Source organism: Rousettus aegyptiacus, unplaced genomic scaffold, assembly GCF_014176215.1.
Source record: "Rousettus aegyptiacus isolate mRouAeg1 unplaced genomic scaffold, mRouAeg1.p scaffold_m13_p_3, whole genome shotgun sequence".
Classification (NCBI taxonomy): domain Eukaryota; kingdom Metazoa; phylum Chordata; class Mammalia; order Chiroptera; family Pteropodidae; genus Rousettus; species Rousettus aegyptiacus.
This window is the reverse complement of record NW_023416306.1, coordinates 170,091,798-170,219,203: the sequence shown is the minus strand read 5'-3', so window position 1 is coordinate 170,219,203 and position 127,406 is coordinate 170,091,798. Positions and strand designations below refer to the sequence as shown.

Genomic DNA, 127,406 nt, shown 5'->3' with positions numbered 1-127,406 from the left:
CCGAAGGCCGCGCTGCGCCCCCTTCATGGAACATCCCCCCTCGGATCAGATGCTCACAAACGCGTCGGCGCGCCCGGGCATGCTGGTGCCCCGTGCACATCCTGGGCGACAGAGGCGGGGCGAGGCGTGTGTCTGTGTGTCAGAGCAGAATGGAGACGGGGAGCAGGGGGAATGGACGTGGGGCCAGGCACGGGGGCGCAGGCACAGGATGCCCGTCACGTGGCCGTGCCTGTGGTAGGGGAAGACGCCCCCTCGGGCCTGTTCAGGAGCAAGAAGGGACGTCCCGGCGGGCGGGCGGGGGCCTCTGCGAGCAGACATCCTGCTGGGACCACTGCTCGCCTCTCCTTTCTGACCCGTCTGTAAGTGTCGTCCTCACCTGTGACGATGCTGGCGGGGCAGCCGCGGCCCTGTGTACCCCGTGTGGGAGGCGGAGACGGCTCCCCGTTTTAATCCTCCCCGGACTCCGAAGGTTGGGGTTTCTGCAGAGCGAACTGCCGGGCCGCGCCCGCGAGCCCCTCGCCACCGGGCCCGGCGGCTGCTGGACACACGGAGAGACATCCCTCCCGTGTGAGGAGGCCGGGCGCAGGGACTTCCTCGGAACCCACGTAGCTGCATCTCCCCGTCACAGCTGGGGACGGGCGGTCAGTGAGCGCCACGTCCAAGGTCACGTGGAACAGGCAGTTAAATCCCGTGTGTCCGGCCCCACAGAGCCCGGAGAGCAGGCACAGGTGTGGCGGTGTGAACACACCTCCGCAGGGGGCTGCCCCGACGCCACCTCGCCCCCATCCGCCGTCCTCTCTCTGTGCCCCTCAGATGGCCCGCATGCTGGTGTCACCTGAGAACTATCAGCGCATGTGTCCTTGTGCGGCGAACCCCCGAGGAAGTCACTTCTATAGGCTCGGTCCTGGGCACGCCCCTAACCTGGCGCCCTTTCTCACCTCTAACCTGGCGCCTCCTCTCCAAGAAGGGACGAAATCTCCACTTTGTGGATGGGGAGACAGAGCCCAGAGAGGTACGTCACTCGCTTACACAGCACCGGACTGATAAGGGCCAGAGCTGGGGCCAACACACAGCTGTCTGAGGACACGGGGAGTGTGGGCTCTGGAGCCGGACGGCCTGAGTTCAAATCCCGCCTCCTCTACAGCAAGCCACCAGCTGACCTCTGTCCTCTCGGAGTAGAGAGCAGTTCTAGTGCCTCCCTCACAGGAGCAGGTGGGTTGGGCGCTGTCTGCTGCCTACAGGCGCTCGCCCTTCTTTCTCAGAGGCGAGATCCCAGCGTGCGGCTCACCGCCGTACGCGTGGATTCCCGCCACATTCCTGCCAAAATCTGTATTCATTTGCTAAGGCTGCTGTGACACTGACGGAAATGTAGCTTAAACAACAGAAATTTATTGTCTCGTGGTCCCGGAGGCCGGAAGTGTAAGGTCAAGGTGTCGGCGGATCGGCCCCCTCTGAGGCCAGAGAGGGAGAATCCGGGCCTCTCCCGGCTTTGGGCACGCCTGGACTTGCAGCTGCGCCACTCTGGTTTCTGCCTTCGTCTTCGCGTGACGTTAGCCCTGTGGGGTGTCTGCGTCCACATTTCCCCTTTTATGAGAGCGTTGGTCATTTTGGATCAGGGTCCACCCTCGCGACCTCATCTTAACTTGACTCTCTTCTATGTGGGTCTCTAACCATCAGCCTCACGTCTGGTACAGGGATCAGCCATGTCAAAAGCAGGTGCGAGATGGGGTGACGTGTGCCCTGAAAGAGGGGGCGCAGAACATGGCTGTGCCCGGTTCTGAGGCCCTAGTGGTTGGCCGCCTGGCACACAGCAGGCGCTCACTGCCTCCTTGTGGGAGGATGAGATGAGGAGGGGGCCATGCCATGTCCCAGAGGCACCGAAACCACCTAAAGAGGCAGGAAGGAATCTCTCGCCCCGGGCTCCCGCTCCTTGGGTGTTGAAAGATCAAATTCCTGGAATTCATCTCCTCTGTCGATTCGGGCCGTCCCTTTATTAAGCACAGAGACCAGGAGAGAAGCTGGCGGCATGATCGGGCTTGACAGAAGGCGTTAGCCGGATTCCAGGCGTCTCCGCGGCCTGCGTGATGTATGGGTGGTCTCGGCACAGAGTGTTCCCATCATGCCATGGTCCCCGGCTAAAAACCGGAGCAAGAATTCCTTTGAAATCAATGCCTGGTTTTCTGTAGCCACAGAATTAATAATTTCTGGTGCGGGGACTCTCAGCACCCTGCAGATGTAAAAGCCTCTGTGTAGCCCCCAAAGCGGGGAGATGGACGTGATTTGCAGCCTGCGGAGATGCTGCTCAGGAGAAGCTGGTGTCTTGGTTTTCCGGGGCAGGGGTCCCCCAATGGGGCCACGGAGTGCTCTGAGGATCTCTTCAGTTGGTAGAGGGACTAGAGTACGGGGTCCTCTGTCAGCTGCCCCACCCGCCTATGCAATCCTGCAAGTCGTTTTCTTTCTCAGAGCCTCAGTTTCCCCATCTGTATGACATGGACTAGGATATTGGGCATGGGTGATTTATTAGAATCATCCCAGTTTGAAGTTTAATTACATTATTACTAATGTGGAGAGTCTGAAGACCTTATCGGCTGTTCTTACGGGGAACGTGGCAATAATAATCTGTCATTTGGGGGGAAACTTGGCAGCACCAAGATGATGTTGAACCTGATCGTTGACCCATTTGCTGCCCGTCCAGCAAGCGCTCGCTTCGCGTTCCGTATGGCATAGGCAGGTGACAGGGGAGGGTCAGCCGGTCCTCCGTCACCATCCCGCACGCTTCCGTCTGCTTCCCCTGAGCACGCCACAAATAAAATGGCAAAACGTGGGCTCCCGCCAATGTCAAGATCAACTAGCTCCTCTTGGCGTTAGCCAGAGAGGCTTGGCCAACGTCTCGTCTTGGAAGACCAACCTGCTCTTCCCAATATTTTCCCCGCTAAGCTGGCATCCCTGGAAGTCAGCACTTGTGAGCATTTCAAGTGTGTGGGCGAATCGTTCCAAGCGCCACCAATGAACAAACCTTTGCTGTTTGCTGAACAAACGGACGAATGTTTATTCTGGGGCCGATCGAACATCGGTTAAGCCTCTCTATCCTCCTAATCTTGACACTAGTCAGATTATCTGCTTCACCCATGGACAGAATCACCGAATTTCGGGTGGAAGAGTGAATTCACGATTGACAAGCAGGATTCTGGCGAGGGAGAAACAAGCCTGTAATGTGAAGCGGATCGCTCAAGGGGGCGCGATGGCCTTCCCCGGACGACGGGGCCCAGCCCGCGTCTCCCCGTGTGTGTGGTCCGGACACTGCTCCCTGCGGCCGCCCCACAGCGGCCAGGCAAGCACAGCGGATGGGGGTTGAGTCCGGAGGTCTCCGAGACGAAGCAGCTCTCGCATTGGGTGACCATGACACTGATAGATATAAGAGTCAAAGACTCTTCATGCCCTCGCTCGAGGCCTCTGGGGTCACACAGACACCCTGGGAGGAGTGACGGGAGCAGCTCAGGACGCTCGTCAGGAGGCAGGAGCACTGAGCCTCCAGCCGGGGGCGTAGACAGACAGTGCTCAGCCAGCGCGGTCTGATTCAGGAGCCGAAAACCAAGGCAACAAAGCACTTCGGTCCGAGGAGAGGGGAGAGGGGGTCTTGGGGGAGGAAGGTGGGAGCCACACAGGGGCCCTGAACACGCAGTGGGGCCGCACGGCGGGGTGAGCCACACAGTGCGCGGGGCGGGGAGCCTGGCCCTGTTCCTCGCCTCTCTGTTCGTCCCCCCAACCTGCAGGAAGTGAGGGAATCGGAGTAAAGGACGAACGGTGGAAGGAAAGCAGGACGAAGCCGAGAGCGAAGGCCGCAAAACGTGCGCCGGTGCTGCCTGGGACGCGCCCGTCCCCAAACAGCTCCCCGTCATGTCTCTGAAGTTCGCGCCGCACTGGGCACGCCGGGTTTGTATTCGCTGAGTCCGGGAAGCTGCGCCTGAGGAGTGGGGTGGTGGGGCCGCCAGCGCCCTCGCCAGGAACCTTCGGGCAGCTCCCGATAGCGTCTTTAACATGGGCGGGGGCGGGGAGGGGGCGTGAGGTCAAAGTGCAGCTGAGCCCGGCCCCGCCCGTTGGTCCAGGTAACCAGGCGCTCTGACGCTGAGCTCCCGTGGGGGCTCTTGGCAGCTGTGAGGATTGATTTTATGTGTCAACTAGACTGGGCCATGAGGGGCCCAGATGTTTGGTCCAGCAGGACCCTGGGCGTTCCCATGAGGACGTTTCGCGGTCAGACGAACATTTAAATCTGTAGGCTTAGTAAAGCATATTGCCTTTCCCATCGTGGGTGGGCCTTGCCCGATCAGTCGACAGCCTGAACAGGACCCAGATTGGTCCCCCGCCCCCCCCCCCCCGCCCTGTAAGGGGGACTCCTTCCGGCCCGCTGCCTTCAGCTGCCACACGGGCTTTCTCTTGACTTTGAATTACCCCACTGGCTCCCCTGGTCTCGGGCTTGCCGACTGCAGGTGTGGGACGTGTCGGCCTCCGTAATCACGCGAGCCAGTTCCTTATAATGAATACCTGCGGGCAATCTGCTGTCCTGCCTGTCCGGGGACCCCTGACTCGTACGGCCGCTAGGATGGCAGTGAGCTCACAGCCCCTGTCCCTGTCACCCCAGAGAGGCTCCCCTGGCCTGTCCACATGCCTCAGTGTGCCGGGGGGCCTCGCTGGGCAGCTGGGGCACTGGGTGGACCCGGAACAAGGTGCTGCGGTGGACGTCTGTCCCCTGGCTGTGTGATGGCTGAGGGGCGCTTGGAGCTGCTGCGAGGAGGAGATAGACAGATTTTGCAGGAGGGAGACGTGCTCTTTGTTGCTTCTCAGATTCACTGGGATGGCACAAATCTGATTTTTAAAAGCAGGGGAAATGTCACTTTCCGGGAAGGGAGACGGGGGGAGGCATTTATTAAGTGCCTCCGATGAGCCGGGCTCCCCACAGATATCATTGCATTCCATGTTAGCTCTCGCGAGGACCTCAGCAGCAGAGGGCGGGATCCTCACGGTCCTTGCTCCACGCCACGTGCTCCTGACTGACCCAGTTCGTTTATATGTCATGCGTGTGAATAACAAGCCCCCTGGACCCGCCACCGATACCGTCGAAGACTCACCTCTACCCAGGGGTGACCCCCGCATCCCAGGTGACCCACGCTCCTAAACCTTACCTTAGAAATTAAAAGAGAGAATTACATAATTTTTCCCTCGGAAGTATTAGAGAAGGCCTCCTCATAAAAAGGCATCTCTTTCCATGAACTGCGCAGGAACCCCGTGGACTCAGGCTGGCCGGCCCATCTCATGGGTGGGCAAGTACGGTCCCGGCACAGGGAGCGGCCGGCTGGGCTGGGATCTGGCGACGGGCCTGGCGGTGCCTCCCGGGTGGCTCCCAGGCGGTGCTGCGGGCGGGGCGGGGTCGGCCTCGTCCCGCACAGAAGCACCGAGTCTGACGTGGAGAGAGCTCAGTAAATATGTCTTGAGTAAACAAACAGGATCCTTCCTGAAACATCTTCCTGGAGAAAGGGCGCTGCGGTCACCATCCTTGGGGACACAGACGGGCGGTGGGGGGCGAGGGGGTTGGATCGGCTTCACAGGAGCTCACGCTGAATTTGCCAAATGAACCCTGTTTTCTTCCCAATGCGAAGAACAAATGTGTATCCATTCCCTAAAGTTAGGGGCACAAACGGAGTTGGGGTTCAGGAGTCTGGAGACCTTTCCTCGGTTCTGCTCTACCTGCTGTAGTGGGTAGATGTCCACGTGCACACGTGCACACGTGCGTGCGTGTGGCGTGTCCAGGAACACACGGGTGGTTGGTCCTGCTCCTCTCTGGGCTGAAAAGCCAGGGGCCATGCAAGGCGCTGGCCACGGGCCCTGCGGGGTCCCCTTTCCCTACCCACGCTTGTTCCAAGGACGACGGGTGGACCCGCATGCCTGCGTCCAGCACCGGTTTTGGGGTCACCGACTGGGGTCTGAATGGAGACTCTGCCACTGTCCCCCTGGACTGTGCTCTAAACATTCGTGTTCCCCTGTCCCCCGAATTCAAATTCACATGTCGCAGCTCTAACCCCCAGCGTGGCTGTATTTGGAGATGGGCCCTCTGAGGAGGTGTCTGTGGTTGAATCCCTGAGACTGGGGTCCTCGTGAGAGGAGGCAGCGGAACTCTCCCCCTCTCTCTTCTCCTTCCCCCGTCTCTGTCTCTGTCTCTGTCTCTCTGCTTCTCTCTCCCCCCTCCCTCTCTGCCCCCACACACGAAGGAAAGGCCACAAGCACACAGTGAGGTGCTGGCCGCCTACAAGCCAAGGGAAGAGGCCTTGGAACGAAACCGGCCCTGCCGGCACCTTCGCCTCGGATTCGCAGCCTCCAAAGGCCACACGGTTCCCAGAACCGTGAGCAGCGGGCGTCTATTGTCTGAGCTCCCGTCTGGGGAGTTCTGCTGTGGCCGATGGCCGATGGCCGGGCAGGTGTTTTCCAGCGTCTTATTCCTGGGAACCCTTCTCCCTGAGGGGTTTGCACCAACCTGGAAGCCGAGGCCCCAGTAACTGAGGGAGAGTGGCCGGGGCTGTCCCCCACCTCCCTGGATGCCCGCCCACCCTCTGGTTTCAGCGGCCAGGACGGCCAGGACGGCTGTGGCTGCGGGGAACTCTGGGGTCCCGGTCCCCAAGCGCTGGGCAGAGCCGGGGTCAGCTGAGCCTTCTCACCGCCTGGCACTGGTCATCTGGGCTCCTGTGTGAGTGACTCCGAGCGTCTGCCTCGAGCTGCAGGCCCGCTGCAGCCCATCTCGGGGTCGTGTCTGCCGGCACTGCCTGCAGGCCCCCCGGGGAACGCCCCCCTCACGGGAGGAGCTCTGGCACCCAGACAGGACTGTGGCAGCTGGGAGCGCCTGTCACTGCAGATGGCCTCCCTCGGGCAGGGATTCGGGGGTTACGACCAAACGGGCCTGTCTTCACAGAAGAGGAAGAGGAGGAGCCCGGGGCTCTGGGCTTTCTTTTCTGAGTCCCATGTGCCGGGGACCAGGCTGCGTGCTCAAGGGCGCTCCTCTCCGAGTCCTCACGGCTCTGCGGCGGGCGGTGCCCATGTTGTCCCCACTGCGCAGATGCGGGAACGGAGGCCGAGAGAGGCAACGTGGTTTGCAGCCGAAAGGGGAGCAGCCAGGCCTCCCCTGAGGCCGGGGTACCCCAAGCAAACCCCTCACAGGCAGCGCACTTTGCTCGTCCTCAGGGAGGTGGGGAAGACAGGAAATTAATAGAGGGGAGGAGCGCAAGGGGGACCAGGAAGTCTGCAGATGCTCGGGCTTGGTGCTGGCTCAGGATTTCCAGGGGAGAGTGATCCCTGAGGCCGGGCAGAATAGGAAGGCTTCCTGGAGGAGGGGGCACTTGGGTGGGGAAGGAGAGGGAAGGGCGGCTAGAGTCCAGGTGCAGGGTCGGGCAGGCTGGCAAGTGCGCGCGTAGGGGGCTGGAAGCTGCGCAGGCCACGCTCGGACCACAGCGTCCTGGCTCGTGGCCTGCCGTCCTCACTCCAGCAGAATGGCTGGGAGGACAGGGCAGCCGGACAGAAGTGCTGGGCGTGTCGGGGCGAGGTGGGGAGGGGCTGGTTCCAGCTGAGGCAGGACTTCTAGAGGCTGCAGGGAGCACTGTCCACAGGCCAGGGGCCGGGGCCAGCGCTAAAGCCAGCAGAAGATGAGAGCAGGTACAGATGTGAGTGACCCTCAGGAGGAGCTCAGGAGCCAGGACTCAGGCAAAAGTTCCAGAGGGCCGGGACGCCAGGGGACAGGGCTGGACCGGCCTCCCAGGGTGGCACCAGGTCAGGGGCTCCTGGCTCAGGCCACTGGGCCCTCCGCTGCCCTGTTTCCAGTGTCTTCCTCTCCCTTGGAGAACGGAGGCAGGGAACAGGGTGCCCGGGAGGGAGAGCCCTGCCAGGCAGGAAGGCGCCTCCTGGAGTCTTGGAAGGAACCGGGGATCACGGAGTCCTGGGGGCGATGCCAACCCGAAGGCTGCTCCCCGGGCGGCGCGGTGGAGGAAGGAGGAGCAGCATATGGAGCACCAGCCTCTTCCGCACGGCTCTGCAGTCTGCCATCCCCGCTTCCTCTCTGCTCCCCGGGGTGCACTCTGGGGATGGTGACTGGGGGCTCTGTCTGCGTGGCCTCCAGCGGCGGGCTCCAGGCTTACAGCAGCCCGTCCCCCTCAGGGAGTCACAATGTGTGGGCAGAGACACAGGAAGGGGAGGTGACTGGAGGATGTGGCGGGGGGAAGGCACTGAGTCCACCTGGGCAGATCAAGGAGGGCTTCCAGGAGGAAGTGACAGCTGAAGTAAGCTGGAATTAGGCCAGAGAAGGAGGCGTTGGAGGCGAGTTTCCACATGTGTGTGTACGTGACATGCCGAAACCAGAGGAGTAGAGACTCGGAAGTGTTGGGTGAGATTTGCTCAAGATCACGCAGGAAGCAACAGGTGGGCCAAGCCAGGATCTGAACGAGGGAACCAGCCCCGGGCCCTGGTCTGCGTCTGGGTGCACGGAGCCCCCTCGATTCCTGAGGAGGTTTCTCCAGTTACCAGGCCAGGTGACATTGGAGGTGGCTGAGAAGGAAGCGTGGCTTGCTCATGCTGGGACGTGAGCCGAGCGTGGGTCTTCAGACTGAGGGAGGAAGGGGACATCTCTGTCGTCAGGGCTGGGCTGGGTGGGGCGTGGGGGGGGCGGGAGCAGGGAGAGAACCGGGGTTCCAGGCACGTGATGCAGCAGGGCCTGGAGACGGCCAGACCCCCCCTCCCTGAGGCTGTCAGTGTGCCGCGGTGTGAGTGCGTGTCTGTGGGCATGGGTGCGTGGGTGCGCGAGAACGCGGCTGTGTATCTGTGGGAATATATATGCGTGCGCACGTCTGAGTGTGTATGTGAGTCTGCGTATGTGTGTGAGTATGCATGTCCGAGTGTGTCTAGTATGTGTGTGCTTGTTTGTGTCTGAGTGTATCTGTGCATGCATGTCTGAATGTCTGAGCATGAGTGTATGAGTGTGCGCATGCCTGAGTCTGTGTGTCTGAGTGTGTGTGTGTGCGCATGTCTGATTGTCTAAGTGTGTGTCCAGTGTGTGTGTGCATGCATATCTGAGTGTCTAAGTGTGCACCTGAGTGTGTGAGTATATGAGTGTGTGTGTGCATGTCTGTGTATAAGTGTGTCTGTGTGTGCATGCATGTCTGAGTGTGTGAGTGTAGCGTGTGTGAGCGTGTGCGTGCGCGTGCATGTGCACCCAGCACCCTCATTCGCCATGGCGGATGAGCTGGCGCATGACAGGACCGGCCTTGGCAGAGCAGGACAGGAGCACCTGAGGGGGGGGGTCCTGGCATCACGGGGGCAGAGGCCAGGGGAAGTGGGGTAGAAAGCCCCCCACTTTAGGCTGGTGGGGGCAGGTGGAGGGTGCTGGTACCCTGTCATTGAAAGGGAGCAGGGCGGTGACCTCCTGTTGAGTCTCCACAGGAGGAACAGGGAAGGTGTCTGGATGGGGTCCCCTCCGTCCTCGGTACCTTCCCAGGGGCAGCGACAAAGTGACTGTCTAGGCCAGGATGACTGAGGACAGTCCGAGAGGAAGTGGACAGAGGGCCACAAGGGTGGGCGGAGGAGGTGAGAAGCCAGCCCGATGCTCAGCCGAGGGGCGTTTTCTCACCCTCCACAAAGCCGCCCGGCCGCCCGCCTGTGTGGTCAGCCAGTGGGCCTGGGCTCTGACTCCGGAAGGTCACCTCTCTGCGACCTCCCAGCCTACAGCACTTGCCAGGGGCGGGGGAGGGGCAGGCAGCTGTGCTCCGCGGCTGGGGGTGCAGGCCGCACCCCAAAGCTTTCCTGGGCCTCCCTGGGCTGCGGAGAAGCCTCTGAGAAGCCGCTTGACCTCCCTGGGGCTGACCATTTCCGGGCCATCTGCCACCCAGCCATCTAACCCAGCAGATGGGGCGAGTCCCCCCGAGACCCTCCAGGGGGCCCTTCACCCGCGGGGGCAGAAGCTCTCCGCCCAGGGCAGCAGGTCCGCGGGTCCCGGGAACGCCAGGCTCACACCTCCAGCCAGCGGGCAGCGTGCACCGGCCGGGCCGGGCTGACGAGCTGGAGTGGCGCCCCCTCGTGGCAAGAGCCCGAACGCAGTTTCCAGCGCCCTCTGCCCCGCCCACGGAAGATTCTGTGATGAGCTTTAAAATAGATGTGCGTGGAGTTTTTACCTTAATTCCACTAGTGTCACTCTCTGAGACTTGATCCACGTTTTCACATCAGGCTGCAAAAAGTCCTTGCAATTTGGGTTTCCGTAAAATGCAACTCACCTGTATGCTATTTTGATCTTTTATTTAAAAATTGCAGCCTTCCAACATTTATTCAAAAAGTGAATAACTATATATTCACTTGCCCAGCAAACACCGAGGTTCACCCACTGAGCTGGGGCTGCGCCCTCGGGGCCCGCGGCCCACCGTGGGAGACACGTCCCCAGACGCCCCAGGACCCCGCCGTCCGGCCGCTGATGCGATTCCTCCTCGGTGTCAGACCGACCGGCAGGTGTCACGGGCCCATTTCAGAGACGCGAAAGCAGGTCGGGGAGACGCGTCCACGCAGCCAGGGCGGGCGCCGCGCGGTCGCCAGGCCTCGGCGAGGCAGCGCGTGCGCAAGGGCTTCGCCGCGCCTGACGCGCGGCAGCTGCGCGACAAACGGTTAGACCTGGGGACGCGTCCAGAGCCGGGGATGCGTCCAGAGCGGCCCCGCGGCCCGGTGGCCGGACGCCGACGTTTACAGTCTTCTCCCTTCGGCGTGGCGCGCTCCTCGCTGTGGGCGGCGCGCAGCGACAAGTCGCGTCACTCTGCTGTAGCCCTGCGCCGGCGACAGCGCGGAGGTGGCTTCGCTCTTCTCCACTCTCTGGGCAATGTCCCCTCTCCCCCGGCCTCTTCCCCCCCCCCCACTGGCCTCGTGAGTGAAATAACCCAGCGCAGCTGAGAATGTCCGTCTCTACCCGGTGCCAGGCGCCCTCCCGCGTGACGGGACCCTTGACGTCCCCTCGGCGGCCCGCCGGCCGGATGCTGGCCCTCGTGGGGTGAGCGTGAGCGCAGGGGCCACCCCGCGCACAGCTCCCCGGCCTGCTGGGCCTAGCTCTCGTCAGCCTCGTGCCACCCGTAGTAGGCCCCTGGCAGCAGGTGGTCGCCCGGCTTCTGGCTGCCCGCCGGTGTCCCTTCTCCTCCAGGCAGCGTCTCCGGCTCTGTGAGGACGCAGCCGGGGCGCAGGCGCCTCACCTGGCTGCGTCTTCTTGGCCTCCGCGAGACGCGCATGCGCCCTGTCACGCCAAACGGCCCTCTCTCTGTCCCCTCTCTCTGCCCCTGCGTTTGTCTTGTTCTCGGTCACCTCCCCGGGGAGGCCCGCTGGGGTGGGGCAGGCCCCCCTCCACCCAGAAAGGTGATGGACCAGGAGAGGGAGGCTCTGGCGGGTGGGGGGCAGGGAGGAGGTCACTGCCTGCCGTTCCCCAGGGTGGCGGTCCAGGGTAGCTGCGCGGCCGCCAGTCCCCCAGCCTTCCCGAGGGTGGCCTTTGGTCCCGTCCAGCCAGGGTCGTAGCAGTGAGCAGAATCCCATGCAGGAAGGAAAGGTGACGCCGGAGGTTTTCGCAGAGGTGTGAGCTTGCAGCAGGGGAAGCTGGGAGCCCCAGCTTGTGTGCGGGGTGCACCCGACAAACGTGGCAGTCATGTGAGGCTAAAGCTGAGAATACCAAGAAACAGCCTGACCCCTCTCTCCGCCTGCCCTCCCACCCCCCGCCGGGGCTTCCCATTGGCTGGCCCGGACAGGAAGTCTGCGGGCAAAGCTGCCCAGGGAGTGCTGGCTGCCACCCAGGGCCACAGAGCAGGCCAGGGAAGGGCGGGCGGTGGCGCAGCGTTTGGGGTCCGCGGAGCCAGTGACCTGACCTCTGCATGGGACGAGGAAGAGTCCCACTCCACATCCATGACATTCCCCGTGTTTCAGAAGCACCCAAGGCGGACGGCCGGAGGCAACCATGACCCCGGCCTTCGAGGTGCTGTCCGGACTCCACGGTCTCAGCCCTCAGCCTGCGGGAAGCCAGGCCTTGCTTGGCCTTGTGGCAAATGCAGGGACGGGGGTCCAGAGCGCTGGGGGTGGGGTGGGGTGGGGGTGGGGCCTAGGTCAGTAGACACCCCGAGGTTGGAGGCCTGCTCAGTCAGGCCCGTGGCCAGAACTACGATGAGCGGTCACAGCATTCCCAAAAATGCACAAAGCACCTGCACGTGGCAGGTGTCAGACCCCCTTTCCAGTGTGATTCTCGCAGTGACGTTTCCTGCTACAGAGGAAGACCCCGACGGCATACGGCGTGGCAGGGAATGAACTCCTTGACCTGCACCTTGGCCATCGCCGGTGCAGAAGCTGCCGCGGCCACGAGGAGACCATGGGCCACGGAAACTTGCGGGGCCCTGAGGCCCTAGGAGGGGAGGCAGCCAGCCCAGGGCCTTCTGCTCTGTGGGCAGAGGCGCGAGGAGCCCCTCCAGCCTGGGCTCCCCTTTGCCCGATGGCTCGGTTCCCACTGTAGCCCGCACAGCTGTCGTCAGGGGCCAGTGGTGGACTCTGGATGATGATTTACAGACCCGGAGGGGGAGATAAGGCTGTCGTTGATGCCTGTTTATGTGCCCTTTATGGGTCATAAAGAGATGGCACCCCCGGGGGCCACACTCCGGTGCCAGCCCCTCCCTCACTGTCCCTTTCTGCCTATCTTTTATTGTCCACTCTTATCTTTCTCCCTCCCCACGCCCCACCCTGGAGCAGATCTCGAGACCACAGCCTTCTCCCAACTGCTGCTGGCTTTTCCTGACCTTCTGCCCCAGCCACGGAAGGTAGCGTCGTTAGCCGGGCTGGCGAGGGCTTGGCTGGGGCCCCAGCGTGGGGTGGCCGGCGCGGGGGGGCGGGGGGATTCTGCCAGCGCCGCAGAGGCGTGGAGCCGCCCAGGATTAAGGAAGCTGATGCTAATAATGCCTCCTGTCCACTTCCAGCGAGTTTCTCTCTGTCCACAGCTGCTGCCCCTTGGGACCGGGTGGGGGTCGGATTAGGTGCGTTTTGCCTTGTCTGTCCTTCCGCTGCATACGCAGTGACAACCGCTCTGATTAGACATGAGGCTGCGACCAGGGGCAGGCGCTCCCGCGTCACCAGGGACCGTTAGGGACTCTTGGGCCTCCATCTTCGTCCCTTAAACTGGATTCGAGCCCTGGCTCTGTGTCTCACTCAGCCTTCTCGATGGTGACAAGAACAGGTGGCCATGTGCGCTGGCAGCCGTCCTCAGTGTGAGAGGAAGTAAGAGGCGGTGGAATCCAATGACTCGGGCTGCAACCCGAAACCGCCCCTCAGTGTCTTCATCCGCCGAATGGAGCCACGACCCCTCCCGCACAGCCACCATGGGCGGTGGGAGGGCTCTCGAGGTGCGTGGCCCAGGGCAGAGCGGGCAGCGTCGGAATCACGGGGACTTGGGTTCAGATGGCGGAGTCCCCGCTGCACAAGGCCGCCTCTCTGCACTCCAGCTTTCTGTTTGCAAGTGGGGACAGTGAGGCCCATGTCTCAGGTGTCGTGAGAAATGAAACAAAGTGTGCCCTTGGAGGTGGTTCATGCTCAGCCAAAGGCGGCAGCCGGGACAGACGCCGAAGGGCGACGTCAGTGTCCCCATGTCAGGGGGGGAAACCGAGGCTCCAGGAGGACGGTCAGAGGCACGGTGGAGCTGGGTCGGCCCCCGGCCGACGCCCAGGAACCTCTCTGCCCGCGCAGCCCCTGTCCCACCTCGACTCCGTGAAGCGTCTGCGCGCCTCTCTCCGGGGGCCAGTCTCGGCCACAGGCCGGGGCTGAGCATGGCCGGTGTGGCATCTGCCTTCCTTCCCTGAACCTGCCGTCGCAAGCAACAGCCATGACCCAACGGTCCAGCATCCCACCTCCAGCGAGGGAGAGATGTCGAGGGCATCCTGGCGACGGGTCTTGGGCATTCGTCCCCGCCGCCGTCGGACCGGCGTTGTGGGTTAGGGGTGTTGGGAGGGTGCAGCGGGGGTGCAGGGCTGGGCTGGCTCCCTTAGTCCTGGTTCACCTGACTCTCTCTCCTCTAGTGCCCAACCCATGTTTGTTTTGTCTTTCTGGGTTTCAGCCCTTTGGCCGGCGAGAGGTTAAAGATTACTGAGGCAGCTGACAATAAAAGTGCCCGCGCGCTGGCCTTTGACCGCCCACTGGAAGGCAGTGGGGTGGCCCTGTGCGCAACCGCCACAACGGGCGCGGGCGGTGAGGGCCACACCCTCCGCGTATTAATATTAAGGGACAGTCGCTCCTGCCTGGCAATCAGGCCGAGTTTCTCTTTTATCTGAAGCCAGGGCCACAATGTGGCATTGTTCTCTGTCTCAAAGGCCACCGTGTGGCCCCAGAGTGGACCCAGACGGACTCCGCCTGGCAGAGTAAACACCCACCCAGAGGTGGCCGTGACAGCAGGGAGTGGAGCTTTCTTCTCCCGGAAGAGATGTTTTTCCTCCAAGCGAGTGTGGGAATCAAAAGACCTCGAGTGTCATTAAACCTCCTTTCTGGGCCTCAGTTTCCTCGTCTGGCCCGCTGTGGCCACCTTACGCCCCACGCCCCAGGCGGGGCTCCATCTGCTCCGTGCTGTGGAGCTGGGGAACGGGAAGGGTCCCCTCCTCAGAACCATGTTCTCTAAATGCATAACACAAAATGAGAAAATCACAGAGGAAACGGATTATACTGATGTACAGTCATCAAAATATTTGAGAAGAAATTTGAGACATAGACATACATGTGCTTCTTTAGGAATGCATTGAAGAACAAGACCTAGCCAAGTACCAGAGGTACCAACCACTGTAATTTCAAAGTAGTGATGAGAGAAAATATTATTGCAAGATAGCTACAGTAGGCAAGCCATAGGCACTACCTGTACCAGTTTTTTTTTTTTTTTTGCCTATATATATACTTTTGAAATTAGTATTTGGAAATAATTCTTGACTCACCAGACATTGCAGAAAGAATAGAGAGGTCCTGTTTACCCATCCCCCAGCTTCCTCCAGTGCGAATCTGACATAATTATGTCAGAAACCAGGATCGAAACCAGGAAATTGGCCAGCAAAATGTGATGAACAGGACTAGAAATCTTCACTCAGGGTTCGCCGGTGTTCGCATGCACTGGGCTTTGGGGCGTTGTGTCTAGTCCTGTGGCATTTTATCATGTGTGTAGGTTCGTGTCACCACCATCACAGTCAAGATGAAGAACTCTTCTCTTGTGACAAAGGAGCCCTCCCATGCTGCCCCTTTATAGTCCCGCCCAACACCCCTTCCTCAAACTCCTCCTGTCCCGCTGATCTGGTCTCCGTCCTGTACAGACAGGAATAGTTAATGCGTGCCAGTAACTGACCGAGCACTTTCCTGTGGATAGTTACCTGAGGTCGCTCGGTGGTAAATGGCAGAAAAAGTGCCACCTGTAACTTGGTCTTCTTCCTTTGGCCTTACCCACAAACCTCGCAGTCTCTAGAAGAAAAAACCCCAGATGCAAAAGCTGGGCTCAGTTTCCAGTGACACCTCCTGATAGCTGTGTGACTTGGGGCATGTTCTGAGCCCCTCTCGGCTTGGGTGCCTGGTAGGCTCAAGGGGAAGGCATGACGAACTCATTGAGATGGCGATGCCTGCTGGGTGGGCCTGGAGAGGGAGGCCTCACACGTTGGTGGGACTTGGGGTGAGCCTCTGCCGCGTAGGTGAAGTGTGCAAATGTGCGTGTGTGTGCGTGTGTGTGTGTGTTTTATTTCTCCTAGAAATAAAAAATAGGTCTATAATAATTGGAGTTAAAAACTCAATTTAATAGCGATTTAGACAAAGCTTAAGAGAGAATTAGTGAATTGGAAGATAGAAATAAGGAAATTGTTGGTAATCATCCCAAAGAAACAAAGATATGGAAAATTTGGACTGGAGGGTACAGTGGTCCCCAACCTTTTTGGCACTAGGGACCAGCGCTTCTATGAGACTCCAATGCCTGACCATTCGAGGTGGAGCTGAGGCGGTGATGCTAGCAAATACAGATGAATGCAGCGTGGCTGCAAATAAAGATGAAAATCTGCTTGCCTGCCTGCCACTCACCTCCTGCTGTGCGGCCCGGTTCCCAGCAGGCCACAGAATGGTACCAGTCCGTGGTCCAGCGGTTGGGGACCCCAGGGTTAAGAGACCTAGATAATAAAGTGAAGAGTTCAAATCTAATCTAATAGCAGCTACAAAAGGACAAGAGAGGAGGAAAAGAAGAGAGAGGAGGGAGAAACGAAAGGATGGGGGGAAGGCTGGGAATGCAGCAAAGAGCAAAAGAAGAGATAGTGGCAGAGAACTTTTCAGACAGGATTGAGGAAAGAGAAATCCTCAGAAGCCCAAGACATTCCAAGCGAAGCACCAAAACAAAGAGAACATGTTATAAGCAGGAGAGGAAAGATCGATTATACGTAAAGGAGGGACAGGCTGATAATCGACCTCTCAGCAGAAGCAATAGGGTCCAGAAGACAGGAAATGATACCTTAAGTATGCTGATAAAAAAATAATTGTCAACCCGGAATTCTATATCCAGTGAAAATATTTTTTTAACGATGATGGTTAAATACATTTTTTTTCCTAGATAAACAAAACTGGAGAATTTGCCGCCACTAGACTCTCACTAAAAATTCTAAAGCGAATTAAAATCAACTTAAGGAGATGGAAAACAGTTCCTGGTAAAAGGTGTGAGAAGGAATGAAGAACTGAGAAAGTGGTAACATGCGGACATAGATTGTTTCATGCGGAGTGTATCAAAGCGTGAGGACATCATGAGCGCTCGTCGAGCAGGTGCTTGTGAACCGTGCCGGTGGTGACGATGATGGTGCCGACGGTGAGCACAGCTTGCAGGAGGGTTAACAACAGAAGAACTTAGGTCTGATGATAAAATTTCCATTTATTAGCTGAATGAGTTTGAGAAAATTACGGTAGTTTTTTTTTTTTTTTAAATATATCAAATAGGGATTAAAATAGTGCTCATGGAGTTTTTGTGAGAAGTAAAATTGATGATGTGTATCAAACACTGACCACAGAGCTTGGCGTATTGTTGGCACTTTGATCTCGATTCGAGTCTCAAGTTTCTCAGAGTTTGGAAGGAGAAGGATAAGAGGTTGAGAAAGGTGGGTAGGGGACTAATTGTTTAAGGACGTTAATAAGGAAAGCAACATGCGCTGAGCATCTACGATCTACCATGCCATAAATTTTGCATACATTTTCTTATTGATTCTTGGCAGTATTTTTGTGAAATAGTAGCATTTCTGGTATATTTAACATCTAAAGTAGATGATTTTTAACATTTTCCCTCCATATAACAAAATTATTTTCAGTAACAACCATACAAGAATCAGTAATAATAATTATTTTCTTGGCTGTTATTTAGTTCTAAAACAACTTAAAAGGAAATATCAATGTTAGATATGTTTAAATGCAGCAAAGCATTATATTTATGAACTAAAATGTTCACTTATCAAACAGAAATACTACATTTCTCAGTTCGTAAGCTCAAACAATTCTCACGATTATGAACTTACTTTCCAAATGAACATATGAAATTAAGCTTATGTGTATTGAATGCAAACCATTTAACTGGAAGTTCTTTGAATGAACTTCCAGTTAATATTCAATAAAGGGTAAGTAATAAAAATGTGCTAATTTGAAACTTGCCTATACATTATTAATGCTGAAATGTAACAGCAACTATTTAGAAGTTAGACCAACAAAAGATTTTTTTCTGGAAGGCGTATTTTATTACTAGCATTATTAGAAAGGTCAATTTTTGGTATTAATAAAAAGCAGATCAACTTTTAGTTAGTTTTAGTATTGTTTTAAAAATTATCGATAGACAATTGCTTGCACAAAGGGTGAACAACTCTCATGAGCCCACACTTCACAAAAAATTGCCTATTTCACCTGAGTTGTTGAATTTACCGGCATAAAGTTAGTTACAGTATTTCGGTAAGGACTTTTATGTTTATTTTGTGAGGACTGCCGATGTATGGAGCCAGCTCTTAAAGGCTCACAGGGCCGGTTGCAAATGTCTCTTTCTAGCTGCGCATTCCATGATGTCACGTGGTTAGCAGAAAGTGGCCTTGGTGGCAGTATTCACAACATGGAAACTGGCAAACACTACAAATCGGACCTCTTTCCCCTGGTAGAGAGAGCTGGTTTACCAGCACGATGCCGTTTATTATCTTTCCGGTGTCTGTGGGATCCGTGGTTGTGTCTCCTCTTTCATTCCTGAAATTGATAATTATTTTCTCTATTAGCTAGAGGTTTATCAATTTTATTGATCTTATCAAAGAACCAAATGTTAGTTCCAATTGTTTGGAACTAACATTTGGTTCAGTTTTCTCAATTGTTTGTGTCTTATTTTGTTGATTCCTGTTCTTTATCATTTCTTTGCTTCTGTTAACTTTTATTAAGATTCTTTTTGAGCTTTTTAATATACTAACTTACAGTACAGAGCTTAGGCCTTTCCTTTTTTTTTTTTTTTTTTTACTATATGCATGTAGTAATCTGGTTAATTTCACTTATAAATTTTAATAGTTAATCTATGGATTATTTGGAATGTTTACATATGCTGCTGTGGAGAAAATGAGTTTTATTTCCTCTTTTCCAAATCTTATATCCTTTATTTTTCATCCCTTATCACATGGTCTAGGACCCTCAGAGCAAAGTTGAGATAAACAGCAATAGCAAAGTCCTTGTCTTTTATATATCGAAGGGAAAGTGCAAAGCAGGTAAGTTCATTTCTATTCTGGGTTTGCTAAGATTTTTTTTTTAAGGAAAGGATGTTGAATTTTAGTAAATGATAATGTACTTTTCTCCATTTTCTAAAAATGTAGTGAATCAAACTGGCTGATTTTCAAATATTAAACTATCCTTTCATCTCTGAAATAAATCACCTGCAAGTATGAAATTTTATCCTTTTTATAAATCACTTGATTGATTTTTCTTACATTTTGTTTCAGATTTTAGCAACTCTCTTTATGAGAGGAATTGACCTATAATTTTCCATTCTTGTTAGGTCTTTGGCAAATTTTAACATCAAAATTATATTGGTCTCACAAAATTAGTTGAGAAGATTCCTTCTTTTTTATTCTCTGGAAAAGTTTGTGTAATATTGACATTACTTCTCACTTAAATATTGGAAGAACTTACCAGGAAAACTGTATGTGCTTGGACATATTTTTATGGGAAGATTTTAGATTACAAAGTTATTTAAAATATTTATATACTAGTCACATTTTAAATTTCTTCTGTGTCAGTTTGAAAAGCTGTATTTTTCTAGGATTTTATACATTTTGTCTAGTTGTTCAAATGCGTTGTTCATAAAGAGTTCATAGGATCTAGGGAAGGTGATGTCCACTTTTCATTTCTAACTTGATAATTCATTCTCTTTCTCTGTTTCTTGATTGATTTTTCTGAATGTTTATCAATTTTAATAATCTTTTCAAAGGAATACTTTCAGCCTTAGCTAATTTTTTTTCTATTACATGTTTGTTTTCTTTTTCATTTATTTCTGCTCTCCTTTTTTTTGAATTCTTTCTTTCTTTTTTTTTTTTTTTTTGCCTTTCAGGCTTTCATCTTTTATAATATCTGCTTATAAGGCAACAAATTTCCCTCTAATCACAGCATTTTTCTATATCGTGTTTTTACTGTTGTATTTAATTATTATTTCATTAAAATATTTTCTACTTTCTATTTTGATTTATCCTTGATCAAGTTGTCATTAGAAGTGTTTTGCTTCATTTCCAAGTGTTTAGAGGTTTTTTGTTTGGCTTTTCCTGGTTGCGATTTATTTCTGGCTTAACTTCCCAATGGTCCTAGAACAAACTTTGAAGGTTTTCGATCTTTTCAAATTTGTTGAGATTTCAAATTGCTTTTCAAATTGCTGTGGACACCAGCTTATGGTCCTGATGTCTTAATTAAAAAAAAAAAAACTTTATCTGAATTTTTAAATTTTTAACAGGTATGCTAGCCTCCTGTAAATTATTCTGTCTTAACTTAAAGCAGAAATCTATTGTATCATAATTTCATTAATCACTCTTTCATTGGTAAAAATTGAGTTAATTTCTGATGCTTTGTGATATAGAATAATCCTGCAATGGACATTTTGAAACTACTTTTTGTGATTTTTGTGACTCCATCAGAGAATCAGATGATCATAGCATAGTGGTCAAAGGCATGGGCTCAGATTTCTGCGTTCGAATCTTGGCCCTTTATCTTGTTAACAATACACATTCCTGGGCTCCATCTCAGACCTACTGAATCAGTATCCTAGGTGATTCTCATGATCCTACAAGTTTGAGAATCACTGCCCTAAAATAAATAGGAATGATGATACACTCACTAGAATTGCTAGAGTACAACAGCTGATTATGGATTTTCTGAGAAAAGGAGGAAAAGAGGTAAAGAGAGGAGGGAGGGAAGGGAGGAGGGGAGGGGGGAGAGAGAGAGAGAGAGAGAGGTATTTTCTCTGCTGCCTTAACTTCCTTGGGTCCCTTTGCCTCCTCTCAAGTTGCTCCCAAACTTGCATTATGAACTGGCCATTCTTGGATCTTCCAGTCGTGACCATGAGGAAAAATTATACTTGGAGACAATAAGTAAAATGTATTACACTGATACGTCAGTAGCTTCTACGGGAGAAAATAAAGCAATGGGAGGAGACAGGAAGGGCCGGGAACGGTCCTGCCATTTACGACATTGACTAATTCGACATAATTTCAGACTTACAGAGTAGTTGCAAAAACAGTACAAATAATTTTCATGTACTCTTCATCTGGACTGCCCAAATGCTGATATTTTATTCCTTTCTCTCTCCCTCCATCCCTTTCCTGAACTACTGAAAAGTGATACGTAACTGTGATGCCTCTTTATATCTAAATATTTTGGGGTTCGTATTCCCTAAAATCCAGAACTTCTCTTACGTTACTGCAGGCCAGTCGGCAAAACCGGGAAATTCGTACTGCTGCAAAACTGTTATCTACACTGTAGTTCTCATTTAGGTTTTGCCCGTTGTCCGAATAGTGCCTTTGCACTCGGAGGAAATCCGAGGTCACCTGTTGTACTCCTTTGCTGACCCTCTCCTGTTTCGTGACAAGCACAGGCCATTTCCGGGTTTGTTGGTGGCCCCTCGTATCTAGAACGCCACAGAAACGATGTGTCCTGCTCAGTGCCTCGTACCGGGAGGCACGCGCTGGCGACCGGTGCTGTTGCTGGCGATGCCGACGTGATCAGTTGGTTACACTGGTATCGTCCAGGTTTCTCCAGTATAGTTACTATTTTACCTGTTGTAATTAAAAGGTGTCAGGTGAGACTATGCAAACATCCTGTTGTTCCGCAAATGTTCATCCACTAGTTTTAGCATCCATGAATGTCTCATGTCTGAAATAATAATAATAATAATTAATAATGGTGATTTACTGTCATTCTTCCTAATTTTATTAATTGGCTCTTTACTATAAGTCTTTCTTCCCATCTATTCATTTAGTTATGAGTCAGCACGGACTCATAGACTCTAACTTTATTCTGTAGACTATAATCATTTGTCGTCATCATCGTCATCATTATTTTTTCGATGCTCAAGTTGTCTCCCCTGAGCCCGGTGGAGGCCCCTGCCCGCGGCTCCCCTGGCGAGGAAGCAGGCGGCACCGCCTTCCGCCGATGGGTCTGGGGCAGCCGCTCTCCGGGTCCCCCGACCGCCGCTCCAGGCACCGACGCGTGCGCGGCTCCGTTCACTCCCTCGCCTCCCTCCATCGCTCCTCCGTTTGCTGTCCACCGACTCGCTGGCCCATGCACTTATCCCGGGAGCTTACTGTGGGTGGGGGCTGGTGACGCACGCGTGGGCATCTGTGGTCTCTGCCCCGGTGAGGGACAGAGAGAGAAACCGGAGAATCCCCAGACACCGTGGCTGCCTCTGGGGCAGGGCCGGGGGAGGACAGAAGGGGCGCCTCCCGGAAGGAGGAGGTGAGGGGCTGACTTCCCAGACGAGGGCTCCGAACAGGTAGTTGTAGCCTGTCACCTGCTCCAGGAACCAGGCCAGAGCCCCCCGGCAGCCTGGGAGACACGACGTAAGGATGCAGGCCGCGGCACATGGAGAAGGTGGCCGGCCTCAGTTTCCCCATCTGTTACCACATGGGGCTAAACCGCCATCCCCAGGACCCCTTCGACTCAAAGTGTCCACTGTAGAATCACGTCCCTTCTGACGCGATTGCGACAGTGTGTCCCGGGCATTGGCAGCAGAGCCAAGCCTCACAACCCCTGAGAACTCGGCAGGCAGCTGAGACGCTCCCCGGGGCGGCCGCGTGCCGCAGCGAGGGCCCTCAGAGAATGGCCTCTACCGCTGGGGACCTGACGCGCATTGGTGGGGAACCTTCCCGCCTGGACACCCACTTCCCTCCCGAGTCAGTCCCTGGTTTCTTTAGGAGCTGGTGGCCTTTCTGGCGTGGACACCGAGTCCGAGGTGAGGGCTGCCTCTCCGGCCTCGCACAGGGCGCACGTGGCGCACAGTGGGACCTTGCGTGGCGATGAGGCCCGCAGACTAGACGTGGCTGGCACAGAAGGAGGGGCGCCCCAAACTGCCCCTGCCCTTCCCGGATGACTGGAGGGTCCCGCCACACCTGCTGCCATGTCCCTGACACCCAGCGTCATCTTGGGGGACTGGGCGTCATGGGCCTTTTCAAGCCTCCGCCAGGCCTAACGGAGACAGAGTCCTACGGTTTCTCACCGGCTTGTTTCTCATTTGCTGGTGGACAGATTGCAAAGGGATTTGGGGATGTTTGGCTCAGAGCCACGGGCCTGGGAGGAGCAGGGGGGTCCGCCCCCGGCCCAGGCACGCCCTCTGGGCAGGCGCCTTCTCCTCCTGGCCTCAGACTGCCCCCCGAGGTAGGTGGACAGCATCACCTCTCGGTTCCTCCCAGCTGAAAAGTTCTCTGTTCCAAATCCATCCATCAAACACTATTTTGAGGGCTTCGGAGTGAAGCCTGGGTGTTTCGCATTATCCCACACACCTAGCTCACACCTTCCGGAGCGAGAAAGTCTCTTGATTGGCATGTCGAACGGACACATTTCTGGATGAGAGGGGCTCTGCCTGCAAGTGCCTTTGTCCAAGATGACTGGTCACCACCAGGTCCTGCAGGTTCGTTTGCTCCTTATGACAAGATGCACGATGAGTAATAAAATCTAGACTGAGGCCTCTGTATTACCCGGAAGTCACCTCGCTTCTTCGAAGTGATGGGGGCAAGCGCGGAGAGAGAGGGGTCAAGGGACAGGGCCCTCGGCGAATCTCAGAGGATGGGGGAAAAGCCCACTGGCTCCGAGCGAGAACCCTAGGTCAGTTCTGCGACAAAGCAGGAGCGTAACTGCGGCCACGGAGCCATTCTCTTGCCCCCCACTTCGACTGGTGAGGAAATTTCTAGCTAAGGCTCATTTGCCCTTGTATTTAAGACGTGGCATCTGAGGGACACACCGTCTTTGGACACGCTGCCCAGCAGGCACAGCCCTCCAATATTTCAAGGGGCTTGTCCGCATTTCCCAGCCTTCTTGCCATTAGGTCGGGTCACATGACTAGCTCTGGCCAATGGGTTGTGAGTACAGGTGCGTCGCTGGGTGTGATGTAAGACGTCCAACCAGTGCCTGGCACACAGTAGGGGCGCAGACTGTGTCGGTTCTCATCCGGAACCCCAACCCCGTGACTCACTCCACTGGAGGGTCACAGTCTAACAGGAAGACAGCACCTCCCCCTCCCCCTCCCCATTACCTAAATTACATCACCTCGGAGCGTGTGTTTGGTCGAAACTGCCAAAGCCCTGTGTCTGGGTGTGAACCCAGCACTTTTCAGAAGTGTGAATTCTCTGTTCGCCCTCCCACGCTGCGCACACAGGACCCAAGGCAGCAGAGACGTCCGAAGTCAGCCCTGCCCCTGCCTGAGCTTTCCGAGGAGGGTACATGATGAAGAAAGGTAAAGCGACTCCTTTCTGATCATCCACGTGCTGTCAGGATCCCACGGGTGTGTGTGTGTGTGTGTGTGTGTGTGTACGGGGAGGGAGGTGTGGGCAGAGCAGTGTTCTAGACCCCAAATAGTTTTGCTATAAACCCGAGGTGCCTGTCTTTTATTCAGTTCCATTTTCCCTAGATTCGCCACTGTTGCTACAAAGCGTTCAGTTCTTTGTTGTCTCTTGTTTTTATTCTTTGTTTATCAAACCCCAGAAGAAAACGAAACCCAACCACAAACCAAGCTAACACCTCTAGTTGGTTGTTTCAGAGGGGTGCAGGCTTCTTTTGGAGTCAACCTCGCATAGATGCTGAGTGTGTGCTTACTTGGGGGGCAGATCTGAGGGCCTCTGGGAAGGCTGTTCAGCCCCCAGACGTTTCTTCCGCGGGAGTCTTGCTCGTCCCCAAGTTCTGCCATTACACCTGGACCTTGAAGTACACGCGAAGCCCAAGCTGGGATGAGTGTGTGCGTGTGAGCGGGCCCGCAGGATGGAGGGAGGAACCCGCCATCATCTTGGCCCCAAGGCCTTGATCGTCCGGTCGTTACGGCTCTTTCCGAGAGTGACAAGGAAGGCCAATGGTTCTTGACAACATGCAGGGGCTGCGGGACGGGCCCGGGGCCTCCGAGCCCCGTGAGCGCAGGGTCCTCACGCACCTCGTCCAGCTCGGCTCCCCTGTCGCTCCCTCACGGCCCGGCACCGAGCAGGGGCACCGTGCGTTTCCTGGAACCGCCGTCACAGGAGCACCGCAAACTGGGGAGATTAAAACCACAGACGCTTGTGTCAGGTCCGGAGGCCGGAAGTCTGAAACCAGGGCGCCGGCAGGGCCGGTCCTCCTCGTCCTCTTCCAGATCCTCGCGGCTGCTGGGCGTTCGTGGTGTCCCTTGTCCCTGGGAGCGCATGGCCTTTTGGCCCGTGTGGCTCCCCCTCTGTGTGTCCTCTCCTTTTCTTACAAGGACTCGGTCGCGTTGGATTAGCGGGGCGCCCTCGTCCAGGATCACGTCACCTTAGTTTAACCAATCGCATCTGCAAAGACCCGATTTCTAACTGAGGTCACAGTCACAGATACGGACAGGGCTTAGGACTTCAACGTATTAGGGGGAGGACACACTTCAACCCAAAGAGAGCTCGAGGCGTGTTTGCCAAGCGAATGGTCCGAGGCTTGGGGAGCAGAGAGGCCACTGGAGAAGGGATGAGGGAGAGCGGGCAAACACATGTCATGCGGGGATGCGTGAGCAAGGCCTGGCTGTCCCCCAGGTCCCCGCTCTGCCGGGGCCCCGGGTCTTTCTCTTCTAAGCGCCCTTGTGTACTTTTTCATTCACTCAGCATCCGCATTGAGGCCGAACCCCAGGCTGAGTTCCGATGAAACTTGGGAGTAGAAGATACAGTTCCCACCACAAGGAGCACCCAGGTGAGCGCGGGAAAGGCCGTGACGACGATAATTTTGATGCCATAGGCCGGTAGATGTAGATTTAGAACTCTACGAGGAATTTAGGGAAGATTAACAAACGAACAAACAAACAGCCATGCAAAATTGCTTTTTTAAAAAGATTTATTTTCTCCAAGTCAGGATTCTCGATCTATAAAAATATTTGACTTCACTACCATTAGGGAAAATCAGGGTGCCCTGAGTGGGGCCAGCGTTCTCTCTGCAAATAGCAGGACATGGGTGCTGGTGACAAGTGTGCGTCTCCAGCAAGGCTTGCTGGCGAGGTCCTCTGCAGGAAGAGGAAGAACCATCCTGTAGCCTTCCGTGTTCCAGAAGGCTCCGTGGTGAATACATAATTAGGCCTCTGTAATTACCAGTTTGAATCTGCCTAGGACACTAGGGGTCCCACCCCCTAATTTACCTTATGAATTTATTCTGCTAAAAAAAGTCGAAAATGTCAGTCTTCTGTGAAAGCTGCATAAATGAATTATCTCCCCGGATGACAGAAGGTGGGAAGGAGGGGGAAGCTTCGGGAGGACAGTCTTCACTGTGGGTGTCTGCAAGTGCCCACACTAGGCGCGCACCCAGCACGGAGCCCGGCAGGATGGAGAGAGCCAGGTTTGTGTCCCCAGAGGGTGGGGACAGGTGGCATTGAAAACCAGCCCCTTAGGACTTCAGAGGGTCTTGCCTCAGGGAGCGCTTTCGGGTGATGGAGGTCTCCGAACGGAATGGAATGAAGGGGAAATCAAGGCAGCTTCTTGAAAGGGGCCCCGCGACACCTGGTCCCGCCGTCCTCTTGCACCCGCGACAGGACAGGGTTTTCCTGTGACCTCATCTCAAGGCCGGACCCCCCCACCCCACCCCACACACTCCCCACGGAGCTGTTCTTTGCAGCCCAGGAATTGCTTTCCTGATTCTTTTACAGAACTTTATAAAAAAAAAAAATGTACGGCAAGTCTTTGAGGACATTTTGGGAGGTTTGGGGAATAAAGTTCTTCTAAAAGGCTCCCTAATACATCACCCTAATACGATGGCGGCCGTCATTTCTGCATTTCCTCCCAGTCTTTTTTTTCCTCGCACCCCCCCCCCCGCCCACCCCCACCTCCTGCCAAAGTACAGTTGCCGCAACTTTTTGTAATTTTGGGAGAGATGATTATATAAGGCATAAATGCCGACCGTGGGGAATCTGGAGACTCGAGGAAACGAACCGCGCCCCTCGGGCTCCCCGCTCTGAGACGGCGCTTGACGTGCCAAGGGGCTTCTTCCCGGCCCCCGTCCTGTGGGCTCGGCTTTGTCCACATGGCATTCTCCAGATGCGCTAGGTCTTGTACGGAGGCCTCGCCGGCTCATTCGCTGATAGCCTAACACGTGCCAGCCGCCCAGGGAGAGGAGAGAAGGCAAACTCTGGCGTCCGTGAGGAGCTCGGAGCCCCGCCACATGCTATGTGTAGCCTTTGATGTCTTCCCCCGGGAATACCCAGAGGATAGCCTGGTCCCTGGCACACAGTAGGTGCTTCATCAATAGTAGCTGAATATGTGCATGAATGAAATCTGGGGAGAATTATTCTTTTCGGTTCTGAAATGGAGGTGCTGGAGCGCGTGCCGTAGACCGTGTTGGGTGTGCGTCTCCCCTCGACCCCCACGGGAAGCCTACGTGATAATCATGATAATAATAACATCTACGACTTCTGAAATGCCTACTCGGTGCCAGGCCCTGTGCTGGGGGCTTTCGGGCAGACGACCTGACGTCATTCGCACAGCGTCTTGGATATCATATAAGAGCACCTGAGACGCGGAGGGAGGTGTGCAAATCCAGGTCTGAAGCGAGGAACCTGGGCACTCACCATCACACATCCTGCTGTCTTTCGCCCCAGCAGCCCTCGTTGTGAACGGCACATAGTAGGCATCCCGTCAATGCGCGCTGTTGAGAGATAAGCCACGGCCATGATTACGAAGCGACTGCTGGGTGCCAAAGACTGAGCCGGGCATCGAGGCCTGTGCTCCACTGCTTAGACAGCCACCCTACAGGGGATCCAACCGCTGTCTGACAAGGAAGCTCACTGAGCCTGGGGCATTGTGCCCGCCTCTCCCGCCCCGGAGCGCCCGGCCATCGGGGGCCTGTGACTCCCCCCGAGACTCTAGGTCTGTGCCCCTGACTGCGTTCAGTGGCAGGATGTTGCAGGGCAGGCGGCTCATAGCTGTTCTGGCCGTCACTCCTTGCAGGCAGGGTTGGGGGGGACGCCCCATGCAGACCCAGCCCCCCGTTTTCATTTAGAGGTGACCCTTGATGGGAGCCGAGGCGGCGGATGAGGCCGACTACATGGCCTGGGAGCTGAGGCGGCCACTGCCCGCATCCCTTCCAACAACCCGGTGGGGGCTTCCGCCAGCTCATGCCGCGGGCTGGGGGGCTGGGCCCCTCGGCGGCAGGTGTCACCGCCAGAGGCTGGGCAGGTGCGGCTAGGGAAAACAGTGCCACCTCGCTCTGTCATTAATTAAAGGAGGACCCACGTGACCGCTACCCAGCCTAAAAGACCATGTCCAGTCGTAGCGAAAGTCGCCCTCGAAGACCTTGGTGGGAAAAAGCAACTCGGAACGGCCCAGCTCATCGCAGGAGGAGACGGCACTGCCCGGCGGCTCCTGGGTGAGAAGTCGCCGCCTGGGCGGACACTCTAGCCAGTCCCCCTGCAGCCCCCTCCCGGGAGTCTGCGGCCGGCCTGCGTCTGCCCCTTACCTGGGAACCGTGCCCCTTAGAGACCGGGAAGAGCATGGGAATAAGACAATTCAATAAACTCACAATGAAACATCCACAGCCTTTCATACTTTTTCACTTTCTTTAACTCAATTTATTTTTCATTTTGTGGACAGAGATTTAGTCCTGGTATTAGTTTATGATTTTTTTTTTTTTTTGCTGAAGGAATTACTCAACACACACACATATAAAAAGGAAATATTATTTTTATCATTTATTTTGTGCCATGTATACCATAGGAGGAAAAAAAACGGAGCGAAATCACTTCAGCACCGCTGTGTTTTTCATTACAAAGTTATTACATATAGAAATTACTCCAAATTATCTGAAATGAATGGAAATTATGAGGTTTAAATTCCCCAGGTTACTGCAGGCACAGCTCTGGAAATTTATTTTGTCATCTTGCTGAACATAATTGCTACAACAAAATTTCTTCCATTTTACAACTGCGGCATAACTTATTTATACCGGTGTAGCTGTAATTTTACATCAATAAGTTGCATGGGAAGGAATACACAGGTGGTAATTGAAAACAATAATTTGTACTGAGGTCCAGGTGGAACGGTTGGCTGAGGAAAAGACTCCGGCTACCGTCGGCGACAGCTTTGCGTGGCCGTGGCCTCTTCCCATCCCGTTAGCCAGCACCCCGCGAGCCATCCAGACACGCTCAGGCACCTCCCCTGTGGCTGCGAGGGCGAGGGCTGGGCATGTCCGACTTCCCACCGTTGCCCACACATCCCGGTCTGGAGACCGAGGCCACAGGACCCTGGGGAACAGGGGAGGCCCGTGTGCCCCTGTGAGGCCCCTGCCCTTCCCCTCGCACGCCTTCCGACCTGCTTCTGGGTTGGGTGCATTCAGGTACCCGGAGCTAATTAAGGTGTTTGATAGATTTCAATTGGAGTATGAGTTCTTGCCAGAAACATCGACAATTCGATTCCCCAAACACAACGCGGAGTGTTAAATTCACTAATGCTTTATATATTACTGTGTTCCTTCCAGCCGAAATGTGTGGTCTGGGTACAATACCGAAACGGTCCCCAAACAGGCGTCCTCACTCTTCAGTTCTCTAATTGTTCCTGTTAAGCAGATACGAATAATGAAGCTGCAGATGCCTGTGCTAAATCCCCACGGCTGAGGCATCTACTGGTTTGAATCCGGAGACCCAAATTCAGATGGTAAAAAATTGACCGTAAATCTGCCCTGTTACGACTGCAGACTCTTGGAGACAGGTCAGAGGTGCGTGTCTTTTTGCTGCTGTCCAGAGTTCCATTTCAGGACGCATTTGGGAGACAGAGAGAATGAGAGAGAGAGAAAGACAGAGAGAGAGAGAGAGAGAGAGAGAGAGAGAGAGAGAGAGAGAGGCTTTGTCGCAAGTTCAAATGGGAAATGTTATTGCTACATCCATATTTTAGAAGCCATTGTTGTTTCAACAATCCCCAAAGCTTCAAATGACAGTAAAATCATTTTTTTTTCCCTAAAAAGGACCCAGATTAAACGAATACACTGTACCAGAATGCACAGCAATCCACCATCTCGGTTTTCCCTGGATGGTATTAATTATCTTTTGTTGTAACAAATTGTCTGCTTTGTAAGTCGAAGGGAAAGTGTGTCTTCAAGCAGATGCAACGTTTTAATATGCGCATAACGGAACAACTTCTATAACTTCCGCGCACTATAGATCTATTATTCCATCTTCAGTAACGCTCCCGCAGTTCAAACTTCGTGTTCTAGCGGCTCGTTTGCCATCTTGCAACCTTCGTCCTTCTCCGTCAGAGGGAACACTGCTGAAGTGTTTTCTAGGATACGAACTACCTTTGTTGAACTCACTCGAAAGCACACACATGGCTGTTTCTAGAGCTACACAACAGCAGACAAGATCTCCCAGAACCCTTCTTTTCCAGCTCTGGAAGGCGTAGCTGAAGCAAGGTGTTGGCTGGTTCTTAGTTTTGTTTTTCGGTAAGCGCCCCCTTGCAGCATTTCATCCCTAGCGCCTTTCGGAGGATGCTAGCCTGACTCATTCCTCTCTCTCAGTCTCTCTCTCTCTCTCTCTCTCTCTCACCCCCTCTCCCTCTCTCTCTCTCCCCTTCTCTGTTCTCCCCTGAGCGAGCGCTTCTCCTTCACTCCTCCTTTGTAGTGCATCTCAGCACAGACAGTTTTCAGAGCCTGGGTTGGGGGTGGGGGTGGGGTGGGGGGTGCAGAGCCTCCAACTGAGTCAGATTCATCTACAACTCCAGCTTAGCATTTACTGAAACTTCCTCTTTCTCAAACTGCTTAAGGATACAAACTAATTAATCCTCACAGCCTCGTAAAACCCGTGTTAGAAGGTGATCATTACTGCCTCCACCCCCAGCCCCTCCCCACGTGCTATCGCCAGACACCTCGCTGTAGCAGCAGTTGTGACAGCCAGAGTCAGAACTGAAAATTCCCTTCTGATTCCCAGTTCTTTCCCCAGATGAACCATTTTAACTCTGTTTGTCTTCCTTGTCTGTTCCCTCCATAGGGAGATCGACAGTCCTGGACCACTGAATTCGGACTGGGGCGTGCGCATGTGTGTGATTGTGTGTTACATTTTCAGCTATACGATTTGGAAACTCAGAGAGGAGAAGGAAAGCAGCTGAGACCCTTTCTGTCCGCCACACCCACACACACCCACACACACACACCCACACACACACCCACCTTCCCCCACAGCCCGCTGTGATCTCTGTGCAGGCGAGGGGTGGTAGGATTTAATGCGATCGGATCATCTTCGTGAACAAAATTTCTTCCAAGTCGACCAACTGGGTGATGCCAGTCCCTACCAAATTTGAATTGATGACTCAACTAAAGAATTAAAATTAGCAAGGCAAGAAAATTCCAAATGAGGTGAGAAAACTGTAGAAATAGTTCCAGAGCCTCTAGTACTGAGCCATTCAGTATCATTTCTGATGACAGGGACAGAGCTAGGAACATTCAATGTGGGTGTGAGTCTTTTTCATATACGGAGAGCTGGGTTAAGTATTTTTTTTTTTTAAAGGAAAATAATACATGAATCAGGAGCAGTGATTTTAGCTTAACCCCTTGCAGGCTGCAGCTGTGAAGACGGCAGGCCATGATGCCTCTCAGATTTCCTTGGACATACCTGTACCGCACGCAGGTGAGCGACAGTTGGAAATCCGCTATCGGATTAAGCCCAAGCTTTACTTGCAGAAACTAATATTGTACGAATGGTGCCCCGTTTTAACAAAAGCACTAAATTCAGTCCCTGGAGAGAATCAACCAAATAATTGTTGGAAGGCAAGTCTCACGGTCCTGCCTCTGTTAGGATGTGACGGTGAAAAACCCTCCTCCAAACCCAGCACAGCCTTCACTGCGTGCTTCTGGCACTTAGACATTTGCTGTAATTTTCAGTAATGACATCAAAGAATTCTAGAAGACATGCCAGGAAGCACAAAAGACCTCCTTTGTCCTTTTATGCTTCTGGATTTGATAGCTCCTGGAGATTCTGTGAAGAAGGAGATAAGGGCCATCTTGGGAGCCTGATTAATGTGTACATAAATAGGGTTTGCTTAGTCCCTCCATGGCGCTTTCCTGAAAGTTAAAACAAGTCAACCCACCGATCGGATCAATGCATTTATCCTCATTGTCTCAGTCAACAGTGTTTATAGATCCCGAGGAATAGGAATTAGCAGACAGTTTGCTTCTGAGTGGGCCCCACTCCTGTGACTAGGAAAAGATTCGCCTCCTCTTTGCACCGATTTTTCTGCAGAAACTCTGGGAGTTCCCATTTCTACTCATACTACTCGTCTTGACTCCAAAATTCTGTAAAGACATAATATAAAATATAACAGCCCAGAAAGGAAAGATATCGTAAAGTCTCATATAGAGCCCCGCCTCAGCTAAGAGTTAAGTATCGATTATTAGTTCAAAGAATTTTAAACAGAAGCCTGGCTGGGGGGTGGGAGGGGGGAGTTGCAGGGGGAGGGCGTGGTCACGTGTCTGCTTCATTTGCCCCCCCCCCATGGGTGTGTTACACGCAGCATGCACAGGGACTCAGAGCCCTACACGAGTTAATAAAAATATGCTCTGGTTTGATGAAACGATTTCTAATTTCTGAACTATTCCTCTATAAAGAAATTTAAAGTGACTGAGACTATCGCGGGTTATGTGCTGGAATGCCCGTGAAGCTAGGAAAAAAGAGAGCAGGGAGTGAGTATTCGTGAGTTCAAGAGGCTTTTAACATCGGCTTTTTTTTTTTTTTTTTAAGATAGTGCAGAAAATGCAACATTTCTCTCCATCTAATTCCAGTCTGCACAGAACCCCAGCTCTGGGCCTAGCACACAGTAGGTCTGCAGTAGGTGCTGGAGAAATGGGTGTGAAGTTGTGTAATATTCAGGACCACACGCGTCCCTGCACTTTTTCCTTTATATTTTCCTGTGTTAAACACCTGCACTGCCCCCCCCCCCTTTTGGGGATAGAGTGACTTTTATTCTAAACAAAGGATTGACAGATCGACGGGCGGTGTGTGTGTGTGTGTGCGCGCGCGCGCGCATACACACGTGTGTGCGTGTGCAGTGACCTTCTCAGAAGGCTACCCGATCCCCTGCTGCCCGGGGTCCCGAGGAGGGGGTGGGAACTGGGCTGCGGCCGGAGCTCCGCCACCCTCTCCCTCCCCGCCCGCCTGTTGTCTGGGCATCAAGAGTGGAGAAACATTAGTGCGGGCCAGCTGCCGAAGCCAGGCGGGGTCGAGGGGGAGGTCAAGGTCGGCGGAGAGGCGGCTATTGATCCGGGTTGGAACGCGAGACAGGGAGCGCAGCAAGACTAAAGGGGGAGCTGTGAGACCAGACATTAGCAGCTTTCAGCGCTAATGATGCCCGTGCCAGACGGGCAGAGGGAAAAAAAGGAGACTGGAACCGCAGCTGGGATCGCTCGCTGCCTGCGTCCGGCCGCCTCTCGGGAGAGGAGGCGGCGGCGGAGGGCGAAGGGGCCAGCGCCGGGCTGGGCAGGGCCGGGGCCGCCTCTCCCCCGCCGCCGCGAGGTGGAGCGCGCCGGCGGGCGGTGGCGTGTCCGGCCTTGCGCCGGCCCGCCCGCGCGTCCCTCTTCCCGCCGTCGGGGCAGCGCGGGGCCAATGAGAAAGTGCTCCGGCCATTCGCCGCCCGCGCCGCCCCCTGCCCGCTACTTCCTGCCAGGGCTGGGGTGGGGGTGCCCCCGCCGCGGACCTCGCCGCCAGAGCGCGCCGGAGGTGGCAGCTGCAGCCGCGCTGCCTGAGCTCCCGGAGCAGCCCGCCGAGAGTTCCCTTCCTTGAGGGGGCCGCCTCGTTTCCCCCCAGCCTCAGACCGAGTCCCCCTTCATTGTAACCAAGCGCCGGGGGGCGCGGGGCGCGGGTCGGGCTTTCGCGCGCCGGGGCGCCGGCGGCGCGCGCAGCGTGCGTGCGGAAGCGAGTCGAGTCCGGAGCTGCCCCGAGCGCTGTGTGACCTCGGGCAAACCGCTCGCCCTCTCTGGACTTCGCGAGGCCAATTCTCAGAAAGAGAGCGCTAACTGCTTCCCTAAGTTTAAGAATCTGGGCGAGTCGGGAGGGCCAGTTTACAGTTTTCTTAAGAAGTTTGCTAAAGGTGTGCGTGGGCAGTTTTTCTTACTTAGGCCACTTTCCTGGAAAGATTTTCGCGTTGGGGCGGGATGGGAGAAGAGGGAGGTGCTTCTAGACTTTGGACCACGTGGAGGTGGGGTGAGGGTTGGAGGTGGTGGGCAGCTGCGTGCAGCGCCCTCGAGGGTGGGGACTGCTGACTCGCCCCCCCCCCCCAACCGCCCCTCCACAGACCACTCTCCACCCGCTTGGCCGCGACCCTGCTGCCCATCCACAGAACTACATGCTAGGGCGCATTTTATTGTTTTTGGGGGGGCGGTTTGGGCAGGGAGCTCCTGTCCTCCCTAATGGGCGCTGAGGTCTGTTAAGTTGTTGGTGCAGTCGCTCCACCCAAGACCTAGGGGGCGAACAAAACCCCAGTGTACCCCCGAAGGAAAAGGCCCACAGGGAGGTGGAGCGCCCTGAGGCGTCACGGCCCAGCCCCTCGCTCGGGAGAAGCCGCCGGAGCCGGGCCTGGGGGCGGGGTGGGGTGGATGCAGCTGGGCTCGCCCGCCAAGCCCAGCCCCGAGCCAGGCCCCGACCCGCCCTGGCCGCCTCCCGGCTCATACCAGAGAAAGCCAGAGAAGGGAGAGCGCCTCAGCCGCGTGGCGCGCCCAGCCGGCCCCGGAGGTCAGGTCATCAAATAGACGAAACTGGCCGCGGCCTGGGGAGGGACGGGGCAGGGAGGGATATGCCCGCGCGGACCGCGCCCCGGCCCTGTCCTCAGACCACCGACAGGCCCCACACAACTCCACTTGTCTTCGCCTGCGGGAGATCAAACGGCTGACAAGGCAGCTGTGTCCTTCCCAGTCTGACTGGCGATTTCGAGTCCTGCCCTGGGCGGAGGAGCACGGGGTGGGGTGGGGGGCGGCGAGCGGGAGCGGGGGGCGTTCCTTCCAGGTTGCAGTAATTGTCAGGGGGTGGGAGGAAACTAGGGGACCCGAGTATTTTCAGAGATCCGGCCACACCTACTTCTCGGTCAGCTCGTTCAAGTGCCTCTCCCACGTGGAGCACCCCTGCCTCGGTATCCCCAGGCTTCCCACAGACCCCGGCCTTAGGGGGGTGGGGCCCGTGTTTGACCCTGAGGAATTAAAGCGGTGAGGTGGAGGGAGCGCACAGATTTGGGTGAACACTCCTTACGGAATGGGACTGAAACAAGGGCTCATGTCCCCCTCCCCCAAATGTGACCTCGATTCTCTCTCCCCTGAGTATTTTCAATGTTGTCCACGTCTCTCCCGGAGTTTGTAATGTCAGGATTTATGAGGAGACACTTTTTAGAAGTTTAACCCCGATGCTGCAATAAAACAAAAAGTAAAATCCAAGCTACTTTTCTGGGGAGCTGAAGCGATTGACCATCTCCCCCGGTCCATGTCCACCTCAGCCCTCTTGCCCCCCCCTCGCCCTCCCCCCCCCCAGTTCGAAAGACCTTTCGGTGAGTGGGTGGGGACTGGCGTTAATTCAACTTCCACACACACCGCACTCTGTCCCCCTTCTCAGGGGGTCCTGCTCCCAGGAGGGGAGGAGGGACAAGATTTTCTTTCATTTAAAAATATCCTGCCCACCGTGTCCCCTGTCCCCCGTTTGCGCTGCCAGTGCACGAGTAGATGCGTGCACAAAAACGCCGTTTGCACGTGTGGCCGGCCTGGATTGCGGGTGTGCGCACGGGCGAGTGTGTATGTGTGCGCGCGCGTGCGCGCGCGAGTGTGTGTGTGTGTGTGTATGTGTGTGTGTGCTTTCTTGTTCTCTTACAGGGTACAATGTTAAAAAGCCACCGCTAGTCGCCCCCAGTGCTCCGACTCTCTGGGTCTTTTTGTCTCTAGAGCAGATTAAACGTCACGTCCGCACTTGAACTTGAATTTTATCCCATTGTACAGAGGCAGCCCCAGCCATAGAGAGACCGAGAGCTCCCAGAGAACCCGGACTCCGCCATCTTCACGTTGCAATCTATAGCTCCCAGTCCGCGCCCGCACCGACCCAGGCGCACTGGGCGAGCCGCCCCTCAGCCCAGCTCCCCCCGGGCCCGCGGCGCCAGGGGAGCGCTGGGGAGCGCTCGCGGGGACCCGGCAGCTTCTCCGGCCGGCGCCAGCCTGCCAGGTGAACTGGGAAGGAGCCGCTCCTGGAGTCCCCCCAGAGCCTCGGAAGGGTCAGTCTCCGAGAAAAAAACAGGCAGCCCGCAGAAAACCCAGAAACCACCGAACCTGGGCAGTTCTACATTGCTTTAGGTTTTTTGAGGGGGCGGGGTGAGGGGGTACGAGACAAGTCCCCAAGTTTTCTTTGCGTTTTTTTCTTTTCTTTTTCTTCTTTTATTTTTTATTTGTTTGCATTTTTTTTCTCCCCCCCCCCTCCTGGTAGAAGTGCGCTTTCCACCTACCAGACCCTGAAAGTGTCAGGAGCCGGTGCAAAATCCGGTTTAAGTTCAAGAAGACGTTTGCAAGTCCAGGAGGCCGAGCAATTTGAAGAAGCGCAAAGGATTTTTTTTTTCCTCCAAAAGAATATATTTTTAAAGAAACCAGCTAGTCCGCGGCAAGCAACAGCAGATTTTTTTTTTTGCCTCTTTCTCCTATTTTAGATCGAGAGCTTTTTCTTTTCTTTTTCTTCTTTTTCTTTTTGCAAACAAAACAAAAAACAGCGTAGAAGAAAGAGCAAAATAAAGAAGAAGAGGAGGAAGAGAGGGCAAGAGAGGAAGGGAAAAAAAAAACCAAAACACCAACCCGGGCAGAGGAGGCGCGGCGGCGGCGGCGGCAGCGGCGCGGCGGCAGCGGCGGCGGCTCGGACCCCCTCCCCCGGCTCCCCCCATCAGAGCGGCTCTCCGGGCGATGCCAGAATAGATGCCGGGGCAATGTCCCGCCGCAAACAGGGCAACCCGCAGCACTTGTCCCAGAGGGAGCTCATCACCCGTAAGTGTCTGCGGCGTGCGCGCGAGGGGCCGGAGGATGGGGCTCCGGGCGCCCGGGGCTGGGGACACCGAGCCGGGCCGGGCGCCGGCTCGCAGAGGCATCGGCGTCGGCCCAGAGCCTTGTGTGTGTGGCGGGGCGGGGGGCCATAGGAAAGTTTCTCTGCAGCTCGGGGAGTCGGGGCGCTGCGCAGTCGGACGCGCCTCCGGCTCCGGGGCCTGCGGAGCGGGCGCCGGGCCGGGCAGGGGGCGCGCAGGCTGGAGGAGGTGTGTGTGTGCGCGCGGAGCCCGGCTGGACGCTCGCCCCTCCGAGCGGCGTGTGTGGCGGCGGCGGCGCTGGTGGCGGGGTTTGGAGAGGAGGGGGAGGGGGCTGGGGGAGCGGAGGGGGAGGGGGGAGCCGGGAAGTGGGGAAAAGTTGGCGAGCGCGTGGGTCCGCGCTGACGGCGCGGGCGGAGGAGAGCGGGGTGCGCGCTGGGCTGGGGGAGACGCGGGGCGACCGGCGGCCGCGGCTCCGAGTCCCCCGTCGCTGCACCCGGCCTGGCGGGTCCTAGGATTCCGCAGCCGCCTTTCCCTCCCCTCCTTTCGCTATTTGCAAAAGAATCCAGCTGCGCGGCTCTCTGCCGGGCTCCTGCACGCCCCCCACCCCCCACCATTTCCCCACCTCCGCCGTCTCCTGGGACGATCCTGTCTTCTTTCCCCCCACTCCAAAAAGAGGTGGGGGGATTGGGGGCTGGTAAAAATCCCCGCCACGGGGGTGGGGTGGGGGGAGAGGGTTGTCAGCTAGGAGTGGGAAGAGAGGGATGTGCTTGTAAAATAGTAGTTAAAAAAAAAAAAGAAAGAAAAAGAAAAGGAGAGAGACCTATCAATCTCTTACACATCCTTCCATCTCGGTATCTTTCATCTTCTCTGTCTAAATAAACAAGGCAGGTCGCCGCGGAAATGCACCGGCCGGAATGGTGCGGATTTCAGGCCAGTGGCGGGGCGGGCAAAGTCAGGCGGCGGGGCAGAGACGCCGCCGCTCCCGGCGCCCGGGCCGGGCTTATTTGGAGACGCGAGCGAGCGGGCGCGAGCGGCCCAGGTGCGGGCTTTGCCGCGGAGCTCGCCCCGGGCGCCCGCTCGGTCGCCGGCGGAAGGGCGGCTCGCAGCGCTGCCCGCCGGGCCGGCCGCTGCTCCGCGGCGCGCGAGCGTTTCCCCCGCGGTCCTTTCTCTCGCTCCGGGTTTCCGCTGCTATATATATATATTTTTTAATTTTTAATTGCAGTAGAAATAAAACATCTTCTGGTGCCATCGAGACCGCGGGCAGGTCGAGTTCCTGCAGTCCTCCGGGCACCTCGGCGGGCTGGGGCCGGGCTGCCCGCGCGGGGCTGGAGAGAGCTGCGCGCCCAGCCGCCGCCAGGACTGGCTGTGGGGCGGCCGAGAGCCGAATATTTATGTTATATTTTAAAAAATTTAAATAAATAAATAAATATATAAAGGGGTTCTCCCCTCCCCTGAAAACCCAGCACAGGAGCCATCTGCTCGGAGCAGTTGCTGCTGCCATCTCTCCTTTGTTACGGCAGATACGTTAGTAAGAATTTGCGGATTTATTATTATTTTGAGGGGAGGGGGAAATAGATATTAAATTGGGGTTCACCTTGGGAGAGGGATGCCTTTTCGAAGGAAGGGAAGAGGACTTCTCTTTTATTTTGCACCGTTCTCACGTGAAAGAGAACTCGCTGGTTGCATTTAAAACAAAATGTTTTGCAGTCAGATTGGAGCCTGGCTTGAGCAAGGTCCTCTTTTTTTTACCAGTTGACATTTGTCCTTAATCAATCGCGTATCCCCTCCTCCTCTAGATAGTGGAGTGGTCGTTAGAATGTCCATACTTGCAGACGCCTAATTTCTGCACGAGGTAATTTGCCCCACATAGCCTCTGTATAATCGCAAGGGTTGTTTTTGAGGAGGGGGACGTTGGGGGGGTTCGGGGAAGGGAAGGGGGAGTTGTGTGTGCGTGTGTGCGTGTGTGTGTGTGTGTGTGTGTGTGTGTGTGTTGGGGGGTGCATGGCTAAGCTGGCAGCAGCAAAAGGAGCCAGGCGTGTTTGCAGTTGTGTGTCAGGGGAAAGAAGCAGGTAGGTTTTGCTATGCTTTTGCTCTCCCTTCGTCTGGCACTCCTGGGACGTCAGGAGAGAGCCCTGACCTGGTGGCAGTTGGGTGCGGGGGGCCAGGGGTGCATGGTGCGACAGCCTTCCATCCTTCATTTGTTTCACGTCTCTCTCTGGCTCAGCCTTGCTCAGAGTGGTGCTGAGGGAAGCCGGCTGACACTGGAGCAGGGGCAGGGAGGAAAAAGAGAGGCCAAGCAGAAGAAAGGTGGGGACGAGGAGGCAGAGGGCAAAGGGTATCTCGCCTGCCTTTCGGGGCACATGGAGCCCGAAGCACGGGCAGGCGTTTAAGCAGGGAGAGCGTTCCTCCCAGCTTCCAGCCAAGGCTGTTTATTATCAAAAAGCGGCTGGCTTCTCTGTCTGTCCTGTGTCACTGGGAAGGTGGGAGAACAGGCTGGAGACGGGCAAGACCTGGGTGCAGGTCAGGCTGCACGGCCTGTGGAAATCTGCCCCTCGTCAATAACACGGCGGCTGTGGGTCGAAGGTGCTCTGGAGCCCTGGCCAGCAAAACGGGTGCTGTCACAGGCCCCATCTGGGGTTCACGTTTTAGATTTTAAATGTGAAAGAAAGCACCTACACGCGGTGCATCTTCAGCTGGGTGGCAGTCCGCCGGCCTGCAGAGCAGCAGCCTCAGGTGCTTTAGGGATGATGCAACCTGGGCTAACCGATGGTCTGGGAAACACCGTGAGCACACAAACAGCCTCTCGGTAATCTTGGGGCCGTCAGAGAAGGGATCCATAATGAGCTAGTTAAATTTACAGACAGGGCCAGTGAGAGGAGGGAGGTATGAAAGGGACAGCTGGGGATGAAAACCTGAGCTTCTGGTTTGTTTCAAAATGTTTGACCCAGATGGATATGGCTTTTAAAACTGAAGGACAGACCCTGCTCTTAATAAAAACAAACACAAAACGACACAGGGACAATATTGAAGAGGGGAGGAAGAGGGACAGTTGTCTGACCAGGCAGAGGGAAGGGCTGTGAGCTGACGTGCTAGACAGGGTGAGCGGAGAGGGGTACGAACATCAGTCCACTAAGGAGCCGAGTCTTTCGGGAGAAAATAAGATGCCCGTGGTGAATTACACCACTCCAACGCAGGTGATTTTTCAGCAACCCACCAACAGGTTTCCTTGGAAGATGAATACTTTTCTGTATGAATTCACCATTTTGCAGGGCGAGAGACCCAGGATTTGACTCGGAAGTTAGGCTGCGTTCATGCCACGGTTGCCCTTTAAATTAGGTTTTGCTTTAGCTGTGTGTTTTGCAGGCGGCCGTCCTCGCAATGATCTTAACTCCCCAGGGTATGGTAGATCTCCAGTTGTCTACGTATCTTTCAAAATTGGGCCTCTGATAAATTTCATAAGATATGCCCTCCCTCCCTGTTTCTGGTAGTTGTGGGGGGAGTGAAGTTTGTCTCCCTTCTGCACAGAAGGAAACCCCATATCATTAGAAGTGTGATAGAAGTCAGCTGCTCTGATTCCACGGGAGAATGAAACGTGTTCATCGAAGGTGTTATGCCAGGCTGATTTTATTCATTTGTAATTCACACCTGAGAGAAAACAGCCGGGAGCGTATTTTAACAACCCCTAATATTTTAAAAGGGTATTCTTCCCCTCCCTGAACATTATGTACAGATGCATGTTTCTTTTCTTTCTTTCCTTTTTCTTTCTTTCTTTTCTTTTTTCTTTTTCTTTTTTCTTTCTTTTCTTTCTTTTTCTTTTTTTTTTTTTTTTATTTTTTTTTTTTGAGAAGGAGAGGTTGTGATCTGCCTGTGCTCTGGCCTTGGCGATTTTTTTTTTTTTTTTTTTTTGGTCTGGCCTTCAGAATATTTCGTAATAGAAAACGAGTCATTTCTCAAGTGCTGGAGTGAATGTCGTTGCTTTGGTGAAGCCGGCCTTAGAACGTGGAAGGAGGCTGAGGTCAGAGGGCTGGGTGTGGCGCTCTGCTGACCGCCCTGCGGGACCCCGCGCGCGCGTCCTCCTGACCCGAAGCGAAGGCCGACTTCGGGTGCATTTGGCAACAATTAGCACTACGTCTCGGGGTGGGCTGGAGGGGGGGGATGGAAGCAGGCAGAGCAGTCCGTTTACAGATACCAGTTTCCGACTGCAGAGAGCACCAGCTTCTAGCGCCTTTTCAGAATCGAGCTCTCGGCACTGTCTTTTTTTCGCTTAGGACACGGCTTGCACCAGCCTCCCCTTTTTTCCCTTTGCATCTCCCTTCTCGGTCGCTTTGCAATCTCTGCTGCTTGTTGTGATAAAAGACTTTCCAAAATAAACTTTCAGTTGCACTGGCTTCTGGTTGATGGCAAGCCCGAAACCGCGCCTGCCGCCGCTTGGCAGCTAGGGGGCGCTCGGCGCCCGTGTCATGGCTCGGCGCCTCGGCGGAGCTGGGCTAGGAACAGCCTTGCTTCCGCGGCGAGGCCCTTGACGCTGCTGCAAAATGTCTTAAGTGTGAAGTTGTAATATTGATTTTCCTGCAGAGATTCGAGCGGGACAAAATGAAAATATAAGTTTGAGAAATCTATTTCCAAGCTATCGGCATTGATTTACAAGCCCTTTACTTGGCAGATGGGGGTATATGTCTCTTCTCTCTCTCTCTTTAAAACCATTAACATGGTTAATTTTAAATGGCTGTGTTTCTCCTGATCAGGCTGTGGTCTCGACCTCCTGAAAAATTCCTTTAGGCTGCTAAGGGACTCAGGATCCGGCCAGAGGGGCTGGGAAGAGAGCGGCTCATTTTGTCCGTTTCTATGTTGTATGCCACCAACGCAGGGGAGAGCAGAGAATGGCGGGCTGCCTTCGGGAGCCGTGTGCCTGAAACGGCCTGATGACCGGAAGTCCTTTCCCCTCAGCTTTTATACCACTCGGATTCTCAGTTCCACGGATTAGATAATGTTCCCCCGGGACCGAGGGAAACAGCATCCTTCCCTCCAGATATAAAATGCCAGCTCAAATGATGGGCGAAACTTTGCTTGTTGCTAGACCCAGCGTTGCTAATCCCTGTCACCCCAAACAGGGCTCGTAGTGGACGGCTTTGAATGACACAGTTTCTCCCCTAAACGTGTAATCTAGTGCTGGGGAACATGGGCGCTTTTGATCACGGGATTTCTGGATCTGTAATGTCTTCTTCTTCAAGTTCGAGACATCTGGAGACAGCACAGTTAACCCCGAGTCCTGTGCTCGAGTTCAATATCTGGGCAGTAGAGGTTACCCTGCCACAGCAAAGAGTGCTTTATTCTAACCTGAAAGAGAAATAAATTAGGTCAGACAAAAGCCTACGCTGTCATCAGCTGAAGGAGCCTTCCCTCTCCAGTACCGAGGAGGGCTAGCAATTTATCTGATGATTTCTTTACTTCATTTAATGTTTGAATCGAGCCAGTTGTAAGCAGATTGCGGCAAGCTCATTCGACAGCTCGAGATGAAGTGGCACCCTCCCCTCGCCGCCTGGGGCCGGCCAGTGGCCTCTGGCCTGCAGAAAACCGTTCAAAACATCCACTTTAGAAATCCCCAAACCTGTGCCTCGGAACCCGGGGGGAGTTTCACGAGCTGTAATGAAACACAGACCAGAGACATGATGATGCTTGAAAAAAATATCTATCTGGGGGAGGGTACGGATGGGGTTCTTGACCTTTGGGGACTGTGTCCTGCGCCTCCCAGGGCTTCAGGAAGGACCCCTCTGGCTGTCCGGTTAGGTCCTACCTTTAGCTGAAATTCTCCAAGGACTGTGGCCTCTGGGTTTAATGCCGTGTCACTTCTGGGAGGACGAGGGAAAATAAATGCTATTTGGGGACTGTGCTCTGCACTGCGCTGTCAAGTTACCGAGGCCAGCAGGGCGTCCTCCTCGGAAGGTGGCATTGGACGCAGGGACACTGGCGGTGGCTTTTAACGGGGAGCGGGCACGGGAGGGTACCCGGAGCGAACGTCTGTGTCACCCAGCCACGCGGAGAGCGGCTTTGTCACTTTGCACCGTCCTTTATTTACCCGCATGGTCAGGCCTGGGCTCCTGCGTGTTCTGTGACCACCCCCCCCCCGTCTCCCCCCCCCCCGCCCGCTCTCCCCTCCCACAAACCTTTTTTCCCAGGGAGCCGAATGTTGTTGAGATCTCCTCCTGTTCTGTCCCCCTCCCCAAGAAAGACGTGTGTTGGCTGGCTCCCCCGAGCAGTGGCTTCCCCAGGGCGTGTATGGAGAGTGCCACGGCCAGGCTATTTGGAGACACAGGAGAGCAGAGGCACACACTTCTCGCACGAGCCACTGAGGGGGGCGGGGGGGGGGGAGCGGCATCGTTTTTACTGGCAAAAGTGACACCAGATCAAGGCTTGATTAATGGTGCCACATTCGGGGGACTTTTCGTCCTGCGTTTTGACACATGCGAGTCTTTTGTGTAGTTGCTGAAATTCAAGAAATTCGTTCTTCTTTTTCTTTTTCTGAGGCAGCTGATAATCTGTTTGGGGTTGAATTAGCCAGGCTGAGCTGTTTTTTTTTTTTTTTTTTAACTCTAATGAAATCCCAGACCACACAAAATTAAGTAACTTCAAAGTAAAAAAAAAAAAAAATTCTCTGTTTTACATAACTTTTTTATGACCCCCTTCCACTGAACTGCTGAAATACAAATACGTTTGTTAATGTTCTAATGAGTGCTCTGCTCAAAACAACATGCAAAAATGACTCCAGAAAGTTGAGTGCAATGTTATTGTCATTCCATGTGCTTTAGAAATGGATGTGCTGCTAAGGGGAAAAAAAACAAAAAACAGAAAACAAAAAATCCAAAACGGGGTCACGTTTAAACGTCTCCCTTGGAAATGAGATGTTGCAAGCCGGCTCTGCCCCTGCTGTCTGCCGGTCAGCCCCGGAGCAGGCCCTGCGGAGGGGCCGGCGGCCTGCTGTCCTGTGCGGAGGGAGGGAGGGAGGGTCCCGCGTCCCTGCCGTCAGGCACGGCCTCTGCGCTTGGCCTGGCCGTGAAGATCGCTGCGCGTCAGGCGTCGTCAGGAGCCGAGCTGTGGCTGCGGGGACGTGGGGCGTTTGCAGCTTTACAGACTCTTCGGAATGCGTGTAGTTGTTTAGGGGGGTCGCTGTGTGTAGCGGTAAATCTTTATTTTTTTACAAGCGACTGTTTTATTGACCAAAACATAGGTCGCCCCGTTCTTTGGTATCGTGGACTTGGCTTTTTTTTTTTTTTTGAAGTTACCTTTTCTGTAATAGACAGGATCTGTGCATACACGTGAATGCCATTTTGCTCGTTTAGCTGTTCTTTTTCTTCTTCTTCTTCTTCTTCTTCTGAATGAGTGAGACCCGGCCTTCTGAGCCCGGTTTTCGGAGTGCCGGAGAGGTGTACGTGGTGGGGGAGGGGAAAGCATGTATGACAGTCTGTAAGGGTGTTTTTCAGGGAGACGGTTTTTTGACGAGCCGAGGGTCCCGAAGCTGGGCCGAGGCGTGGGGGACTCCGAGGCCCCTCCTCACATCCCTGGCCCCCCACAACTGGACCTGCCCCTGGCCGTGTGGCCGAGGCTCTCCCCGCACCCCAAACCTCTTCTGGGATCAGAAACCCTGACTTCCTGGAGGGCAGGCCGGGGCCCCGGCCTCCCCCGGGGGTCCAGCCGGCCGGCCCGCTGGCCATTTTTACGGGGACGGAGACCCACGTGGCAGACGGGGTTGTGTACCCACCGCCTGTCTCTTTCTCCTGCCCGGTTGTCAGAAACCTGAAAATCTCATTCAGAGATGCGTGCCGCGGTCGACGTGGAGCAGACGGGGCCCTGGGGTGACGGCCCTGGTGTCCACTGCCCCCCGCCCCCAGATTTTGAGGGCAGTAGGGAGGCGCTGGGCCAGGGCCACCAGCCCCGTGACACCTGGAACCGCCGGGCTTCTCAGGCCTCCTTGCGAGAGGCAAGTGGTTGGGGCACAGCTCACGCCGGAGCCGGCCCGGTCCGGCAACAGCCCCACGCCTTGCTGGCCGCAGGCATTCGGTGGCCAAGTGGGCAGCGGCCTGGGCTGTGGCCCCCACCCTCACGCGTGTCCTAACCCTTCGTGGCCTCTGAGGACCACAGCGCATGGCCGGCCGGGCAGCCGGTGCCCTCTCTTGTCCTGTCCCTCCTCACTGCCAGGCCAGGCACTTCTTCATTCCCTCTGCTCAGAGAACTTCATAAAGCCTCTTGTCGTGCCTTTCGGCGTCACCGAGTCACAGATTATTGTCCCCACTGAGAATCGATTCCTTCTCCCTCTCACCCACCCTCCGCCCTCCCCCTCCCCACAGTTGTTATTTTCTCTCGGAGCCAATAAATTAAAAATTGATGGCAGCTCAGAAAGTGTGCTCTGTCGAGTGTGCACGTTGGTGGCGTTTGGGCGTCGCTGGGCGCCCCAGCCCTCCCCGAATGTCCTCGGGGAGGGGAGTGAGGAGATGGCTCCGCAGATAGCGGTGAGCGTGGCGAGGGGCTCTGTCTTCGTAGGAAGCAGGTGTAAAGACTCCGGTGGGATGCAAAGCCCGGGCGGACGGATGCCGAACGGTTCTCGTAAACACACGTACACATCGCGATGGCGTCTGTGACGTTGGTGGCACACGTTTTTAAGAGCCTGGCATCCCTCCCCCCACATTTTTCTCTGACACCCTCCCCCCCCCCCGTCCCCCGTCCCCGTCACATCACTGAAACAGTAATTCTGCAAATACTTCTCCTGGACTGTGGCTCAGCCGGGAAAGACAGAGACTCTGGTTTGAGGCTGGGAGGGCAGGTGAGGGGGACAAGCCGAGCACTGTCCCCGGGCCGCCAGCCTCGGCTGCAGCTCCCCAGCGGGCAGGTGCAGGGACAGTCGTTAGAGATGGGCCGGGGTGGGCGGGGCCCCGGGGGCCCTGCGTGTGCAGCCGTCGCCGGCCAGGTAAGGCCCTGCTAAGCCGTGCGGCTGCTGGGAGCCGTGCGCCGCTCCGCTGGGCCCGTGTGAACTGTGTCTTTCCATTTCTGTCTTCTGCTCCCAATTCCTCCCGAGCCGAGAAGAGGCCTGGGAGAGTGCGTCTTAGGAGCAAGCACTTCCCCGTGCACTTAATGACAATGTCCATTATTATTTGTGAATCCCGATTTCATTGCTCCTAAATGCATTCACCAGCTGGGAGGAGGCCCAGCCTTGTAAATAAAATGCGGTTTTGTTGTAAAAGAAAATTAACTCTGTGTGTGTGTGAGTGTGTACGTGCAAACATATATGTGTCCGTGCACTTGAGGAGCGAACATTTCCGAACCCACCCCAATCCGATGCCGGCTCTGGCACAGGTGGCCTGCCGCGTCCCCTCCGCTCCCGATCATTTCCTCGTAACGCACCAAACCTGTCAGCAGCCCCTCTACTTTATTCTGCTTGTCCTCGCGGGAGCAGCCGTGTTTTGCAAGGCCGCCTGACGTTGGGGGACATGTTGCGAAGGCACGCCTCCTCTCAGAGGGGAGCTCGGCTTTGCCTTCCGTGGGTCAGGCCTGAGTTTGCGGGCCGGGCCGCCGGAGGGGCCGGTCTGCGGGGTCTGGGGATTGGAAAGGCTGTTTTTGTTTGCGCGTGTCTGTTCTGTTTTCTGGTGCTTTCTTGTCTGTGGGTGGCACTTTGGACCACTCCGCCTGCCGCAGCAGAGGCCTGCTTCTCTGAGGCCGTGCGGGGCTGTGCAGCTCCCGTTCTCAAGACAGAGAAAGTGGGGGTTCTAAGAGGGCAGACGCGTCCTCGCCATGCCTGTCTCTGAGCTTGGCCAAGGGGCTCTTTCTCCGTTTATTTCATCCCTTATTGGTACAGTTCTAACACACACACACACACACACACACATGCACGCACGCATGCACGCGCCCCACACGCCCAGCTTGGTATCCGCTTGCCAGCGGAAATGAAACCACAGCCTGACTTTGGAGGTATCTCCGAAGGCCTCGAGTGTGAGATTTTAAGGCTCAGCAAGCTGTCTTGGTCCACCTGGTCTGACCCAGAAGTTTGACAGTTGAGGGGTTTGGGGTGCCTCCTCTCTCCGAACGTTGGGGGCGACGTTGCCACCTTCCTGGGAAGTGTCCTCTGCAGCAGGCCCCACACCCTAGGGGGTGGGGAGAGGAAACCCCATTCTTGGGGCTGGATGAATGTCCGCTGTCATCTTGAGTTTTACTTTCAACACCGAGGGCGGGAGGGGAGGGGCTTTGGCTGGTGTCTCTTTGCCTCCTGGCCTGCCTTGGAGGAGGCAGCTGGGTCCTGGGGTTCAGAGCTGACCGCTGGGTGCCCAGGTTGGTTGGCCGGAGGGAGGCGGGGGGCACCGGAGGCAGCGCTGGACTGCAGCACAGTGGCTGGCTCGAGACACTAGCAAAGTCCATTCCCGGGGCTCGCAGGGCTGGCTGCAGGAGGAAAGGGGATGGCAAATCACGGAAGATTATCAGCTGTTACCAAAAAAAAGGGGGGGGAGGGGGTAGAGAAAGGAGGACTGCTGGGCTGGTGCAGAGTCCTGAGCAGAGAATGGGGACCGGGAGGGAGGGCGCACACAGGCACCTGCGACCGCCGCTAGTTTTTAAATGAGTCTGTTTTTTTGGTCGTGTTTTTTTTTTTTTTTTTTGAATTAGCAAGTGAATTTGAAATTATGTAGCTTCAAACCTAGCAGAGAGGAGATACCCATGCTTCCCAGGACTCCCTGCCGGGGGCGGGGGTGGGGGGGTAGGCCCGATGGACGAGGCTGCAAAAGTTAATGGAAAGCAAAGCACCACCAAACACAAAGGGAAGCCCGGGATGCCGTGGACCAGCCGTCGGCACCCCCCGACCTCCGGAGGGGCGAGCCGGGTGGGCAGGTGGACGGGGCAGCTAACGCCGTGGTCCCCTCTTACCGAACGCCCTCGCTGGCGGCAGCGTGCCAGGGACGGGGACTGTCACCCCCCCTCCCGCAGAGCTCACCCCTGTTTCGTTTCAATTCTCTATTTCGTTTTGTCCCCCCTTTTTTTTTTTTTGCTTTTCGGCTCATTTCCTTTGTGCCTCTTTCTCTCTCTCTCTCTCTCTTTTTTTTTTTTTAACAAAACAATATTTTGACATCCTCCTCCAATGTATTAGATCTCCTTCTCTAGAAATGGCGCACAATACATCCTTACATTTCTAAAGAACCGTTTCCACAGCCCCCTCCTTTGGCTCTGAAATTATGTATATGTAATTGGTAATTAAAGGTGCGAGCTTTTCAATATAAACAGTATTGCTCAATGTTAGATCTTAGATCATTAAAGGGAAAAGAGGCACCGAATAATTACCTTTTACACTCTGACAAACCGTTCGCCAGCATCCAGGCCCCCTGAAACCCCCTGTTCAGCGTGAGGGTCGTGATTACGTTTTACCCATAGCAAAGCATCTTTTCATAAAATAAATCGGTAAATTAATTATGTAGCATTGTCTTCCCACTCCCTTTTTTTTTTTTTTTTTTTTAAGGAAACTTCGATTTCTGTTTAAAGAGTAATTAACGGTCGGTGGGGCTGGCGCGGGGAGCGAAGGTCTCTCATCCCTTGCAGGCTATTTCCGTGAGTGGGATGTACACCGCAGATCCGGGGTCCGTCTTCATCTGCGGGGTGTTTTGTGTACGGCCACGTTTCTCGTGTGTGTCTACACTTAGTTCACCGAGGAGGGTCGCCCTGCTTTTCTGGAACCACAGGCTCCCAAGGAGCAGCGCCTCCTCCCGGCAACACCCATTTCGGATCCGCACACAGGTAAATCATACACGTCACAGACGGCCGCAGACTGTCTGTTCTAGATTCAGGCCTCCACGTGGGCCCACACGGGCCCTGCAGAAGCCTGTGTTCTGAAAATACAGAGCGGAGATTTATGTGTAGGGTGAAAGATGCCACAGAATTTTTTCCTTAAATTATCTGTTCTTTGGCTCCGGCCCGTCGGTAACTTCACTGCCACGGAATGTGTTTCTCTTCCGTCCCTGCGCTCTGTTCTTCTGTGGTTTTCGTGATCCTTCCCCAAATATCGTGCGGCTTGAAATTTACCTGCCTCCTCGAGGTTCAGGGCCCGACACTCGAGCCCCGTACTTGGCTGTTGACATTTGCTCTCACGAAGCGCCGACTCGACCCCGAGGGGAGGAGTCGCGACCTCATGTCCACCTCCCTTATTTATGACACTTTCCTGCGGCTGCCGAGTCTTCCAGTCGTCCCCTGGGGGGTTGCTGCTTTTCGAGGCTTGTATTAGCTTCGGAACATTCGGGTCCTGGGCGCCTTACGAAAAGGAAGTGTAGCGGCCGCTAGAGAAATGTGAAAATGTATAGCCCATTGAAAGTGTGGTTTGTCATCCGCCAAGAAACGCTTTAGGCGTCTGAAGAATTCTTTTCCTTTTCTTTTTCTGGGAGTGAGAGTAAAACCAACCAGCAAAAAGGACTGAGGGGAGGTGATGCGTGTTGGGACAGCCGTGGCGCGGCGTGGCCAGGTGCTGGTCCCTGGGCAGGGGCGGCAGCTCCCCGCCCGCCCCGGCCGTTCCTCCTTCCCTTGCTTCTTCCGGAAGCGACACTCACTCGTCGCTTTCCGAGCACGTGGGCGTCTTTCTCTTGCAAGGCCTGGCCCTCTGATGGCCATCTGGGTTTCTGTTTTCTTGTCTGGTGTGCAGCCAGGTCTCAGGTAGAGGAATGCAAGTCGGACAAGACCGAGTAGGCTGCGGGGTGGGGGCGGGGGGAGGACGGCTCACGCTTGTCGGACTCGCCGGCCCGTCGGGGTCACCTGGGAGGCGTAAGAAGCAACCACCTGACATTCGGATCCCAGCGTCAATGGTCTGGGCCGCAGCCTGGGCGTGGAAGGTTCTGTGCCTGCAGGCTCCCCGGGTGACTCTCAGAGGTCGCAAAGCCTGGGAGACACGTCTCCAGCGGACAGCCCCGTCGGCAATGGCCGCGTCTCTTGTGCCACCAGGACGTGCGTCCGTGCATGTGGACGTGTGTGGGGTCCTATGCGGCGTCAGAGGGGAGCTTGGCAGAGAACGAACTAGCAAGCAGTGAGCTCAGCAGTCCTGAAGCCGCAGCCCCCGGGGGCCTCAGTGTGCCCACCTGTCGCTCGCGGGATGGTCACCCCCCAGCCTCCAGGAGTCGTGGGGAGGACCCGGTGGTGATCTCTGGCGCCCTGCGGCGGAGGGGGCCTGCCTCTCGGTGGGGATGGGTTGGCGCGAACGATGGGTGCTCGTGACTGCCTAAGCCCATCTCTGTCTTCTCTGCCCCTCCCCCCTCTCCTTTCTCTCTCCAGCAGAGGCTGACCATGTGGAGGCCGCCATCCTTGAAGAAGACGAGGGTCTGGAGATAGAGGAGCCCAGCGGCCTGGGGCTGTTGGTGGGTGGCCCCGACCCTGACCTGCTCACCTGTGGACAGTGTCAGATGAACTTCCCCCTGGGGGACATCCTGGTTTTTATAGAGCACAAGAAGAAGCAGTGTGGGGGCAGCCTGGGCGCCTGCTACGACAAAGGCCTGGACAAGGCCAGCCCGCCGCCCTCCTCACGCTCCGAGCTCAGGAAAGTGTCCGAGCCCGTGGAGATCGGCATCCAGGTCACCCCCGACGAAGATGACCACCTGCTCTCGCCCACGAAAGGCATTTGCCCCAAGCAAGAGAACATTGCAGGTACGGAACGTCGCACTCACTGGGCCGCTGACGAAGCGTGGTTCCCGTGCCCGCCTTGGCCCCTGGCTGTGTCGGGGGGCTTGCCCTCGGTCCGAGGGTGTTGGTGCCGGGGCGGCCGGGACGGCCTCTGGGCCGCCGGCTGGGCTCGTGCTTTCCGAGGTGACCTTGAGGAGGAGACAGGCCTGGGGCTCAGGGCAGCCTGACTGCCTGGTGGTTGCTTTGCCTTTGGCATTGGGACTCCGAGGGGGGCTCGGTGCACGGGTCGAGAGCACAGCTCGGCGATCCGGAAGCCTGGTCGGCCCTCACTCTGCTGCTGCTCACGGCTTAGCTCTGGCGTCACAGCCAGATGGTCTCGGGCTGGAATCTGTTCCTCACGACTTGGCTGAGTCAGTGTTCCACTCTGTGAGATGGAGCCAGAGAAACCTCTTCCGTTGGGGTCGTGAGCTTGTAGGATCGCGCGTGGGCCGGCCCCGGAAGGCTCCGCTGAATGGGAGCGCTCATTTTCTTCCCCTGCTCTCTCTGGCCTCAGTTTACCACCTGTGAAAAGAGGGGTTCGGCTCCCTGATCTCAGAGGCCCCTTCTGACACCTCCTGTCCCCATGGTCTGGGGAAGGGCTCGTGAGCACTCGCTGGAGCACTGTGCCCCTGGGGGAGGCCGGACCTGCCCTTGGGCTCACCCACTTGGCCGGCCACATGGACGGCTTGTTCTCAGCACCTGAGGAACAGGTGTGGGGTCGCGTCCTCCAGCCAGGTTTGCTCACCACAGCGGGTCTGCTTCGAGTTCCTCTCTCCAGGCCACAGTCTGTAAGCGCCTCCTCCTCCGGGGAGCCCAGGCTCTGGTCAACCCCGAGCGTTTGCTTCCAGTTAGTACTGCTGAGCCCAGGAAGCCTATAGGGGCGAAGGAGGGGCCTGGCCGGCCCCAGCTCCCTAGAAGCGGCAGCCTGTCCTGCGGCTAGATGGCATTAGAGTGTGTGCAGATGAGGGTTCGAATCCTGATGGTGGACTTTGGGCAAGATGCTACGCAGGGCCCAGGCTCAGCCTCCTCATCGGCCAGCAGGTGCCGACAGCACTGGCCGGCCTGGCGTGGGGCTGGGATGAGCAGAGGCTCTGTAAATGCTTCTCCGGTGGGACTTTTCTCTCGGGGAGGGGGCTGCCCCTGGCGGCTGGGGAAACGCGTGGCTCCATGTCCACCGTGTGTCGGTCATGGAGGCTAGTGGGGCTGCTGGGGAAACAGCCTTGGGATGTTCCTTGGAGGATGAGCCTGCCGTACCCAGAGCCCCTGCTCCCACGGATGAGGCGGAGGGCGTGGGCAGAGACTCCCACCCAGGAGGCAGCGGGCAGGGTAATGCAGTGAGCCTGGCTACTCTGTGACCTCGGGCCTCACTCTGCCCATCTGTAAAATGGGGTCACGAGCGCTCAGGGCTGTGGAGAGGCCAGAGGTGTGTGCTGGGGACGCAGGCCCACGGGCCTTGCCTGCTGCTCTGTGTCCCAGCACGAAGGCTGTCACCCTCCTCGGGGGTCAAGGGCACTGAGACAGATGTCTGCCATGTCCACGGTCACGCAAACCCGCTTCCTGACCTCCGTGCAGGTCCGAGTGACACTTCCTCCGTGAGGGCCCGCGCCCTCAGGCGATAAAGGAGCCGGGTCCGTGTCGCCGGGGTCCCCAGCCCGACTCCCTTCATCAGACGCTCGGGGGCGGTTTTGAGTGGTGGTGCAAGCCGGTGCACACGGCCCGTTCGCGGGTGGCTCCTGCCGCTGAGACGCGGGCCCCTCTTCACGTGCGGCTTTCTGCCTTTGCCAAAAACCCGTACGAATCCTCACTGCACGTGGAAGGCCTTTTCCTTAGAGAGGCTGCGGATCTTCGAGAGTAGGTTTGTCTAAGAAAGCGACTGAACGTGATTTCACAAAAGGCGGAGTTCGTCTCCAAGGGGCTCTGTCGTCCCCGAGCCCCGCCCCCCCCCAGCCCCGTCCCCTCTTTTCGGGGTTGTAATGCTGCAGCGGCCCTCAGTATTTTTATTTTATGCGTAACGAAAGATAGTCCTGGCCTTTTCTGTTCGGCAACAGGACGAATGGATTTCTCCATTCTTGAGGAAATATGTAAAACGATCCCTTAGAAGTCTAAGGAGATGTGTTTGTTCAAAGCGTTTCAAACGTTCTTTTAATCAAAGGCGCTCGACAGGCCCCACGCCGCGTGGGTGGCGGACCACGGCCCCGCGCGACGCGTGTCTCGCCCGCCCCCTCCCCCCTTTTCCCTCCCTACTTTGGCACCAACTTTCTTTCTTTCTTTTTTTTTATATATATTTAATAAAAAAAGAAAGATTAAAGAATAAAACTTCAGTGGCTCAAATGTATAAAGTAATTTAATACGGTGGGAGCATTAATTATTTTAGCTTAATTGAATTCCGAGGACTGCGGCGGTAGCATTTTTGCAGGCGAGCCCTGTTTATTATTTCTCTGTGTAGATGAACAGTAAAGGAAACACAGATAACTTTCAGTTATTTATTGTAAAATAAATGTGTCAATTCATGTGTAAAGCAAGCTGCTCGAAGATAATTGAGTCTTTATGTGTTAAGAGGGGCGCGAGGACTCGCAGGCGCGTTTCCGGTCCGGCGTCCGGGGCGCCGCGCAGCTGTGCGGGAGCCGCTGGCCTCCGCCTGCGGCCGTGGCCGGAAGGGGCAGCTGCAGCCCTTCCAAGCCCGGCCGTTGTCCCTGGGGCCGGAGGCTGTGGATTCTTGGGACTTCGCCTCTGGCTCGGCTGTCCGAGGCAACGTGCCCGCGGTGGCCGTGAGGGTCACACCTTTCCCGGACCCTGGCTGCGTGTGGACCCGCTCACTGCCAGGTGCTCGGGCAACGGGTGGGCTGTGAACGAGTGGGGAGGGGGGCGGCCCTTCCGCCCTAAAGGGCGTCCCTGGCGTGAGAACCGAGCTGGCATTCTGTCAGGAATCCCAGTGGGGTTGGACCCGGGCTCGGCCCTTCCTTGGGGAATAGTAATTCTGGAGATGGGTAAGAAAGGAGTTAGTATTCCTTATTTATTTATTTTTTTTAATGATAAAGAAATAAGAAGTAGGAGAGTGGAAGGAGGAAGTTTGCTAAGCTTTGTCTCCTGAAGGGCATTCCCTCCTTCATTCATTCACTCATTCATTCACTGGGCATCTGCCGCCTTCCGTCTGCCCGGGCGGGAGCATGGTGGGAGGTGGCTGTCAGGCCTGCTGCTCTGTCCCACGTGGGGAGCGTGGCCAGACCGTGGGCAGGGAGCGTCTCTCCCTCGACGTGTGTGGTCTCGGACCCGGGCCCTGCTCCCGGAGTGTCTGCCGTGAGTGCAGGAGGTCTGTGGAGCTTGCGTCCCATCTGGGGACAGAGTGGCAGCGTTGGTCAGAGGTGAGGGCCTTGGCCCGGAGGTGCGGGTTCGGGGCAAGTATCCGTGTTTGTTTCTTAAGATCCCTCCCCGTGGCCTCTCCCTGCGCCCTGAGCTCTGAGGGAGCTCGGGGCCCATCCAGGGGGAGAGGGGCGTGGCAGGGCCTGGGAGGGGACGGAAGGCAGGTTGCAGGGTTTGCAAAGAACAGGAGTCTCTGAGCTGTTACCTGGGATGGCCGTCCTGAGGAGGGGTGAGCAGAAAGGGGGCTTAGGGGTGTTCGAGGTTTGTGGGCGGCATCGAGGGGGCCGTGTTCTGCTGTGTGCAGGCCCAGGCCTGGGCCACCCTGCTGCCGGCCAGCCTCGGGCAGCGGGACTTGCCCTTCTGAACTGCAGCAGCTGACATGTTAGTGGTGTGTGCCTGCTGCGTGGTGTGCGAGCTGCGAACTCGAGGGCCCGCCCCCCCTGACCCCCACGCCCCCGCCCCCGCCCCGGCCCCGCCGGTTTCTGGAGTTAGAGGGAGCCCCCTGGGATTGCAGGTCCCGCACCGGGCTCTGAGAATCCCGCCGTCGGAAAGGACGCCAGGATGCCTGTCGCCGTCGTGGGCATTCCTACCCTGCCGGCCCCACCTTCGGTCACATTGCTGTTGTATGACGAAGCTCCGATGGCGTGTCACCCTGGCTCGGGGTCTCGGGGTCTCGGGGGCGGCAGGGGTGGAATCCTAGTGGCCACCCGGGCAAATCGCGTCGCTTCCCTGGGCCTCGGTTTCCGTGTCTGCACCTGCTTTTCGGCAGTGTCGAGTTAATGAAGCCCCTGCCTGGCACGTGGTCCAGTGGCCGGTGGACGTCGGAAGAGTGCCGGCTTCTAAACGGCCGTGCTCGGGAGCCGGAGGACCCCGCCGGGCAGAGCAGGGCGCTTGCTTTTCTCAGCAAAAATCTTGAAAACTTACCTGGGATCTCTCTCTGAGCCAGATTCTTAGAACTCCCGTTTTCAGCCACTGGAGGCCAGGCCCTTGATCACAGGTGATTCGTGCTTGCACATTATCGCCTCTCCAACACCGAATGAAGCCGTCATGGGAGGGCCGAGCCACCAGCCCTCAGTCAGTCATACGTTTGCCTTTGCCCTTTCTTTCTCCTCCCTCCACACCCCAAATGTCAGATTTCTGGAGAAATGCAGGAGACAGACAGCGGGCGACAGGAGGTGGCAGGTCCCCCCCCCCCCCCCCCCGGGCTGGAGGCGGCAGGCAGTTCCCTGCTACGAGGGCCTCGCCCGGTCTACAAGTCTCCCCCTACTGCATCCCCCCTGAACCCCGAAGGCCACAGGCACATCCGGGGGCGGGCGGTTCCCGTCGCAGGCAGGGCACAGACGGGGGTTCGGTTTGCGGCCCCAGTGACCCGTTGCAAGACAGAATGCATTGGAGGAAAACGGGCCTCTGACCGGCCCAAGGATTTACATGCTGCTCGGAGAATGTTCGTTCCAGACTTTAAGAAATAAATAAAACAGATATGAGAAAAAGAATATTAGCTTCGGCAGTGGGAGAAACTAAATAACTTGCTTGTGCTGGAAACTGCAGATAAACCACTTGCAGGTTGTCTTTAAAAACTTGCATTTGACATATTTAGAGTTGTTATTTTCCCTCCAAATTAAGATTGGTTAAATCCATGTGTGTCGTGGCGTGGATTATCTTTTTTTTTTTTTTATTAAACCGCGACAGCTAATTATTAGTTCTCTCTGCACCAAGGAGGAGTGGAGCGTTCTGAGTGACGTGGGCCTGAGCTCAGGCTGGGGTGCTGGGCACTGCGGGGCTGACCGTAGGGCTTGGCGAGGGCCGGTGGGTCGTGGGCACGAGGGAGCCCACCTGGTAACCCACACTGTGCTAGGTGCTTTTCTTGGCTTATCGCATCTGGAAATAGCAACTTTGAAATAGAAACCTCTAACCCCACTTTGAAACAGGTATTTCTAACCCTATTTTAAATTGAGGATCAGAGAGGTTAAGGGACTTGCCCAAGGTCACACAGCAATGGGGAGTCGGACCTGAGTCTGCCTGGCGTCCTAGGACAACAGAGGGTATGGAGGCTTTTAGGGAGAGGTCAGCCAAGCCAGTGGAGGCAGGCATCACCTCTAGACCCCGTCCGAGGTGGTCCTTGAAGCCGGTCCCAGGTGTGACCCTTGCCGATACAGCCAGGAGCCCTCGGGGCCCCAGAGACCTTGCAGTCTGGTGAGTGGCAGGAAGGAGAGCAAGAAATTGTGAATTCAGACGGACCTGGGCTGGAATTCTGGTTTTGCCAGTGACTTGTATGACCTTCCGCTCTCCGAGTCTTGGTTCCCTGTAAAATGGAGATCCTCTTCTTTATCTTCGAGGCCTGTCCCAAGGTTTGATTTAGACGCTGTGTACACATACTAGGTCCCCGTGGATTGTCAGCTGTTGTTAACCGCGGTCGCCAGCGTGATACATACGAAGGGCTGTTCCGGCCTTCTGGCCCGCTGGAAGGAGGCCGTCACCAACCGTCCCGTCCTTACCTATGGAAGGACTTGTCCGAGCTTGTGTCTGAGCTGGTTCCCGGCAGGGCTGAGTCCAGGCCCCAATGATCTTGAGTCAGGACAGGTGACCTTTCGTCACAGCAGGCTGCCCAGCCCTGTGGCTTGAGACAAACCATTTTCCCCGTGCAGAGCTCTGGTTTCCTCACCGGTAGGCAGGGGTGAGAAAGTCCTGTCCCACCGGCCTCCCTCCGGAAGGCCCGGCGTGACCAGTGCAGACGGCGGAGGGTGGCCGCACGTGGCCGCGACACCGAGTTGTCGCGGAAAGCTTTATTGAATGAAAACGAAGACAAAAATACTGGTCAGCTGGAGGGTAGTTTTTTCTTCTTCTTTTTTAGGTCTGGGGCCTCATGGTCTGTGATTTGTGGAGGTGGCTTCCTTCCTTCCGGGCCGGGGAGGAGGAAAGGACGTGAGGGAAGAGAGCGAGAGAGAGACGCCTGGGCCCTGGCCGGAGCCCGGCTCGCTTGCTGTCATTATTACTAGGGTTTTTATTTGACAGTAAATAGTTAGCAGTTGACTTAGGTTATTTTATTAGGCATTTGACGGCTTTTTTTTTTTCTTTTTGCTAATTTTTATGCTTGACTAATGCATTACCGCCCGTGCCAGAATCGGTTAGGTGTGGGCTCCATGGCAGCAAGCCTTGTAAATAAGGCAGCCTGGTCGTCACCGCTGTGCCCTCTGGGTCCTCTTTTCAGCGAGGTCGGGTTTTTCGCATCTGGATTTTTGATTTAGCACTTACTCATCAGAGCTTATTATGTGCCAGTCACTGGTCGAAGGACTTTATGAAGATGAACGGATGTCACCTTGCTGACCTCCCTGAAGTAGGTAGGCGATAGCATCAACCCTGCTTTTCGGAAGAGGAAACCGAAGCACAGAGACGTCGAGTCACTTGCCCAAGGTCACACAGCCGGCGAACAGGGGCCCAGGGTGTCAACTCCGCAGTTGCCTGCTTCTCTGCGGTGCCGCCCATGGTCACGGTACATCCTCGTTCCGGCCTCTGCCTCCGCCCCACGAAGGCGGTAAATCAGATATTCTTTCATTTATAGATGAGGAAATAGAGGCATGGGGGCGCCGAGCACCTGGCCCACTCACCCTGCGAGTCAGCCGAACGGTCGTTCCCAGAACCGGGCTCGCGACACCCGGCCGGCGACCTTCACGGGTGGCACCGGTTCCTCACCGGGTCGTCTCCAGGGATCAGACCCCCTGTGGGAGTGGTGCGCTTCTTTACCTGCGGCTGCCACAGGCGCCTTCTGCCCCCAGCCAGGCAGTGAGTGGTTTCCAGGCTGAGGGCAAAGCACTGTGATGGGACTCGGGGCCGGGGACGGCGGGCCCCCGCCGGTCCCACGCGCGCCTGTGGGTTCCATGTCACCTGCCGTCTGTGCAAAACGCCCATCGGGTTAGGAGCTGACTCCCACTCAGGTGGGCATCGTGGGTGCACGGTGCGGAGGGGCAGGCACGGGGGGTAGGGGTGGGGGACTCTGGCCCCAGACTGGGCGTGGCTGACATGCTCTGTGGCCTTGAGCAGACCTCCCTGTCTCTGGGCGTGAGCTCCCTGACTGAGCTGAAGTGTGAGAAGGTGCTACCAGTGGTTTCCAACAGCTACGAGGGCCTGGCAGAGGGGTGGAGGCGCAGGGCCCCCCTTCCCACCCAGCAGCCCCCCCCCCCCAACTTCCCTTGTGTGTGACATGTCGGTCGCGCTTGGGAAGTTAAGTGTTCTTGGAAGAAATGAAAATTATTAGACTAAAGGATCAACAGGGTCTCTTCCTGCTCCAGGCTGTGAAGATTCTTCTGGAAGGATTTGGTGTACTGACTGCAAAGTTGGTAGAATCGAGGCGCAGGGCCCCTCCTGTGTCCAGGCATTTTCCAGGCATCATTCCTAATGCTGTTGACGTGGTTCGGCCCCACAAAATCTGGACCTGCCCAGAGCCCAGGCACTGCTAGGTGGCGGCCGGCGACCTAAGGGGGTGTGGGTGTCTGCCCTCCTTGATGGGGGCCAGGGAGGAACTCCGGATGGCAGGTGTGATCAGAACTTGGAGGCCTCCCGGCTGGCCCCAGGGGCTGGAGACCTCTCAGGAGAGGGCGAGGCCTCTAGGCTCCATGTTATTTTTTTAGGCCCTCCTACTGGTCTTCAGGTTTTGGTGTGGAAGCCGGGGTGTGGCTCAGGAAGGAGGAGTCTGTGCTGGGGGTGGGGGTGGGGGGGTGGGGATGAGTGTGAGAGAGGGAGGCCTGGAACAGAGAGGTGGGACCCCTGAGGGGAGACGGTCGGGGGGAGCTCAGACAGCATGCGGATTGGGACCATGGGCTCCTCCTCTCTGTGGAAAAGTAGCAACAACATAGCCTTTGCTTGGAAGTGAGAAGTCAGAACCCCCTCTCCTGGTGTGGACAGAGGCAGCTATTCTGATGGGCTGCCAGGAGCAGGGTGGGCCGCCCAGCCCACTTCAGCCAGCTGGTTCTCTAAGCCCAGAAAATGTGTGATCAGGGCTGTTGAGCCCCTGGGGCTGAGTCCCTGGGCAGCTGCCAGCGCCTTCAGGTTATGGGTGTGGACACAGCCTTAGATTCAGGCAGGTAGAACCAGGCTCAAAGGTACAAACAGGCGTGTGGGTCAGCGCCCACCCGGGATGAACCTACGATGCGCAGAGCACCTCGGCCCAGTGGCCTTAGTGCCTGGACTGTGATGGAGCACAGGTGAGGCCAGCTATCCAGCCCGGCAGTATCCAGAAAACACAGTGCCGCTCTCCTGACTTCAGGTGGCAAAGGGCTCCCTTGAGGGCAGCAGAGAAAGCACTGGCTTTGTTTCAAAGGCGTTTTCCCGCAGAGCAGGGCTTCTGGAGAGTGAACCGCCCACATGGGGTTCTAGAGGTCCTCCCTTGGGGCGGGGGGAGGGAGCCGGCCTGCCCTGGGCTCCGTGTGACGGCCGCCATCTAGGTTCTCCCTCTCCCTTAAGGAGAAACAGGGCCAACCTTTGGTGACCCCTTTCCCATGCCAGCAACTGGCTAGATCAGCTGAGGTTGGTAGACCCCACAAAGCTGAGTTCTCCGAGGCAGTGGAGCGGATTCTTTCCCTCTCCCACCGAGAGTTCAAAGCCGGCCAATTAAGAAACCTAAACAGTGTGGTCTTCTTCCTGCATTGTTGACATCATTGGCTTGTAAAACTTTCCCTGCGAAGGAGGCGACTATATTCGCTGGGAAAAAGAAGTCTGTAATTTTCCTGACCTGGCCTTTGCTTTGGAGAAAAGGGGAAAGAGAGGGGACTCATTTCCAGAAACAAATTGGCCCAAGACAGCAAGTCGGTTCCCTGCCATCCCGGGGGTGGTGGGCGGGACACTGAAAGCCATGTGCTGTGGGCACGGAGACCCCGAGGCTGCCCAGCGCTTGGGGGCGGGGGTCCTTGGAGCGTTCTAAGGCTTTTGAGGGGTGGGGAGATGGACCTAGAAATCCTTCCAACGCTGAACCTCTTCTGCTCCCACGAAACCAGGCGCCACCTGCTTCACCACAAAAGCAATTTCCCATGTGCCCGGACGGTTGCGCCTTGCGACCTGCCTTGCCCCTTTCCGGATCTCCAGAGACCCCTTCCCCCTGCAAGGCGCCCTCTCCTTGCTCCCCACATCCCCAGCCCCCCCATCGCGACCGTGCCCACCTCCTGCAAATCCTCCCCTCCCCTGCAGGATGAGACTGGGCTTTGGGCTCCTCCCGCTAAGCTGGCGGGGGACTTCAAACCCCGCCCCCTAGGGGCCTCCAAGGTTGGGGTCCATCAGTCGACCTTCACTGCCAAGTCCAGGCACACAATGGCTTTTTCCAAGGCGGGATGAACAGAGCTCAGGTGGGAGTGCGGGCTGGGGGTCGGGGGACGGCCCGCACCTCGGGGACCTCGCGCGGGAAACCAGTGGACATGGCAACTTCGTGATCGCCCCCAGGGCCTCCCCCGCGGTCCGTGCCCCTCTCCGGCCGGCCTGGGCCCACGAGGGGTTCCGAGCCGCTGCTCCCGGGCCTTTGGGCGCGCAGGCCTCGCCGACTCGCCGGCGGCCCGCGGCCTCCGCAGTCTGCGCCCCGGGCGCGCGGCTCCGCCACCGTCAGCCGCCGCCTTCTTGCTTCCCCTGCCCGGCCCGCCGCGCACATTGATTGTGTCTTCCTGGGGCGGGAGGGCCGAGGGGGCTCCAGGCCCATGCATAATTCGGGGGCTTAATGGGCCAGCTGCCCGAGTGGGGCGGCGAGGGGCGGGCGGAGGCGCAGCTGACCCTGCCCGCGTCTGGCCTCGCTGGAAGGCGCGCTTTCTTCCTCCTCTGACAGCTCCCCTCCCCCTCTCGGCCCAGGTCCGAGGAAGGCTGGGGCCGGCGAGTCGTAGGCTTGGCCGAGGGGAGGGGGCTTCCTTCGTGCGTTCGTGCAACTTTTGCTTAGGGGGCGGGAGGTGTGCAGTGAATCGGAGCTGCCCTAGGACCCGGCTCCCGAGGGAGGGGCGTGGGGGGGGAGTCGGAATGCAGTTTTCTTGGGAGCACCCTGCTGCCCTGGAGTCTTTTCCCCCGAGCCTCCCTCCGCCCCGCCCCCTGGCGGCCCCTGTTGGCCCCCCGCCCCGCTGCAGCCCGCGGAGCTCGCCCCTGGCCCAGGGCCAGCCCCCTTCCCCAGCAGCGTGCGGAGATGGATGGAGGCGGAGACCCAAGGTCAAGGGCGGGGAGCCCGCCGTCCTGGGGCCCCTTTGTGCACGAAGGGCCGCCCCTCCTCCACTCGCTGCCCCCTTCCTGGCCGCTGGGCCCGCGCCTGGTCTAGTGACCTTCCCAGGCGTGCATTTCAGGACACTCAAAAACCCCGCCAGGGCCCCCCTCCCCGAAACCGTCGTGCGGAGGGGCGGGCATCCTTGCCGGTGCGGCGGTCCTGGGTCCTGGGGGCGCCGGGGGAATCCACTCGCAGCCCACTGCCCTCCCCAGCCCAGGTCGGCCCCACAGACACCCGCAGTGCCCCGGATCCAGGTGAGGCCCGACTGGCAGGAGCCTCAGAGTTTCCTCGTGCATTTTGTGTCTGTCCAGGGCAAACAGCCCTGTCCAGAATGGGTTTTCTTTGGAGTCCTCTCCCCCATCCCGATTGTCAGGAGAGGGAGCCTGCTTTTCTAGAAGGGAATTCCTGGGGCTGAGATTTTAAAAGGCTCAAGAACACAAGTGTCTTCCCAGTTGTGTGGGACTGGACCCCTGCACTAGGGCAGGACACAAAGCCTTGTGGAATTACAGGAATTAATGGAGGTCCTTCCCCAGCCCGACTTTTCCAGAACCCCCTTGCAAGAGAATTTGTATGCAAACGGTCACCTTGCTAAGAGTCTCTATTTTTGCTTCTTAAAAATTGGCCTCCGATTGTTTAAAGCACTCCAGCAGGCCCTTAAAGCCCCAGACAAGCAGTGATTGGCCGCCCGATGTATTTACCACAAAGCTCTGAAGGAAATGTTCAAACATTTCCCCAAAGCTGTTACTCTGAAAATAAAAATGTATGCTGTTTGGCTATAGAAGATTAAAACACTACCTTCACTGTGACAGCTTTTCTAGTCTAGAATTAGAACCATGTCTATTTTCCATTATTCAGAAATTTTCTATAACAAGAGTCAAGGTAATTAAAAAAATGTGTACATACATAAATACATACATACATACATACATACATACAATTTAGCCTGACCCGAATCATAACAGAATACTGTGTTTTCTGTGCTTTCGAAGGCTAGGGTAGCTCCATGGCATTTTGAGTAAGAGTTGATTTAAAAAAAAAAAAAAATCCGATTTTGTCAACCTGAACTTTGAGCAGCTAGCTTTTGTGTTGGAGGAATCTGAAGGTATTTGTCAATTTACTTTTTGAAAGGCCTGTGGACAAGGTAACAAATTCAACACTTGGGAACTCAGAGCTGCTGGCAGCCCTGGGCCGGAGGGCTTTCCTATCTGCCTGAACTTGCTGGGCGATTCCTCAGACGTCCATTTAGAATAGCTCTAACAAGATAGAATCTGCCTTTGAATATCTGTAAATATGGGTAAAGATTACAATCCAGCACTCATAATGGTCCAAGACTGAAAAGGCGGATTCCTGTGTTTGATTAATATTTATGTTACCGGATTCCTTCACAAAAAGAAAGATGAAATGCTAGTTACGTGTGTGTGTGTGTGTGTGTGTGTGTGTGTGTGTTCGTTCGTGGGGCCGAGTCCTAGGTCTCTGCGGTTCTTTAGAAGGATGTACATTTTAGGATTTTCGGAGACGAGGTGTGAGGGGGGTGATTATTCATGTTCTGCTTGAAAGACAGGTAACTGTGTGGTTGGCTGACTTAATGGCTATTACATGGAGGAGGAGCCAAGTTCTGTTTTCTTTATTCTGACGATTCGACAGTGATAGTAATTACTTGTAGTTTTTCTTTTTTTCCTCCCTCTAGTTTTAGGTTAAGACAGGGCAGAGTGGTGGAAGGTTCTCATTCAGAGTCTTCTTTGACGACAGCCTGCAGCCTCCCCCCTCCCCTGCCCCAGAGTGTTCTTGTTCCTTCGGAGACACGCACCTCACCTCTGTGTCCACGTGGCAGGGTGGGCTGCCTCGCCGCAGCATGTTGTCCTGAGCCCCGCGGAGCCGAGCCTGCAGGGCACAGGTGACGTGCCTTGCTTTGTTCAGGAGCTATGTGTGGGAGATTTGCTTGGGATGGGGGGGATTTTGTCAGCTGGATCACGTTGAGATAAATACCAGCGGAACTGGTCGTCAGAGGGCTCCCAGGGAGGTCTCCTTCAGAGGTGCAGTTAAGCACCCTCAATTTTATTGGATGTTCTTAGAGGATTTTCTAGAAGCGTGGCCTCCCAGAGCAGCACCTGAACCCTGGTTAGACTTTCGATCCGTATTTGTTGTTGTGGGAGCAGGAGGGGCTGTCTCAGTGTTTAAGCACCGGACTCGAGACGTGGTACTGCGCAGCCTCAGGTGGGTCTGCTCCTAACCAGCCAGGGCAGACCAGTTCATCTCTCAGTTTCTTCATCTATCACATGGGGGTGTCCACTTGTTTACACTCCTGCTGCCTTCCAGATAGGAAAACAAACTCTTCCCTAGGAGCGAAGTGGTTGCTGATTTCAAAGATACCATAAAGGGGGAGACTGCCATTGTCAAGTCCTCGGGGGCAGGGCGACTACTTTGCAAAAGGGCAAAGCATCCTGTAGCTGCTCGCATAGCATGCGGTGTTCAATGCAAGGGGGAAAATTAGGGGATTTAGGGGGGAGTACAGGGGGGGAGGAAGGACAGGAATTTTCAGTTTAGTAACCTAATGCCAATAAGGGAAGCTTCTCCCATTCCCATTCATTTTAGGAGACTATCCACCCCCCCCCCCCCCAGCTCCTTGTTTGGGGACGGTCATGTGATTCAGAACCCTCATACAGAGTGGGTTTGCTGTTGCCCTTGCTCTGAATACACCAGAAAAGGTATCTTTCCTGATCTTGGGTGTCTGGCTCCAGAAAGAGAAGACTGGAGCGAGATGCAGACTCAGGCCGGGGAGGAGTGCATACAGCAGGGGTGGGGCGTGCATACAGCAGGCAGCCATTAAGTGTGCAGTCTTGTCAGAAGCAGGTGAGGAAGGGGCTCCGTGTGGACCGGTGAGGAAATTCTTGTTTCGCTTTGGCCGCCGCCTCGTGAAGCTAACGGAAAATTGGCGTTTATGCCCACAGAGCGCACAGCTGACTCCTCTGAAATGGCACCTTCGCTCGGGGAACAGGAGGCCCCCCGCGTCCCGCTGGGGCTCCATGTTACTTTTCTGTTGTTGTTTTTCTTTCGAAGAGGCTTGCATTCTTTTTTTTTTTTTTTTTCCCCAGCAAATGCTGAGTGACCTGAATTAGGGTTTTAATAGGCATCACCTCTGGCAGAGCCCAAAACCTGCGGCTTAGTCTTGCAGTACTTAGAAAATACGATGTTCGCCCTGTGTGTTTTGGTTGGTTCACCCTGGCAGGGCCAAGTCCTCGGGCTTGAGTTTTTGGGTGGGGCGGGGGTGTGTGGCGCTCTGCCTTCTCCTTCTCCACAGGGGACTTGAGGGGGCCCTTGTTCCCTGGCATCGAGCTGGAGTGGGGTGGGGGGCATGGCAGATCCCCCCCCGCCCACCACCACCACCCCGGGTCGCCTGCGTCATGCAGGCGTGGAGCCAGAAGCTGTCTGGTGTTCCTTAATTGAATACAGATCTCAGCCCATTACATGCGGGCGTGCAAGGGTGGGCAGGGAGGGGAGAGGTAGGTAGCTCCCCCTGTCCCCCACGTCTGGCCTTGGAAGCTCGGACCCCCCCCCCCCCACCCGAGGGTCCTCCGGGCCTGTCCCTGCACCCAGCCCACGTGGTTTGCAAAACAGGAAGGGAAGTGGGCGACAGGATCGCGTAACGCCCATGTAAATATTGTTTGTATGAGCTGGGTCTTGTATCTTTTGTTAGTGGCAGCTCGTTAATTAACCAGCAGATTAGTGCAGCCTCCTTTTGACACATGCATGTATTTGGGGGCAGAAGATTCTCATTCTCCTAAAACTGAACGGAGCCGTGCAGGAAGTCCTCAGGAGGAGCCGCGGCCTCTCCTCTTGGTCCCCGTGGTCCTCCCTGCTCCCTCTTTCCTGCCTCCTCCTGCCCACCTTTCCCTTTACCCCGAGTGGGCTCCTAGATGCGGGGAGGACAGACCCGTTAAACACAGCTAAATAAATCATGTTTACGCTTCGCGTTCTTGGTCGTGAAGAATCTGTTGGCTGTTTTTACTTCCTTATTTCTCGGCATTTGCTTCCTACCTGTTTTTGAGCACATGCCCAGAAATAGTAGTTTTGTCAAATGAGGGGATAATGCCAGCCAGCTTTTCTCACTGCCAAGGAAGCTGCTGGATTTTGCAAAACAGAGTGACGTTTTTTCAGTGACACTGATGTTGTTCCTCCTCTCACCCCTCAAAGAAATTAGGATGTAGAATAGGGTACGAAAATGCATTTAAGTTAGGGGGAAAAAAAAAAAGCCCACCCAGTCACCTCCAAGTGCAGTGGCTTGCGGCGAGCAGGTTTAGAGACAGGTCTCACTTCTGTTGGTACTTGGCAGCTCTGAGGGCAGGAGGCAGCCGGCACGTCAGGAGAGGCTGCCTCGGGATCCAGGGCTGAGTCAGGTTCCCTTCCTCTCGGCCCCGAGACTCAGTTTTCTCTGCCATTTTGGACGATGTGGTGCAATGACTTTTTTTCTTATTTCTGGTTGGTTTTGTGCCTGTTTCGTTTCTGAGCCCTCCTGGGAACTGCTTGTTGCGTTCTTCCTCTGAGCTTCCAGTTAGATTCTGGTCCCAGCTGGGGTTTGGCATTTGTGGGGACCCCAGTGACACTCTTATTGTTTATATGAAAAACAGCCAAGGAGGCCTCCCTTCCTCTGAGCTTTTTTATCCACCACGTTGTTTTGGGGTGTCTGAAAGTCCTTATAGGTTGGGCAGAGAAGTACAGCCCAATATAGACTGCAAGTTTAAAAAAAAATTAAAAAAAAAAAAGTTTCAAAAACAAATAAATGGCAAATAAAGGCTGGGCGTCACTGTTGGGAGGCGAGACCTGATTTACCTGGGCTTCTGGAGGGAATTCGGTGAGGTCCAGCACATCAGCTCTGTTACAAAGACAGCCAAGGAAAAAAAAAATCACAGCAACATTGAAGTCCGCATGCTATGATTTCCCCCAGTTTCTAACGGGAATACTCTGCAGCAGACATGCTGGTCCCAACGAGGATTACGCTACGGTTTCTGTAATTACATTAATAGCGGCGTGAACCTCAGCTGAACGTCACCTCTGTCTGCGGCGGTGGCATCGGGCACATGGCTGGGTTGAGTCGCAAGGAGCATTGTTACCAGTGTTAGTTAATGTGCTGACGGTCTTTATTAAATGAATCCTGCGAAGTGTTAATTTTTACAAATTTTGTCGTGCACACACCGTACGTCACCGTCGGCGTGTATCAGGAGACGAAAATGGGATTTTGTGTCAAAAAAAAAAAAAAAAAAAAAAAGGCAGGAAGGTGGCCATCAAACTGCTCCGTTAGAAGAAAATCTGTGATTTTAGTTGTCAAATGCTACCTGTGCTGAAACGAGGTCTCACAATATGTATAGTAAATGCCATCTACATACAGAAAACTCAGTCGAAGGGACTACTTTGTTGGAAGTAATTACAGGCCGTTTCAACGCTTTAGTCAGTGACATTTCAGACTTGGCTTTGAAACATAAATAGGCCACAGAAAGATTTTGTTCTTACGTGATGCAAGGCATTGAATCTCAGTATTCTATATGTCCATTCATAAAAGGTAAAAAGAAAAGGAAAAAAGAAAAAAAGACCCAACAATAAAATCCAGGAGAGAGTTGGATTTTTTTTTTTTATTACAGTGGTCGAGACCAATTACCTATAACTAATAAATTCAACTAAAAACAAAATCGTGTATTTAAACTCTAGCAGAGTCCCCTTTTCTACAATTTGATTTTTTTTTTTTTTTTCCTTCTTCCAACCAAGTTAAAACTGGTCCACCTAAGACAAGGAGCCTTCGTGGCTACACGTTCCTTGGCTGCCCAGGTACAGCTCTCTGGTCTGATCCTCAATGGTGGTGACACTGACATTTCTCAAATCCCCAGCTCCATCTGCGCCCCTCTTCCTGGCTGCACCCCGCTTGAGTCATCGCAACCACCTCCTTCCTGGGCACCCCATTTTCTTGATTTTTTTTTTTTTTGGTTGGGCTGCATTATTTTCATTCTTAATTCTCCAGGATTCTCAGAGTTCACATTTCCTCCCCCTCTGTACTCTGTACTCTGCCGGGCCAAAGTGGGCCACGACAGCTTCCTGAACGTGCCAGTTTTTAAACATGTTCTGGAGAGACCCCGATTTTTAACAAGTGTCAGGAGTCAGCGTTTCCGGGTCATTCCTCAGATGTCAGGCCCAGGGGATGCTGACAGGAAAGAAAAATGTGTCGTGAGGTGAAGAGTCGTCTCCTGGTTTATTTCCCTCGTGTGACACGTGACTTCTCTCTTGGCAATGGCCCCCCCCCCCCAAACTATGGGGAAATGGGGACATGTCTAAGGGATGTCTGGCCAAGCTAGTCGTTGGAGTCTGGCCGCTAAGTTCCATGTGGAAAAAGGGCGCAGGGGCCTAACCCCACATCCCAAGTTCTTCGCACCTTGAACCTAAACCACGTGCCCAGCTTTTTCCTTTGGTTTATAGACTAAATTTTTCATCCGGAGGTGAGTCGTGGGGAGCGTTGTGAAGATAAACGCGGCATAAGCTTTGTGGGTCCTGATGCAACCTGAGAGAAAATTAGTGGAGGATCTCAGCTAAGTTGTCTTAGCAGAAACTGCTAGAGATTGAGGCAGGTCCGTCGCCCGAATTGGGAGGAAGGGGCAGTTTCCCGGCTAGGTGCCCGCTGGCCGCTTTCGCTGGTGAGATCCGGAGGGTCTGTTGCCTCTCGTGTCCTCTGCCTCTGTGGATTCCGGGGGATGCATGCAGACCTCGTAACACATCCACGTTGCTGATATATGAGTGTGTGTGTGTGTTTGCATATTTATACAATCTCCGTGTAATTGATGTGCACACACACATCTTTTTAGCTGGCGAACCACGTGGTTTCACCTTCTGTTGTCCCCAGGCCTTCGCATTCCAGGATGGTGGGCCCTGATTTGGTGGCCCCTGCCTGCTGAGGTCACCCCGGAGGTCTCATCTGTTTTTCTGTGCGTGTCCCAAAGGCAGGGTGTGCAAGCCTCAGCAGCGGGCTGCAGGACGAGTGCTTGTTTACTTGCGTTCTGGCAGGTCAGGGACTTCCCCGAGTGGAGCACACGACGAGGGGCCAGGCTTCGTGTTTTTTCCCTGCAGACGCCCACTTCCGGGCGGTGATGGTCAACCCCAGCACTTGGTCAGCTCCGTCCGCCGCCCCCTGAACAGGCCTGGCTCGTGCTTCCCACGCGCCCATCCCCCCCCCCCCCCCCCCGCAGGGCCTGAAATGCCCTCTGCTACCTCACTGGCTTTTCTGGAGGGCCGGGATTTTGTGATGTGACCTCACCGGTCCTTGGCTCGGCAGGCAGAACGGGGACCTGCTGCCGGCATCAGCTCAGCGGCCTGCGTCTCGGGGAAGTTGGGGTTGGCGGCCACGGACACCGGCGCTTTGGGACCTGGCGCGCCTGCGCGCAGGCTTCTGATTGCAAGACGCAGCTGCTGGGGAGCCCGGTTCCTTCTCCGCCCTGGCGGAAGGAGGAAGACAGGCTTTGGGGGTATTGTTGAGGATGTGATTGTTCCTGGGCCTCGCCTCTCCCTTTTCTGGGGTGCATTAAATGTGCAGCACGCCAGGGAAAAAATAGTTGAAGCGGTGAATCACCACTGACAGATCGGAGTCCACGGGAGGAGGCGCCCAGAGGAAGGCGGCCTGGCCCAAGGGGGCGGGAGGGGTGTGCTTCGTGCCACCCCTCGGTGGCCAGGCCGCTCCAGGAGGTAGGCATAGGTAGATGCCTGGTGTCCTCACAGGGCTGTGGGCGGCACGTGGGGTCTCTGGTTGGTCACTGGGGCAGTGGCAGAAGAGCCAGCCTCAAGCCCAGAGATGTTCTTGGGGGCCCCTGCCTGCTGCCCCCAGCCAGGCCCAGGCAGCGAGGGAAGCCCACCGAGTCTTTCGCCTGCATCAGAATCCCCACCCTCCCGGCCCCGAAAGGGCTGCTGTTCTCAGCAGGCAGCCCCTGCGAAGGCTGAACATGGATTTGAACTGTTTTTGTATCTCCCATGTAATGACGCTGGGGAAGGCGTTAAGCCCTGCTGTGCAGACGCTGTGAGACTCCATTTCCCCTCTCTTTGCTCCTCTTTCAAAGGACACTTACATGTGCACCCCCACACTCAAACCCATGGCAGCCAGGGACTTGGAGACCCGTGGTGGGCACCCCAACTTGCCCGACTTAGAGAATTCAGAAGCGGGAAGTGGGACTTGGGGAACCCCAGCTCCCAGCAGAGAACTTCTTGGTCCCCCAAACACTCTGGCGCGTGAGCTGAGCCATGAGGCACACCGTGCACCCTCTGGGCCTGTTTGGGGCTTGCAGGTGACTTACTTAAATGCTTGGACTCCCTTTTTGCTTTGTTTTATTATTATATATATTTTTATAATGAAATGAAAAGTTCCAGTTTTTGCTGCTTCCCAGACCTTGGCAATTAAAAACTAAGAAAGAGACATGAAATAATACCTGTGGAGTGAAGGAATTTATTTTGCGAGTACCCAGCCCTGAGACCCAGTGGGTCTGAAATTGAGTAACAAAGAAAGCGCCTCAGAATCCTTCTCAGCTTCTGCCGTCTTGGCCACACCCCTGCCCCTAAGCCCCTCCCCGCCTAAAGAGAGAGCAGACAAATGGTGGGAGGGCTAGGTCCTGTCGGGTGAGTACCTACGCCTGTCTCATTTAAGGTGGCAGTCCGCTTCTTTCAAATAGGAAATTGCCAAAATGGATGTCATCGCTGCTAATTAGATGTATTTTAACTGCAGGATCATTTTAGCAGCTAATACTGTTATTATGCGCTTCCATGTGAACCATGGTGGAGCTGTTAAAATATGAGCCTGCGGCCCCAGCAGATAGCTAATGGAGCCTGCGGCCGGCGCAGGCCGTTTCCCTCGGTGGCAGCTGGTCCCCTTGTGGTTGGCCCTGTGGTGGCCAGGCTAGGCCCCATGCTGACGTCCGAGTCCTTTCAACTTCTCCACGTGCACTCCCTTTTCCCCCGTGACCACCTTCTTTATGTGTTTTGACCAGGGTCTGAGTCCAGAGGAGGCCCTGAACTCTCCAGATTGGGGGAACCCCAAGAATCACACCCCCACCCCCTCTAGTGGTCATTGTCCCCAGTCTTTGGGCTTCTGGACCTGCCCAGTAGCAACGAATGACCAAGTGCTGTGGACCTGCCGACCTCAGGCCCTTGACAGCCACGCAGGGCCCCAAACAGGCCGGCCTTGGCTTTTCAAGTCTGAGCTGGCTTCTCTCCATCTTCTCTGTCTCGCAAACCGGAAAAAGAGTCCCGGTTTCCCGTCGGGGTGGGGGGCGTGGGGGGGGCGTGGGGGTAGGTGGGCTGGAATCAGGATAATGATTCTTAAATGTGAGCAGTGCCTTTGACTTCATGTGATTTTTCTCTCTCCCTCCCCCACCCCCTTAATACATAGCATTTTTATCATCCTTAAGACAAAGTAGCTGGCAAAATATTTAAGCGATCCGAAAGCAATGTTTTTATTTGCCCGCGTGCGAATTGGGTTATCTGCCTATCTTGTTTATGAAATTTGGGGCTGCCTTTCCTGCAGTCTGTTCGTCTCTCAAATCTTTCCCTGCTTGCATTTCCATATTTCTGCGTGCATGTTCTTTGTTAATCACTTGGCAAGCGCTTATTTGAATATTAAAAATTTCTTTAATCATCAAAGGCAGGAGCACAGTCTCATGAATATTCATATTTTTCCCCCTCCTCATTACCCTGCAGTAAAAGCCAAAGAGCCATCAATCGCCCTCATTACAGGCTCTGGCGTTTTGATTGGCTGCCGGCTGCCCAGAGCTTTTTATTTTTTTATTTTTTCCCTTCTCCTATGAGCTGTCTTGTACCTGCCAACAATTCCTCCCCCCCCCCCATATATGTATATATATATCAACAATGCAAGAATACGTTTCTCTGGTTGAAAAACAACTTTGCAAACTTGTCAAACAGTCCTTGTGCCTTGCTGCTGCCAAAGCGGCCACCAGCAGCACTACCTGCGCCCCTAAAAAAAAAAAAAAAAAAAAAGACCCAGGGAAAAAAATGGGGGGAGAGCAAAAATTAAATAAATAAATAAAGAGGGAGAAACTTGAGCCTCAGCGATGAATATTTGTCAAGAGAGTTGACGTAAGTTTCATTTGCATAATGACTTTGTACTTCTGCATTAATAAAATTTGCATATGAAGCCATGTTAATTACTCCTGATCATGCTTTTTGCATTCATGCATAGTAATTTTCTCCGACTTGTGAGAATTAATGTCTTGGCATGGGGGGAGGGGGCGCGGGGACTGTCAGGTTTCCTTGCCAGTGGCCCTCGCTCACAGGCGCTTGCTCCCTGTCTGTCTGTCGCCCTCCCGGATCTATGACTCATTTTTGCACTATCAGTAGGAGTTCTTGGCTTAAAAAATGTATCAATTGAAAGGCACCGGTAGGGAGAAAAATATACATCTGCACAGTGTATCCCAGAGCTCCTGGCGCTGGCTGGGAGTCTGTAACCCTCCCAGTGTGGGAGGGGACGCCGAGGAGTCAGTGCTGGGAAAGGCTCGCATTCCCCTCAGAATCGGGCTGGGGCTTTTCCAGGCGCATTTTTTGTGTGTGTCTGCACGACGCTCGGTGTGGGCGTGTTCGCTGGGGAAGTGCGCATGTGTGGAGTGGAGCGGCACATCTGCGGGGTCCCTGCAGAAGGGGCACAGGTTACAGACCCGCCCCCCCCTCGGGGGGCGTGCGTTGACAATTACCCTACACCCCGATTTGGAGCATAAGAAACATTTTCAGAGTCTTAGTTTTGGACTTTTTGGGTACCTCTTTGTGTGGGGTGCATTGAGTGAGATTCTGACCGCCGTGAGCCTCAGTTTCCTCCTTTGTGAGCGCGAGGTCATGTTACGGGCCGCACAGGAAAGCTGCTGGGCGTAAATGAGACCGTAGATGCATTCATTGCTTATTTCCTTTTCCCTGATGAAAGTGAAATTCCATGATAAGGAATCGAGCCAGCCAGGGTTTTATTTCTAAGCCACCTGGATCCCACATAGAGCTGAGATGGCGTCTTGGCGACCCTCGGCTCGCTGCACGTGCCTCTGTCCGGGTTCCAGAGGGAAACCCGCCCAGACCCCCAAGGAAAGTGTTTTTTTTTTCCCAGGAGTTCCTCGCAGGGCTTTGTAGAGTGCCCTTCTGAGCTCAGAGCACCCCACAGACATTCACCGTTAGGCTGCAGGGGGCACCATGGGGGAATAGAAGTTCCAGAATGAAAAAAGATAAATGAATGATGGAATTACTGAGTGTTTACTAGAAGCTCGGCTCTGGCCAGGCTCTGAGAAAGTGACAAACCCTGGGTCACACAGCCAGGAAATGGCAGAGGAGAAATTCAAACCCAGGCCTCTGGCTCCAAGGGTGCCTCCTAGCTCTGGGGTTCCTCGGGGTGCATCAGTCTCCTCACAGGGCCTTGAGGGCTCCCGCAAGTGTGTTCTGGATTGTCTGGCGGCACTTTTGAAGGCAGACACCCATTCCTCGAGGAGGATCGGGGTTGGGAGGTGGCCAGAGGCAGTCTTCGCCCTGGGCTTAAAAAAAAAAAATCGAGATGAGATTCTCATAACAGAATTCACCACTTTAACCATTTTAAGGTGCACGATCAGTGCTTTTGAGTATATCCACAGTGTTGGGCAGCCATCATCACTACCTAATGCCAGAATATTTTATTACCGACCCCCTAAATAAACCCCCAACCTGCTAGGCCTCACGACCCCTCCCCGGCCCCTCGTTGACGTTCTGTCTCCCTGGATTTGTCTGTCCCGGACCCTTCCTGCATGTGGACTCATACAGTAGGTGGCTTCTTTCAACACCCTGGGCTTTGGCACTAGGTTCAGATTCTTAGAGGTCCGCTCTTGGGCAGAGCACTGGGGGCAGCTTAGGACGGGAGGCCCCTCACCCTTGCTGGTCCCTCCCCTGCCTCCATGGAGCTGGCCTCTAGAGCAGGTGGACTTCAGCTAGGTTAGAATTTTTAATGGGGTGTGGAGTCCCCTCCCGGGGCAGCCTGACCTACTCCTCTCCCCAAGTTGGGGGTGACTTTGCCTTCACTGACTCTGACCTAAGCCTGACCTTCCCAGAAGGAGGGGATGCGGCTGGACCTGACCTGGGGTCCTTCATGCCAACCGTGGAGACAGGTTTCGCACGCTTTCGGCTTGGACAGATGTCACCGGGCCTGGGTGTACCTGCCGCTGTTCTCAGCCCTGGCAAATGCTGGCTGCTGTGTCGCGGCCGCACCCAGATTTGCTCTTTTGCAACCTCTGGTGGCCTGACTGAGCTCGCAGACCCTCAGGCTCCCCCCACTGCCCTCCTGGGGGCCCTGGTCACTCCACCCCAGCTGCAGCACAGGGGGAGTAGGGCAGACCCAGGCTTTGGAGACACAACTGGGTTCATGTCCCAAACCTCCCTGAGTCTTGGTTTTCCCCCGAGGAATGGGGTTGATCTTTTCTGCTGAGCAGGGTGGTTGTGACCTGTAGGCAGGGTCTATGTAGTAGACAGGGTCAAACACACAGTGTCTGGTGTCCAGGGGAGCTCCAGATAAGGACTGACTAGGGCGGGCTTCCTGGAGGAGGCAGGTGACACTGGCCTTAGGGGCCGACCTTCCTTGGGGGCCTGGACTAAACCTGAGGCATCGCCTTCTGCTCAGCATCTGTGGCTGGAACTGCTTCCAGGGTCCTCGGCCACACCCCACTGAGGCCTTCTGCCCAGAAACGCCCATGGCCCTGGGCCTTGCCTAGTAGGAGGTCTTCCTTGGCCCCGAGGGGCCCAGATGGTGCTGGCGATAGTTAGCTTTGCTCCCTGGCAGGGCATTTGCAGGTCTTCGCAAATGCCCCAAGGCCCCGGTCCTGCAGAACGCAGAGAAAAACCCTGGGTCTGGAGCCAAGCGTTCAGAGGGGCTGGCTGCCTGTGTCTCCTGTGTTCTGTGGCCATGTCATCAGCTTCCTCGTTGTACAGTGGGTGCCCTAAGTCCAGCCCCGTGGCATGCTGGGAGGCTCGCTCGAGGCAAAATCTGGTGGCTTCTGGCTTGCGGTGGGTTTGCAGGGCCCCGTGGCGCGTCCGGGTGGGGGGATCCCGCATGCGGGCGGCTGGGGAATGGGCAGAATCCCCCGCAGACCTGTGTGGGGCGGTGAGCGGGGTCGGGAGGCACCCAGGCGGGGCGGCCCAGGGCCCAGCTGCCTGTCGCCTCACTGATGTTTCCTTTCTGGCTCTCCGGTGCCTCCCCGCTCAGTTATTTACCCAGGGAATTTGGGCTTCTTCACTTGTGGTTTTGGCAAGGGCTTCACACAAATGTTTTGCCCTGGTGGTCTCTTAGCCATTTAAGATAAACGGCCAAATCAAACGCAGGCCATGCCGGGGAGCTGAGGCGAGGCCGGCCCTGGCCTTGTGCTGTGACTGTCAGAGCCGGGAGGCATTAGGAGGGGCGCTGGGCAGTGCCAGCGTTTGCTGGCGGGGGCGGAGGGGAGGGTGTTCAAAGCTTTCTGAAAAGGCTTGGGGCTCGGATTGCTGAAGAGGACCGTGGGCTGGTGAGAGTCACCAGCTAGCGTCTGCCAAGCCAGAGGCCCGAGCACTGGCATATGGACTGGAGGTGTCTCAGGCCTGTGCAAACAGTGGCTGGAGGTTCCCAGAGGCGGGTGGTCCAGATTTTTGGGACTAAAACCCCAAATGGAGCTTGCCCCAGAACACTTCAGAAGTCCCTACACGGGGGGACCCTACTGGGAGCTGGGGCCCCGACAGCTCCCTGCATTTGGCCCCCAGGGATGGGAGTCTAGCCCCAAGAGAGCCCGACCTGGCAGCTGTGGACGTAGGACCCCTCAGGCCCCTGCCCGCTTGCCTGACCCGCCCCCTGCCTGCGCCCCGTTGTAATCCCTGCCGGGCCGGCACCCTGGGGCCTCTCCCCCAAGGAAGGGTGGCCGCAGCCTCTGCCCCGGGCCCCTGTTCCACACCCCAAGCCCCTTGTCCCGTCCAGGGCCCGACTGACCAGTCTTTTCTATTGTTTTTTCTCCAGGGCCGTGCAGGCCTGCCCAGCTGCCAGCGATGGCCCCCATAGCTGCCTCCTCCTCCCACCCTCACACATCCGTGATCACCTCACCTCTGCGCGCCCTGGGTGCCCTGCCGCCCTGCTTCCCCCTGCCGTGCTGCAGCGCGCGCCCCGTCTCGGGCGACGGGACTCGGGGTGAGGGTCACACGGAGGCTCCCTTTGGATGTCAGTGTCAGTTGTCAGGTAACAGACGGCCGCGGTGGGGGGCGGGCTCCCGGGCGTGGCGGGGTGTGCCCTGGCAGGGCTGCCGGCTGCCTCTCCCCGGTGGGCTGGGGCGAGGTGGGGGGACGTGCAACTCCCGGCCCGAAGGCATTTTTTTTGGGGGGGGGGCGGTGCGCCTGGGAAGTGAAGGATGCCAGCGGGACCGCACGCCAGCGCCCTGGTCTCATTGGTCAGCGGGCCCCCCGAGCCTCCGCCCATTCCGAGAGCCGCTCTCCCAGAATGCACCTCTCCAGCCTCCACGTTTCATCTCTTTGGGCTGTTTAGCTAAAGCTTAATTGGATAACGCGTAACATCTGAGGTTTTCTTCTGCCCTTGCCACTGCCCCAGCCACCGCCCCCCTCCCCACACAGCTAGAAGATTCCTCGGTTTTCTGTGCATCTTTGGAGCCGTCCAAATGCGGGAGTTTCTCTTAGCGAGAATGTGTTGCCCATTAACTTTGAGGAGGAAAAAGTGTCCTCCAAAGGAGCCGGTCAGCTGGGGCCGTGGGAGGGCATGAAGCCTTCAGGGGAATGTGGGGCATAGGGGCAGGGCCAGGGGTTGACCTGAGGGGCTGAGCACCTACTGTGCGCCTGGCTCTGGGTTGGTGTGGCTGCCCATTTTACAGATGGGCACACATGGGCAGTGTGGTGACACCATCTGGCCACTACTACATCCCCCACCACCCACCGCCAAACACCCAAACTCTTGCTTTAGCCTGGGGCCTCTGGAGTTTTGGGGCAGGGGCTTCTCCTGCTCAGCATTGTCAGGACCTGCCTGGTGTGAAACGCACTGAGGCCACAGGAGCCGAGATGTTGGCCCAGATGCAGGTGGTGGTGAGCGCCCGAGGTCTGGTTTCCGGGCAGGGGCCGGGAGAGGAGAGGGTGGGTGCAGAGCTGGGGCTCAGTACGGCCTTCCTCTTGGCTTGGGTGAACAAATGGAAACGATTTTTATTGGGCAGGGTTTGCTTTTAGTTGAAGCTGTCCCACGGGATGGTCCCTGTTAGAGTCACAGCTCTGCAGAGGGTCACAGGCAGCCCCAGCTCCGGGGTCAAGAGCTCCCTGGGCCTTCCTGCCGGGGTGTGTGTGTGTGTGTGGGGGGGAGGGTTGCTGCAGCCTTCAGCACGGCCGGCTGCTGTGACGGAGCGTGACGTCATAGGTACTGGGTGTACGCCTTGAATGCACAAAGCAAAGACGAAGTCACCTGGGAAGGAGTTGGCACCACTTGCAGAGAGGCCGGGCGGGCCCGGTGCCCAGGGCAACTGGCGCTCCCGTCCCAGCTCCGTGGGTCTGTTCCGTGCGTGACCCCTGCTTGCTGAGATACGGGTGCCTGCTCTGTCTGGGCGGCCACCCTACTCTCATGGCTTCCAGTAGTTAGTGCTGCGGCCCCTCAGGAACCGGGGGGTGGGGTGAGGGGTGCAGTCAAAGATCAGCCTGAGTTTTGTGACCGGACTCGGTCAAGTTCTACAGGGCAGGAACGCCGTCTCCTGGCAGAGGGACGCGTGGGGCTTTGCTTATCCCTCCCTTGGCTCTGGCTCTGATGGAAGCCACCGTGCTGTGTGGGAGCTGTTACACCCCCATTTTGCAGATGGGGATGTAAAGGCTCGGGCAGGGTGAGTGGCTAGGCCAAGGTTGGGGACCTGGGGTTTGTTGTGAGGATGCCTCCGGACAAGGCCACCGCTCTTCCCCCGAGCCACGTGCCTCCGCCCGCGTTCGGGAGAGGCTTCTCCTACGCCTGCTCTCGGCCACAAGGCCGCCTCCTCCCTGACAGGGACTGTGTGCTGCTCGGTGCTGGGCATTTTGTGCGTGTTCTTGAATTTAACCTTCACAGCAACCTTAGGAGGTCGGTTCGCTCTCCCCGCTTTCAGGGGAGAGGATGAGGCTCAGCATTGTCGAGGCCTCACAGCTCACATTCATTCATTCACTCCTTCATTTGTTCATTCTGTCGCTAAGAGCCATTTCTTGGGCGCCTGGTTTGGTTGACATTGCAAACGGGGCGGACTCAGACTTGGAGACCCCCTGCCCTCCCGCAGAGTGCAGGCTGGTGGGGGCGGGGCGGAGCCGGAGGGGCGCCCTGTAGACCTGTAGAAGGACACTTCCCAGGGGTGGCAGTGCCCAGGTGGGGCTCGGTCCTGCGGCCCTGTTTCGTCTCTGGCTCAGAGGCCTTCTCAGATTTTAGAACGCGCTGCCGTGAGGTCCCAGAGCCCGGGAGCGGCTGCCGCACTTGGGGGCAGTGCGATGTGTTTGCCTGGGGTCCCTGGGACCGCTCCCGCTGACCCTCCCGGGGCCTGCACTCATCCTCCAGTGCCCCCCTGCGCCCCGCCCCCGCCCCCGATTCCCAGCACTGTTCCTTCTCAGGTGGGTCCCCGTTAACTAGCCCGTGCCAGGTTGCGCCATCATATTTTCCCATCAATTTCAGTACCTGAGAATATCCTATTCCAGTGGTTTTTGTCCCTTGGTGGCTTCTGTCCCTGGCACCGGGCTGTTTGCTTAAGCGTTTTTAGTGGCTGTTTAATTAGGAGCTGGCGCGGAGTCGCTAAGGCCCCAGCAGCCCGTCAGGAAGGGGCCGCGCTCCGTGCAGGGCGCCGTCCTCGCGTCGTTTCGTTCCTCTTTGGATCAGGGTGCCCTGCACCCACCTCTTCAAGTTAACACAGAGGACCCCGGGGCCACCGTGTTTCACACAGGTTAATTGCATGCCCGGGAACGCATCCGCAGTTATTTACAGAAGCATGCGATTTCGCGGGGCAGAAAACCACGCAGGTACGTGTGCTGCGTGCCTCGAGGGCGGGCAGCACCCCGCGGCCGCGCCCCCAGGACGCCGGCCCAGGCCCCCTCCTGACGGTCGCGGCGGGGGGAAGGGACTTCTTTGACCCCTGCTCATCCGTTGCTCATCCGTTGCGTTGTGGTTCTGCCGAAATAATGAATGGGAAGCTTTGAGTCGAGGCGTTTCTCGAAAATGAAGTTCCATGTAGGAACTTCTCCAGGGCACCTGTGGAGTCAAGAGGCTCGGGCTGTGGTCCCGGCCCTTCCTCTACTTGGCAGGTGACCTTGAATGAGTCACCCTTCCTCCTCTCTGGGTCTTGATCTCCTCTTCTGTAAAAAATATACATACACATCCATCCATACATCTAAAGTTATATATATATTATATATATAATATATATAATTTACATACATATAATATACATATATTACATTTAAAAACGATGCTCCTCGTGATGATCTCCGAAACAGATAAGTTTTGATTCCTGAGCTGCCGAGGACAGGGCCTGGGGCTTGGCCAGGGTCCTCAGGGCAGGCCCGGTTTGCTCAGAAAGAACTCTGAAAACCACTGGGCTCTGGCCTGAACCCTCCCCGCACTCCGCGGCTTCTGCGATCGAGAGGCAGACAGACGTCAGCGTGCATCAGACCGAGAGGGGTGTAGGCTGCTCTGTCCAGTCCCGTACGACTGTGTGACCTTGGATAAGCCACTTCATCCTCTCTTCCTCAGTTTCCCCACCTGTAACATGGGGCGGTGGTAGTACATGCTTCGAAGGAGTGTTTGGAGGATCGAGTGAGGTCGTCGCACATGCCAGGGGCTGAGAACGGTGCCCTGTGCCGAGCGAGCCCTGCACACAGCATCACGTGGTCACGACGCCGCAGCTTTCCGTGGCTGGTGCTGTGTGGAATCTTACCGCAGGCCGGACTCCCGGTTTCCTTTCCGAGAGGCATTGAGCTTCTCGGCTGGCTCAGCTCATGTACCGGCATTGGGAGGCGGAAAAGGAACCGAGAAACTTCGCTGCGTATTTAGAAGTCGCAAATGGTCATCTGCCACAGCGATGAATGCGTACGCTTGGTGAAGTTCAAGGTCTCAGGCAGGAACGCTCGGGACCCGAGCTCAGGGCAGTGGAAGTGTTTGGGTTTAAGAGGAGGAGTCAGTTGCCGTCAACAGCGTATGCTGAAATCACAGGGCAATCCTGTAAAGTTAAATTCAATTTACTTTTCTACTGAAAGCGTGCTTGCTGTGTTATTTAACTTGTCTGGGGTTTCTTGGCATGGGTTAAAGGGACAATAAAGATAAAAGAATACCTGTAAGTAAATAGTTGGGTTTAACAGTAGAATCTATCGTTTTCTCCTCCTTCAATTATATCCCAGGGTTCATTTTGTGTTGATTTTTATAACCGGAGCCATTCAATGGGACACCGTGGACTGGACCACCCTCGCTGTGGAAGCTTGGTGCAATTAATACGGTCTGTCTGGAAAGTGGCCTTATTTCTGGAAGTTTTATGTTAATGATATGGTCTGTGCTTCGCACATTTCACACCAGAACAAGAAGCAAGCCGTAGCTGCCCCCTGGGCTGGGTTTGATTAGCACGGGAAGATCGGTGGGAAGCCAAGGGGTGCTGCGGGCCGGGCTGGCGGGCCCCGTGGATTCCGGTGCAGGGGTGCGGAGGTACCCCCGTGGGGCTCGGGGGCCTCCATGGAGACTGGAGGGCGGGGTGAGCATGGGGTGAAGAGGAGCCGTGAGCGCGGGTGAGCGCGTGCGGACGGCGGCACCCCGTCGGCGGAAGGTTCCCGACACGCCCTTTTCAATTCCCTTTGCAAAGTCGCGTTTGTTGTCAGGTCTTTCCAGGCCAACCGGGTCCCAGGGTCCCTGGGAGTTGGCTCACTGTCGTGAAAGGTCTCTCAGGGGCGATACAAACATCGTAAGAGTCATCCGCACGCCTTGTGATGTCTGCGTCGCCGAAGGGGCCGGGAGTCCCGCATTCACTGCCCAGTGGGGGACTTTGCGCGCCAGTGCCGGGTTCTACTTTGGGGTCTGCCTGCCTCTGGGATCGCACTGCCTGGACCGCCGGCCTTGAGAACCGGGACGCGTCCCTCTGTCATCGGAGGACTTGCCGGGAGACTCCGTGGAGAGCCGCGAGGCCCCTCAGGATGGGGGCAGCTGCCTCTGCAGGCCGGGGGAAGTGGCCGAGGACGGCAGGTCTTGGATGGACCAGCAAAGTCCCCTGTCTGACAGAGCTCAGAAGCCACGTCTCCTCTAGCACTGGCAGGGGCCAAAGTCGCCGGGGAGTGGGGGCCAGAAGGAGGCGTCGGAGCTGCCTGGGGTTGGGGGTGGGGTGCAGGGGCGCCTACCAGCGTGACGTCCCAGCAGTGCTGGGGACGGGGACCCACAGCCGTGCCAGGTCCCTCTCTGTTCTCGGAGCTGGCCCTTCCGGTGTTTCGAAGGCAGAGAGAAATCAAAGAATTCTGCTCAAATCCGTACAAGATGTTGCTGTTTTTTCCTGCTCTGACAGGAGAGGCATTTGGAAGTGCAGTTTCTTTCTTTCTTTTTTCTTTTCTTTTTTTTTTTTTTTTTTTATAGCTGTCTTAAAAAGGAGTTTGGCTGTTTAGCACAGCTGGTGCTCATTACATTATGCACTGGCAATAAAATAGCATGTGTAATTAATTTTTAATGCAGCCTGGATGCCGCGCTTTAAAGCAGTTAGTGGATGTGAGGAACCAGCGCCGGTCGCCGACATCAGAGATCTCAGAGCGGGGCCGCCTCGTTCCTCAGCTTCGGGGGGACTCCGCGAGCGGCAGAGGGGGCCGGGCCCCCTCCACGTGGAGCCGAGTGGCCCCGGTGGCCTCCAGCCTTGAGTCAGTCTCTTTAGCGATCTAGCATCGGGGGTCCCGGGAGATCATCTCACCCTCCGGATGGGGAAACTGAGGCAGAGCGCGGGGAAGGAGGCCACAGGACTTGTTGCCAGGCTCTGCCCACGAGGCGCCCCGCCCCGCTGGAAAACCGGGAGAAGGGAATTCACCACCTGGCCGAGGCCGCAGGCCGCATGCGTGCGAGGCGCACCTGGCGCCGGGCGGCCCACAGGGTGTTTGCTCTGAGGGGCCCAGCGCGGTCGCCTCTCGGACGCTCTGCTTTGCCGTCTGCGGTCGGAACTCGCCTCCCCGCATCCCAGGTTGCAGACACGTCCTTTGGTTGTGCTTTGATCAGTGGCCGCCCCGTCTTTTCCCAGGGCTCTGGGGCACGGATTCCTGTTTGACAGTGAATGTCACCGTGGACATGTATCAGAAAAAAACGCTGCGGGCCGTGTGGCGAGCTCCAGAGATGGGGCCGTGCTTGGTGCCCGTCCTGAAGGCACGTGGTGCGACTCTGTGACCCAGGCCAGCCACTTCCTTTCTTCAAGCTCGGTTTCCTCGCCTGTGAAATGGGGACACTAGAAGCCCCGGCTCATCATCCCTGCATCAGAGGGTCCACCGATCGGCCTGCTGTCCTGGGGCGGCCATGGCTGGTCACTAGCATGTGGGGCAGCAGAGGCAAAGGGTCAGGTGCCACTAGGCTGTGGGGCCACAGAGGCAGGAAGGAGGAAGCTGGGCTGTCGAAAGGCCCTGAGTTCCTCGTGCTCTGATGATGATGTGGCTGCCATCTCTTTGCAAGTCTCCTGCCGGGGGGATTTTCCTCACATGAATGAAGCGCGAGGAAGGCCCACCGCCATCACTGCTCCTGTGACTTACAGCTGTGTTCTAAAGGACCTACTACGTGCCAGAAGTGTCCGAGGCACTTTGCGCACTTCGCTCAAGAACCTCATCCTCTTAACATACCTGAGAAGGGGCAGTGCCCACCTTTTGCTCAGGGGGATCCTGGGGCTCCGAGGGGCCGACGGCATGCCAGGGGTCACGTCGCATGCGGGCGGCAGAGCCGACACTGGGGTGTGGTCTGGCCTCCCTCTGGCTTCCCGCTGGTGCCTCAGACTTGGGCCAGGAAGGGCCCCAGGTCTCCCCTGCTTCGCCAGCCAGGCTGGTGTCGGACCCTGGGTTGGACGCGGGGGTCGGAGGTGGGCCTGGCATGGTCCGTGTCCTGGAGGAGCTCGTGGTGGTGGGGGTTGCACTGTGAACATCAGACACACTCCCCGTGGAGACGCTTTCGGCTTAAGACCGACTAGAGGACTGGGCCTGGGGGGTCTGGGGCCGGGCGAGACCGACCGAGGCTCCGGATGGGGAAGGCGAGGCCCAGCGCAGACCGGCTGCTTCTGGTCAGTGACGGCTGTGGAGCCGGGTGTCCTCTCAGAGGGCTGTCGCTGACCCAGCCAGCCTCCTCCAGTTTTTCCTCCCGGCTGGAGCCCCAAGGGGTCCGAGTTGTTGGCAACGTAGGGGGATACAGAGTGACTGACCTTCTGGCTATCAGGGCGGGGGGCTTTGGACGTGGAAGAAGAGGTCGGGGGCGTGCGGAAGGATTTTCTTTCTCATCACCTGCCCTCAGGTTGGATTTCGGGGGTCTGGCCGGAGGCAGGGATGCAGCGGCTGGCCTCGCCTCGGCCTCTGCCAGGTCCACATGCGTCTCCGTGCCCGGGCGGGCCTGGCCCGTGGGAGCTCAGGAAACACCGGTGGACGGGGAAGACCTGGGAAAGGTCACGTTCACACCCGTGGGAGAGCGTGCGAGGGGCACGCGGAATCTTTGTCCGCGGTCCCCCGGAAGCAATTTCTCCTTGCTGGAGAGACACCGACCGTCTTCCTCCTAAAGATCGAGGTGTCCTCCATTGTGGGTTTTTTTTTTTTTTAAGGGGGAACAAAGTGTACTTGCCTTTTTAAACCCGGGAGCCGGGCAGGGTGGGGGGGACCGTGTACCCTACATATTTCACAATCAAACCCAAATAGTGTAAACCATGAAATATAGTTTATCCAAACATAATCAAGGCTGGCCAATTTAATCCAGAATGCGGTGGGAAGAGACTCGTGGTGGGCAGGGGTCATGCTGCGTGGGGTTCGCGCACGGCCCACCCTGCCCGTCACTTGGGTCCCCTCCCGGAGGATTACTTCATAATTTCCAGGAGCCGGGGGTGGCGTGTGACCTCGGTGTGTGGACGGCGGGGGTGGAAGCATCCACCGTGACTTTCTGTCCCGTCAGAGTCTTCCTTACGCTCGGCAATGAAGCCACCCGGTCACCGCCAGTTCCCTATCTCTGCGCCCCCACTGTGCGTTGGGTCCTCGGCAGGAGCCTGCTCAAACATTTAAGCTTCCCAGCCGCTTCTCTCTTAGGAGGGTCGCCTCTGCCGTAGTTCACAGGTGAGGAGACCGAGACCAGCGAGGTGACGTGACTTGCCCGAAAATGCGCAGCTTGCGGATGGCAGGGCCGATGTTAGAACTCTGGTCCCTTGGGCCTGGGGGCCGCAGCCTGCTCCTCTCCTGGCTCTCAGGCCCCAGGCCGCCCTCCCGCTGGCCATCTACCTGGCCGGTGTGAGTGGGAGCAGCCGACAGAGAGGAGGCGGCTGACGGGCCGCAGAGCCGTCGCAGGGCCGGCCCGAGCCCTGGGTAGTAAGAGCGCCTGGGTTGTATGGTTTCAGCGGAAAGGATAGGACGGCGTGCGCCTTCTCCAAGGAGGTTAAAGCAGACACGGAGTCACTGCCTGCAGAGGGGGGGCCGTCGGTGTCTTTTCGTAAACCTGGACACTTTGAATTACTGCCTTTGTTAACGAGAGGTGAGGAATGGCTGGTGAGATGAGGCTCGTGGGGCCGGGAGTGGCCCTCGGAGCCGTGCATGACCGGCTCTTCCTGCGTGGGCCCCTTTTCTCACGTTTCCTTGTGTTTTATTAACAAGCGCCTCATTTTATTCTTGATCTAGTAGCAAAGGGAGCCAGTGCTTGAGGGCCTACTGTGTGCGGCGGCCTCTGCATGCCTCACCTCCACTGACTGGTTCTCACAATGGTATGAGGATGCGTCCACTTCAAATTTTTTTTTTTCCTATTGTTGTAAATAAATTGTGCAAAACATAAAACTTACCATTTTAACCATTTTTAGGCGTGTGGTTCATTGACATTAAATACATTCCCATCGTTCTGCTACCATCACCGCCATCCACCTCCAGAATGTTTTGGTCATCCCGAACTGAAACTCTGTCCCCATTAAACACTAACTCCCCATCCCCCCTCGAGCCAGCCCATACCCTCTGTTCCCCCTTCTGTCTTTACGAGTTCGACTCCTCTGGGGACCTCACGTCAGTGGAATCATACACTATTTGTCCTTTTGTGTCTGGCTTAATGTCCTCGAGGTCCATCCACATTGTAGCAGGTGCCAGAGTGGCCTTATTTTTCAAGGCTGCATAATATTCCATCGTGTGGACGGACCACATCTTGTTTATCCAAGATGTGGATAAACAGACGCTTGGCCGTTTCCAGCTTTTGGAGGCGGTGAATACCGTTGCTATGGACGTACGGTCATAAAGTAGTGATTCGAGATCCTGCTTTGGGCTGTTTTGGGAGTGACCCAGACGTGGACTTTCTGGGTCGCGTTGCAGCTCTCTGTGTACCTGACTGAGGAACCGCCCGTCTGGCTTCCGCCGAGGCCGCGCCAGTCCCCGTGCCCGCCGGCGGTGCACCAGGCCCCGTTTGCCCGCATCCTCGCCCTGGCTGTGGGAGTTTGCACTGAAGGACCTGAGTCTCGGGGACGTGAACAACTGGCCCAAGTTACATGATTACAGAAAACCTGAGAGTCGGGAACGGGGCCAGCTCCCACTGACTTCGGGCTCGGCGCCTGTGGCCACCGTCCTGGGCCACCTCCTTCAGCACCTTTCGTAGGAGGGTCTCTACCGCCGTGGTGGCCCTGTCTCCCGGGGTGGCAGGTTTCCTGCAGTTGGCCAGACATTTCGCCGGCTTGAGCGTTTGGGGGAGCGAATTCTGCGAGTGGACGGTTTTCACTTTGTTTTCTGCTGTGTCCTTGGGGCGTTGGTTTGGGTTTGATGGAGGAGAAAGAACCTCGTGTGTAGAGAGGGGACACCTGGGAACGAGGGAGGGCTGGCTGGTGTCCTGGGGCCCATCCCGCCCCACTCGGAGCCCCTCAGGGCCTCCCCGTGTCTCCCCGTCTCCTGGGGATCATCGCGCCTGCCTTCCTTCTCCCCAGGCTGGGGGGTCTTGAGGGGGCCTCCTGAGTCGGAATGCGGGGCACCTTCCTGTGTCTGCCGCTCGGAAGGGGCGCCTCGTGCCCGTTGTTGACGGGCGTAGTGGAGTACTGACCACGGGGCGCAGTGAGGACTCTGCGGGGCCGTGGTCTCTCTCCGTAACCCCGTGTTCGTATCGCGGGCTGCTCAGCAAACACCCGCAGGCCGGGCGGTTCCAAACAACAGACAGGAACTGTCTCACGGTTCCGGAGGCCACCAGCCCACCTTGCAGGTGGGGCCGGGCCACGCTGCCCCCGAAGGCCCCAGCAGCAGCTGTCCCTGCCTCTTCCGTCTGCCGGGGCCCCAGCGTGCCTTGGCTGGTGGCCGCGTCTCTCCGGGCTCTGCCTCTGTGGTCACGTGGCCTTCTGCTCCGCATGCTTCTTCCCCTCTCCTGGACAATTGAGATTGAAAGGCCAGTCGTCAATGGGTTTAGGGCCCACCCAGGTAATCGAGGATGGTGTCTCCCCAGACCCCCGAGCTCAGCGCCATCTGCAGGGCTCCTTTTCCCAAGGAAGGTCACAGTCACAGGTTCTGGGCCTTTGGTTATGGACATTTCATTTCCAGGGCCGGCCTTTGGCCCACGACATGCGCCTTGCCGGGCTGGGGCCCCCCACGGGGCAGGCACCCCAGTTTGGTGTTCTCCGTGAACGGCCGAGGTCTCGGACAGGTTCGCGCACACGTGGGGTGCCCCTAGGTGTGTGCCGGGTTGGACCTGGAGATGTGTTCCCTCCCCCAGGGATTCTGTCATTCTTAGCCGCTGCCGGCTCTGAGGAGTGCTCAGTCCTCCATGGTTCATGGGCGCTGCGGGGCCCCCGGTCTGCCCCGTGCCAAGTCAGAACACACATTCACAGAGAGGGGGGTGGCTTTGCAAAAAGTGTCTGCCGTGACGGTTTCGAGAAAAAATTAGCAGAGTTGAATAGGAGCTAAAAATAGCCGGACACGTACTTGCCTATAATCAATTTTTTTTTTTTTTTAAAGAAAATATAATTATTTTTGTAAACCAGCTCTGAGAAGCCAGGAGTATTTTTAGCCCGCATCTTCCCAGACGGGCATCATTTCAGGAAGAGCAGCTCAGGGGCCACTGGAGTGTGATGTCACCCAGTCAGGCTGCAGAGGCCCGTGGAGGGGGTCAGAGGTCAGGAGCCCAGTCCCGGGCCTCGTCTTGCCGAGCAGCCCGACTGTGGCCTGTGTGGGTGCTGGTGGCCTGGGCCGTCCCGGCCACACCTGGTCAGGTGGCCGGTAGCGTTGGGAGGGCCGCAGCCGGTTCCACTCGGGCGCCTGGGGGGCCGGGGGTTCCCTCGGGGCAAGGCTGGCCTGACCCGCCATCCCTGGGGTGATCCGGGTCTGAGTGGACCTGTAACAGGCAGCCGAGGCTTGAGGGAAGCTTTCCGTGGCTTTTTCACTTGGAGCCGAACGTCGCCTCCTGTAATCTTCTCCCCGGCTTTTCCCATCGCCTGTGCCGGGGTCCCTGGGCCTGGCGCGGACCCCGCGATGAGAGGCCCTGTGTGTTAGTGAGTGCACACGTGAGCGTGTGTATGCGGGTGTGCTTGCTAACGTTCGTATGCGCGTGTGTGTGTGTGAATGCGTGTGTGTATGCGTAGACGTGTACGCATGCATGCGTGTGCATGCACGTGTGTGCGTGGTGACTTGGGGGGACTATCAGGACAGGGCGGGTCCCTCGCCCCCGCCCAATGCCGGGTCTTTATGACGGAGGCGCTTTTCACGGTTTTTTTCCCCCGAAATTGGAGTCCTCCCTGGTTTGTGCTGTGCGTGATTGGGTTTCATCACCAGGACCCCTGAGGCCTCGGAGGGCACGTCTGTCCTTGGGGACGAATCCACCTTCCCAGCACTTTCTGGGCCCTTGCCTCAGAGGGAGCCCAGGGCTCGCGGCTGGCCGTGTGTGTCACCCGGCGGGAGTGTGCGCCGGGGGAAGGCCAGCTTAGGTGACGGCCGGCCGGGTTCGGGTCTCGGCTCTGACCCTCACGAGCTCTTTGACCCCAGCGGGTGACCAAGCCTTCAGGACCCTCAGTTTCCTCATCCGTAAACGCGGGCGGTGGCCGCCCGGTGGGGCGGGGCGCGGCGGCGCTGAACGCGGGCTTCGTTCTCCGCGTCCCTCTCGCCCCGACTCTGCGGGGAGGCCCTGTCGCCCCCGTTTCACAGATGTGGAAACCGAGGCCGCGAGCCGCGAGGGCCCGCCCCGTCCGCCGTCCCGCCTTCGGCAGCAGCCGGGGCGCGAAAGGCGGCGCAGAGCAGCAGGGAGTCCCGGGACGCCGTGGCGACTGCCGTGGGCGCACTCGTCGCCGCGGCCCTCGCGTGGGACGGCCGCTCTCACCGCGCATGTCTCAGCCCCTCCCTCCGCCTCGTCTTCCCTCCTCCCTTTCGGGTTTGTGTGCGTTCGAGGTCCCGGCGAGTCCTTCTCCTCTAATCGAGATAATCAGCACAGTATTTCCAGAACCGCCGCACTAAAAGTCAAGTGCAAAGCGATGGTTTTCATTTGTCGTTCTCTCTCTCTCTCTCTCTCTCTCTTAACATGCATCTCTTTAAGGAGGCATTGGCTGAGAGCAAACAGCTAATAACCTACGGATTTATGGAGCCAGCGCGAGCCGGCGTGATCAGCTTTCATACCTGGAGAAGCAGAGTTCTGTCCCTTTAAGTCGAGACTCTAACTCGCTTGGTATTTTACAGAGCCTGGTTTCATTTACGCTGGAGCCAGACTTACTATGTGAGAGCCGTCCGCATGCTGGAATTAGTCTTAAGCTTGCTTCTGTGGCATTGCCAAATTCCATGTTTGTGTTTTATTTAGAATTCTTTTCACGGCCAGCCGATTCTGTTCCGGCACACACAGGCACTGCAGCGCCCCACGGAGAAAATAAGCAAGCTTGCGTTTTCTTTGGCAGAGGCCGCGGCCACAATAGACTGCGGTCTCCGAAACATTTTTTAAAAGCTATTTTAACCCATAACAGATGCATAAAGTCGGCACAGGCATGCCAGTTTTCTTAGTTTTAATTAAAAAATAATTACAGTCTAATGGGATGTTAGTGACACATTTGGATGAATGGTGGGTGACATTATCTGCAACTTATAAACGAGTGCCTCTCCCTTGGCCGGAGCGGGGATGGAGGCAGAGTTGGGGAGGGGACCTGGGTATCGGCTCTTCCTTGCAGGGTGGGGGCAGGCGTAGGGCCTGCCATCCTGAGCACCGTGGGGTCCTGTGGCGGCCTCGGCGAATGGCGGCAGCACTCAGAAGGGACGTCCTGCTGCGGCCGGCCAGGAAACGGGGCTGCCAGGACGCGGGGGTGGTGTCTTGGAGCGTCCTCCGCCCCGGTGTGCGTGATGGGCAGTTCTCACCTGCGGGCTCTTCAGCGGCATGACGGCGGTACCCGGGTGCCATGGTCTCAGGCCAGCACCTGCTTCTTGGCCCTCGTGAGCCTTCCTCCCCTTCGGGAACCACTCATCAGGTAGAAGCACGTGGGCTCTGGGGACCTGCCGGGCTGTGTAAATGCGAAGACGCGGCCGGGAAGGGGAAAAGCTAGGAGACCAGCGTCTCGCCAGGTCCTGCTGCTCGCGAGACGTCTGCACCCCGGACGCTCGTCCGAGCATCACTCACAGGAGCCCGGGGTGGGGCGGCTGGGCTGGGAAGGCCCGTGGGGACTCGGGGCAGGGACGGGGACGTGGGCACGCTGGCCGTGGCAGGAGGGTGGGGTCTGAGGAGGAACGGGCATTTCCGGAGCTTCTGTGACGTCCCATCAGGGAAGTAGGGAACGCTACCTCCGCTAATTAGGCAGCTGGGGTGGTGACAGCTTGTTGTGATCCCTGAGTCTGGTTCTGTCAGCCCCTCTGGGCGTGAGGACTAGGTCTCAGGCAGCGGGAGGGCTCAGCGTCCTGGGGCTCAGTCCCCCAGGAGCCGGCTCTGCTGGGAGGCGGACTCCGTTAGGGTCGGGACGCCGAGGCCATCCCTCTCGAGCAGGCGCTGGCAGCTACGTCACCGCGGGAGAAGGTGCGTGGCGCAGCCGCACCCTTGGGCCCTTTGTGCTGGTGGACAGCCTCGTGTCCTGCCCACACAGCATGTCCCGCCCAGGCCCCCGTGTGGCGTTTCCAGCATGCTTCCAGGAGGGCCTGGCCGCCGGGCAGGGAGGGGCTGGCCCCGGGCTGCCAGCTGAGTGACGGCCTGCCTGGCTGGCCTCAGACGCCACACAAGACTTCACCCTCTGTCCAGGGCACAGGGGACCCATCCAGCGGCTCGCAGTGGGTTCTGGAGACAAGGGCCAGGCGGGGGTCCTTTATTTTTAGTTTTGGGGCGGTGGCACTTATTGAGGTCGGTGGAGTGTTTCTTAGGCAAAGTTTCCTTGAGCCCAAATTCCTCAGAAGTGAAAATTGAGTTCCCCTATTAAAAACATGAGTCACACCAGCCCAGATGAGAGTCCTTCGGCGTTCCTCGAATTTTTTGGAAGGGAAGCATGGCATTCATGTTAATCCTTTCAATTATACCTTATTGCTGAATAATCCACCAGGCACTCTGCCTCGCAGCCTCTGCCGCCCGCTTAGAGCGGGGGCCCCCCACACGCAGCACCTGAGAGGCAGCGCCCTGGGGGGCCTGTGCCTCCCCTTTTGTGGGCACACCTAGGTCGGCAGAGCCTGGCTGTTTGACGCCTCGGGGCTCCCATCCTTCCAGGGCTAATCGGATTCCCTCTGCGGGTCTCGGGTATCTAATTGCTGCAAATGATTAATGTCCAGTTGAAAAGGTTCCATGTCTGTCTGCTCGTGTGAATTGGAAGCAGATGGGGGTGGAGCGAGCTCCCCGCTCGGTGCCTGGCCCTGGCACAGAACCCCGAGTCCTCTCTCCCTGGTACGTTTCTCACTCAGGGTGCAGACAGGCAGCGTTTCGTTCCCGCAAAGAAACTGGTCTGTAGGTATCACAATATCTTTTCCGAAGCCTCGGATGGCTAAGACAAGGACCAAAGTGGGGAGGTGTCACTGGGGAGGTGGGAAGGCCCAGAAACTTCTGTCTGAAGGCCCTACGTCCTACTTTGGGGACAGGCAACCAGGCAGGTGGGGGGAGGGAGGACTTTGTAGTGAGGCAGGGGTCAGCCCCTTGGCTGTCCTGTCCCTGCCCCTCACTGTGGGCCTCACAGGGCCTGGGCCACCAGCGAGCTGACCTTTGGCCCCAGATGCAGCTTGCAGGGGGAAGGGAGGGAAGAATGTCCTCTGGTTGTCTCTGCTCTGGGGGTGGGGGTGGGGGGTGGGGGAGGGAGGGGATACTGCAGGTCTGCTCATTTAAGAAATATGAGACTCGAGACTCCGCAAGATGCACCTGTCAGACCCCGACTCTGGCTTTGGGCACACAACTTGATTTTTTGAAATTTTGCCTTTTTAAGGGAATCCTTTTTTTTTTTTTTTTTTTTTTTTTTTGCTGCCCTTATTCAGTAAGATGCCCCAGCCTGCCCACTGTGCAGGTAGATCCTCAGGTGGAAGGAGCAGTGCCTTGGGATTGGGCCTGAAGAGATGGAGGTGTGTGGGGAGGACCGAGATGAGTGGAAGTCGGTGACCGGGATCGGGGGAGGCTCTTGGGTTTGGAATTAGGTACACAGTGTGGTTTCTGAGTTTGGAGCCGTCAGTGTCGTTTTTGGAATGTGTGTGGGGGTGCGGAGGTGAGCAGGGGCTCGTTTACTTCCGTTAAGTTGGAGTTTCTTCTTTTTGTGGGGAAGAAGGGAAAGCCCGTGAAGACGATCAGGAGCACAGGCCGGCAGAGCAGAGCTCGTTCGCCCATTACATTTCCCAGAAAATAAAGGGAGTTGAGGACGGAGGAACCAGCCACGCGGGACTCTGGAGGCAGAGATGGGACCCGCTGAGCGGGAGGCGGGAGTCAGAGCCACCGCACCCCTACATCAGCAGCTCATTTATGTCTAAGGGGTCAGGTGTCACCTTGGGCAGTGAAGGCGACGGACTCGGCTGTCTGGAGGGAGGTGTGAGTGTATGTGCGTGCCCACGTGGGTGCATCTGCACAATCCATGTATGTGTGCACATCCCATGTGTGCGTGCATCTCTGTACGCGTTTGTGCATGTGCACGTGCCCACGTGTGTGCATTTGCAACATCCATGTATACACACACATGTCCCATGAGTGCACACATCTCTGCACGTTTGCGTGTGTTCACACGCATGTGTGCATGTCTTTGCACGCGTGTGTGTATGAGCACACATACACACATGTCCTGCACTTGCGCACATATCTATATATGTGGACACGTCTACACGTGCGTGCCCACACATGTACATGTGCACACGTGCATGTATGAGCGCACGCCCCACGTGTGCACACGTCTCCATGTGCGTGTTTGCATGTGCGTGCGTGCGTGCACGTGGAGCGCTTCCGCCCTCTGTTCTGTGGACCAGGCTCCGTGGCCGGCTGCTCGGCGATGCTTGGTGAAGGGCCCGGGAACTGCGACAGGCGCCCAGGGCCAGGGGCCAGCGAGGCGCTGGGAGGACGCTGGGCGTGTGACTGCGGCCCCCCCGAGGACCCGGCCCGTGCCCCCCGGGCGCGCGGCGCTCTCTGAGGCAGAGCTGGTGGGGCAGAGGGCCCTGCTGCGGCTGGCGCGGTCCTGCCCTCCCAACTGGTGACCACGCGGCCCCCACCCCTGTCGGAGCCCAGAGTCCACGGTGCACCTGGTGCTTAGTTCCCGGCCTGGCACGGGGAGGGCCCTAGCGAGGGGACCTATTACTGCTCTTGTTATGACGGTCGTTGTCACTGCGGGCAGAAGGGAAGGTGGCTTCTCCGTGGTGACCCAGGGGTCCACAGTGCCACTTACAGCTGAGGCGAGGGGGTGGCGGTGAGGGCCAGGCGTCCCCCTCGGGGTCCTCCCGTGTCGAGGTGTGGAGTCCCCGGGCTGGGACGGTCTCAGTCACCCCTGTTAGACAGAGAGAGCTGCCCTGTGGGGCCGCGGTGCTTGCCTGGGTCCAGCTTTGGGGATAGCCTTGTTCCTGATAGAAAGCCCTGCCCTCAGCCCCTCTGCCTGGGCCCCTGCCCCGTGCTGGCTCTCTGATTTTGCTGTGTCGTGGTCCCTCTCTTTTCTTGAGGCCCTCCACACCTCACTGGGGCCCTAAACCCCAGCACGTCAGCTCCGTAGTCCTTGGGCACGAGCCGCTCGGGGTCCTGTGGGAGCCTGTGTCAGACCCAGAGCAAAGGGGCCGGGCCGGGAGGTGGCTAGCTGAGCAGAGCGCTCTCTTCCCTGGAGAACACGGTCTCCGTAAACACCTCTGCAGTCGGGTGGGGCTGGAAAGCCTGTGGCCTTGCTAATAAAGACCCCAGATTACGGAATTCCGGGCGGACCCGCCGCCTGGCATCTCTGCTCTCCGCAGCTTGTGCTCCGTCCCCCGCGGCTTGTTTCTCCCAGAAGGGGGATGGGCGGCTGGCGTCCAGCGGTGGGTCCGGCTTGGGCACGTGACCCTTCTGTGCCCGTGCCCGACGGCGCCTGTCCAGACAGCCCGGCTTGCCCCTGGGCCCAGGCCTGGCCACCGCAGGCCGGCAGCTGAGGCCCAGAGGGCGAGATTCCGTCTCCGCCTGGCGTGGCTTCTCTCTGAGGAAGCGGGGGGAGAGGGGGCACCACACGGCGCTGTCTCCCCAGCTCTGAGGAAAGCCTTTGGGCGCTTGCGGGTCCTTGTGGACTACGGGGGATGGGTTGGAGGCCTCGGCCTCAGTGCCGTGGTCGTGCGGACGACGGCTGCGCCGTCGAGGGCCAGCGTGCGCCAGGGCCTGACCCTCTGGGGCAGATGGCGTTTGTGTGGTTTTGCGGTGGAGGTGCAGAGACGGTATGGCTGTGGCCTGAGGTCACAGACTTAGGAAGAGGCAGAGAGGAGGGTCCCCCGGCCGCTTCCCCACAAGGCTCCCCCGTCCTCCTCCAAGCACTGCCCTTCCCCTTGGGGCCCTGCCCCAAGCCCCCCTCTGGCTTGGCTGCCTGGTGCATGGACCCCCGCCCAGCCCACGGCCGAGGTCTCCCTGTGGCTCCCGGGCCTGCGTTCTCACGCTGACCTGGGCCCAGCCCGGGCTCAGCCTGTTTGGTCATGTGGCTTATGCGGTCTCTGTGGGTTACCACCCCCGGGCCGCGGGATTCTCTCCGGTCGCCCGAGAACTCCCGCCTATGCCGGCGGAGGCTGTGTGTTTACATCAACAAGAAGTGGGGTTTCAGGGTCCAGGAGGAATGTGACTGGAGAGAGGTCAGGGTGTGCTCTCACGCCCCCCCTGGGCCCCGTCGTCACCCCCCCCCCCGATGCTCGTCACAGCCCCCATTTCCCAGATGAGGAAACCGAGGCTCGGAAAGGTCAAAGGTTCTCCTACGGGACCGCACGGCTGCAGAGAGCCAGTGGGAGGATCGTACCCTGGCTGCCGAGGCCCCGGGCCGCTCTTCCTCACCCTCGACGCAGTTCCAAGGACAGTCCTCGCTCCCGGCAGCGGGCAGAGCCCCGCGGCTGTGTCTGTGCTCCGTCCGCTTCGGCAGGAGGTGTCCCGGCACCCCGCGCCCCCCCCCCCCTCCGGCTGCTGGCCTCGACCTGGCTGTGGCGCGTGCACCTGTCTGTGTGTCCTCCTCACTGGCCTGGGTCGAGGCAGGGCCCCTGTCTCGTGACCTCCGTGTCCCTGACGTGAGCAACCTGCCTGGCCCTCCGAAGGGGCCTGGTGACGTCTGGGGGAGGCACGGCCGAGCTCCAAAGCGATTCTTCCGGTGAGCACACCTTCGCTCTCGCCCTCTCGTGCCTTGGGACAGGAATGCCTCGCACAGGGGACCCGGCCGAGTTCTGGGAAGGGCCCTGGCCCAGCCTCCGTGGCCAGGGGCATCTCGCCCCCCTGGGCAAACGTTATTAGCCAGGATCGTGAAGTCATGAGCCAAGGGGCACCCGAAAACCCCTTTCCTCTTGTTAAAGGCACCCCCGCACTTGGCCTGCTTTGCTTGCGCCCTGTCTGAAGCGGGATCGAGTGGCACCTTTATGACTGGTGCTTGGGGAGACCGCGAGAAAGCTAGGTGTAAATATCAGACCTTGCCAACAGCCAGTGACGGCAGCCGCCTGATAAACTCCAAGTAAATAACGCGATGATTAGCGGGGTGGCAGCCCGGAGACGCTGGCCTCTGTGGAGTCAGGTCCCTGTCCACACCTGGAGTACAGGGCTCAGCGAAGTTCGAGAGCCTGTGGCTGCCGCCCGGCCGGCACCCGGGCTTTTCCGTAGGGGGAAGGGATGGCAGGCCTGAATGAGCTCCAGGTCATGCTGTGCTGCTCAGAACGGGGAGGGACCTGATCTTCAGCTCCCAGGGCCCCCCATGGGAAGCCAAGTCACAGTGAGGGCTGCAGTCACGGCCCCCGGGCCCTCTGCACTCATCTCCCGGAGCTGCCCCGCCTGCTCCGCCGGGTCACGTGTCACGGCCTCCGTTTACGAAGTGCCCGCCCTGTGCCTGGCCTCCTGTCTCATGACCTCTTCAGGCTGCCGCTGCGTGTTTGTGTGAGGACACGGGGACTCGGGGAGCCTCTGCACCTCGCTCAGGGTCACCCAGCCTGCACGCGGCTCACTTCCACATGGAGCTGTGGGGCACGGCTCGGCCAGAACCCTGTCGCTGGGGGCTGGTTGTTGTCGGTGGCTGAGCTCGGTCGCATGGGCTCTTTGTAGGGAGGCCCTGGGTACCTCTGCCCTTTGGCCTGGCCGAGCTCTGCCCAGCAAGTCCTTAGGTCTCTCTGTGCAGCTGGGATCTTGTTTACGCCCAAAGGCGCAGCTGTCTGCTGCATCTATGGGAAAAGCTCCCCCTGGCCACACCTAGCGCACACCTCTGGGCCGAGCTGGTCACGTGGTACCCTTGTGTGGGACTGGAGGGCCCCAGGGCACATATCGTGGGATTATGTGTGTATGCCTCTGGGTCTCAGCACCCCAGGGTGCAGGCCTCAGTGCCTGGGTGGGTGAGTGAGGGGAGTCTTGGGAGCCCTCTTGCCCACCAATAGTAGTGACCAGAGTGAGTGCCTGGAGCTTGCCCAGCTCTAAGCCAGAATCCCCAGTCCAGAGGGCTCAGCAGGAGGGAGTTTCGATTGGACAGAAAGGAGTGGAGGGGCGGGGTGACCTCACATGGGTGAATTCTGAGAGTGGGGTCTGCAAAGGGAACTTATCGTGGTGCAGAGGGTCCCCCGAAATGGAGTGCCGTCATGTCCTTAGGCTTTTTTCCTTTATTATTTATGCCATAACTGCTTCTATAATAAATATGAAATCTCTTTAATTGGTAACAGAAGCATTAGCATTAAAATCATAGTGAAAGAATGGGAGTCGTACAGTCGAGGAATGGGAAAGGTTGTTCCAGTAACCTACACTGCAGTGGAACACAGACATTAGCTCTGAGCTTCCTGGCAACCGTGGCAAAAAGGGAAATGTGATGAATTCTGATTTGCTTATAAAAAAAAGAGCAATGGTTCGGGAGAGGAGATTTCTGCACCAACTTCAAGCCTTGGAGACTTCCTCCCCTGCTTTGTTAGCTAAGGTAAGGATTTCCCGAAGGTGAGGTCCAGACAGAACATGTTTAGGCTCTTGGGCTAAAGGATCACTGTTGGAGCTATTTGGTTCCCACTGCTGGGCAGGAGCACTCGTGGACAGTGTGTACCAAATGGGTGCAGCTGTTGTTTCAATAAAACTTTAATTACCAAAATAGGTGGCCAGTCTGTGGCCCCGCGGTTTGTGGATTTCCTAGATGAGAGCTAGTGACTGTCACACTGATGAGCCAGCACAGTGTCAGCTGATGAAAATGCAGACTTCTTCTCACATCGACCCCGCTGGAAATCGAAGCGGAGGGTCTGGTCCTCTTATCCTGCACCCCTGGACTTCCTTCTGTACCTTTGTCCCTGGAGAGAGAGAGTCTGGTCAAGGGGGCCCCATGAGCCTCGCCAGCTCGGATGTCCCCTTCCCAAAGCCTCAGCCTCGGGTGCAAAGGCAGCGCTGGCCTCCGGGGCTCCCTCCCTGTGAGACCTCCCGAGGCAAGGCCGTCCCTTTGGGGTTCAGCTTTCTCCAACACCTGTTTCTGCAGAGGGAACATATTTGAAGCAAGGCCTTGGGGCTGGTTTTGTGGCCTGACGGCGGTTAAGAGCGGGACCGCTCTGGGGAACGGATAGGCGTGCTGGTGTGTTCCCTTTGCGGCTGCAAGCCTGGTATATATACGGGACCGGGAGGTTTCTGTGACCTCTGCTCAATCCTCTTGCTTTCGGTTTGTTTCTTTACTTACTCCCGACCTCCTTTTCCCAAGGCTGGGGAGGGGCGAGCGCTGCAGACATACAGACAGACGGACAGACGGACGTCTGAGCTGCTTTCTCCTCCCCTGGCAAGTGGGGGCTGCTCAGGGCGGGGCCCGGGACGCAGGTGGTGGGGAGGCTCGGCCTCCCCCGTTCCTCAGCGGCCGGTGCAGCCAACGCCTTGTAAGTTTGGCTGCGTTTAACGAGCAGTTGCGGAAGTCAGGGGCGTAGCCTTTGGGAGAATGCTCGAATTTTCCTTGACTGTACGAAACATGGGTGAGAGCGGGGGCGTGGGCGGGAGTTCTCCCCAGCCGGCCCCATTGTCGTGCTTAGGGCTGTCCCTGCATGCTCGCTGCAGGGTGTGGTGACCCTCCGGCCACGCCGCCTGGAAGTCCTGGCCAAGGACAGACGCGCCCTCGCCGCCCACCTCGGAATTCTCTCTCGAGCGCCCAGGATGCTCCTCCCGTCCCGTCCAGACCGTTTCATTTTGATTTTCCCTTCCTGCCACCCTGAAAGATCACATTTCCACCAGGAAGTGGTCATTTCGTCCTCCCTTTAAAAGTAGTTTAACTGGAGGTGCGTCTCCTGAACACCTGCCCGCAGGTGACCTGGGGCCCGGCCCACCTGTGCTGTCCCAGGCACCCCGCCCTCCAGCCCCGTGAGGCAGGTGTGGTGTTTTCATACCAAGTGGGCTTAAATGGAGGCCCGAGCCAAGCAGGTGTGTTTTACTTCACCCGTGTGGCCTCATTGCGGAGAAGTTCCTGGATTTCTTTGGGTTTTTAACGCTTTTAACATTTTCGAACAAAGGAATGCCCTTGATGATGACCTTCAGGGTCCCAAGGATGGCGCTCGGTTTTGTCGGAAACGTTTCTTTTACCACTTGGGCTCAAGCCCCAGTTCTGCCTGCACTCAGGGAAAGAGGGAAGTTACTGCTGAGGGAGAAGGTTCTAGACTCCTGTCAGGCACATGTCAGTGGCAGGCAGGCAGCCACCCAGCACTGGCCCCAGCACTGACGACACACTCAGCAGCTGTCGGGTGAGCTGCGCTGTGGAGGAGTAACTGGGGGTGGGGGTGTCACTGAGTCCCCCACCCACTGCCCTGTGTACTGTCGGGGCGAAATGCCAGGGTCGGGGAGCGAAGTCGACTCCCCCGCCTGCCTTCCCACTCCAGGCCAGTCCTCTCCCCTCCCCTCTGCCCTGCTGGGTGAGGTGCCTTTGGCAGGTACAGGCAGGAAGGGCTCAGGGCTTGGGTACAGGCCAGCAGGGGTTCACAGCCGCCTGAGCCTCTCGCCCACACCAGGGACAGAGACTCCTTCACTCAGATCCCTAGATCTGGCTGGTCCCCGAGTGCACCAGGGACCCACCACACAGCTCAAGCGTGGACACGGTCTGCAACGGCTGACCAGGACGGTGACCACCCCCCGCAGCTGCACATCCGTCATCTCGTCCCAGATGGCAGAGCCCGGGGATCCGGGGTGGGGGCCGTGGCTGCGGCACCACGAGCAGGAAGCCTTTTCAGGGCCCCCGGGAACGCTCCGCGGTGCCCGTCGGCTTGAAGATGGGGCCGAGAGGGGCCGGCGTAGGTGCTGCAAAGGGATTTTGAGGCCCCGAGAGGCAGAGGTGGTGGCTTCCTGTTTTCCTGGGCTGTGATGATGCCTTCCGGTGCGTGTGTGGGGGGTTCCCTTTGTAACTGCACCCCCCACCCAGCATAGCGCCTGGCACAGAGGACACACGCTGTACCCTGTTTGTGCCATGAGAGAGCGAAGAGTGAGCGAACGAATGAATGAGCGGGTGAACGAATGAATGAGCGGGTGAACGAATGAATGAGCAGGTGAACGAATGAATGAGCGAGTGAATGAATGAGCTCCTGGAGGCAGGGGAGCCTGCCCTGCTCCCCGCAGCACCGGGCATGTCGTAGGTACTTAGGGAATGCCGTTCAGCGGCTGGGCACAGGAGAAACCCGGTTCGAACCCGCCGCTAAGAAGTTAAAGCCATAGCGCAGTGCCTTGTCTGTCTGTCCGTCCGTCCTGGACACACAGGCCGGCGTCCCTGAGGCTTGGACGGCCTCTGCTGTCAGTGAGATGCTGTCGGCTTTCCGGCGTCTCTCCGCCGGTGCGTGGGGCTCTGAGCGGGGTGGGGACTGTCCGCTGGCCGGTGCTCGCGCGTGTGGCCCGCGAGGCCTGTTCGGCCCGCCGGGGCCGCAGGGAGGAGAAGGGGCTGGTGGCCGGCGGAGTGGCCGCTGCCTCCCGCTCTGGCCGGGGAAGCGCCTTCCTGACCCTGGGCCCGTTTCTCGCTCCGGGAAGAGGCGGTTCACTGAGACGACACGCGGAAGGGCGCAGCCTGGTGCTCGGGCACGCGAAGGACGCGGCAAAGGCAGCTGCCGTGGGTCCTGTCCGAGTGGGCTGTGGCGAGTGGGCGGCTGGGAACGGGGACCAGAGGGTCCCTGCGGCTCTTCTGCAGCCACCCCGCCGCAGGGCACCTGGGCAGTGAGGCCCTGGACTCTGGGTAGAGGGCGGGGAGCTGTCTGGCTCCTTCACCAGCGGCGCGAAGGGTCCTGTTTGGTCCCACAGCAGGGACGGCGCTGCCTTCGACCCCAGGCTTGCTGCAGCTGCCTTGCCGGCCCCAAGGTGAGCCGGCCCCAGGGCAGCCGGGGCCAGGCCGCAGTGCCCTGTCACCTCGAGGGCTATTGGAATTGGCCTCCAGTGGCCAAGAGGTGGCCTCTCCTGTCTCCTCAGGGCTCTGGAAGCCTGGGGGCCCTGCCCTGGCCGTGGGGGAGAACCTGGGAAGGGGGACTGTGAGCCCCGCTAGCCCTCGGCTCTACCCCCTGAGTCGTCACACGGTGTGCTATGGTCTGAATGTTTGTGTCACCCCCAACTTCATATGTTCGATCCTGACCCCCGGTGTCACGGTGTTCAGAGGGGGGTCTTCGGGAAGTGGTTAGGTCGTGAGGGGTAGTGTCCTTATGAAAGAGGCCCCAGAGAACTCCCTGTCACCTTCTGCCACGTGCGGAGACGGCAAAAAGCCGGCCCTGCGTGAACGAGGAGGCGGGTCCTCTCTGGACGCTGGACTCCCAGGCTTCGGGACCGTGAGCATGACGCCCGTTGCCTGAGGCGCTCGTCGCAGCAGCCGGGGGGGGGGGGGGGGGCGGGCCGGGCCGACGGCGCGGCTTCAGGAGGGAGCCGCTGCACCCTCCCCCCGGCTCCTCCGCCCCTGTCCAGCTGGTCGCCGGGTCGCTGCCCAGTCCCTTCCCCGACCGAAACACAGCGCCTGGGTGAGTTGAGAAGGGAGCATCTGTCTCCTTTCCTGGAATCGAGTCCAAAAGCACCATCCTGGGCTCTTACGATCCACAAACGTTTCGCAAGAAAAAAAACGCAAGCGACGTGGGCACTCGTGATGAGGCTCGTGTGCCGGGCGCCGTGGCTGCTCCCTGCCGCGGGGGAGCTTGAGGACCCACCCTGGAGCCCGGCCCCGTTCTGGGCACCGGCTTTGAGGGACACAGTCAGTCCCTGCGAGACGCCAGGTCGAGTCGGGAACATCGCGGCACATCCAGGGGTGGTCAGAGGAGGCTGGGAGCCCCGGGAGGGGGTCTGAGCCTGGACGCGAAGGAGGCCGACCGTCCCCAGGTGGCTCGCTGCCGGGGTGAGGGCGCAGAGGGGCCAGACCGCGGTGAGCTCAGCGTGCCCGGCTCGGAGGCGTTTGCTGTGGCTCCAGGGCACGGCCCTGAAATGGGAGCGTGAGGGCGCCCTGCTGTGTGACTCTGGATAAGTCACTTGACCTCTCTGAACCTCAAGGAGGCGAAGCATCCCAGCGGGATCACGATGGTGCCGAGGATGGCGATGTCTCGCCAGCAGGTCTGAGCTCAGAGTCGAGACTCAAGCATGCCTAGTATACGGGAGGGTGGGCCTGTCACTGTTTGTGTCCCTTCTGTCACAACCCACAGTCTTGGATGCATTAGGTCTGTGCGACAGCTTTCTGGCTACTGGTCACTTTTAAGCAGTGGACGGTCAGTTTGTTTCCCAGGCCTTCTTTACAGCGAGGCTGGGTTTGGCTTCCTTGGCCGGGGTTGCGTTTTCCTCCATGGAGATATTTGCACAGGCCACTGCCCACTTCTCCTGGGAAACTGGGTGCTCCGAGGTGCCGATCCTGCCCATAAGGGAAATGCTAGGGACCTGGAAGGTTGGGGCGATGCCTGTCCACTCTCTGCCCTGGCCTGATGTCCCCACCACACTGGGCCCAGCTACGCCCACTTCCCCATGACAGCCAAGGCTGGTCTGGGAGGACGGAGGCCCCAGGGCTGCCGCTGGCCGAGGCTGGAGGCCGGGTTCCCTCTGCGTCCATGGACTCGGGGAGGCCGGTCCACATTCAGTCTGGGTTAGCAAGTACTGACCAGGGGCCGCTCCGTGCCAAGGCCTGGGGCAAGGCCCTGTCCCAGGTGTGAATGGCACATGGGTCCTGCCCTCCAGACACTCCCAGTCTGGGGGTCCCTGCTTCTGATTCCGTTCCGGGTGTGCCCAGAGGCGGCCGTGCCGGCCTCCTGCCCTGGGGCGGCACTTGCAGGGGAGGGCAGAGCCCTGGCTGCAGGCGTCGGCGGGCCGTGTGGTGTGAACGCAGACGCCCCCCACCCCCATGTCATGGGCAAGGTGGCTTCCCGAGCTGGGGAGCGGCATCCTCCATTTTTGGGGGGGATCAGACAAAGCGCAAAGGCCCCCTGAGGATGCTGTGGGTGGAGGTCTTCCAGATGTGGGCTCCTCGCGGAGGGGGCCGCCCCCGTGCCCTGATGGCCGACGCGCCTGATCTCAGCCAGCACCCACGTCCCCAGCTCTGCCCGTGGGCTTTGTGACCAGGGATGACAACTCCACACAGGCCTTTGGAGGGTGGGATTCCCCTGCCCACCGTGTGGAATCGTTCCCCACCTTCTAGTCTGACCAGGCCTGGGCTTGGAGGCCAGGGAAGTGGGTAAGCTCTTTCTCCTCTGTGACATGCACCCCCTGTGGTCCCCCAGATTTCTAAACACGCAAGGGTGGGCCTAAGGGGCTTTCGCCACTCACCCGTGTGCCGTGCGTTAGCAGAGGTAGAAAAAAAAAAAAGGAGGAGAAGCAGCCCTGTCTGGGGGACATGGTGCCTTTCCAAGCAGAGGGACAGAGAAGTCAGGGGGAGCTGTTTCACAAGAAATAGACTCTCCTATCTTGGGATTTGGGGAAACAGAGCCGGCAAGGGCTTCTTCCCTTTGCAGACACTCACTCTGTGTTATTAAGACACTCTGTCTTAGGAGGGATGCTGGGTAATTAATCCTGTGGTGAGGCGGTAGCAACAAGCTTTCGAATATATTTAAATAACGGGGAAGCGCTTTCCTGTGGACCCAGGACATCGGTGCGGGCCAGAGGCACAGAAGAGGGAGGGGCTGGGTGTATCGAAACGTGCTCTGCCCCCTTCGGAAGATGGGGCTTTTCTTTTGTGTGTGTACACACACACACACGCACACACGCACACGCGCACGCGCGCACGCGGCTTCCAGAACCCTGCTCTATATTTTTTCCCTTTTCAGTCGAAAAGAATCAATTATGCCTCGTGGTCGCGTTCCAAAAACCGCTTTTGATTGTGTGATTTTGTTTCAGTCGAGGGCGCTCCAGTCGGCCCCTCAGAAACAAGGGGGGGGGGACCCAGCTCACCAAATATCCGGGCGCTGCACAGGCCCTCAGCAATCGAGAATATTGACAGCAATCAAAATTCCGCGGCTGTGGAAACTTCGCCTCTAATTGAACTGGGAAAGGTAAACCCAGATTCAGGGCTCTGCACGCTGTAATTGCAATAATTTAATTTAGCTATTTAACCTGTAATTCAGTGGTATTTATTAAGGAGCATGGGAGAAAATGAGGCCATTAGGAGCCAGAGATGAATACATTGAAATGAAAATGAACACTTCTAACTGCCAGTTGACCTTCGGTTTGTAGCAGTTTTTATTAGGCTGGTCACGGTAATTACCGGGACGTGAATCAGGGAGGAAAGTGAATAATTCCGTAATGAACATTTTTATTCATTATCTCGCATTTTCAGGAAGCGGACAAGTATCGCGCAAAAGTATCAGGGACTGTGCTCTTTGTTTGTTTTTTGAAAAACGATTGTTTGTGGACAATGGCCCCGTGCAAAGCAAAGCATCCTTCCCGTTCTGTTCCGTGGGGAGGGAGCTGGCGTCCAGGGAGCTGGAGAGAGGCTCACGGGAGTGTCGTTTGTCGCTGGGTGTGTTTCGGGGTGCAGGGGGAGATGGGGGTGACGGCGGTCCAGACGCAGGTATCCTCACCAGGAGAGCCACAGCCCTGCCAGCCCAGCTGGGGAACATTTTCCCTGCACTGTCAATCAACTGGAAAGCTTGCTGGGCACATGCTGACCGAGGGTGGGGTCCACCGGGTGTTCTCGTGCCCCCCCCCCGCCCCCGCTGGGCAGAGTTGTGAGTGTGGCGGTGTTTGCAGGGTGAGAGGCATAGCTGGGAGCCAGTCACGAGGGCCCGTCCTACCCTGAGACCCAGGAATTCTATCTCTGGGCCTCCGCCCTGAACCCTCACCAGGGAGATGCACACGCCTGCCACGTCCCCACGACCGTGGAAAGTTTCGGGAGCAAGTAGGTCGCGGCAGGCGGAGAGTGGCTAAATGAACAGTGGCTCAGCCATGTGACGGGACGTCACGTAGCAATGAAAAACAAAGACCTCACGCCGTTTCCAGGGACGTGGGGAAAGGCTCCCAACGCAGTATCAAGAGAGAGAAGCCGGAAGCAAAACTGTCCAGTAGGCGCCCGATGGGTAGATGTCCAAGGGGAGGGGCCGAAAGGCACCACCAGCGTTTTAGCTGAAGTCACGTTGGGGGTTTCCCTTGTCTTCGTGTCCTGGTCTGTAGCAGTGAGGTTTTCTGCACAAAGAAAGTGTTCCTCTAAAAGTCAGAAGGCACGGTCGCCCTGATTTCAAAACTTGCGACTTGCGCTCTATGGAAGGCGAAGTTTCTGGCCGGGCGCCGTCCAATGGGCCCTGCCGAGCTCATGGTTCCAGTAGCTCCTCCTTCCGCTTCTAGAAAACCGTCCCGCCCTGAGCTGCCACGGGGGACATGCTCGCGTCGCCCGGCTGTGAGGCTGTGATGCGTGCGTGGGTTCCTCACACGGAGAGCGGCTCCCGCTGCGTTTCAGAGGCGCCTTCTTTTTATTGGCGCCGTTCCCGTTCTTTCCCTGTCCGTGCAGATGGGGAGTCGGGGCCGCCATGGAGCCCAGACCCTCTTCCCCTGGGGTCGGGGACGCATGGCCTGGAAGTGGGGACGTCTGGTGCGGACCTTTGTCGTGCCGATGGCCCCGCTCTCCGCATTTCCGCCTCGTCTCTAGCCGTGGTCATTTCCGTTCAGATAGAGACGTTAGGAAGCATTTTCTACTCACACAGCTAGAGAGAGCGAGTAGCGTGTACATGCGTGTACATGCGTGTGCGTGTGCGTTGCTGTTTTCAGAGCCTTATTAGATCCTCGGATGATACCTCTCCTGTCCCAACAGGGTCTTTGCTTCCTCCCCGTGTGTTCCCCGCCCCGATACCCACAGGAACATCCTGGAGGCTTGCTTCCTGGCAAAAAAAAAATGATTCTCTTTCCGATTTTTAAGTTTCTAGCTTCACTCATTTTCTTTACTAAGAGCTCTATGGTCATTGGAGAGAAAGAAATAACATGACAGCTCTCTGCCCTGAATTCAGAGTGTCTGGACCTTGCCGTGACTTCGGCTGGCTGACGGAGGTGGGGAGAGGGGGTGCTTCGGGCCCCCCAGCGGTGCCTGGCGCGCGCCGTGCCCTCGGCGGATGGGCCTGTCTGCCCGCGGTCCTCTTCTCACTCACGGCTCTGCGTCTGACCTGCCGCCACCCACTGGAAGCCTGTACGAGATGACCGCTGGCCAAGGCTCCGTCATTCATCCTGAGAAGGACGGAGGCTAGGGAGGTGGAAGGACGTGCATTCGGCGCCTGGCGCACGGTCTGGGGCCTCGGTGTCCACGCAGATGTGAGAATCAAGTTCACGAGGCCATGTGTTGTGTGCGAAGCCTTTGGCCGAGTCCCTCGTGCGTAGCAGGCTTTTGATAAATGACCCTCCCTCCCCCTCCAGCCCGAGCCGAGGCCTCCCCGGGATCGGCATGGGGTTCACGGCACCCGCTTAACCGCCGGGAACCCAGTGCCACCTTGGATGTGAAAATGCCTGGCTTCTGCCAAAGGCCCAGTGAGCGAGCTCAGCTTCCGGGGTGTCCGACACGGCCTTGACGGCTTTTGGATTTTTCGGAGCAGATGGGTGTGCACGCTCCCAGACCACAGAGCTTCCGTTCCATCGGTCGGGAGCCCCCAGACCCTTCGCCACGTCCCCCTCCCACTGGTCCGAGGCATTCTCTTTGACAAGACACATGCTTCCCAAAGTACAGCTGACCCCGCTGGATCTGGGAGGCTTTGGTCCCTTGGCATCTCGGGCACATTTGTCATAACAGCTGCAGATGGCAAATGGTCCGGGCGGGGGGATGGGCCGCTGCAGAGCGAGGGCCCTCCTGGGAAGGCCGCGGCCGGGGAACTTTCACTGCAGGCCCGTGGCAGCCGTGCGTGTTGGAGAGGCCACGGCACCATCTTCCTGCAAAGCCGGCTGGCTGGTGTGGCTGGGGCCGGGAAGGGAGGACTCGGGGGCCTGTAAGTCCTCGTGCTGGGGGAACGGCTAGTGCACCCCCCAGTTTGTAAGGTCCGGGAGCAGGTGTCATGCCGCTGCCACCCGGAAGCCACCACGAGCAGAGCAGACCGCAGCCGTCTTGCTCCTGTGCAGGAACTCAGGGACCTTTTCGCCGCCTGGTTGCCTGGTTACGAGATCATCTGTCGTGAGCTGGGAGAAGGGGGCTTGGCTGGGGAGCCGCGGGAGGGGGAGTCGGGACATAGTGTCTGCTGCTGGGAACGCAGTGAGTACATTTGATCGTGTCTGATTCCCATTTATATTGTGCCGGACAGCCCACTGCCCAGCTGCCCGGTGGACGCCTCGGACCGCTGGGTTTTTTTTGATGCATGAATGAAGACTGGGAAGTGGGCCAGGACTTGGCTCACGGGCTTCTTCATCATTTATTAGCTTCTAGTTTTAATTGTTTCCCGACTTCTTTCCAGAGATCTGTCTAGGAAGCCTCGTCGGGTCTCGCTGCGGGGTAGAGAAGCCAGGGGCGGGCGCCGACTGCAGAGCCTCGGCAGCGCTGCGGGGCGGCGGGCGGCCAGGCCGGTCCCGCTCAGGCCGGCAGGTGTTGGCGCCTACCGGACGTCAGGTGGCGCTGCGTGGAAAAGGGGTACAGGTGTGAACGGTCGAGGCCTGCCGTCCCTGGGGAGGAGGGGCGGGGTGCCGTCGCGAGGAAACTTACCTGCATTCGGTCTTGAGCGCCACCTGGGCCAGGTTTTGCGTCCCGCCTGGGCTGTGCGGCCTCGGGCGGATGGCTTTGCCTTTCTGAGCTGTCGGTTGTCCCTCTGGAATCCGAGGTGACCGGCCTAGCGAGGGTCAGTGAAGACGGGCTGAGACGCTCAGCAGGTGCTCGAGGAGGGCAGGCCACTGTTTTTGGGGTGCTGCGTCCCAGGGAAGTGTCCCGGGCTTCAGGGTGGGGGTAGTTGTGGGGTGGGGGGCAGCGAGGACAGGTCACCAGGCTGTGGGTGTGCATTTGCCTTCTGTGTTCTGGTCTCATCTGTGAAGTGGGGCTACTAGGGGGAGCCCCACAGAGGCTGCATGGGGAATGTTGGGGGGCCCTGGCGGCTTCTCTTTCTTCCCTTCCAGAAGGAGCCCTGGGCCAGAGTGGGCTGGCGGTGCTGGTGGCCGTGATGCGTTAGGCAAGGGCCACCCAGGAGGCAGGGTCAGAAACCAGGGTTTGGCTGACTCAGCATGTGTGTGACCTGGGGGATCCTCGCTCCACACTAGGCAGCCTCAGTTTCCCCGCTGGGTACTGTGGGAGGGCTGGATGACCTTGCTTGTTGCCATCTCAGGATCTGGGTGGCCTTAGCCTCAGGTTCCTATGAGCTGCAAAACACCACACACCTCGTGGGATTGCCGTCGGGAGAGATGGGGGCCTGCTGACCCCATGCCCGGGGAGCGGCCTGTCGGCTCCCGGGGCTGTCGGCGTGAGGGGCGGCCGGCTCCGTGGTTAAGGCCACAGGCTCTTAAGCCAAATCGTGCAGGCCCCGGCGTTCGCGCCTTTTTACGCTGGTCCTCGGGCTGGCCACAGAAACCCTTTGAGTCTCGCTTGTCTCCCTGTAAGACTGAAATTAGCTTGCTCTCAGGGGCCTTGTACAGACCCGGAATGTCACACCGAGGGACAGGTCCAGAGGAGCCGAGCGCCTTGCCTCGGGGTACCCCGCGAAGAGCCGAATTGGGGCCACTTTGGAACAGGCACCCCTTGTGTCAGGTCTGCTGCTCAGACACATGGAGCTGCACTGGGCGGTGTCCTGAGGGGCCCAGAGGATAGAAGGCTGGCCTCCGGGCCCCACCCCTACGGCGGAGTGATGGTCCAGAAGCCCCGGCTCCTTGTCAGGCCTGTCCCAGCACACCTGGGCGGCTCTCGTGAGCCCGCGCAGCGGGCCAGGTGGGGTTTCAGCCATTCCCTGTCACCTCTGCTGCCAGGGACAGTCCGGGGCCTGGAGCATTTGCTTTGCGCCCAGGCTTGAAGGATGGGGGGACAGGTACCTGGTGTGGCAGCTCGGCCACCGGCCCTAAGCTTTCCAGTTTTGCTGCTGCTTCATCATGTTTGGGAGAAGGATGGTGAAGACCCGACGCTTCCTATTTTCTTGGGAACTCATTGCGTTTACGATTTGCTGCGGGGCTGTAGCGATTGGCAGAAACCATCCAAAACCGCAGGGCCCTCGTTCACGCTGACAAGCTTCGGGGCCAATCAGAAGGCCGGATCTCATTGGCATAAGGAAAGGATTTGGGGTGGCTGCAGGAAGGGGGAGGGGAATAACAAAATCCTTTGATCTGTCAGCTTGTTTCTTGAACATGAGATTGAAAACCCATTTTAGATTTGGGATCTTTAAAGGCGGATTCCTTCAGAAATTTGGCCAAAAGTATCCGAGGCTCGATTTTCCCCCAGGTCTGCACTGGAACTTATGTTAGCGGTGGGGTTCGCAAGTGTGTGTTCGATTACTGTTTCTTCACTCCTTTATACTTATTCTGTTAGAGTTGAGCTTAATCACTTATTTTATTTTTTTTTAAAGGGAAACGTTTTTATAGAAGAGAGTGGTAAGAGGATGGGGCGGCGGGGAGGTCACACCTCTCCGGCACGTTGTGCCAAGTCGATGCTTATGATTCCCCTAGAAAATAACGTCCTTTTTTAAACTTGCTTTTAACACGCTGCCCTTGGCATCAGTTCCAGGCTTTGTGGACGGCCGGAGACTGTGTTTCCGACGATGGGTTAAAGCAAGCCCTTATTGAAAAGCATTCTCTACTTAATTACATTTCCTTCTTCTGGAAGCTATTTTAATTTTTTTTTTTATAATCACATGTTAATTGTGTATTAGCGGGGCCTTTCTGATTAGTTGAAAACATAATGAAACCTTTGTAAACAACACAGAGAGAAAGAACGCGGGAACGTGCGGAGCAGAGACCAGCCGGTTCTCGAAAAGGAACGGAATAGGCGCATTTCTGGAAGCCGGGGAGGGGCGGAAAACCGTAGTACCTGGAAGTCTCTTTTTTGCATGCTGGCTCCCCGTTCGAGGGCTGGACCACGGCCACTCATCAGTGAGGGGCGATGGGCTCCCGAGCGCTTTCTCTCCCCCTCCCTCCGAGCTGCACCCTGCTGCCTTCCTTTCATTCACTTATTCACTCACTTATTCACTCCCCACTCATTCATTCATTCACTTGTTCATTCACTCGTTTAGTCATTCATTCGTCGGTCCGTTGGATCATTCATGCACTCACTCTTTCGCATTCTTACCCATGTAAGCAGCTTCCTCGGCTGAGGGCTGGCCGGCTGGATAAAAGGCTCTTTACAAGCCGCTCCAGGTCCTCGGCAGAGGCATTCGCCCCAGCTGTGGAGCAGGAAGCGCAGCTCAGCGCTGAGCTCCCGTGTTCCTGCTCCGTGGGCCCCAGGACCCAGCCCCGCCCCCCGCCCCGTGGCCCTGAAATCGCCCTGTCCCTTCGGTCCACACTTCAGCAGGTCCTGGGCGGCAGGAGGGCGAGGGGAGCCATGGGGCTGGCCGGCGGGCTGTCCCCGGAGCGGGCGACATTGTTTTATTTTTCTGTTTTATTTTTCCGCCTCTTAACAGCTCCACTGAGAGCAGCAGCCCCAGTTCGCGATCCCTATTGTGGCGAGAGGCGGCCCCCCCCCGCCCCCCCCCCGCGCCCCCCAAGCCCCGCTCTGCTCCCCCCTGTGCAGGGCTGGCCTGACTGACGGGGGGGGGGGGGGGCGGGGGGGGAGGGTCTGCGGTTCTCAGGCTGTGTGAGGGGAGTGTGGCTGGGGCACTTGAAATGAAAGTGCCACTGTGTGCAGAGCGCCAGGTTCGCCGTGCGCGCTCCAAGGAAACGCTGCCAAGACAGGGCCGGGGACAGCCGCCAAGCAAAACACACGCGCCCCGGCCGGTGGAGCCGGCGCGCTTCTGCACACGGAGGGAGAACGACTTTCTGGTTTGGAGTGTTTCTACGCCGCAGAAGAGTCGCTCCAGTGATTGTTCTAAAAATATGCTGGAGGAGACACGGTCTCGAAGGCCTCGGGATTCTGAGAGGTCCCTGATTGGCCTTTTTATGGCATCTCCCCAGATCGAGTGCTGAAGCGCGCGTGGTCATCCTCCCCGGCCTCCCTCCCCCCGCAGAAGTGCCGCTGCGGCTCTAGAGTGGCAGACGCAGCAGAAATCGTTTTTTTTTTTTTTTTAATCTCTTCGACTTCAGGAAGTATATTTGGGTTTTCATGTCCTGCAGCCTCTGTTGCAAGGCTCACATCTGAGCAGCCAAATCTAGGGCAGCCCCTGAAGACCCTGCATCGGGGGCTGGGCCTGGTTCTGGCGGGAGGCGGCATTTGGCGATGGCAGGGGAGGGGAGGGGAGGGGGTGGTGCTGACGGCGTTTAATGCCCCTGCCCCCTCTGCCTGCTCAGGCCGGTATCCCCCTGCGTAAGTCACAGCGCCCTGGGAGTCCCAGGTCTGCAGCTCCAGGCAACCCCGGAATTCAAATGGTGTCTATGAAGATGAAACTGACTGGGATCCCACAAGTTCGCTTATTGCCAAAAGTGAATGATGTCCGCCCCTCCCCCTCTTTCTCTCCACCCTCTTTCTCCTCCGTTTCTCCTCCCCTGCTCACTCTCTGCCTTACCGCCGATTTCCCGCTTTGCTGTGTTTTGATAGGTTCAAGCCGCAGTGCCTGCGTGAAAAGCCAGTACTTTAGTGGAAGGGTCTGGCCCAGCACTGTCGACGTTGGAACTGGATAGTTGCTCGCTGTGCGGTGTTTAGCAGCATCCCTGACTCTAGCTGCTAGGTGCCTTTGGCTCCCCTACCCTGAGTCGGGGCACTCAAAAATGTCTTAAGACATCGCCAGTAGCTCCCTCAGTGGGGCAAAGTAATCCTCACTTGGGAACCAACCCCTGGTCTAGACTTTTTCCCCCATCCCAAACTTACAAACAGAAAAAGGAGAATATTATTATCTATTTTTAGGTTTATGAATAACCAATAATAACAGGGTGGAATCAAAGGACTTAGGAATTGAGAATGAATTCCCAGTGTTGAATTTTGCCCCTGAAGCGTATTTTAAAAAGAAGTCGCAGGATGATCCTGGTTGGAGGGTCAACCAGGTGTGGCTGATGGCGGGGGGGAGTGTGTGGTGACCCGTTCCTCACAGTCATGCCTGCAGGAGTTGGAAGGGTCAGGCAGTGTTGTGGCCAGAATCTGTACCTTCCAATAATCAAGCAGTCTTTCTCTAAAAAAATTTCCCTTGCTGAACTCATAAAACAAATCTGCTGGAATTAGGTAACTGATAATCTTATTGGTGAGTGGGGAATTTCTAGGAATTTGCCAGTGTTTCTGTCAACATATGATAGGACTTTCTCAGTTTTATTGCCCTTCCTTCCTTCCTTCCTTCCTTCCTTCCTTCCTTCCTTCCTCCCTTCCTCCCTTCCTCCCTCCCTCCCTTCCTCCCTTCCTTCCTCTCTTTTTCTTCTCTTCCCTTCTTCCCTTAGAGAGAGAGATATATATATTTTTACCCTGGTGAGGAATGGCTTCTAGCCTGCTCAAAGGCAGCACCTCGTTTTGATGACATGCAGTAACGATTTCCTAGAATCGTGTTCTGTGGCTTTAAATGTTGACTCATTGCCGGGGCACCCAGTAGGGTCAGATGCCAGGTGTCATTTCATCCATCGGCAAACCCATCTTCGAGAAATCTAGAGTTAAGTGGTCAGTGGGTTTTGCGCTGGGCTTCCTTGCCACGCTCTGTGGCGGTGTGTGCGTGACAGCGATTTCCTGGGCTCAGCCAAAACCTTCATGCCGCTGCTGGCTCTCTCACCAGCCGGCCAGCCTTGCCAGCCTTGAGGGGCGGGCGCCGTGTGGAACTCACGGGGCAGCCCCTCCCCTGGGGCCTGGGCCTGCCGGCTTCAGGTTCTCTCCAGTGCAAACCCGGGCACTGTCAGCTGGGGCTGCAGCTCTCCTTACCCACCCCCCACCCTCTCTGTCCCCTGCACCGCGTCCTGCCCCCGCACATTGCCTCCTGCCCCTCGGCGTCGCCGCTGTTTTCGGCTGCCCTCGCGGGGCGGGCGGGCGGGCAGCCCTGGGACAGCGCCCGTGGCCGTGGGCGGGAGCCGCTGGGCGGCCGTGCTGGGGCTGCTGGCGGTGGGTGCGGGTGTCGTTCTCTCTCACGCGGTGTGCGTGTGTGCATGCGCGCGCACACGCACACACGCACGTACGCACGCACACACGCACCTGCACTTCTGCGTGCGTGTGTGGGGGCGGGGTGCTCGCTGTCTGTTTCCGGGGACCTCCTGCGGCGTCGGGCACATCTGCGCATCCTCCGCTCGCGCTCCGATCGCCGGGCAGCCGGGCAGCGCTCCGGGGCCCGGAAACCCCGACACTGGGCCGCGCCGCCCGGGGTGACCATCTCCGGGCTGCCGGCGGGCTGGAGGGAGCTGGCACGGTGGCAGAGGCGGAGTGCTGCCGACGTGCGCAGGTTTTTCATATGGAAATGTGAAATAATGGGGTGATTAAATAGAGCTGTATATTAAAGTACATCTGACATTAGAATTACCATAATGTGCTGTAGCCTCAGGCTGAGTACTTTATTTGCCATCTGCGTCGGCCCAAAATCCCCCGGGGAAGCGCTAAAATATTCTGAATAAACTCAGCTCGAGTTCTTATTGAGAGTAAAATACCATTTGTGGCACGTCGTATTGATTCGTCTTAATTGTGGTGCAGAAAAGAACATTCAGTCGCTGATGACTTTTGTGCTTGGTGACAAGCTGGCTGGAGTTACTCTAACACTGCAGTTGGTTAACCTGGACGGGCCAGCCGGGCACCTCGGCTCCAGGCAGGAGCTGCAGGGCCCCAGCAGGCTGGGCACAGCTGGGGCTCCCTGCCAGCCCGCTGCTCTCCTCCAGGGCGGGTGCTGGGGAGAAGGGCACCCATGGTGGGGGCAGAGGAGAGGCAGGCTCTGCCCACAGACCCTCCCCGCCTGCCCCCTCTCCCCGCCAGGCAGAAGCTCTGACCTGCCCTGCGCGGGTGGGGTGTGGGGGGAGGGGTGGAACAGGGAAGGCAGGGCTGAGGGGAGCAGGGGGGTGCCTTTCAGGGGCCTCAGGGGCTGTGGCCTCAGTATTTAAGAAAACAAAACCCCAAAAAAGGAAAGGAAAAGATCCCACCCACCCTGACCAACCTGAGCTTGGCCGGTTTCTGGCTGGTGGCCTGGTTGGTGGCCCTGTAATGAATGGTCCCTGCAGCCCTTCGGTGGGTGGGTGGGGGGTGAGGTGGGGGACAGCGCTCTGGAAAAGCATCAGAGGTGAATGAGTCGTCAGTGGGGAAACACTGGGCTCTCCAGACGGCGCTCGCTCATTCACAAGGTCCAGTTCTTACCCTGTAATTGCCTATCATTATACGCCATTTAAATATTCAAACATTCTCCACAAAGCTGGGGCTAGCATGTTTTTATTACAAATTCAGAACAAGGGAATAACCTTTAACTTCAGAGACAAATGAGACAAATTTACCGGTGCACGTCTGCTGTTTTCTTGTGTTTTATCAATCCCCGTGGACCGGAGCACTTCCGCCCCAGCGCCACCCCGGACGGTGCACATACGTTACTACTCGTTTGCAGTGCGTCGCTAACGAGTCCCCTCTGCATTAGCCGACCTGCATCGCGCGGGCCGCGGCTCTCCGTAACGTCAATTATCTCCTCACGGCTAAACGTACACTCCATTAAAACGAGATTTACGGCCCCTGCAATACTTCTTGGGGGCGCGATGGGGAGACTTTCTTGTGGATTTGAGGAGAGGAAGGACGGAGGCCTTGCCGGCGAGGGGAGCTGTGAGTTATGCGGAAGGGAGGCTTCCTGCGTCGGCCGGGACCTGTGCGCGAGGTGTGCACCTGTGCGCACACGCAGGTGCTCGCACACACCGCAGCCCACGTCTTGCTTCTCTTGCCCGTTTATTTCTTAACTCATTCCCCCCCCCCATTTATAACGTTAAGGATAGTTTGCTTTATGCCTCCCTTTCATGTTCTCTGCTTAAGTTCCCGTCCGTCCCCAGAGTTCCAGGATCCTTTCATAAAACCTCACTTTTGGGGAGATGGGGTGAGGGGAACAAAACCTCCCAGACAGATCCATACCCCGCCCCCAGAAGAGGGTAGGCCCTTTTTCCGGGGCGCCAACAGAAAGCTTCAAGGGGCTCTGACGATGCCCTCATCTGTTTCGAGGAGGACATCTTATTTCCAGTGGATTCGAGGGTCTTTCGCAAAGGGGGAAGCTCTCCGAAGATGACCTTGAGAAATGCACCGAGGTTTTTGAGAATGTCGTGCATGAGTTTTCGCCGGCACAGTCACGCCACGGGTCCTGCCTCCGGCCCTTCCGTCTTAGTGGCAAACGCCGCCGCTCTCACTCGGCCCGCGTGCCCTGCGGCCGGCGATGTCGCTTCGTTTCGGGCTGGGTGGCTGTTTCCTGAGCCTGAAGGGCACACCTGGCCTGACCTCGGAATTGAGCAGTGGACATTGAGACCGCTTGGGGAACCCTGGGGTGTGTGGCGCCTGCAGCTGTAGTCCTCCTTTAATACTGCCCTGTCCCTCTGCGCGCCTGGATCGCCCCGTTCCTGAAGGTGGCTTCACAAGCCGAGATGGTATGGATGGGAAGCTCGATGGAATAATCAAACTCCTGCCGGAGAGGGTGCTTTAGAAGCCACCTGAAGGGTAGCAGGGATCCTTCTAGATTGGATTTAAGTGCTCTCTCTCTGCGTTTTCCCCTCCTCCCCGCACCCCGGTTTCATTTCTGTATGCCTTATGATTTCACGGTTCGGGAAGGGTGGGTCTGGCCTGAAACAAAGCTCTCCGAGGGGTTCACCTACCTCCTTTTGTCGCACTAAGATTTCGTTATACCAAACAGTTGATGACTCAAGTAGGTCTTGAGCGTGGGCTTGAAGATCTTCATTTTAAAAGAAAATATCAAAGTTTTCACTGTGACAAAATTGACAGCAGTGGCATTGGGTCTGTATCCAGCTAAGTCTCCCCGCGTGCCCCCCCGAGCCTCCGCAGACGAACCCTGAGCCTCCTCTGCAATGCCACCTCCAGTTCCGCCCCTCCGTGACTCGGTGGTCCCGCCACCCCGCCTCTGCTGGCAGGTTCTCCTGCCAGACGGGCGCCTTCTTCCTGAACTCAGCCCCGGGGTCTCCGCCTGGGGCAATCATCCCCATCCTCCCAGGCTGTTGGTCTCTCCTCGCTCTGGGTCCTAGGCCCTGTGGCACACCCTTGACTAGTGACCTCGTGGCCCTGACTTGATGTTTGTGGGCTCGTCGACCTCCTGCACTGGACCGCAGGCTCGGTGAGGACACTCACCTCTGCGTCCCGCGCTCAGCACGGGGCCTGGCCCAGAGCAGATGCTGCACGCGTTTGTGGAGCAGGGAAGGAGGGGGGGCGGAGGGAAGGAGGGGGGGCGGAGGGAATGCATGACCGGGGATCAGGGCGTCCTTTCACCCTTTGCTCTCACGGTACGACGGGGTGTGCGGTGCCTCGGCCGCCATCCTGATGCGCTTTCCGCCGTCCTTAGGAGAAGAATCAGAGCCCCCGAGAGCAGGACGGGTTCCTCGCCCTTAGCGCTCGGGTGTGGGTTCCGGTGGCGAGCGTGGGCGAGTGAGCTCGGCCCTGCGCTGGGGACTCTGGAGCGTTGGGCCGCACCGGCTGGAACGCCCCCGGCATTCTCCGCAGACCTGCGCCTCTCCGCGCACTGCCGGTCCCCGCTCCTGCCCCGTCTCGCAGCACACGGAGCTGCTTTCTCTCCTGTGCGCTGCTTTCTCTCCTGTGCGGCGTGGGCGTCTGGGCCCCCTGCGTGTGCCCAGGCCGTGCCCGCCACCCCGCACGCCTCCCTCCTTGACCTGGGCGGGTGCCGTCCTCCCCGTGTGCGGCCGTAACTCACCTCCACGCGGCGTTTCCTGCCTGCCCCCTCCCTAGGTGCCCTGCAGTCACTTGGCAGGTTCCTCTGTGTCTGCAGCTGAACCTACCCCTGCTCCCCGGCCCCCACCTGTGGCCTCCTGGAGCGGCGGGGTCGTGGCTGATCCCTGTGCTGTGCCTAGCGCCTAGTACATGGTGACCAGATGGGCGGCCAGTGAATGAACAAATGAATGAGAAAGGCATGCGGGACGAGGTTAGCTTTCCTTGGCTTCTCCCGCTTCCCAGGAATGCCTCTTCTGTTCGCAGCGCGATTCACGGGTGTTTCTGTGCGCGCCCGGCGGGCTGGGAGACGTTGGGTCTTTCCTTCGAGGCAGTGATGAAGGCTGGAGGCCCAGTCCCCCAGCCCGAGGGGACACCAGGCATCGGGAGTGCTAAGTTCACCTCTGCCGCACGGGCACTATCGGGGTAAATGGACTGTCTCCCCACACTTAGAGGCTAAGTAGTTTTTCTCGCTGTGTCAGGCGCCTTTATTCTCAGCCGAAGGGCGAGTGGCATTTCCTGCAAAGCCTGCAGCTGCCTTCGCTGGCCAGCTCGCTGGTGCTCAGGGTGCAGCTGGGATGATTTGCCATGGCTGGTTCAGGCCTCTCCCCAAAGCCAGTTAGGCGGCGTCTGCGGTCCCAGTGGAGGGGGCAGCCACTCGTGCGTCCGGGCACAGACCGGGTTCTCAGTCTTGTGGGTCAGCTCTGTGACCCACAAGCTCTGTGACCTTGAGTCCCCCCCTCACTTAACTGTGATGAGCCTTAGTTTCCCTTTTCTACAAAAATCTGGATTAAAACTCTCTTCCTAAAGCCGCCGTGAGCATCCTACTGAGATGCCAACACTGGCACGTGCGGGTTGGCTGTGAGCTGAGCACACCATGGTCAAGGGCAAGAATGACAGTATATGTGGTGATCGGCATCCAGCAGCATTCCCAGAATGCAGTGGGTGGAGAGATGGGATTCTGCTTGGGCTGCGTCTGAAAAGATGTTTTTCAGGTAGAGAAGGGAAGGTGGGTATTCCAGGCAGAGGAAATGGCAGGTGCATGAGGTGTGAAACCGCATGGCCCCAAGGGGAGGACCAAGGGGGGCAGTGCAGAGGTGGCCAGCAAGTCTGCCCGGCTCCTGCAGGCTGAGTGCCTGTCAGCTCTGCGATTTGCGGAGGTCGCCGGCCCGCTTGCCCACTCCGCCCGGAGCGGCTCGAAGGCGGGCAGTGGCGGTGCCGTGGCGTCTCGGTCTGTCGGGCGTCACCTGGGCTCCCGGCATGCTCCGGTGGTCGGCACGCAGCCGGCTGGGAGCGGGGGCGCGCCAGGTGGGGGCTCCGCCCAGCGTGCCCGGGAGGCGGGGCCGTTCGTTGAGAGCGCTGAGCTGGAGGTGGCGTCGCCTGCAGGGCAGACCGCGGAGCGGGGCGGGTTCCTCCAGACCTGGGCAGACGCCCTTGTCCCGGGGGTGATGGCTTCAGTGGCAGAGAACATGGTGGGGGGGGGGGTCGGCGGGGAAGCAGACAGACAGAACCCACCATCAGCACAGGCCAGCGACAGTTCCGAAGCAGGTACACGTTAGCCGTGCTGGTGGCCAGTCCCAGGGGTGGACGAGACCAGAGTGATCTCTGTCCTCGGGGAGCCTGGACTCCAGCCCAGACAGTCAATTTTAAGTAAAAAACCCAAGGCCAATAATGTCACTGAGCAACTTACCTCAGTTCTGGGAGTGCCCTCTATCACCCCTGTAATGGTCACCTGGAGAGTCATCGTGAGGAACAGACAGAGTGGGCCAGGTGAGAGGCCGGCACAGGGCAGGTCTGCACCCCCCCCCCCATGTCCGGCCCTCATACCCACCCCTACCGATGCCCGGCCCTCGCTATCCTCCCTCCCTGACCTCCTCCCTCGCAGCCTCCTACTTTCCATTTAATAATTTAGAGGGTTATTAGGTGTTTGCGTGTCCCCTGGAATATGAGCTGCGCGCCTAGCTCCCAGCAGAGGACCCAGTGGGGAACAGCTGCCCAGCCCTGTTTGCTCAGCGCGTGAGTGAAAGGCAGGTGTGGTCACTGCTCCGAGGAGGGCACACACTGCTGCCTAGTGTACTGGTGCCGTCCGGCCCGGCTCCCCACGTTTGGGGCTCCTGTGCGCTGGGCTGCAGGGCCGGCAGAGAGGCGCAGTCACACCCTACACAAAGCAGTGGCCGTGTGCGGCGCAGGCTTGAAGAGGATTCTGAGGCCTGGAGGGGGCTGCGGCACGGCAGGGTGGGGGTGGGGGGCCGGCAACGTCTTCCACGGGCACCGCTGGCAGGGCGCTGGCTCTGCCGTCGAGGCCGGCGGGGACTTCCTCGCCAGGCAGACCGTTTATCATCAGTAGCAGCACCACGCCCGGCAGCACCGCCGGCAGCGCCAACACCCAGCAAAGTGCGCCTGTTACTTTTCCACGAGATACCAGCCTGATTCCACCGAGCCGCTGCAGTTCTAGCCCAAAGCACCCACGTCCACGTTTTAGCTCGCTGGAACCGAGGGTCAATCCCGAAGCGTGCACGTCTACCCCAGCCCCTACCCAGGTCGGTCCCTGGGCTGGGGGCGGGGGGCAGGTCTTCGGACCCGGAGTTATGAGCACAGCGTCATGCTCAAGAACACGGCGGCTGTGTGGCCTCCGGCAAATCACAGTCTCCCTTCTGATCCTCAATTTGCTCGTCTGTGAAATGGTGCTGATGACAGGTCTGACCTCAGGGGCCGTTGGGAGCCTCGTGTGCGGTCACTGGTGCTCAGCTGTGGCCCAGCTTGTGGTAAGGATTTAATCGTGGTTCATTGTCACTGCTGTTATTATCCCTCCCTTAGCTCTCCCTTCTCTCTCTCTCAGAGAGGTTGTGCGCAGAAATAAAAAAATTCTAAAACTTATAAAGACCCCCCCCAAGGTGGCCAATTGACATTTTCTTTCTGGGATCATGAAAGGCGAGATCGTTTTTACACTCATAAGGGGTCCGCTCATTTAAGGGAGAATAGTGATAATAATTATCGTCACGTTGGAGCTGTGGAGACAGCGGCGTTAGCAGTTGTAGGTCCTGAGGAGGGTCGGGTGGGTGGCCAGTGAACCTGGCCCTCTCCTTGGGCACCGAGCGCCCTGAAATGCAGAGGGGGGAAGGGCCTGCTGCAGGGGACCCTGGGCTCCACCTTCCTGTCCCTGGACCTGCAGCCTGGCATCTCATGACCCCTCCGCCAGGGGCTGAGTGGCGTGTCGCCCCTCGCGGGCTCACTCACGCCCTCTGTGAAAGGCCTCCCCTCCGGGGACAGGCCCGTGGGGAGCGCGATCGGGTCCCGTCGAGGGGTAATCGAGGCCCTTCGCCGGGAGGACACACGCGGTGTGGCAGGAGAACCTCCCCGGGCCGTTTGCGGCATGACACGGGGTCTGACACGTGCAGAGGGCGTGACCGGCACCTCGGGGGCAGCGCTGTGTGCCGGGCGGGGGCAGAGGGCGGGGCTGGGGGGGGGTCCTTGCCCTGCCGGCGGTGGGGCTCTGCCTCTCCGAGCTTCCGTTTTGCTTCGTCCCATGCCAGCAGCAATGCTGTCCTCGCCTGGCGTCCCTCAGAGGCCGTGCGAGTAACCACGACGTGCCAAACCCACTGTAAGGTGCCTTGCAAACCGTGGAGGGCCAAGACCGGTTCTTATGTCCGAGGGGCAGGCTTCCCATTGCTGCCTCTGGCTCTTGGGGGGGAGCAGCAGGCTGTCTGTACCAGCTGGGCCCTGCCTGAGCTGGGAGCAGTGCCTCCTTGCTTCCTCCGAGCAGCAGGGAGCCCTGACGGCTCCCACAGGCAGGATGCTGAGTCTTCTGCTCAGCACCGCTCGTCCAGGAAGCCGGGTAAACGCCCGCTCTCGATTATGGCCTTTTCACGGAATAAGGAGTCAATTAAAGGTGTGTTTTTTACCGAACATCCCTGATATTATTATTAGTATTATTAGAGTCACTGACATCATAAGAAAATTATTTAAATGCTCATGTAAAAAAAAAAAAAAAACCTTAATAGTAGGGGGGGCGGTGGTAGCATTTCGCTGCAGGAGTCCAGTTTCATGTCGGTTCCCAAGCGTCAAAATAAAAAATGATGTTTCCTCAACATTTGCAAGTTACTGCTTCCCTGGAGCCTCTGATGCATTAGGCAGGCGGCATTAAAGTTCCTCCAAGGTTTTATTACCGCTAGAGTTACCCGGAAAGGCATCGCCGAAGCATCCGCTGCCAGGTACGAGATGGGTAAGAAAGGACGAATCATGCAAAGCCTCAAGCGCGATGTCTGCGGTGTGCCGCTTTATCGGGTGTGTCCACACTCAGGGTCACACCTGGTCCCCCAGCCTTCTTGGGAGGCAGGTGTAGTATTTCTGTTCTCCCGATGAGGAGTTCAAGGCTCAGACAGGTCAAGGACCTGATGGACTTCACTCTGCTGGCATTGTCAGGGCCGAGGCAGGAACCCACGCTGCCACCCCGGCCCCTCATAACTGGGGGATCGCAGGGAGGGCCCGGTAGTCGGGGAGAACATTCGGGGCTTCCTTCAGAGCCAGTAGAGCCAAGACGAGCCAGCGCGGGCTCCTGCCCGCTGATGTTAAACGTGTCTGAGGAAGGGAGGGAGGGAGCCGGCTAAGACACTGGGCTAAGGCGCTGGGCTCCGGGCGGCCGAGCCTGACAGAGCGCTCCGAATGCGGCTGACGTTTCTAGGTCTGTAGGCCGGGTCTCGTGTCGCTGGGTGTGTCGTCTCAAAATAATCTGGGCACCGACGCATCCGTTTGGAACCTCGGCAGCCGCAGGAGCGGCCCGGTGGGCAGTGGAGTCTGTCTGGGCCCCTGGGGAGACCTCACCTCGCAGGGCCTCCAGTTCACCTCTGGGCAGGTGGCCCTGAGCTCCAGCAGGGTCTGGTTGACTGCGAGGGAACCTCTGAGGTACTGGGGAGGGCAGGCGAGGGTCCTCGGCGGCATTTAAAAATGAGCTGTTAGTGAGTTTTTGAACAGAAAGGTGTTGAGGGGCTCTGCACAGACTCTGACGTTGTTCAGTTCATAAAAGGGAGCAGCCCGGTGCCCAAGGCCACCAGGAAGTGGTCGTGTGGAAGTGAATGTTTTATTAAAAAAATGGAGAGGCGGGGGGTGGGGGTGCGGTGGGAAGAGTAGGAAGACAGCGTTCTGGGGGGGGCCTTTGAGGGCCAGGTGATTTTTTAAACACTCGCAGGCTGTCCGATGCGGGGAAGGCCGTCGCTTGCAGTGCGCCTCTGGGAGCCAGAGCCTTTCAGGGGCGCAGGAGAAGGCGGAGTGTACTCTGCCATGACAGGGGCCCTGGAGTCCCACTCGGTGGATTCTCGCAGCTCCTCCCCACCTGACGGTCAGGACAGGCAACTTCCTCCTTGGGCTGCTCCTGGTTAGAAGCCTCTCCTCCGCCTTTTTTTTTGAACAAGAAGTGGAAACATCTGAGTGCTTTCGAACATGTCGCTGCATGCTTCCCAGGCGCTGCCGTTTCGAGTTTATGTTTAAAAAGATGTTTTCCTCGGCCATTCCGGCTGTGGAGCTGCCTGCGTCCCCCACCTGCCAGGGCGTTCCAGATTTTCTTTCGATAGCCACATCCCTCACCAGCCGTAGAACTTTCTAGAAAACATCAGAGTGAGAAATAGGAAGTGCTCTGGAGACACTCACGGAAGTGAAGATGATGACCAAAGAGATTGGGAGCGGGGAGGGAGGCGGTCCGGCCGGGAAGCATGCAGCGCCGGCTGCCACAGATCCGTCCGTCAGGGCAGCTCTGGCCGCAGAGACGTGCTCTTTAATCTGAAGATCCGTGACCTTGTGGGATGTGGCACTTCATTTGTGTTATTAGCTCCCGTGCCAGACAGGGACTTTTATTTATCTTCTTCTTATTTACTACTTATTTATTCTGCCTTGCTCCAGAGAAGGGTTTGAGGAGGACTCAAAAATATGGCTTCTGGCCAGCTCTCCTGTGAAGAGTTCTGTCCCCTACGCACATGAACTGATAAGCCGAGGCCAGAGGAGGCTGCCTCAAGGAAGCCGCTGAGCCGCGGGCGGGCGGGGAGGGCCGAGGTCGGGGTGCCGGCGAGGCCTTGTAGCGCCCGCAGTGAGAAGTGTGGCCGCCCAGGCCCCTCATAACCCCCGGGGGGTTTCCAGGCGGGGGAGGTTCTCAGGGGCTCCAGCGTGAGGAATGGAATCACCCAGGCACACTGGGAGAGGGACTCGCCCAGACGCCCTGGGCAAAGAACGTGGCCTCCGAAGTTGTCCCTGAGCTGCTTGCAAAGGCGAGGTGGAGCTGAACTTCGGCGTTCTCTCTTCCGTCTCCCTCTGTCCATTTTCCTCCCCAGCGGGCTCCTCTGCACCGCGCACGCGGGGCCGGCAGCGGAGCCCAGAGCGGACACCAAACTTGTTGCTGGTGGCGCATGTTTCTGGCCCAGTTGGTTCTGTGTGGTCTGGGAGCACTGAGGCCCTGTCCTCTGCACGGCACGGTGCTTTTCCGTGACATCACATGGCTTTGGGGCCCAGTCCCCGTGGAGCTGTTACGCTTAACCAACCTGTACGGAATTCAAGGTCCCCGGGTCACTTAGTTTACTACCAAGGGTGCAGCCTCCCTCACCCCAAAGTATAATCTGTGGGTGGAAAACAAAAATAAAATAAGCCTCTGCACGGGCTTTCGGAGGTTCTAAATGGACCGGGGGAGGCCGAGGTGGCCCACTGTGCCTCGCATCACAGGCTGACCCTGGGCGTGGTCACCAGGGAGGTTGTGGCTCCTGGACGTCGTCAGAGTTAAAATCTTCCAGGCACAGGGAAGTTTAAAAATGCGAGGGGTTCTTCGAGATCGCGGCCGTGATGCCTTGTTCCCTTTCCCTTCCTGGCCAGTGAGCAAATCTGGCAGTACGAGGCAGGGCCTGCCCGCGCCTGCCCCGTTCGTGGGAAGCATTAGGGGAGGTTCGGGCTGGAAGAGCCGCCGGCTTCGCCCCCGGCTTGAGGGCAGCACCCACGAGACGGGTTCTGGAGGAGATGTTCGGCCTCCATTTTGTAACTTCCCCAGTGACGGGCAGAGACCAGGACATTCTGACTCGGTGCCATCGCCGTCCGTGATGCTTTGCGCCCAGTGTCACCGGAGCCAGTGTGTAACAAATCCTCGCTTGCCGCCATTCATCCCGGCTGCCGCGTCAGACCTGACGTTCTTTTATTCAGTCGGCATTCTGGCACAGGGACTTCGTGTAGGCCAGTGGCTTCCCCCCGCCCCTCCGGAAGGGTCTTCGAAGGCCGGATTCCACGCGGCGATTACGGCGTGTGAGCCCACACTGCTGTATGAAACCCTACATTTTCCTATAGCTAAAATCCCAAACGATGTAGGGGGATTAGCCCTTTCCCTTAAAAAAGTGTTTGCAAGGTGGTTCAGCTTGACGTGTGTTTTTAAGACTTCCTTGGGTCAGAACTGCCTAATCGGTAGTTCTCAAGGGAGGAGGGTCGAGTTTGGCCTCCCAGGGGTCATTCGGCAGTGCCCGGAGAGGTTTTTGACCTTCACGGCTGGGGGAGGGCGTGCCACTGGCTTCTAGTGGGTAGAGGCCAGGGTTGCTGCTGATCACCCTACAGTGCACAAGACAGGCCCCGCCACAAAGAATTATCCGGGTCTAAATCTCGATAGTGCCTTGGTGGACAACCCCTGCTCTAGCTAGATAGTTGCCAGGTGAAGAGAGCCCCGGATAGCTGAGGTTGGCCCTGGTCACCTTTTATGTAGCCCACCTGATGTCACTATTACTGGAATCAGGCATTCTCACAAACACAGTCACCTGGCTACCAAGATGATGGGAATAAGACACCTTTTCTTTAGGGGCACAGACCGAGGCCTGCGGAACCGGAGGACCTTGCTGAGGTCCTGCGGCGGGTCCGGCCTTTGCCGAGGCCACCTGCCCACAGAGCTCACTTCTTCAGCTCTTCCGGCCAGGCAGAGACACACTCGGCCTGGCCGGAGAGGCTCCAGGTCTCACGTCTGGGCCTGCCGGGAGGTGGCCCCCGCTGCCGCCTCGCTCGGACGCGCCTCCAGGTGAGCGGCCCCGCGGCGCACAGGCCCCGTGCCGCTTCTCACGCTGTCTTCTCTGCCTCTCTGTCCGTGTGTCTCCCCAGGTAAAGATGAGCCTTCCAGCTACATTTGCACAACATGCAAGCAGCCCTTCAACAGCGCGTGGTTCCTGCTGCAGCATGCGCAGAACACGCACGGCTTCCGCATCTACCTGGAGCCGGGGCCGGCCAGCAGCTCGCTCACGCCGCGGCTCACCATCCCGCCGCCGCTCGGGCCCGAGGCCGTGGCCCAGTCCCCTCTCATGAATTTCCTGGGCGACAGCAACCCTTTCAACCTGCTGCGCATGACGGGCCCCATCCTGCGGGACCACCCGGGCTTCGGCGAGGGCCGCCTGCCCGGCACGCCGCCGCTCTTCAGCCCGCCGCCGCGCCACCACCTGGACCCGCACCGCCTCAGTGCCGAGGAGATGGGGCTCGTCGCCCAGCACCCCAGTGCCTTTGACCGAGTCATGCGCCTCAACCCCATCATTGACTCGCCCGCCATGGACTTCTCGCGGCGGCTCCGCGAGCTGGCGGGCAACAGCTCCACGCCGCCGCCCGTGTCGCCGGGCCGCGGAAACCCTATGCACCGGCTCCTGAACCCCTTCCAGCCCAGCCCCAAGTCCCCGTTCCTGAGCACGCCGCCGCTGCCACCCATGCCCCCCGGCGGCACGCCACCGCCGCAGCCGGCGGCCAAGAGCAAGTCCTGCGAGTTCTGCGGCAAGACCTTCAAGTTCCAGAGCAATCTCATCGTGCACCGGCGCAGCCACACCGGCGAGAAGCCCTACAAGTGCCAGCTGTGCGACCACGCGTGCTCGCAGGCGAGCAAGCTCAAGCGCCACATGAAGACGCACATGCACAAGGCCGGCTCGCTGGCCGGCCGCTCGGACGACGGCCTCTCCGCCGCCAGCTCCCCCGAGCCCGGCACCAGCGAGCTGGCCGGCGAGGGCCTCAAGGCGGCCGACGGCGACTTCCGCCACCACGAGAGCGACCCGTCGCTGGGCCACGAGCCGGAGGAGGAGGACGAGGAGGAGGAGGAGGAGGAGGAGGAGCTGCTGCTGGAGAACGAGAGCCGGCCCGAGTCGAGCTTCAGCATGGACTCGGAGCTGAGCCGCAACCGGGAGAACGGCGGCGGCGGGGTGGCCGGGGTGCCGGGCGCGGGCGGCGTGGGCGGCGCGGCCAAGGCGCTGGCCGACGAGAAGGCGCTGGTGCTGGGCAAGGTCATGGAGAACGTGGGCCTGGGCGCGCTGCCGCCGTACGGCGAGCTGCTGGCCGACAAGCAGAAGCGCGGCGCCTTCCTGAAGCGCGCGGCGGGCGGCGGCGACGCGGGCGACGACGACGACGCGGGCGGCTGCGGCGACGCGGGCCCCGGCGGCGCGGTCAACGGGCGCGGCGGCGGCTTCGCGCCGGGCGGCGAGCCCTTCCCGGGCCTCTTCCCGCGCAAGCCGGCGCCGCTGCCCAGCCCCGGGCTCAACAGCGCCGCCAAGCGCATCAAGGTGGAGAAGGACCTGGAGCTGCCGCCCGCCGCGCTCATCCCGTCCGAGAACGTGTACTCGCAGTGGCTGGTGGGCTACGCGGCGTCGCGGCACTTCATGAAGGACCCCTTCCTGGGCTTCACGGACGCGCGCCAGTCGCCCTTCGCCACGTCGTCCGAGCACTCGTCCGAGAACGGCAGCCTGCGCTTCTCCACGCCGCCCGGGGACCTGCTGGACGGCGGCCTGTCGGGCCGCAGCGGCACGGCCAGCGGCGGCAGCACGCCGCACCTGGGCGGCCCGGGCCCCGGGCGGCCGAGCTCCAAGGAGGGCCGCCGCAGCGACACGTGCGAGTACTGCGGCAAGGTGTTCAAGAACTGCAGCAACCTCACGGTGCACCGGCGGAGCCACACCGGCGAGCGGCCTTACAAGTGCGAGCTGTGCAACTACGCGTGCGCGCAGAGCAGCAAGCTCACGCGCCACATGAAGACGCACGGGCAGATCGGCAAGGAGGTGTACCGCTGCGACATCTGCCAGATGCCCTTCAGCGTCTACAGCACCCTGGAGAAACACATGAAAAAGTGGCACGGCGAGCACTTGCTGACTAACGACGTCAAAATCGAGCAGGCCGAGAGGAGCTAAGCGCGCGCGCGGGTCCGGGCGCCCCGCACCTGTACAGTGGAACCGTTGCCAAGCGACAGAATGCTGACTTGACACTTGCCTCCGTGTCACCGCCGCCGAGCGCCCCGCGTGTCCCCGGGGCCCAGGGGAGGCGACCCTCCAACCTAACCTGTGTCTGCGAAGTCCTATGGAAACCCGAGGGTGATTAAGGCAGTCAAAATTGTGGAGCCTTTTAACTGTGCAATAATTTCTGTATTTATTGGGTTTTGTAATTTTTTTGGCATGTGCAGGTACTTTTTATTATTATGCTTTCTGTTTAAATTCCTTTAAAAGATTTTGTTGGGTATCCATCCCTTCTTCATTATTATTATTATTGTTTGTTTCTTTTTTTTTTTAAAAAAAGAAAAACCCGATAGTAGCCTGAGAAATGACTCGCAAGCAATGTAGAGGGGAAGCATATCTTTTAAATTATAATTTGGGGGGGCGGGGCGGGCGCTGCTTTTTTGAAATTTAAGCTAATAAGCATGTGTAATTTCTTGTGAAGAAGCCAACACTTAAATGACTTTTAAAGTTATTTGCCTTTTTATTCCTTTTTTTTTTTTTTGGTCCTGAAATAAAAAGTGGCATGCATTTTTATTTTTAATTTTGAGGGGGGGAGGGGTGTTCAGCGGATAACAATCTTTAAAGTCGTAGCACTTTGTTTCAGAATCGGAGTGGAGACTTAGCACTGATGACGGACCTGAATAACAAGCCTTTTCTGTGTTGATTTCAACCCTAACATTATGAAAGGGAAACTCGGAGTGGTAGGGGAGAGCCCTCCCCTCAAAACGATTCAGCACTGCTGGAGAAATAGGCGTTTTTGAGGGCTGCCCGGGACGTGGCCAAGAGCATTCTGAAATTGTGCATTACCAGCAGATACTATCCCCTCCCTAAAATGTGGGTGTGCCCTGCGATGCCATGATTGCTATTTGCTGTAGAATAGGCTAAAGAAAAGGGGCCGAGGGTACTTTTTTGGGTAGATGGTGGTGGCCTGCGGTGACGCAGAAAGGAAGAAACCAGCGGTGTGCTTTCAGGCTTCTCCTGGCTTGATTTTCTCTCTCTCCTTCCTTCTCTCTCTCTCTCTCTCTCTCTCTCTCTCTCTCTCTCTCTCTCTCATCACCCCTGCCACAAAAATCCCCAGTCCTAGGTTGCTACAAGTGATAATTGGCCCTTTCTCAAGCAGACAAGTGCCCTGATGGGAAATCAAAGGGAAGTTAGCTTTGTCATTTACTGCACACTGATGACATTGTACGGGTGGGGGGGGGTGGGGGTGGAAATCTTGCGAATTTCTGTTCCCTTTTACTGGAAAAGCAGGGAAGACCTCTATCCCAAGATGCCCCGCACTGCTGCCCAGTTTTTTTTTTGTTTGTTTGTTTGTTTTCTATCCTATTGGGTTGGAAGGTACTAAACATTGGACTGTTGAAATTAGACATTTGACTTCTGTTAATCCGCACTTTAAAGCTTTCGTTTGCATTTAAATTAAATGGCTTCTGAACAAGAAATTGCAGCATATTCTTCTCTTTGGCCCAGAGGTGGGTTAAACTATAAGGGACGGCTGAGATTGAGTGTCAGTGTTGCTAAGCGTGGCATTCACAATACTGGCACTATAAAGAACAAAATAAAATAATAATTTATTGGACAGTCTTTCTACTGCCATTCAATTTGATGTGAGTGCCTTGAAAACTGATCTTCCTATTTGAGTCTCTTGAGACAAATGCAAAACTTTTCTTTTCTTTCTTTCTTTTTTTTTTTTTGAAATGAAAAGACTTTTTAAAAAGTTAAACAAGAAAAGTACATTCTTAGACACAAACAAAGCCACATTTACTTTAAATAAAAATTTAAAAATCCTGGTTGAAGATAGAGGACATGAAAATGCCATAAGACCCAATCAAATGAAGAAATAAACCCAGCACAACCTTGGACACCCATTGCCAGCTGAATGATCCTCAGCCCCTTTTGTGTGTGGGACAACGCTGCTTAGATGTGGAGTGGAGGTGATTTACTGCTGAATTAAAACTCAAGTGACACAAGTTGCAACTTGATATCGTTGAATGAAAAACAAAAACAAAAAAAAAAACAATTCAGGAACAACGGCTAATTTTTTTCTAAAGTTAAATTTAGTGCACTCTGTCTTAAAAATACGTTTACAGTATTGGATACATACAAGGGTAAAAATAAATTGTGAGTATGTGTGTTGGAGCGATCATTTTTTTTTTTCAAAGTTTGCTTAATAGGTTATTAAAAAATGCCGCAGTGGCTGCGT

The 127,406-nt window shown here is 57.2% G+C and overlaps 1 protein-coding gene and 1 long non-coding RNA gene across 5 annotated transcripts; both read left to right on the top strand.

The window, feature by feature from the left end:
* The first annotated feature begins 23,875 nt into the window (after positions 1-23,875).
* LOC107518579 lies at positions 23,876-28,271 on the top strand. The gene is made up of 3 exons (XR_001598906.2): positions 23,876-24,010; positions 25,368-25,452; positions 27,968-28,271. It is a non-coding gene; the product is annotated as an uncharacterized LOC107518579 (long non-coding RNA).
* An 8,301-nt stretch (positions 28,272-36,572) lies between these two features.
* BCL11B (BAF chromatin remodeling complex subunit BCL11B) lies at positions 36,573-125,578 on the top strand. Of its 4 annotated transcripts, none has more exons than XM_036239214.1 (4): positions 36,573-36,717; positions 50,037-50,402; positions 75,005-75,220; positions 123,078-125,578. In XM_036239214.1, exons 1-4 carry the CDS (start codon positions 36,660-36,662, stop codon positions 125,123-125,125), a joined length of 2,688 nt encoding a protein of 895 aa, XP_036095107.1. In that variant the 5' UTR covers positions 36,573-36,659; the 3' UTR covers positions 125,126-125,578. The 4 variants fall into 4 exon arrangements, with proteins under 4 accessions (XP_036095107.1, XP_016015892.2, XP_036095109.1 ...); XM_016160406.2 differs by having other exon boundaries at positions 50,034-50,402; XM_036239216.1 differs by lacking the exon at positions 75,005-75,220.
* Positions 125,579-127,406: the final 1,828 nt, after the last annotated feature.

Excerpts from the sequence above, each read along its gene's own strand:
- BCL11B (XM_016160406.2), top strand. The coding sequence starts at position 36,660 with ATGTCCCGCCGCAAACAGGGCAACCCGCAGCACTTGTCCCAGAGGGAG. Across the intron at positions 36,718-50,033 it reads CCAGAGGGAGCTCATCACCC|CAGAGGCTGACCATGTGGAG; the intron begins GTAAGTGTCTGC and ends TTCTCTCTCCAG. Across the intron at positions 50,403-75,004 it reads CAAGCAAGAGAACATTGCAG|GGCCGTGCAGGCCTGCCCAG; the intron begins GTACGGAACGTC and ends TTTTTTCTCCAG.